This window comes from Dryobates pubescens, chromosome 5 (genome assembly GCF_014839835.1).
Source record: "Dryobates pubescens isolate bDryPub1 chromosome 5, bDryPub1.pri, whole genome shotgun sequence".
Taxonomy (NCBI): domain Eukaryota; kingdom Metazoa; phylum Chordata; class Aves; order Piciformes; family Picidae; genus Dryobates; species Dryobates pubescens.
Window position 1 is genome coordinate 21,592,667 of NC_071616.1, and position 118,688 is coordinate 21,711,354.

The window sequence follows — 118,688 nt, forward strand, 5'->3', positions numbered from 1 at the left end:
ACCAAAACAATTCTATGATCCTGTTCTACAATTCTGCTGATGAATAGCAGGTGGGGAGCATTACATGGTTGCAGCTGTGATACAAGCAGAGTAACGTGTGGCTGGGTAGAGCCCAAAGATCTGGATTAAGACTATTTTGTTTCCTCTGTGGCTGCAAGGGACTGCAGTTACACCCATCTAGCTGTGGGGAGTCCTAGGTGCCCATCTCTGCTCCTGGAAAGCCCTTATCCCAAGTATCCTGTAGCCTGGAAGATACGGAACTACTCTGCTAGATAAAGATGTGTGTATTGTACCACGTGAAGGGCTTTGGAAATGTGTCTTCCATATGTACAAGCACTGTGGGAGTAGCTAGAGCCCCACCGCTTCTTGCTCTCAGGACACAAGCAGCCCTGCACACACCCAGAAAGAGAAATGTATGTGACAGCAGGGATCAGATTAGGCAGGAACCAAACATCAGTAGCACTACATTTGTGAATGCAAGAGCCTCTATTTCCTTTATTAACCTAACTTAAAGACAGGTGATGTTAAACAGATGCTTTGCAGTCAGATAACACAAGCTTAGTGCCTGGGGATATTCTCATGGCAGTAGTTTTAGCTGTAGTAATTCAGAAGGCATTTAGCCTGAACCACCCACCGAAGACACTGAGCATATCAAGTAATTTTAAGGGTGAGCTGTGAAGCATAGTAGGGCAGTTCAAGAAAAACATTAGAGGGTCTGGCTCTTCTTATGAAACAAAATAACTACAGAGAGCCTGTGTGAGAACAACATACCTCATGCCCAATAGGATCTTCTGACCAAGTGACTCACGAAAGGGCACATAAGCAGAGACATAGATGCTGCAGGTCCTAGAGCTTTCTTTACTCTCACACCATGCTGGTGGAAAATTTTACTTCCAGTGCCTAGCTGTCAGCCAAATTTCATTTTGACTTGGTTTTAAATATCCTTACTAAACCATTCCTTAGATGGCTTTGATTGGTGCAGCTTGGCTTCCTGATCCAAATTTAACTGGGGAGGTTAAAAACAAAAAGTAAGCAGGATGATTTTATTTATCAGCTGTAAGCAAATGGTTTCACAGGCCTGACTATAAAATTTTTACCAAAATCTGCTTAAGCTCTCCAATCTGCCCTCCATTGCCTGGCTCACAGATACTTTGCTGGCTCAGTAGTGAGCTGTTCTAAGAGAGACTCCTGTAAATCAGATGACTCTCTAGTCATTTGATGCTTTTATCTGGCATGCTGAGTCATAAGGATGGGGGTTACATCATGTCAAGTTAATCATGGAAAATGAATTACAGATGAAACAACCAGCACTAGGGGTGCACACTGTGAAGGTGTGTTCATGATGCACAGGTGGCTTTGAGGTGCAGGGCAGCCACAGTCCTCTCCTTACCCCATCTATGCCTCATTACTGATGGGTCTTTGTCTCCTACCCTTGCTCCTGGCACAGATCTTCTTCTGGTAGCGATATCTCCTGCAAACGGTATCTACAACAGACTGCTACAAGCTCCCACATAGCACTGGCTGGTCACACACCCAAGTTCAGAGCAGAGTTGGACAGCATGGGCTCACACAGAAGACAGTGTATTTTTCTTTTAAATGAAAAAAAACCAAAAGGAGGGGGGGCAAAAAAAAAAAAAAAGCTAAATTATGTTATTTTTTCCAAAGCAATGTTCCTTTCAAACTTCCTGTCCCTGACCCCGCCTGTTGGCTGTATGCTTCCCTTCTTGAACTTCATCCCTCTGGTCCCTCCTTTTCTGCGTCTTTTTGCTCCCTGAATTGTGCTCAGCCCTGTGCCCTGTCTCCTTGTTGTCACACCTATGACTCTTACTCTCTGATAAATACTAGGCAACCTTTAGACTTCCTAAAGATAACAATCTTTACTTAAGGTCTTAATGCAGTGGAGAAGCCAGGGCAGACTCTCAGCAGCCCCTCCGGATAATTAGTCACTGTTTAATACTGTCCTGTGCTGCAGTTGGACGTGCTCACTTCTGAAGTCAAGCTGTGGGATTTCTTTGTGCCTTTGGCAGAGTGGAAAACAGCCACATTATCACCTTCATTTTTTCAGAGGGGTGAAGCAGTTTAGAAAAAAGAGGATTTCACTCATTTGTCTTGGAGAAATCTTGCACTACTCAAAAGTCTGCAAGCTGAAGCCAAGACAAAAATCCCATAACCTCACCAAAAAGCAGAGTTTGGGTAATGTTATTCTGCTGTTCCCCAGCAAAATATTTTGCAAGTTGCTTGTAACTTTCAGTTTTTCCTTTGAATTGTGGAAGGCAAAGAAACCTCAGAGCATGTGCAGCAGGGGAAAAATGATGACTTGGATGGTTTAGCTACTCACCTGTCAGAGGGGGCACGTCACTCCAGAAAACTATTTCCTTATTTTGTCTGCTAAATACTTAACAGAAAATGCACAGCTAGGTTTGGCAGCCACCTACACATCCTGACCACTAAGTCACAGTTCTATTGGCAGTGGGGCTCTCTCTGTCTGATCAGAGTCTAAATTCCTGGCTGCACAGCGGATACATTTTCAGCACAAGACATGGGAAGTCCCACTAAGTCTCACTGGACTAACTGATCAGCAAGTATAGATTTAAATCTTTTCACTCCTCAAACCTGGTTCCCCCACTTCTTAGACCAAAGCTCCAGCCTCTGCATGATCACTGAAAAGGAGGAATGGAAAGAAAAGAATCTGCCTTACTGAGGTCTGTGAAAGGTGGTGCGTCTATACCTACCTTCAGGTACGGTGGATCCCAGGTGGGTGTAGGCATCTCCTTGCAATCTGAAAAGGATGCTGGTCCTACAGAGGGATGAGTTTTCAGGTATACTCTGTATACCCTGTGCTGGATGGTAATATCCCTATGGCAGTGTCAGCCACTGACAACCAGAGTGAAGAAACCAACATGTTTAAAGGTCCACTGCAAGTGGAAACTGGAAGAAGGGCAGAGTCCAGGTGGCCAGTAGATCCTTACTGGCTGCTAGAGAGGGCTCTGTTCAGATACGCAGAAACACAGTTACAGAGTCTCTGCTTGAATGCTCAGTATCTCTGCAAGGCAGGATGCTATGCTAGGTGCCCTCACCTTATACACAGAGTAGGAAGAGGTTATTTCTTAGGGAATGCCATTACCTCTGATGACACAGCAGTTACCTTCCCTCTCACTGACTGCTTATCCCTTCTCTGGCCATATATATATTTCATTTATGTAACCATTTTTGTGTTTGGGATAATGTTTTCTACTTTTTTCACAAGCAGATGTGAACATCCCCTTCCTATGGAGATCAGGACAAGAGCATCACATGTTTGATTCTCTGGAAAACAATGCAGCCTGTGTCAGGCCAGCTAGAGGGGAGAAAGCCATCTCTGTGAGCTGGCTTGGGGCTGGAGATGGTGCTGTGCATGGTGACAGCTCCTGTTACCAGCAGCACAGGAACCAGTCCCAAGCTTTTATGGCAGGCAAGGAGCAGTGGCTGTAGCTGATGGTATGTCCATATGAGTTGGTGGCACAGCTGTCCCTCTTCATGTGCCTGGATGAAGCCATGAATCCCTGTAGCAGCAGCTGAATAATTCTCATGCTTTCTCTTCACAGAGGTACAGCAGGTATGGAATAAATAAATAAGCAGCAGCAGCCCCACTTAAAGGTACTTGCACTAACAGAGACCAGCCTGAAACCTCAGCAACCAGAAGGATCACATTTTCTGTGCATCTCCCTGCTCTCTTCTGTGAAGCAAAGAGGGTCAAAAATCCCATGGCCACAGCCAATCCCCATTCTGGTGGAAAATGGGGTTTCTGGGCTTGGAAAGACAAAGCTCTCACTGCCAGGGACAGAGGTGCTAGAACAGAGTGAGGGCTGAATGAAACCTCCTTCAGGCTTCATGCTTCGGGCTCTGTGCTTTAAGCATGAAGAAAAAGAGCCCCCAAGGAGGGGTTCTGCAAGCACCCAAGATGTGGCAGCCCCACCCGGAGAAATCAGTGGATGTTGATCCCAGAGCCAACCTAAGGTTGGTCTACAGCACAAGTGAGCAGAAAGGTAAAACCCCTTGCACGCAGGGAGCAGCCACATCTCCCAGACCCTGGCCTCCAGGAAGCAGAGCACATGCTGTGCTCTGAATATCTGATACTGTGTGAGTCACAGCTCTCCCTCCTGCAACAGTGCCTGGCAAGCTCTATAGCAAGCAAGTCTGTCAGATGCGGCACAGGTTGCAACATCAAATTGATTCTGCAGCACTTTACTGTATCTGGCTCTAATAACAGTTCCAAGGACTGTCCCTCCCTACTACCCAAGCAGAGCTACTGTGCAATATGGAAATGCTCAGGTTTATGGAGAAGAAGACCATGCACAACTTGATCTCCAGAGGTTAAGTAATTATAATGTTGTCTGCTGGTGCCTGTGGGGACCAACAATGCATTTCTTGGCAGTGCTCACACGTTGTACAAGGCAGATTTCCTGCACAGATCCAGGCACTGGCAGTCAGCCACAAGCAGGATGGAGACAAATGGGGCTGCTCAGGAAATGATAAAGGAACTGAGCAAATACTTTTGTTTATGAAGCAACATCATTTAGAGAGTTGTGAGACCCCCTTCCAGAAGCAAAGGCAAAGTGTGGAAATCATGAGCAGCTTCTAACCCCAAGCCATGCATTGAGTCTCACTGGGCGAATAGCATGTGTGATCCAGCAGCTGACACAGCTGGTAGCAACATCCCAGAACTGGCCATGGGATAGAGCAGCCCCTTGCCCCTCTGACATTCCCAGCCCTGCCAAAGGTTTCATTCTAGCCTGGTCACCAGTGGGGATTCGGTCACAGCACCATGAGCCACCCCGATGGAGTCATGGAGGGACACCTCTGCTGTAACGTTGTGCATTCAGTGATACCCAGTGGGAAGGACTGACCCCAGATCTGTACTGGTTGAGGTCTCAATGCTGAGAGCTCATCACCTCAGCAAAGGAGTCCTGAGTGGGAATGTATTTTCTTCCCAATACCTTAACCATTAGACAGTTTTATCCTGCATTAGCACTTGCCTTGGAAGCCACTGGCTTAGGCAGTAACAAAGATTTACTTGAGGTGTAGCAGATACATCTTTAATCCTCAGTATGTGAGGATGACATCTGATTAACTCAGATGTCAACTTTTCCCAGCTTTTTGTTCAGTAGTGCACTTTTCTCCTGGCTTACTGGGTGCTTTTTGCCACCTGATAGGCGCAGGCTGAGTGTAAAGTGTACACACAGAAAAACAAACCTATCAGCCTTCCCTGCCCCATCTCTGAGGAATTACTGTGGCTGCACGAGCTGTGCGTGCAGGAAGCCATCACAGGAGTGTGGCGGTTAGCTAACACTAAAAAGGGCTTTAATGTAGTGTCATCTCCTGAGTGGTCTCTTTGTGAATCAATTGACAAGGAGGTGAGATGGCCCCAAGGATGGTGATCCACTTGTTATGAACTCATCTCTATAAAAGATTTTTCTTTATAAAGCCAACTTTGGAAATCAGGATGATCTTGGCATAGATGAAGCTGAGAGAAAGAGAGAGCAGATGCAACAATGGCTAATGGAGTGGCAAGCATTACACAAGTGCCACATAAGTCTACAGTAGATAGAGAAGATCTATTATCAACGGTGGACTGGGTGGATTTCAGCATTGGGACAACACGTGAAACCCTGGAGTTAAAAGGCCTTTTTAATGTGGTAGATTACTTTGCAGAGATGAGTCACCAATGAGCTTTACAAATCGGGCATCCTCCCAGCCAGCATACTCTGGAGCAGGCCCTCTGGCAACACAGAAAAAAGAGTTGCCCACCAGACAAAGCATCTCCCCAAGCATGCAAGAGTTCAGTTCAAACACTCTCCCTACTGGGTTGAGGGATATTTTCACATAGGGCACACCATCTCTTTTCTACTGCAACAGTTCCCTATGGTGTAGGCAATGTTCACAGAAGTCAGTTTTGGGCCCCTTACTCCAGCAAATGGAAGGAATTGCCCTTCAGCCTCTTACCTACCAAAAGCATGCTCCAAACATTGAGTTACTGCATGCAAAGGGGCATGGGCACCTTCCTAGATGCTGGCTCTGACAGAGTGTCTTGGATATGATCTCCAGGAGAAAGTCCATAGTAACAAATCCAAGGTGTGAGGAGATACCTCTACGGCTCAGAGCTAGGTGTCTATGCTTCTTTACAGACCCCTCCCACTCTCCTTGCCATTTCCTACATGCTAACTTAGATAGGTTTTAATAAGCTTATCAAGTTTTGGTGTTTGCTTGGTTGGTTCTTTTGTTTTGTTTTGTTTTAATATAACACTAACTAAAAGAGTCTTTCTGGCTAAAGCATTGAGACATTGCACCTGATTGTCTCAGAAAAGAGACCTGGAAGTGAATATAGTTTACTAGGAATATCTGTACTGCAGTTTTGCATTACTGTAGTTTGATGACAGTGCAGGAGGCCAAACTTGGACTAAGTATTTCCCATGGTTTATTAAAAAAAAAAAAAAAAAAGAGTCACAGAGTGCCCAGTTAAATCAACAGCAAATAACAAACGTGGAGAGGGGGCAGTGTCTATAGGGTCTTGCCCAGTCCTCTGTCAGCATGATTCAGATGTTGAACTATACTGGTAAGTGCAGTATCTAAATGGTGTTGAATGTGTCAGTGGAGCTTTGGCTGACCGCAAGACATCAAAGCCTGACCCTACAGAGTCTCACCTGATGCTGCATATTTTCCTCCTGCCTTGCACCACGGATGTGCAATGCATACTTACATACACGCACCAAATACATACATGGCAGGGAAGACAAAATAATAAGACCCTTGAAAACCAGGACCCATATTCTGGAGTCTTCAATCAGTCCATCAAAGTGATTCAGCCCTAAGTAACTACAGGCTGGAAAAGATCTCAGGCTAGAGAACAAACAGCAGTGTAAAGAGCTGGCCCAGATTTTCTTAGACCAGTTCCATTTTCATACATCTGGACTATGCAGGCTAAAGGTCAGTGCATGTTGGCTTCTTGAGCATCAGAAGGGCTGCAGCAGAAACTGTACGGTGTCCCACATCACTTTGGATGCTGCATGTGCACAGCTCCAGCAGCTGGACAAATCATGGACATACTTGAAAAGGAAGGATGGGGCAGGAAGGGGGAAATTGAGAAAGTCTGGTTTTAATTTCTGGCAAAGTATTTTAAGTTTTGTGTCTAATTATTTTTCCAGTGCAGAGCAATAGTGACATCCAGGCCCGTGGAAATGAAGGAAATGTACCACTTCAGAAATGTACCACTGCAGAGCAGCTGGAGAGGTAGAGAAGACACCTCAAGTCTCAGGCAGCCAGCCCTGCTGAGAATATATGCTGGTGGCTGGTCAGCCTCCTTCCAGCTCTACATTTCAAAGGCACTAGCTATGTTCCTTGTGTTTTGCCCATTTATTTGAAGATCAGGGAGGCATTCAACACGATTAACCTTCCAGTGGTATGAAAGCTGCAAAGCAGAATGAAAGCTGGAATTCTTTTTCCTGTACATACCATTACTGACCTATGGCAAAGTCATCTGAATGCACTGGTGTGTGGAGATGTGGTGAGGCATGACGCAGTCAGCACTGTGAGAAATTGCTCAGGGTACTTCCAGGAAGCAGATTTCTAACCTGAACTCTGCTAGTATTTATAATTTTGGCAAGACTGCAGTGTAATTGTTCATCTTGACTAGCTACGGGAGGAGATCGGGTGCACCACAGCCAGCACCAACCAGTGGCCAGTCTCTGCCCTTTCTCACCCTGCATTGTGTTCCTGCACAGGTTGTCCTCATCCAACAATCCGGGGAGGGGAACTGTGTGTGCTGGGCCAGAACCCTAATCCTGCTGGAATAACCTTACCTGTGAAATAAACTTGATCACACATCCAGAGAAGGAAGCTGCTAATAAGAAGCCTAATTTCTATCGCTATCCAGTAAGGTCATACAGAGAAAACATAAACACAAGCACCATCTTCACAGATGCTTCAGTGTTTGGAAGAGTGAACTGAAAGGGAAGGAGGAAATCAAATAAAAGAAGTAGAAATCAATGTAGAAAAATAAACATTCATCTCAGAACATTTCCAATCTACCCATTATTCAAACTGTCAAGATCCAGAACAGCTGTGTTGACCTAGCTTTAACAATTGAAAAATGAGACCTGCTTGGCTAAGTTAGTGTCTGAATGTAGGCAATCGGTGCTCTCTGAGACAACCAGGATATCGTGCCCTGCCATGGCTGGCCTCTCTACAGAGAGGACCCTGGGTCCTTTTCCAGATCTGCCAGCCCCAGGCAGGTGTCTAGGGGCCCTAATGTGACTGGATGAGCATTATGCATCTCTGAAAATGGAAGGATGCATCTCTGAAAATGGAAGGAAATGGAGAAACATGATCAAACCTATTCTCCAGGCTCCCTGTGCAGTAATGAAGTAGTGTGTGTGTCTTCAACAACCTGGCATTTCTCTTTCAAAGAACTAAAAAAATCCTTGAAAATTAACTTGTACTGTAAATCTGCCTCTTAGAAAACTTAAGGCACCTCAGTTACGCCCTTCCTTAAGTCATGCAAACACGCTCCCCTGGTACCTCACTTTTCAGTCTTTTTAGACTCAGAGAGAAACAAGGAGTCCAAGAATATCACACCACCAACCTCCTGACAGGCAATGACTTTGGCTCACTCTGGGATATTGGTTGGTGGCCTGGTCAGGCTGCAGCTGTGCCATGGCCACCTCAGCCTGGTCTAGGGACCTAAAGTCATGGCAAGCAGCAGAGGGATACAGAGCAGCATGTCGGCGCAGCAGGTGGAAAAAGGCCCCTGGACAGGCAGGTTTACAAAACCATAATCCACTTGGACGCTTGCACCAGGGGCTGCTCTTCCCCCACCACAACCCGTCTGGGGTATGAAATGTCATGAGATAGGTTTAGTATTGTCTTTTTTATCTTACTCTTGTTCACAGCCCCTGAGCACTAGCACATTGTAATTGCTTTTCCCTATTCTTCTCTCATCTGCTGATGTTTCCATGACACACCTGACCTGAGGACATTGGACCCAGCTGCCAGTTAGCTCTATTCTGAGGTTGACAATGCTTTCAGAGAGCAGCAGAAAGGCTGGGAAGAGCCTAGGAAGGCAGGCTCAGCTTTGACCCTTCAAAGGTTGTCCAACAGGTCACTTTATGTGGTTGTGCAGCTAGAACAATCCAGCAGCCCAGCTCCACATAGCTGGCATGTACAAACAAAATGTGCTGGAATCCACTGATTGCTTCTGTGTATGTGCTGTGCCATTTCCAAGCCTTCACCCATCCCATCAGCATCTCAGACAACTTCATGTTGCAACTGCAACTGTGGTGACATTGGTCCAAAGACTGATTTCATGCCATTTCCTTCATGAAGTGGCTGTTACTTTCCCTTGACCTACATTTGGGAAGACTGATGGAGTATGTTCAGCAAGCAAAAGGTACAGAGTTTTCACAGTGGCTTCAGGAGAATATGCTTTGCAGACCCATTGTTACTCTTTATTAATGTCTCTGGCTCTTCTGAGATAAGGAAGATGTGGATCCAAATCCTCATCCTCACAAAACATACTAAGAACTGAACCTCAACCATCAGCATTCCAGGAGAATGCTTCGTAGACTGGAGTGTCATGATGAAACTGCTAGTGCAGATAAAGGATACCTAACAAAAAGTCTCTGGAGATTCAGTGAAGAAGACTCGGGTTTCCAGATGGGGTGAAAGTCTCCTTTCTTACAAAAATAATCTGCTACAAGAATTTCAGCTTTGTAGGCACACACACCTGGCTGAAATGAGTAAATAGAGGAAACTCCCAGCTGAGCTGTTCTCTTCTGTGTGTGTGCACACGGACTTGCATCTGCACATTTGCTCAAGCTGTTGTCATCTTTGCTAAATATTTTACTGTGTTCAAAAGCATAATTTCTAAAAGGCTGTCAACAGTAGGAAACAACACATGGAGTTTTTTTCCTCTGCTGCACTAAGAATAATTCACTTGTCAGATGCCATGCTGCTTTCTTGATCAGCTGGTTCTGTAAATAGAGAGAAACCACATCCTATGCACACAGAGAATCCCTGAGTCACCTCCTCTCTATCTTCTGATTTATTTTTCTTGTATTCAAGCAGTGACAAGCTGGGGGGATTGGACTGCGTGTATAGCCCAGGTTTATATGCCGGCAGAATATAAAGCTTAGGAATATCGTACTCTAGAAAAATATTTATCAGCTGTCACTACTGCTCCTGCCCAAGTGGCGCTTCAACAGACCATAGTGACATGGTGAATATTCTCTATTCAAGCCCTGTTGAAGGACTCAAGCAGAGCAGTTGTGACCTTACACTCTCATCCTATACATGAAGGCTGTGTCTGTCATAGACACTGACCCACCGTTGTGGCAGTTGGCGAATATGTACTTAACACAAAGTTCTAGGTCATATCTTGAGCCTCTGCAGTAGCTCACCTCATCACAGGCATCTACAGTCCCACAGACACCTGAAGTGACATTCCTCTCACTTAAATGTAGGCCTCTACACCTACCCTTGGTATCTAGGATCCCAGAGTGGTTCAGGGGGCTGAGGGTCTACAGTCACAGAATTAAGACTGTAAGTTTCATGGGACATAGTGAAGTCAAAAGCACATTCTCAACAACATTGTTGGATTACTGTAATCCTTCAAATGGGAAGGAAGGAGTAAACTTTTATTCTGTAGACATCTTGAACCAAAGGAGTTGAATCTTGTCCTCAGAAGTCCAATGACCCCACTTCTGATGGGAGTCAGCTCTCCTTTGCTTTTTGAAGGATCAAATCTCCACAGTCCTGGCTGGACCCAGCTTATTGGTGCCATGGGCGTTATGGCCATTAAGACAAAGTAAGAGGTAGGTATGATATAAGCTAGATTCCAGAAGCAGCAGAGCCACACGTTACCTTCATTGCCATGAAATGCCAGTCACAGGGTACCTACTATCCAAGTCTATCACCAAGCTTTGAAGTCCCTTCCTACCCTGTGCTGCTTACCACTGCCACTGCAATACTCAGAACCAGAAAACAGGGGTGATAGTACGGGCAAACCTTCAGCAGTGCTCACCTCCTGGCTCACACTCATTGCTCTGATTTTCTCCTCAGCTCAAAGATCAGGGAAGTTTGTCCCACTGATCTCAGTGGGCACTGGATTGGACCTAGTGGGCATTCTTGCACAACAGCTGGTTTTGACCCAGGCTGGCAGCACAATTTCCACACTTTGTAAAAATGAATAATGAAAGGCTTTGGGTTTCTTTGTTTGATGAGCATTCCATGAATGTCCTAAGTACAACACAGAAGTTCTACATACAATTTATATCTTACTCTTTTTCATCCTTGCTGGTGGCCAGTAGCTGGTCACATACTAAGGTTTATTCCCAGGAGTTGTCTCAAGCTGCTTTCTTTGTTGGGTGATCAGGGTATAAGTGTGTGATTTGTAAGCATTGGTAGATAAGGAGGAACTAGTCTACTGGCTTCAATGGGAGTGTTGGAGCATGCCCTGCCTCCCAGAAAAAAGGAAAATCCCTGGGTCTTCTTCTCCTTCTTGCATGTGTCCCTGTGTTCTCCCAGGGAAACATGCAGAAATATGTCTTGTAATTTCTCAGTCTTGTACCCCCAGGACTCTCTTGGCTCTCTCCATCATTGGGAGGCTGTTGTGCTCTCCTTGTCAGCTTGCCCTCTCAGCTGGAGCTTGGGGAGCACAGCAGCCAATCGGGCAGCCAGGCAGCCTGGGCATCTTTCATCAATCTCCCTAAGTGTCTTCAGACTGCAAGGAACATCCACATCACTCCTTTTCTCTCTCTCTGCAATGACCTGAAGCTCCAGCTCTGCAAGCAGTGATCAGTCAGGCATAATGCAATGCAGGGCAGCCCAGAATAATCTGGTTGGCATCCAAGGATGTATATTCACTGAGAGGCTAAGCAGTGTGTCAGCATTTAGTTTCAGTCTAGCTGCACTTTTCCTGCAGCACAGAATCACAAAGTCTCCGTCTGCTTCTCTGGATTGGGACTGATTCTGCACTGGGATCCTCTGAAAGGACAGTTTTCCTCTCTTGTTATTGCTGTACCACCATTATCTACCAAGATGTGTGACTGCTTTCATCTAGTTCTTCCTAACTGGCCAGGATCTCCAGCCAGTGGTGGGCTTACATTTTCTATACTTTTCTGTATTCTGCTTCTGCATTTCTGTGCTCTGCTAGCTGTGAATCAACCTCCCAGGCAAAGCCTGCAGCTTCTAGGGTGTGGCTTTCTCTGATGCTGCATGAATCAGATAAGAAAAAATAGAGTTAAGAAAAGCCTGTCGTTACCTCCTTTAAACTTTCCTTGGTGCCTGCATTGTATTGAAGTTAAGCTTAAGGAAGCCTTTGACTTTGTATACAAATTAAATTCAGTTTTGTATAAATTAACTGTTTTGAGTTGCATGCCTAATTCACATGCTTGCCCTTCATTTCTCATAGCGACTAGGAAGCAACTAGCAGGATACAGTGCATGCTACAACCTCCCTGGCATTTATGATAGCTGAAAGCTGTGCTTTGTAGTCTGTGTTTGCAAATTCAACGTGTCCTATGCACTGTATTAAATCTGTTGGCTGAACAAGACGGCACTTTTTTTCCCCCGCTGTGTTTCTCTACTGCAGGGCAGAAGGAAATTAACAATTTAACCTCTTTTCTATTTTTTTTTTCCAAAGGGGAAAAATATACACATTTTTATATAAAATATTATATAATATAGTTTTTAAGCAGAACAGTGATGATTGGAGGAATGAGTCAAAAGATTAGTGGAAATCAGTCCTTAGCTGGAGGAAGTGTATCAGTGAATTACAAATCTGCTCTTTAGTTTATGCACAGGTTAGCCTGTTTTAAAATAAGCAACTAGTCATCTTCAGTTTGGGTCTACAAAAATCTGAAATTTCTACAGTATTTCTTTTCCTTCAAATATACAAAATCTACCTTCTGCAATCATTTTCCTCACTATTTATCCTGGTAGGAGAAGTTACAATGTAAAAACACAGTCTGTAAACCTAAAAGTGAAGTTTGTTGTTGTTTGTTTGTGGTTTGTTTAACATATGCCTGATTATTTCTGCTTTTCTTTTGTAAATGGTTTAGAATTGTATTTTCTATAACAGAAAGTCAGAAGTCAGTTGTTAGACTCCCAGTGACACAAAGTAGCCCCTTATTGCCTAATTTGCCATGTTGAAATAAAGGAATAGTCATTTCTCTCCACCCAACGAAAAGATACAGTGCAACCCTCTGCTCCTCACCTGGGGGTTAGATTAAGTAGTTGAATTGGTAAAGGTTAGAGCAAATATTTTAGGACTACACCCAGACAGCAATTTAATATGATTTACTCAAAAACATACTCAATGAAAGTTTTAGAGTAAAGGTTTTCTCCTCTAAATGTTTCAGCAGTATCATTTTCTTAACGTTTGTATGCCTGCAGAGACTTACTAATTCAGCAAACTGGTGATGTGGCTCTTACTGCATTCCAAACAAGAGATTTTGTTGGGACTTCTAGGGGATACCTAGTAGAAACAAATAAAAAGATAACACTCTCAGAGTGCTCCACATAGCTACCCTCCAGGCTTTCTCCACTGATTAGTAAAAGGTTTGTTGATTTGTGTGGTTTGCTTTTTTTTTTCCACTAAGGAAGTAATATTCTATCATGTCATGAACATGGCTTGTACCAGCTGGCTGGTGCTGTCTCCAGTACCAGCTGGCTGATGGTGTGAAAGATTGCCGTGGTGGCTTACACACAAGGGGAGCATCTTCTGAACCAGCTCATGCCATAGCACCAGCCAGACCCTGGTGCCTGACCTGGGAGGCTGGGAGAAGGAGTGGGACCATGGCATTGCCAAAAACTTCTGTGCTGGGAAAGGATGTGGCAGGGAAAGCCAGGTGCATGTGAAACTTGACGGGCATCTGTTTTCCAAACAGTTACTGCTGATGTTTCTTGACAACAGGTTATCATCCTCAGAGGTCAGGGTGTGGCAGGGAAAAGCAGGTCTGTTTTCCTCAGACAAGTAGGCTGGCTGTCTGGCTGGGGCATGTGATCTGTGTTTGAGAAAGCCTGCCAAGCACAGGAGAGAGATGGAGTATCAGCATGGTGATGCAGCAAGCTCATCCAAACAAGGGTGGGGAAAACCACACCATGAATCCCACATCAAGAAGCATATATTAAATCCCTTGTTTCCTCCACAGCATGGGAGGAAGGCTTGTTAAAAATAGGCTTGTTTCGTAAGCTGCTGTCTCTGCTGGCTATATTCATCTACCTTTGCTTTAGCTGATTGTCATGATGACACAGGTGAGAAACAGATAAACAAAGCTACGCCAGTGTTCTTTATTAGCCATGCAAGCAGAAGCACCTGGAGGATGCTGGGAGCATTTTGCTATTGTCAATGAACACTGAGACAATGTTTTTCATGGATAATTTTTTGAACCAGACAACAAAAAAGTAGAAGAGAACATCTGCATCAGCAAACCACGGCAACTGGCCAAATTCCATAATGTAAAGGTCTTTCTAGCACAAACATTTTCTAAACTTGTTCTTTACTTTGTTTGAGGTGCGATCCAAATCTCCAGAAATTAATGGCAGTCTTTAGAAGACCCTGTTCCATAAGACACTTGAGCCAGTTTGCATGGCTTTCTCATTGCCACAGGACTGGAGTACAAGGTCAAAGCAAAATATATAATTTAAGATGTTGCTGAACAGGCCCTTGAACTGCAGTGCTGCTGCTTCTCAGCTGTTAAGTTCATCTTTGCAATGTATGAAGACAGCACCCAAGCAGGTTCCTAAGGTCAGCAAGAGCTGTGAAAGTCCCTGGGCAGGACTCCATTGCAAGCTGTGACAGCCAAATATGCTAAAAACACAGTGACATCCTTTCTGCTCTGTTCTTATCTGCTGTGCCAAAGACATGGTGAGGGTTGCATGTCCATTCATAGTACAAGCTGCTGAATATAGCCCACAAATTTTGAGGATCTGAAACCAAATGCCAGCTGAGCTGCATTTTTTTTCTTAGAAATATTCTCTCAAGATGTTTGTCTATTCTAGCCCTGTTATGTGAGATAAATAAAACCTGTAGGAGGCAGACTCCCAAGTCAGAACATCCTCCCTGACTCTCAGGAGAGACTCTAACCTGATGTGACAATATATTCCACTTTGCCTCCTTTTAATTCTTTCAGTGAGTATAAGGTCAAAATTACACAAGCCATTTCAGATTCAGTAGGGCATTCACTGTCTGTCCAGTAACACTTCCCAAATATACATTTGCTCTACCCATGGTGACACCAAAATAACTGTGGTGCCAGCATGGACTGAAAAAGAATCTGATTCATCTGGCTCCATCAAAGAGTTCCCTGCCAGCACTGTGAATCAGGCTCAGTAAACCACATCCCTCTGGCTTCTTTCTCTTCTTCCCTCCCTCCAGAGTCATCTCATTCCCTCTAGAGTTTTTATTTTTGGTTATTAGTTTCACACTTCTATTTCCGATGGGTATGCACAGGACCTTTGGTGACATATGAGCACCAAGTGGAAAAGAAACATCAGCATGACAGAGACCCAGAGGAAACAGGGTTTCTTTGTGCACTATGCAATAAAGCTTATTGCTGTTCTCCATTGAACTGCGAGAGAGGAGGATGGTATGTACCCATTAGAGGCACAGTACATTGTGTTTGCCACAGTTTCTGATTCATGCCAGGAATGGACATACACTAGGAGCAAACCAAAATCAGCTGAAAAATGTTGACTTTCCTCTATTGCTGCATTTCAAAAATTCAAGGAAGAGGAAGAATTAAAAGAGCTCTCAAGTCATCTTTAGTGGAGTGCTCCTTCCTGAGATTTTGGACTTATGATGCATTTGCCCAGCGGTCTGCACTATCTGTTCTGCCCAAGGCAGTCCAGCTGCACCAGCCTCTGTTTCAGGGCCCTTGTTTCTGTGTAAAGCAAAGTCCAGGGAGAGACCCCACCAGTGAGGGCCTCATTGGCTTCTGTGGTTGCTGCTCACTCTGGTGAGGGCTGCTGCTGGAGACAAATAGACACCCTCGGTTTGATGCAAGGACTTGCTGCTAAGACAAACAGACAAATAAACAGCCAGGCTGGACTTGTTCACACAGAGAAGTGGCTGCAAAAGAAGCCTGGATCCCAACTTGCAGCACATATAGAATAGCATAGCATAGCATAGCATAGCATAGCATAGCATAGAATAAACCAGGTTGGAAGAGACCCTCAAGATCATCGTGTCCAACCTATCATCCAACACCACCTAATCAACTAAACCATGCAAATATGCAAATATGGTCATGCTGTACCTATCTTGTACAGGTGGACCTTGCATTTCCTGGGAGCACAGTGCTGGGCAGTCACAGTGCTTGTCCCAGTCACAGTTGTGTCCCCAGTGTGCCTTTTCCAGAGAATCTGCCTGTGCAGCTGGCACAAGTAACCTGAATCTGTGAGGAGCTTGTTGCTCCATCATTTGACAGTGGGATATTCCCATGCAGTTTTGGTGGGCAGTGCAGTTGCAGGAGGGTGATTTTCACCCTAGTCTTACTTAGAGTATAACTTCGGGGGTTGATGTGGCAGTGAGGAGGTGCAGGAGAAAGGATAATAAGGAGCTTGTAAGGTCAGTGTTGCTATCAAAGAAAAGGCACATAGAGAGATGGTATTCTGTGCAAAGCAGCTTCCTCCACTCTGGCCAGCCTGTGCTACAGCCCACTCATCCTAGGAAACACTGAAGATACAGTCATCTCTCAAGGATACATCCCTGCCTTTATGTCAACACAGACAATTGTATTCACAGAATTGCATTCAGTTATGAAACACAGATGGCAAGATCCTGATTTTTCAAGGCTTAACCCTATGTGCTTACTGGCAGTAGATACTACTAAACAGTAGTTATCTGTGAACCAAAACTTGCTGGTGTAACATCTTCCTTTCCCATGGAAATATCTCTGGAGCCATAAGGTTAACAAAAATGCAACCTTTCATTCTTAATTCTCCATTAGTTTGTTCCTCTGCTAACCCTGCTAGTCTACATGTCTGCACAGAGCCTCACCGTACAGACAGCAGCCAACTCTGAGGTTAGAGTAATTAGTCCTGGTGAGGCTTGCAAGGTTTTCTTAAGCACAATTGCACCATCAGATTTTTATCAGTTTGAGTTCCTCTGTCAGAACAGGCTGGGGGAAAAAAATCTGTCTAGTTCTTAAAATGACTGTGGGAGAAATATTGGTAAATTTATGTTCATAAAATAATTATAAATTACAGCATGCACCCTTGTATCTGCATTTAATGCTGCATTCATACAATACAGGAGACAAGAAACATAACTGCTCCATCTGTCCCTCAGCACCACAGGTCTTTCCATCCCACCTCAGCACAAACGTTTTCCAAGGAAACACAGAGATGGGACAGATGGATGGGCCAGCAGATTAGCCCAGTGTGGGAGCATGATGCACACCTATGGACCAAGGAGAGAAAAGGACACGGCACTATTACCTTCACCTTTTTTTATTTATGGCATAGAAGGCAGATGCACTGCTTAATCTGGGAAGCTTTCCAGACTCACTATTATTTTTAAAGTTCATGACACACAGCATGAAGCAGAATCCTTTAAGTTAGATGTATGGCATCACACATTATTGAGGAGAGGTGCTGTGAATGTAGATGAATACATGGCAGATCAGGTTCCCCACACCTCTGTTTTTGAAGTCTGGCAGTACTAAAACAGTGCTCAGCTTGGACTGATGATCAATATCTGTAAATTCCATATGGTCTCAGCAAGAGGAAAAGTGATAGCCCCCAGTGAAGTCAATACTATATGAGGTGTTTTGTTCCAGACATTCATATTCAATTTTCCTCCGCTGTTATTTAATGAAACAAGAAAGGATTCTTCCATCAACCCTGAATTTGATACTACTGTGCCAAGGAAAAGATTCAGCACTTCTGAGGCACTCATTTCCCAGTGGGATCAGTGTTCTTATAAGATAAGGACAAGATATGTGGTCTATTCTGTTGACTCCTATCCCTGACTGTAAGCTAATGAAATCAGTGGAGGATTTACCACAAACCCAGGGTGGACCCTTTGAGAACATTGCTGCCTTCTTACTGCCTTACCCTGAAAATTATTACCCTTGTCTTTATTGGACTTCTATATTTAATTAATGGCGGAAAAGCATCTGGAGATGGTTGAAATAAGCAAATTATGCAACTCAACTCCATGTCTAATGATTAGTATCACCATTCCCAGCCAACAATCTCTCTTTGATATTGGGAACAACAGAGAGAAAGATGCTGACAATGGTGACATTGGTTTCGGCTGTAGGTGATGGAATGTAGACATCTCATCTTACAGATGATATTACACCAGCAGATTTACTCTAGATTCACACTAGTGTAACTGGAAGAAGTAGTCGGACCACAAAAGGCTTTAGTAAGTGGAGGTTAAAACAATGATGAGGGAAACAAAAATTATTTTTAAAAAAAGTATGGAAAATGATTTAAAAGGTGAGTTTCAGCAGCAAAGTATGAAGCCACTGAATCTCAAGCTGCTGTGAAGTATTGGCCAAATAGTCAGAGTTTTTGAGCCATCAACAGCTGTTCTCTGTATTACAGAAAAGGTCCAACAACCTGGTGAGAAGAGAGAAGCAGGGTTGGGCTCTAAACCCTACACGGATGTAGAGGAGCAGGGCATATATGAGACTTGGAAAGCCATGCAGACCCTGTCTCACCAGAAGGGCAGCAGTAGCAATAAAGAGATGAGGAAGAAAACAGCCTAAAAAGTTTTGCTATGAATGATCATTAAATTATGTCAAGCAACCTATAAATAATCTCAGAGAGAAGTTAAAAAACAAAACTTCTGTTCTCTCCCTCCCTTCCCTTTTGTGTCCTCTTGATCCAGAATGACTTTAGCAAAACATCACAAGAATAGTTGGGCTCCAGCTAATTCAGTCTAAGGCTTACTTACCTCCTCCCAACCCTTTGCTTGACTTCTGCCATGCTTATCTCTATACTTTGATCTCTGTCCTGTGCCACAGCAGGTGTGAGTAAGGAAAGGAGAGATGTTACCCTTTGGTAAGCAGAACATGACTGGTGTGAGGGGAAGCACAGTGCCTTTGCTTGGGCACCGAAGTTGGCAAGCTGTGGAAAAGCTACTATTTGGATGACAATATCCTGATTTCCAAAGGGAAAAAATCATAAAGGAGAATATGCTCCTCAGCACCATCAGTCCCTCAATTTAACTGAACTTTAGCAAAATATTTGCTGGGTTAGGTAATAGAGATGGATTACAACAGCCTGCCACATGGCTGAAAACTAGTTAACCCCTGGACAGACTGCCCTGTGATAGGTATAAGTGAAGCAAAATCATGGTTTTGTAAGAATAGTTCAGCTCAAACCTCTAAAATACAGCTTGAGGGTCCATCTGATAGAACTACTCCAAAGATCCCAGGCCACTTTTCCCCCTGATTTTCTTGGTTATGCACAGCCTTTCTGCCTTCCTCCTCCTGAGCACTCAGAACGATTCCTCCCATTCTCCAGGTGCCTCTTTCTCAGGCTTGTAACCCTATTTGGCACGTTGGAGATTTTTCCTCTCTTTATGTCCCAGCCACCCCTCCTGCAACTGCAGGAGCTGTTACCTACAACAACAGTGATCTGTGCCAGGACTAGGAGCAAAAATGCACCCTGACTGCAGGGCACTGCAGAAGCCAAAGCAGGAACCCTGCTACAGTCATGAACAAAAGCCACTGTGTTTTCTCTGATGTTATGTGAATCAGCTGGATGAATCTGTCATGGGCAGAGTAGCACCTTCATTTTTCAGCATTGCTACAGCCTAGGTTTAATGTTTCTCTACATTTGTTCAGCTATTATTTGGGCAGCATTTAGAACTTGGAGAAGCTGAGTATTGTAGCTAATTAACTGAGCCAGAAAGACACAAAGAACATTTGAAACAGAACAGAAAACAAACAAAGTCTTGGAGAGTATTCAAAGGCAAGGCAGACAAGCTGCAATTTGCCACTCAAATCACAGAGAAGCTCATGACGGCTTGGGAAGACCTACCTGTGAAGAGCTCACATGTTGCGAGGCGGGGTTTGGAGCTAAAGCTGTCCTACCCACCCCACCCTGGAACCTAGGCCCATGAACGACCCAAAGCACCTCATTCATTATAGCAGGGACAGCTGTCAGCCAAGAGACTGGGAGCAGGACTGGGACTGGGACCTGCCCACGGCTTCCAGGTAGGAGCTTGGTTCTTGCAGTACACCTCTTTGCCTTGCTTTGCTTTGTGCTGTCTTGCAGATGTGCAGGAGGACAGGTGTGCGGTGCCCTCAAGAAAATGTAGTTTCTTGCTTTGCTGAGCACACTCCACATCAAGAGGTTCTACTTGTGTTAGGTCTCCTCTCTCCTTTCCCCAGCTGCTGGGGTTTGAAAATCTTGTTGGATGTGTGCTGAGGTGATAAACTGGTTTTATTTCCCTTCTTCTGATATTGCTGTCAGGGCAAACAGAAGAAAGTAGGATACCCCCTTCCCTGACAGAGAAACCTATGTGCTGCTGCAGCAGCTTATGCATTTGCTTTCTTTCCAAATGCCTGCAAAATAGAAAGTGGCAAGGAGCTTCTTGAAATGGTTATGAATTCATTGAACTTAACTGGCACCCACCCAAGCCCCCATATGGGAGAAGAGGCGCTTTTTCTAAGCCCTTCCCACATTCTTGTGCAAATAGAAGGGATGAATGATCACCATTCCTAATGCCAGACAGTTTTCTGGGCCAAATTCACACATGAGTCTAAGAAATCTAAGGAGAACTGAAACTGGTGTAGCTCTCCCTTCCACTTCTTGGAAGGGAGAAATAACTCTATTTCATGTGTTCAAATCCTTCTGGGATTGCTTAGACTGACTTTGAGTAATTATTTTCATCCTTCAATTAAATAGGCCAAATGTGTAAGCTGGATCTAGTTTGCTGAGATCTTATTTTACACCATATTTTATCCCTCTGGCATATACATTACACAGAAGCATATTGGATTTAAGTATTTTTTTCAGAATAAAAATCAGTCTTTACTTGAAGGTGTCAATTTTCTAGTAATTCTTGAAGCTCTATTTTGTATGGATACTTCAAAGGATCATGAAAGAGCTCTAAACCAGGCATCTACCCATGCCAGCTGTCTGACACACTTCCACACTTAGAGCGTATGCAGGTTTCTCAGTCTAGAGGTTAGCTGTTGTTTTACATCCTTATTTCTACCAGCTATCCTTCACTGCTTGTGATCACAGATGAGATGTGCATTTTCATAAATGGGCCTAAACCTGTGGCATATCCATATTTTCTGATTAAATAGAGAATGGCACTGATTGACATTGAAGACAAAAGGATACAAAGGCTGTGGGACCCCAGGAAAGAGCAGCAACTTTGCAATCAGCTTTTAGTGTCCTTGTTAGATACCAGTAGGTATAGGAGAAAGATTGGATTTTCAGTATATCATGCTATGGGAATCCCTGAGCCTGTCTTGTGTGGGGTGGCCCAGTGTTTGTGTTATGAAACACTTAATGTGTTCCATTGGTTACCAGGTCAGGGTAAACAGGTGCAGTCAAAATTAAAAACAATAGTTTGGTGTGCACCACCTTTCTGTTGGCAAAGTGCTGCTTAAAATCTTAAATCTTTCATGACTGAAAATTATTTGCTGAGCAACCAGAGATTTCCAGGCTTTCCAGGGAAGTAACAATAGTTTTGAAATCTCTATCAGTGGGCCCTCCTTATATTGGCCTTTCTCAGCTTTTGCTGTGTTTGTTTCAGGCCTAAAATGGGAATTGTGGTGTTTGGCATCTTGGAGACACTTTGGCTTAAGAAATCTTAGTGTGCAGTTTCTACATCTACTATTAATAGAAGCTCAGACTCTTCCTCTAGGTTCTTCTCTATAAACTTGTGTGCTAGAGGATTTGTGAAATGCAGTTGTAATAGGGAAAAAAATGCACAAAATCAAATTCTTGCTACGCGCCTGAGAGGAATGTTTCCCACCAGACACATCTCTTCAAGACTCCCTTCTTCCTTGCTCCACACAACAAATTCCACCTTCTTCTGCATTGTTAGCATCTGCTTCCAAAAGCTCAGGAGTTTTCCACCATGCTTCTTGTCCAGTTCAGGTGAAGATATGCTCTCCTTGGCCAAGCCTTGACTTGGTTCAACCTGTACTTGAGCCTAATCCTTCCAGCAGGTATGGCAGTAATCCCTGTCATAGCTTTTGTCTGGTGTCTCCTCCCTCCAGCTCAACAATCTGTAGGGCTGGTGCCAAGCAGTGGCTGGTATGCTGTGAACCTCCCTCCTGCCCTAAGAGATGGGTGTTCCCAGCGGGTACATGTTCCATCCAGAAACAGTACGTTTTAAGGGGGGGACAAACAAGGCCACTGAGCTAAGTTAGGTAGTTAAGTAAAATCTTGCAGTGGTTGGGAATGAAGGGCAGCTTTAGGCTCCCATCTCAGATTTGCTTTATAAAAAGCACACACCCAATGGTCTCACCATCCTGGCTCTGGCACTGTTCTCTTGCTCTCTCTATTGACGGGTCAGTGTGGTCTTCATAAAGTGATTATTTCTTAAATTTCATGGGTGGTCTTTCTGACAAGTCTTTAGGTAACATCTAGCAGGATGACTTTTTCCTCTTTGCAGATCACTAGACTGTGGTGGGCTGCTGATTCCCAAATCTGTTCTAGTTTGTAGGCACCCCAAAGGCTGTTCTGTAGTCCTGCTCTGTTATAACTTGTTCCCTTCTTAGAAGTTCCCCCAGATTTAAAAAACAAAACAAAACCAAACAAAACAAAAAGTGTGAACTAAGAAAATGAAAGATTAATGCTGTACCTGAAACTAATTTCTTTCCCAAGCTGTCTGTGGTAGGTTGAGAGAGGGCTTAGCTCTCCCTCCTCCACAGAGTAAGAAACCACAGCTAACTCAGTCGAAGAGCAAAAGCTATATATTTACAAGCATATATGGAAAGCAGGTTATATATAACACAATATATACAGGTATTTACAATATATACACAGAAATACACAGCAAAGACAAATAACACAACAAAAATCCCTCCCTCAGGGAGGGATCCCCTCTTTGGAACCCCCTCTCTCCCCCCCTTACCTCCCTTTTTCCCCAAAAAGGGGTTAGAGAGAGAGAAAGGCAAGTTACTAAGGAAAAGAGTTGTTAGCAAGCTTCAAAAGCCCATGCAGGATTAGTGTTTGCTTATCTGAAGGCCAAGTCCAGCAGTTCGCAGAAGAAGCAAGCAGGGAGAACAGGCTGAAACACCCAAACTCCCCCAACTCCCAAACCGAACTGAACTGAGGAAAAAATTTTCCAACCGCTTCACAATCTAAAGCTGAATTTTTGTTTATCAACCAATGAAATTCGTTTAGAATATCAGAATGTTTTGGTTCTAGTACCAAAAACATTAGCCAGTGTGTTCCAGCAGTGTTTGTTCTTAAAGGCACAGCCTCAAACGACCACAGTCCACCCCTTTCTAAACAATTTCATTGGCTGTTCGTACTGTCCATCCAATCCAGAACAATATTTACAGTTCGTAAGTTAAGTTCATCGTCCATTCCGGCTATACTCAGATGTAGATGATTCAGAAGTCCAAGAAAATCCAAAATCAAGAAAATGGAAAACAGTTTGTCTCTCCGCAGACGAAGCGAAGAAAAAGGGAAACAGGGACTCAGGGACTCTCAGTTGACTCAGGGCTCTCAGGGTTCTCAGGGTTCGTGCACCGTAGATTTCCTCAGGGACTCTTTCCTTTGGACGCGCTGTAGCTGTACAACATTCTGAAATTAAACTCTCTCAGCTAAAGTTAAATCTCTTTGTGGAATACACTGAATTTCACCATTCTCTTGCATTACCCAATAAGTGTGACCCGGACCTTCTGCTGAAACCACCCCTCGGACAGGTTTAGCCTCTCCTGAGGGCGAAAATACCCAAACAGTTTTACCTAACAGATTCTTTTCCCTAACAACAGGAACTCTATCACCTTCTACTTTCTGTAGCAGATCAGAATGTGCAGGTCCAGCTCGGTTCACTGAACCTCTACTGTTCACCAGCCAGGTTGCTTGTGCTAAATGTTTCTCCCAGTTTTTCAAAGATCCACCTCCCATGGCTTTGAGAGTGGTCTTCAACAAACCGTTGTAGCGTTCAATCTTCCCTGCAGCTGGTGCATAGTAAGGAATATGGAAAATCCACTCAATACCGTGCTCTTTTGCCCAGCTCTTTACAAGGTTGTTCTTGAAGTGAGTTCCGTTGTCTGACTCAATCCTCTCTGGAGTTCCGTGTCTCCACAGGATCTGTCTCTCCAGACCGAGAATGGTGTTGCGTGCAGTTGCATGTGGGACTGCGTAAGTTTCCAGCCATCCAGTGTTTGCCTCTACCATAGTAAGCACGTACTGCTTACCAGAACGAGAACGTGGTAGAGTGATGTAGTCAATCTGCCAAGCTTCACCATACCTGTATTTGGACCATCTGTCACCATACCACAAGGGCTTAATTCTCTTTGCCTGCTTAATAGCAGCACAAATGTCACAGTCATGGATGACTTGTGTGATGGCATCCATGGAAATGTCTATGGATCTGTCACGAGCCCATTGGTATGTTGCATCTCTGCCTTGATGTCCTGACGAATCGTGAGCCCACCGAGCTAAGAATATCTCACCTCGGTGTTTCCAGTCGAGATCAAGTTCAGAGTCCTTGTCTACTTGAGAAACTCTTGCAGCTAGATCTGCCTGATGGTTGTGCTGCTGTTCCTCAGTAGCTTTGCTCTTGGGAATGTGAGCATCAATGTGTCTCACTTTCACTGGAATTCTCTCGATTCGATCAGCAATGTCTTGCCACAGTTCAGCCGCCCAGATGGGTTTTCCTTTCCTCTGCCAGCCATTCTTTTTCCAGTTCTTTAGCCAACCCCATAGAGCATTGGCTACCATCCATGAGTCGGTGTAGAGATAAAGCTTTGGCCATCTCTCACGTTCAGCCACGTCGAGAGCTAGCTGGACAGCTTTTACCTCTGCAAACTGACTGGATTCTCCTTCTCCATCCTTCGCCTCTGCAACTCGGCGTGTTGGACTCCACACTGCAGACTTCCACCTTCGCTTGTTCCCGACGAGACGACAGGAACCGTCTGTGAACAAAGCATATTTCTTTTCATCATCAGAAAGGTCATTGTAAGGAGGAGCTTCCTCAGCACGAGTTACTCTCTCCTCTGGAGGTTTAGCACAGTTGGTATCTTCAGGCCAACTTGAGATCACCTCCACCAGACCAGGTCTTTCAAGATTTCCCATTCGAGCTCTCTGTGTTATCAGGGCCATCCACTTAGACCAGGTGGAATCTGTGGCATGATGTGGTGTGGAACCTTTGCCTTTGAACATCCAATTCAAAACTGGCAATCTGGGAGCTAAGAGAAGTTGTGACTCAGTTCCAATTACTTCAGAAGCTGCTTTCACTCCTTCATAGGCAGCTAGAATCTCTTTCTCTGTTGGAGTGTAATTAGCCTCTGAACCTCTGTAACCTCGACTCCAGAAACCAAGAGGTCGTCCACGTGTCTCACCTGGAGCTTTTTGCCACAAGCACCAGGTTGGACCATTGTCACCTGCAGCCGTGTACAAAATGTTCTTAATGTCTGGACCATCTCGCACAGGTCCCAGACCCACTGCTTGGACTACTTCTTGCTTTATCTGGTCAAAGGCTGCTTGTTGTTCAGGTCCCCAGTGGAAACTGTTCCTCTTTCGAGTCACATCATACAGAGGTTTCACAATCTGACTGTATCCAGGAATGTGTAGTCTCCAAAATCCCACTATCCCCAAGAAACGTAGAGTTTCTTGCTTGTTCGTGGGATTTGCCATGGTAGAGACTCTATTTACCACATCCACTGGAATGTGTCGGCGTCCATCCTGCCACTGCACTCCCAGAAACTGGATCTCTGTGGTAGGACCTTTCACTTTGTCTCTCTTGATGGCAAAACCTGCATTCAGGAGAATGTCCATGATTTTGTTACCTTTTTCGAAGACTTCCTCAGCAGTTTTACCCCAGATGATGATATCATCGATGAACTGGATGTGTTCTGGAGCACCACCTTCCTCCAGAGCATCATGGATTACTGCATGACAGATGCTGGAGCTGTGGATCCAGCCCATTGGCAGTCTGTTGAAAGTGTACTGGATTCCTCTCCAGGTGAAAGCAAACTGAGGCCTGCATTCCTCTGCTATGGGAATAGAGAAGAAGGCATTAGCAATGTCTATGGTAGCATACCATTTGGCCTCTTTGGATTCCAGCTCATACTGGAGTTCCATCATGTCTGGTACTGCTGCACTCATAGGCGGAGTTACTTCATTCAGGGCTCGGTAGTCCACTGTCAGACGCCAGTCTCCATTCGGCTTTCGCACAGGCCACACTGGACTGTTGAAAGGTGAATGAGTTTTGCTGATGACTTTCTGACTCTCCAACTGACGAATCAGATTCTGAATGGGCAACAAAGAGTCACGGTTGGTTCTGTATTGTCTGTGATGCACAGTCCGAGAAGCAACCGGCAACTTAATGTCCTGAATCTTGTGTTGTCCCACAACTGCAGATTCATCAGAAAGCTCAGGTCTAGCAGACAGCTTCAGTTTTTGTCCATCAATTTCTACAGAAGCTACTCCAAAAGCCCATTTGTAACCTTTAGGGTCTTTGAAACGCCCTTCTCTCAGAAAATCAATTCCCAAAATACAAGGTGCATCAGGTCCGGTCACAACTGTATGCTTTTTCCATTGTTTACCAGTTAAGCTTATATTAACCTCCACTTTACTTAACTCTTGAGATCCACCAGTGACTCCCAGAATAGTTATGGACTCTGATCCCTGATAATTTGATGGCAATATGGTGCACTGAGCTCCTGTGTCAACCAAGGCCCTGTACTTCTGAAAGTGTGAAGTGCCAGGCCACTGGATGTACACATCCCAATAGATTCTGTTATCTGTATTACCCCTCTCCTCCCCCTGGCGGGAGGCAGGGCACCCCTAGTTATGGGGAACATGTCCACAGGTGCAACGAGCACACTGTGCAGTGTTAGAACTGGAGCCACTGTTGGAGCTACTAGAGTTGTCCTGGGGAACTGTAGAAGTAACAGCTACCCTTCTGGTATTGCTACCTCGGGTTCTGCCACTTTGCAGTTCTCTCAGTCTCCTGAAAAGATTAGAAGTTGGTTGACCATCCCACCTGTTCATGTTCTCACCAAACTGATCACGCAGGGTAATCCAAATAGTCCTACGTGACTGCCTTGGTGGTCTGTTTTGGTTTGATCTGTTTTGGAATGACCTCCTTGGAGGATGTCTATTCCTCACAGATGAAACCTGTACCCACCTGGAGGAAGAATTGGAATCATCTCTTTGTGCCAATTGGGAGATGGTGTTTTTAAATTCATCCTTCAGCTCTTTCATGCAATTCTCCAGTTTTCCAGACAGAGTTTCAATGGCTGAAACCAAAGAAACACGTGTCATGCTATCATCCAATTGTCTCAATTGATCAGTGAATTGGCCAACCGTAAGAGGAGCTCCACCATAATTTCTTGCTACAATTCTGCTTGCCAGAATGTTTGCATAATTGGAAGGAGCAAGCTTGATGAGCTTTTTAGTAAGACCATTTCCTACAGGAACATCATCAGGATTCAGAGATTCATGTTCACCATAGAGTACCTCTCTAACAGCAAATTCTCTCAGACGCTTGATTCCCTCATCTATGGTAGTCCAGGGCTTAGGATTCCATGGAAGATCATCTCGGGAAGGGTATCTCATGAGAACCGCCATTAGAAGGCGTATCCACAGATTAACCTTACCGAGAGCCTTGCCTAGATGTCTATCTATTCCATTATCCTTTGAGAGAGTTCCTAGCTGGGCTGCTGACTTGTCTCCAACCATTAGAGCTGGAGCACCTGTATCATAACATCTACCAAGCCAAGCGAGAACTGGCTCCTTATCTGCTCTGAGATAGTCTTTTCTTACATTTCTAAGCTCCTCCCGGGGTGAAGAGCAGTCGGTTATGTCATCTTGTTCTTGCTCCTCTGCCTCCTGTTCCTCAACTTGTGGTCCCAACAACCTTTCTGTCACTCTCTCAAGGATCCCTTTAAGCTGAGAAGCACCACCACTAGCTGCTGTCCTACCAAGAGATGCATCTCGATCCTCTGATGATCTCAATAACTCAGCTATATTTTTAAGACAAATTTTTTCTTCCTCCCCAGCAGAAGAACCCTGCTGTGCATCCCCGTCAGCTCCTGAATCAGCTTTAGTCTTACCCTTCCTTGTTGTTAAAACTGCTACTTGCTTTACTGGAGCTGTGTTTGGGTTTCCAGCTGCCTTATTATCAGAAGCTGATAAGCTTTGAGACAGATTAGCTGCTTTGGAGGACGCTTCCGCTCCTGCCATGGAAGAAGGAGGAAATGACTTTGCCTCGTTAATGGTGGCTGCCTGGGACACGGGAGCCGCCATGTTTGGGGCAACTGCAGCCCCTGGCTGCTTGCCAGAATCATCACCATTGCTATTCAGAGCTGCCTTGCCGATTGACTTTTTAGCTTTATCTTTAACTGACACAGATTCTCCATTATCATCCTCACTGGATGTTCCTGAAACAGAGCTAGGGTGGCGTTTTCGTCTCTTAACCCTCCGTTTTATAACAAAACATGCCTTGGACACTTTTTTCTCCCGGTACAGTGCTACCAACAAATACACATTAATTATCATCATCAGCAGGACTACACACATCAAGAAAATCAGCTTTGGATCCCAGCCATCACTTAAAATTACCCTTTCACCGAGCGGAATCTTAAACTCTTTTATCTCAATAGGGAGTGTGCTAGATGTAACATTCCTGTACTTTTTAACATAAAAGAATTCCAGGCACTGATCATACAGAAGCCGAATCTTGTACTTAAACCACAAATATAATTTTTGCATTATATATTTACCTATCTTATCGATAATCATACCCAGGCAATACTTGTAGATCAATACACCAAAGACCGAGAAGAACAGACGCTCAAAAAGCCAAAACACCTTCATGTTTGCTCGTTCGACTTAAGCAAGCAATAAATCAAACTAATTTGTCAGCAAGCCCCGAGTTGGGCAGCCAATAAATGTGGTAGGTTGAGAGAGGGCTTAGCTCTCCCTCCTCCACAGAGTAAGAAACCACAGCTAACTCAGTCGAAGAGCAAAAGCTATATATTTACAAGCATATATGGAAAGCAGGTTATATATAACACAATATATACAGGTATTTACAATATATACACAGAAATACACAGCAAAGACAAATAACACAACAAAAATCCCTCCCTCAGGGAGGGATCCCCTCTTTGGAACCCCCTCTCTCCCCCCCTTACCTCCCTTTTTCCCCAAAAAGGGGTTAGAGAGAGAGAAAGGCAAGTTACTAAGGAAAAGAGTTGTTAGCAAGCTTCAAAAGCCCATGCAGGATTAGTGTTTGCTTATCTGAAGGCCAAGTCCAGCAGTTCGCAGAAGAAGCAAGCAGGGAGAACAGGCTGAAACACCCAAACTCCCCCAACTCCCAAACCGAACTGAACTGAGGAAAAAATTTTCCAACCGCTTCACAATCTAAAGCTGAATTTTTGTTTATCAACCAATGAAATTCGTTTAGAATATCAGAATGTTTTGGTTCTAGTACCAAAAACATTAGCCAGTGTGTTCCAGCAGTGTTTGTTCTTAAAGGCACAGCCTCAAACGACCACACTGTCTTTTAAGGTCTCACTATGGCTTCTCTTCTGTGCTGTTAACCAGGATCAATTCATCCTTGTCCTTGCTCCTCTGTATCACAATCTTTGGTCCTCCTCTCTGCAAGTTTACTTAAAAGTTAGGTGGGTGCTACAGAGTGCAAATAAATTTTCAAAGCTGTTGCCAGCATCTGCACTCTTCCTCCTTCCTCCAAATCAGTGCACAGTTAGACTTGCAGCTTGGTTGAGATGTAGACATTTGTGAGGCCATAAATAAACATTGTTCAAACCTGTCTTCAATACCCATGGGCACCTGGATTTGCTGATTTTGCACAAGGCTCATGCTGCTGTTTAAAAGTGAATCGATTGCCCTGTCTCATCTCTTCTTGGATAGCATGACTCATACCAGACACCTCCTCATGGGTTTCTAATACCTTTGTTATGGGGTGTGCACATACAACTTATTTTTGATGGTCTCAGAATTTGTAAGCTGTGGCCAGAGTTTGACAGAGACCACACACAGTATGATAACAAAACTGATTGATTGGGCATTTGGGATGTTTCACTCCATTCGTTTGCCAGTTTTGAAGTTTCAGGGTGTTGCTTGGGGACTTCTCCAAGGGCTTTTGGTTTTCTGTGATGCATGATCAGTTTAGAAATGAAAATTGTTAATAGGTCCTTCATTTCTCACTGAAGGATCTTTAAGGAAGGAATAGAGTAAAAAATCCAGGAAAGGAAATCTATCTGTCTTAGAGAATTTTATTTCTGGATATAAAATGTTTCATTTGCCTTTCTCTGCTGAAATTGTGCTGTTCAGCAGAGGGCTGAGAGAACCTTTCCAGCAAGGAGAGGATAGTTAGAAAAGGCAATCTACAGTGTTTCTGCTGGGATTTTTTTTTTTTTCCCAAAATGAACTACAGAAATAGTCTAAAGCAGGGAAAGAATAGTCTGGCCTAGGATTACAGCATTACAGATGTGTTTCCAGAAGTAGAGCTGAAAATGCTGAAACCAAGGCGAGCAGAAAGCTGCCCCTGAAGTGGTCTTGCTGGAAATATGGAGCACCCACTGCACATTGCTCAGTCCCTCCAGCTCCCTCCAGCAGCTCATCTGGAGGCAAGGTGCCAATATTCATGTACCATGGTACTGAACCTCTCAGATGAGAAAGACTCAGAAAAGAGTGAAAGAGAAACCTTCTGAACCCACTGCAATTGAGGATGAGAGGAGGAGAGAACACAAGAAAGTAAGATCAAATCTGGTTAATTGCTGTTGCTATGTTGTTGTTTTTATGTGTTAGGCAAAATCTGTTCTGCCATCTTATCCCCATGTTCACAGGGGCAGAACATAATTGCACCTCCCTCTGCCATCAGCAAGAGCTGATATGTACATGGAGAAACAGATCTGGTGAACAAAGTCTCACCCAGGGTGCATGCACCATTTTTAACCTAGCATTTTTCAGGACAGAGAGAAAGACAAATATTGTTGTTAATGAGCTAAATTATTAGCCCCTGTAGTTGTACTTCATTCTACAGAACTACAGACCTACACCCAGTGAGGCCCGTTTTCCACACAGCATGAATCACTTGCTCAGTTTTTGTGCTCACTAGTTTCACATTTTAATTTTCCATTCCTCTGGCTTTCTTCATGCAGATGAATAATGGACCATTTATAATACATCAACAATATCAGAGCTTACAGTTATGGCTTCAGTCTGCGTAATCCCTTCGGATGGTTTGCAGAGCACAAATGCCTGTCGTGCAAAGCCACATCCTATTTCTACAAAGAAAACAGAAGGGGATGCCAGCCTGGCAGCTTCTCCTCTCTGCCACTCGAAATAGCTCTCAGGAGCTGAGTCATGAAGTGGAGCCCGGAATAACGGGTGATTCCTTTAACCCAGGATAATAATCAGCTGTGCTAAGAATTGCAGATGCAATTGGGCTTTAGGCAGGTGTTTGTCATAAGACATAGAATTATAGAACTGTTGAGGTTGGAAAAGACCTTTGAGATTCATGCTGGACCATTCTGTTGATGTAGATAAATGCCTAGGTAAACTTCATTCACATTCAGCTAAAGAAAACTGTGTAGAGCTTTGTTCTGTTGTACCAGGGGCTGACCCTGCTCCTGCTGCATATAGCTGTGCCGACTCTTGTGGGTGATTGTGCAGAGGCAGAGACAACTGCAAAAACTGCATTGTGTGACCTGTGCTAGGTACTGACACATTCATTGTCCTTAGCTTTTATGGATACTGCTGGAGAGGGACTTTTTACAAGGGCCTGTGGTGACAAGACAAAGGGCAATGATTTTAAACTAGGGTAGATTTAGATTAGACATTTGGAATATGTTTTTTACTATGAGGGTGGGAAGACACCAGAACAAGTTGCCCAGAGAAGCTGTGGATGTCTCATCCCTGGAAGTGTTTAAGACAAGGCTGTATAAGACTTTGAGCAACCTGGTCTAGCAGGAGGTTGGAACTACATGGTCCCTTCCAATATGAGCATGTGACAGCCATTAAATGTAGTTCTTCTCCTCTATTTCCTTCTTATACCTTTTCCTCTGTCATGTATTTGTTGAATAATTGGAGAAAGAATAGTTTCCTGAAACCAGGACTTGGCGTTTGGAAATTTGTAGGGTCAGTGCTGCTTACCTGAGTCACTCTATGCATAGGACACAATAATCAGAAGAAGGTGATGAATCATATGCCTATTCACTGTGAAACGGGAAGCCTTCACAGAGCTGCTTGTGAGTTGTCACACGTGGTTGTTGGCTGAGTCACTGACATTACTCAGAACCATAAGTTGGGATGAGGCATGCAAGCCTGCCTGGGCAGAATCCTGCAATTGCTGGTGGGGCTTGGAGGGAGCTGAGGACCACATGAGTGGGAATGATCACCTAAGTGATGCCTTAAGGAGCACTGCATTTTAGTTCCTCGAGCAAGAAGTTAGCAGCAGCTAAAAAATACATTTTAAAAATTCCCCAATAATTTCTGTCTTACCCATTTACCCATAGGAATACTCATTTCAAACAAGAAAGATTTAAGGGTGCTTTTACCTATTCTTTTTTTTAAAAAGAAAGGTGTTTACACAAAGCTAATGTATAAGCAGAGCAAACGTGAGGTAGAAACTGCTAAAGCTACATCCCACTTCCCTTCTTTCTCGCTGTTGTATTTTTTCACTAGTCCAGCTAAGTACTACTTGGGATTCTGTTAGTTAAGAACGTAATCTGAGATAAGTTCTTACTTAAAAAAAAGAAAAAAGAAAAAGAAAAAAGAAAAAGAAAACTTAGACTGTGAGTAATCCTAAATTTAGCTCCAAACACTTTAATGAACATTGTGGGAAAATCTTTAGAAGCATGCTCTTCTCATACTTCCCAACCCCCCTTTTTTAGGAAAATGAAATCTAAAATATTTTTCTTTACAAGCAAAGTAAGACTGAAAACACAGGCACTCACAGGTGTGAGATAAGAGGTGATAGAAGAATAGGATGCACTGCTGAGTGACAATTTGCTATGCTCCCAGAGGAAGTGTTCTTCTGTGCTGCCGACTCCTTGGCTGTTTCAGGCTCTGCAGTCTGTCTTGTCACCCTGGGTTCACAGCATTTGCATCAGAAAGTCAGAGAACTTCTGCTGTCAAAACTCCACAATGTAGATATTGTCTTCTCTTAAATAAAAAAAAATAGGAAAAAAGAAAAAAAAATAGGGAAAAAAAAAAGGGGGGGGGGGGGGAGTTATTTCATTGATTCTAGTCTATGGGCAAATGCAGCCAGAACTAACACAGCACTGTGTGCTGTGCAAAGCTGAACAGCAGGTTTTTTTGTCATTAGTGTCGTTATCAAATTAGAAGGAATTAATTATTACACATTGGTGGTTGGCAGCTGAACTCAAAGGCATCAGTGCAGTCATGGGGAAAGTGGGTTTTTTACAGTATCTCGCTAGTATTAGGGCTCCTTCCTTTAAGCTTCACACCTAAATCCTACCTTGCTACTGAGAACTTCATCAGAATCCAAAGAAATCCTAGTCATACTCATCACACTGACTTTCTCTGTCAGTAGCATCAAACACAGTGTAGATTCAATTTCTGGATGTCAGCTTCAGTGGTAACTATCAGTAATATTTTAGTCTTCTCTGACACTGGCCTGCTGAAAGTCAACATGAAGTATTTTTCACCCTTGACTGAGGTTGGTTCCTTTTGTTCACTCTTCTGATCACTGGAAGGAAGCACTAAGGAGCTCCCATTAAAGTTGAAGCCAAACCTCTAGCTGATTTCAGTGACAGCAAACGGCAGATGAAAAGGGCTGAATCTACAGAGCAGTGAGGTGCTAAGGTGCATGTACCAAGACCCCTAATGTCCAAAGATTTTATTGCAACTTTGAGGATGCTGAGAACTGCACAGGATGAAGCCAGCTTTGCATCACAAACACATTGTGATGCAAAGCTGGCTTTTCTTACTCCCTCTTGGCATTTCCCACAGGTTTCCTTTCTGGGGCACCAGAGAGCCAGTTCGGGGCAGCTGAAGTGCAGAAGTCAGATATCTGTGTAGGTTATCAGATTTTATTTACCTTGAACTTCTGGCTTTTTGCTTTCCAAGGGGAGGCTTACATGTAATGGGATGTAGGGCTTTGAGGTGAATTTTTTTTTGTGTCTGTTGTAAAATCAGCCTCAGCTCTGTAAGGAAGCAGGAGACCTCACAGCCCCAAACAGAATTAACTGAGTGTATTTCCATCTTTCACAGATGTTGTTTACACAGCACAAGCAAATCCAGAGCAGCAAACGGTATATTTAAAACAAGGTCCCCTAACATTTGGATCCACCCTGTCACTTAACAGATACTTGATGCTAGGAAAGTGACTCATTTCATTAAGAAATAAACGCTACAGTGTTGCTGAACTTCATCGGCAAACACTGAGCCCCATTGTCATCTGCCGAGTCCTTTCTCTGTCCCAGCCCACGCCTTGAAGATGCTCCCTGAGCAATGGGCACAGCAGCAGCACTGCCCCTGTTTTTCCATGGGAGGTGTGTGCCAGCCACGGGCACACAGCAACCCCTGCATGTGTGAAATGTTTTATTTAATCCCCAGACTCCCTACGTGCCCCTGTCATAGAGGGGTAAAACAGAGTGATCATTCACGATCTGGAGGCAGACAGTTTATCTTAGCAAGACAGGAGGTGGTGCTTGCTTGTTCCCAGTTTGTGCTTCCTGTTTTTCTCACTCACCTGGGCTTCTTGCTTGTGCTCGACAGCAGCATCTTCCAGCTTCTGCCCACAGAACAGGGCAAGATATCAGTAGCAGGCAGCATTTAAGATGCATAGAAAGGCCTGGGTTAAAACAGTCTCAAAAAGAAATAACAGTAAGAAATATGCCCGGTGCCCAGAGCCACTGCTAGCAAACGGCCCACTCCTGGGGCAAGATGCCATAAGTACAAACCAGGTCCCCAGGTGAATATTTACACCCCTTCTACCACCGAGGGCACTGGGACCCCAGAGCCAAAGGAAAGAGATTATTTCAGTTCAGTTCCAGGTTATTTCTTTATCGGCTCCACATCCACAGATCTGCTAATCATTGGTGGTTCACTAAATGCCATGGAAATCCTAGGGCACACCATGAGATCACAGTTTGATAGGCTTTAGGTTTGTTTGGTGGATTTTTTTACCCTAGATTTCCAAATTGAAGAAAAATTACCCACTTTGTGGTAACTAAAAGTACTAGAAGTGTGGCAAGAAAATGTCATAAGGCAGAAAGATAGATAGATAATTTTGTTCAAATTATTACATTGTCAGGTACTTGAGCATTACCACTTAGCAGAATCAGGTCATGCATGGGCAATTAACATCTCTCTTTCCAGCTTAAGATGCTGCTTTTTGTCCCATGGTGTCAGCTGTTTTTCACTAATATACACTTTTCTGAGAGAAGCCTGATTCTGTTTTCTATCCTATATCATAGATTTTGAAATAGTAAAATAATAAAAGCCCCAAGGTTAGACAGCTCTGAACTCCAGTTGAGTGGGGAGTGAAAAATAGCAGAGAGAAAGGAATGAGATGGTTGGAGAGAACATGGAGTAAATATTAACTTTTAATTAAAGCCCTCCACAGCACACAGTCCAGAGATGGATCTTAACTAGCAGAAGAGGAGGATGCTGATGGTTAGATGATCTGTCAGGCCAGGGTGTGCAAAGAGTGCAGGCATTGGCTGTGTTCCACTCTGCTTTGAATGAGCTAATATGCAGCTGATGGGACAGGAAGGCAGCAACTCCACGAGGACCATGGATTTCTGCAGTTCCTGTAGAGCAGTTTTCCCTCAGGTTTGTGGCCATGGCTGCATGCCCCTTGGTCTGGCTGTCTCCTTTTGTCTGGTTCATTTTATCCAGGCTATTTTGGCTGCAGAAGGTCAATGCCAGCACTGTCAGGACCAGTGGAAACACATTTTGGGGACAAAGGGAGATAGAGCACATGCCCCAGGACAAAGTAAAAAACTACCCAGAGTGGGTTAGTTTCCTCTTTCTTCTCCTCCAGTTAGTCAAAGAATTGGTCTTGGAAATGTCTCGTTTTGTTTCATTTCTAAATAAGGCTTTCTTTGTTGGTGGTGAGGGTTTTCATTTATGCTGGTTGCAGATCTGCATTTTTAGCTTCCTTGTGTGTGTGTGTGTTTGGGGGTTTTTGTTTGCTTTTTTTTCCCCCAGTCATCATGAATATTAACCACTACAGGGAAAAATATGTATTTAGGAATCCCGGAAGAGAATATTTGACTTTCTGAAAACACACAGCTCTTCTCTGGGTTTACATGGGCTATTTTCCCTTGAGTTTGCTCCTTACTTAGTTCACCCCTGGTTACTGTGGAGCTGACATTTACCATCACAAAGGAGAAACCTACTGCTAGCTACATAAAATACTAGTAGATGCAGCTTGCTATCAGTATCATATGAAGGTAGTGTTGGTAGAACCTACCAAGAGCAGGTAAAAACCAAAGCCTCTTTTGACTAAATTCTTATATAAAGAACACAAGACTAATCTATTTAGAGGGCAGATTCCTTTTATGTTACAGAATATGTGAATGACAGTCATTCACTTTTTGAGGACGGGGATTCATCTGAATTGACTAACTGAGTCATCTTACAAGAGGCAATGTTAGCACTTCATTTCCATACCTGTCTCTCTCCCTGTTTATGAGGTTATATGCCCACCTGCAGATGGAAGAGTTTTATGCAAAAAAACCCCAAACCAAACCAAAACAAAAGCTTAAGTAAATCAATCACGTTACTGGCTTACGTTGCTGAAGGAAGAAAAATCCACAAACAAAACCAGAGGAAGTTTGTGTGTGTGGCTGGCATACATTTTTAGTTGAAACTATATGATTGTAAAATATATAATTCATTCATTTCTGTGTCTTGACAGCATATGGAGTCATGGGAAGCTAATCATCCATTTACAGATATCTCTTATGCTTTATGTTATATTTATCTTCCTCTGGGCTTGATCTGAGGGTTGACATCCAGATCTCTCCACAGCCATCTATTCATTCCTCTTGCTGCTAGTTTGACACTCACATCTACTCTACATCTTCTGTTCTCACGGATCTTGAGTTTCTCTTTATTTCTTCTGTGATTCCTTCTCTTGGCAGCCCATTTCTTTTTAAGCTAGAGGTCCTCAATTTTTACCTCCATTCTGAACTTTGCTGACAAGTTCATGTTCTGTAGGTGGTATTATCTGCTACCCAGTCTTGTCTACATGTGAAAGTTTGTGTCGTCGTATTTTTCCTCCATATATCTAAAGACTCATAACTGCTAAAAAGGAAAAAGTATAGGAACAAGCACCCTTGCATTCTCCACAACAAACTACAATAATGTCTGTTTCAGAGTATGCTTAACTATAATCTCAGTGAACACTTTTTGTCTCTCAATTTGGACTAAAGGCAACACAAAGAAATTCCCATTTCTCAATTGCTAGGAAAGCAGCACACCTTTCTGTGCAAACCTAACATCAGGCCATTCACAGGTCAGGGTGTGAATAACACTAATAAAAGAAAGCTTGTGTCATTCCATTGGGCGTTCTTAGCATTACCTGTGAACCAAGTAAAGAAAACAAGGCTGTAATATAGGGAGTTGGGAAATGGGGTTAGAGGTGGGATAGAGAAATGTGAGATACAGTGCTACTCCCTGGCAAGGCAATAGAGCAGAGCAGAACTTTCAATATTGCCTCAGTGCAATTCAAAGAGTTTCTCTTAATATTTAAACATCCATCAAAAAGAGTAAACACAAGGGCTATTTGGAATATGCTTACTGAATAAGTCATCTATTTTGTGGTGGAATCATTTGGAGAATTAGAAATTATCAGCTTGGTAGCATTTTTTTTAAATAGCTCAGTAGAGAAGCAGTTGAATCAATTAATATTTAAAAATAAACTAAGTGAACATTATGCATCCATATCAGTCAAAGAACAGTAAAATAAGTTGATAGAGAACTCTGCCATATGGAAGGAAGATTTTAGGCTTGAAGTTATGTGGGGATAAATCTCCAACATAGGAGTAGCATTCACTGGTGTTTGAGCAGCAGGACAATGTTCAGACGTTAGGGCCTAATTCAGTTCCGAGATGAAACTGGAAAAAAGCCAGCAGCAATGAACTTAGATTTCCCAATACCTTGAAAAAGAATATAGTAATTTCTTCCAGGTTTGTGGAAAAACAGTCGGTTTCTTTCACCATAGCCCATTTTCGTCTCATGTGGGCTTTAAAAATTCATAAAAGATCAAGACAACGCCCATCAGCATATTCAGCAAAGACACGAAATGAAAAGAAGCACTGAGTAAGGACTGAGCACACTGCTGCTGTCACAGCAGGTCTGTGCCCTGCTGAAGAGCTGTGGCTTGCACCGCTGGCTCTGGAGGTAGGAGCCAGATTTCTGTATCCAAATGAGCTGTCTCTGCACCAAACCACAGTCTCAGGTTGGGCTTCTTGTTTTGCCTGTTTCTAAAAATATGTGTTGTTTGTCATGATGATGTTGAAATACAGTTCAGAAAGGCTGGACCTCTATAGTCCTTGCATTTGAGCACAGAAATAGGGATGGAAGCGCAGCAAACCAAAGCCTAGGTATTAGACTGGTCTTGCTCCCTTTCTCAGCTATCACAGTTTACTTTCCTGCTGCTGGCCACACCTCAGGAGGCCTTTATTGCTTCTGGTCATATCCATCCTTGAGGCAGCTGCAGCTGAAACATGCCACCTTGAAGAGACTTGCACCCGCTGTGCTGATGCAGTCCCATCACCTCACCTCTCTCCTTCACCACCAGGACTCCCTGCATTAGCCACAGACAATACATTTTTTCTTTCTTGATGTGGATGCCACAGTCACAAGAAGATAGAAGGTGCATATGAAGTGCATAGTGCTTCACATAGTATTTATATTAGTTATATATAATTACATATATAGTATATAATTACACATTCTATACATTATATATTGCATACTTTATATATACACAATATAAAGACATTTTTATGAGGAACTATTTGGTTCATAAACAAGCTGTGTATGTTAATTAGATAAAATTGCATCTATTATTTCTAATTTAAGCTATATGTGTGATCTTACATAATTAATATCAAAAGCATCATTAGATGTAATAGTATATATTAATTTTATGAAAATAATTGCAGAATTTGCTTTAACATAAATACAGTAGATCTGTAAAGACCTAACTTTCTTTAAATGCCTGTGTTAAGTAGTCTCACAGGATGGGAGCAGAGCTACACACTGTCAGATTTCCAGGTGCCCTCTGTAGAAGCTGTGTGTGCCCATTCTAAATTTGGGTCCAGCATTTCAGGATTTCAGGTATTGAGATGTATTCAGAGCCAACATCATAAAAATCCCCAGCATAACATCTGCCCTGACATGAAAGGAGGCTGCTCTGTAAGCAGAGGGGTTTTCTTTTTGGCTAGGGTGTTTTTCACCTGTTCACATCCTGCTCTGGTGTGTTGGCAAAGCAGTCAAAATGATTGCAGGACACTCCCAGGGCTCCTTATGTGTCGCTTGTATTTTTCAGCCTCTTTCACCTCGCATTTATTTGACAGCTTTCAAAGGAGCAGCCAAATACTTTTCTGAAACAAGGAAGCCTGGACTGAAATTTGTTTCTGTGATTTAATTATTTTATTTTTTTAAGCTTCAAAGAGGAGGAATCAGAGGATCAGTGGAATTTCTCAGAGAGGGAAGAAAAAGCTGTTTATTACAAGTTTCTTTCCTTTACAGAGAGTGGAGAAATAGAAACAGGTGAGAGAGAAGGGACTTGGATTTGCTGGCACTAAGTGTCTTTCTTTTAGTGTCAGGAGACACTGCAAAGGCAGCAGTAGGCACACCGGCGCTCCCATGCTCCGAGCCATGGTAATGCTTCACTCAGTGTAAGGTCTGTCTGCTCAGTGTTCAGGGGGGTTTTGGAAAAGATTAAACAGCTGACTAAAAATGAACTTAAAGAGGCTACTAGAACAGCCTTGAAACCTATGTGAACCATGCTGTTGTGACTGACTGCATCCTGTGTGTGTGCATGCTTGCATGAGAATTTACTAATACATATAATGTTAATTACCGCCTATGTCCTGAAGCAAGGCTGGGAATGAATTTCAGGAAAAGAAATGTTTGTTTTGTGCGGGCGCCCACATCCCATATACCTTCGGTCCCGAGGAAATTGCCCCGTTATCTCCACCCTGCGTACGCTTGTGCCTGCAGCTGTAGGCAGGGAGCGTGGAGAAGACACACAGCTTACAGAAACCCACAGACCCCCATTCCTCCACGTCCCCCAGCATGAAGAGCCTGACCAGCAGCAAACCCAGGGTCTAGTCGCTGCTGCTGCCTCCGCTGAAGCCGTACAGCTGTTGCCTTAGCAGAGAGAGGGATTGGATTTCACAGGCTGTGTAATCTGCGACAGCGCTCTTTGGCATGGGGATAGCAACAAGCCTCACCCAGGTTTAGCCATCCCCTTTCTGCCCGTAGAGGAACGCCCCAGTCGACACAGAAGGAAAATTGTTTGCTGAATTTCTGCGCAGCCCTCCTTCCAATTGCTGTAGAGAGAGTGGGAGTGAGAAAGAGTTTAAGGCAGGCTCTGCACTGGTGCTCTGGGCTATTTCAACTTCAGGGCAACTTTAGAGAACTTCAGTTATTTTTGGTAAGTTTTTGTTTTGTTTTGCTTTGTTTTAAAAAAACAACCACCCCCTTTTTCTTTCTCTCTTTCTTTCTTTTTAACCTCTGATGCAGATCACAGAAGTTTGCAGTAGATGATGGGTTCTTAAAATTGCAAAGAGAAGTGGGCGTGTGTGTTTTGTGTCCTTTGATACAGAAAGTGGACATCCTGCTTATAAAGATGTGATGTTCCCAGCAGCATTACTTGATAAGAGAAACTTGAAGATGCTGTGTGTTAAGCGATACCGCTGGGGAAAAGCGTGAGCAGAACTTCAGCCAAGGTGCATCCCACCTGGCATAAAGCTTTATGTCTTTCTTCTGTACGGGAAGAAGTAATATCAGGGCTGAGTGAATGTGTTCAACCTGCTAAAAAGTTTTTGATTCACATTTTTAATGCAGGGGTTTCAAGCCTGTGTACTAAGCCTTCCAAATTTTTCATAAGGATGTTGCTTCTTAGTCCCATACACACCCCTCCATTCAGTAATTTCTATTCCAGATCACACATGTTGTTTTTCTTACTTCCTCTGTCTGTATACTTAACCTGACATATGATCTCAGAGATAGTGAAACTCTCCTTTGTAGTACAAAGAGCCAGTCCCACTTATTGCAATGATCTGCAAAGTGAAAATTGCATTTTACTTACAGTGAAGTTGTTTTCTGATGAGCATGAGTTTTCTTTTATTTGTTTTCCCCATAGACACGTTTGGATTCTTATAGTGTCTGTGCTTCTACAAGAGGAATTCTATTTGTGTGGATATTATTTCTCAATAGATACATTTTGAGATATATAGATATAGATCAATATCATAACATACTGACTTGGCACTAGGATCTCTGTAAATTAGTGGTCTTTGAGACCAATATTACTCCCAAGAAATTTAGAAAACAGATCTATAACCTCATCAGTAGAAGTGGGATCCTCTATGTTTTCTGTGAGGCTGTTGAGGCTAGTTCACAAAGTGCTAGGAAGCAAGCTGGGTAAAATTATTCTGCCCACCTGTCTCAGTACCCATCCAGGTACCTTAATATGTTTCTGAACACATGAACACAGATGATCAGAAGTAGGATTTGTATCTGTAGTCATCTGGAGAAAGAATGAAGAGTACATGACCTTAAAGCTTTGTTAGAAAAGAGAAAAAAAACAACCAACCATTACTCACATGACAGAAAACACCCAATGTTTATCCCTCTACAACAAAATTAACCTGTCTTCTTTATAATTTGCAAAACAAGAAACGCAAAAAGTTGAAAGTTGGCTCTGAAGGGATACAGTACTTAGATTATAATCACCTGCTGCATGCACAAGGGAAAACTTCTAAGTATTGCCTTGCTATGTCTCTTACTACAATAAAGAAAAACTACAAGGAATTTTGTAGATCCAAGAAAAGCAGAGGAAACCCAGTTTATGACGACCAGTTTACTTTCAAAATCTAACATAAGTCAAAAATCCATCATGAAAATGTTTCAGATGTTCAACAGCACAGGAAAATGTATAACATCTCAATGTATTGAAGTTTATTGGCTATGCATAAAAACTACAAGTGTGACTGGAACTTTTAATTGCAGTAACTCTATGACAATGGAGTTAACAATAACTCTTCAGCAATAAACTGAAACCTGTAAATTTGTGCCAGGCACTCTGCAGTGCTGACATGCTCCATGATGGCTGTAGCTTTGCTGTGGAGGCATGTAGATTTGTTAGCTAAAATCGCATTTTACTATCTTTGGTGTGGCACTCTCGTAAAGTAAACTCTCCTATTAGATTATGAGGCTTGTGTAAATCTGCGACTGAAGTCAGTTTGAGTCTAGTCAGTGCTCGTACGCAATCCATCATGGATGGCTGCCTTCCAACCTCCTCTGCAGCGGGTGTTAACGGCTTTTCAATCAGCCAGGGCAGCAGTAACTTCTAGCACTGATTCACCAGGGGTTTGGAGAGTGCACGTATTTTCTGCTTTTAATTGTCTTGGATGCTCAGTCTGTATTCACAACTATGAGGTCGACGTGCCTCTATTCACTTTTGGCTGTACTTGAAGCTCATCACTGAAACAAAATCCAGAAGTCTGTAATGGATGGTCAGGGCAATAGCTGTGATCTGAGTTAACCTTCTATTGACTTCTATGGGTTCAATGCCCCATGCTTGGAGACGCCTTTCTCTGAGAAACCACACCAGGAACTTCACAGGCACTTTACTTAACATTGTCACTGTGAGTGGAGAGAGTAGGATATACAGCAGGCATCATGCCTTGTAAAAGGCACGGGAACATACATTTCCTTGGTTTGGACCTCTAAAGATGCACAAGACTTTGGGTTGTTTGGGTTTTGTTTTTTTTTCCCCTTAAGTTTTCTACTAAGGCAAAGCAGTCAGTTCACCCTGTGCATTTTTTCCTAGTATCCTTCATATGAGAAGACCTAAATAATCAGAATATAAGGCAGTATATTTGAAAAGTATGAAAGTTACTGGTTTATATTGTGAGTAAATAGATTCCATTTTTTGTTTTGTTCATTTGTTTCTAGCTGTTTTAACATTCCATAATGTCTGTCACATCAGGGAGCAGCAAAATATGCACTGGAAAAATCAGTGTTTCTACCTCTGGAAAAGCATCTTGCTGAGTTTCTGGGCTCCATGTTGCATGTTCAATCCAAACCAGTAAGGTTTCAAAAGGCCTCAACATCAGCCGCACTCTGAGTGAGGAAGGAACCTCCCTCTGCACTGGCACAGGCAGACAGAGCAAGGGTGAGCTTTTGCTTTCAGGCAGTTTGCCACATCCTTGAGTCCTAGCACACTTAAAAGCTGTTTTCCTGACATCATCTGACAGCTACTGCCTTTCCTGCTTCCCTCTGCTGTAACTTCCAATCTGCTTAGCAGGCTTCTCCCTCCAAATCTAAGTGGTGGAACAGCACTGAGTAATACAAGGGGATTCAGCTTCTGACAGAGATAAGATTAAACCCTACCAAGACTAGCTTGCCGTATCTCCACATGCAATGTTTTTGTGGCAGGAAAGGTCCTTTGGATGCCCTGCAACTGTGCCTATCCCTGGAGTGGGAGCTGCACCTAGGGAAACTTGCTAAATCCATGTATTTGCTCATCTCACTCCATATTCTAAAATCAAGGCTGGAATTCATTTTATATTGGAAAACAAAACTTCAGGATAGGAGAGGACTTTTCATGTTCCAAATACTTCTTACCAACATACTTAGCTTCCTGAAAGGAAGCTGCAGGTAGTCAAATATCTGGAAAATATGTAGAGAACTGGTCGGCAATTTTCTGTCGGAGAAGGGGAACACATAGGTTCACCATTGAAATGTGATCAAACCTGTAGTCCAGAGTGGCTTGAACAAGTCAAAATTTGTTAATATTATTATGGCATGCAAGTAATAAATAATCCAAGGTAACTGATAGAGGACCCATCTGCTCTCATGGCATAGGGATGGCAGCTCTGGAGAGAGTGAGTCCCAGGCCACTGTAACAGCCCAAATCCTAGTGAAATTCCGTGGAGCAAGGAATGCAAGTGCCTGAAGAAGAGCAGCCACCAAGCCCATTTCATCTGCCCAATAAAGATAGCAGTGTCTTCAGAGGGCAAAGTTATCTATTTTTCAAAAACACAAACAAGGAGATAAGGTTTATATATTTTCCAAGCCTGCTGATAAATGCCTGAGACTCCAAAGACTTAGTAACTATTCTTCACTGCTGGGCAAATGTTATTTCTTCTCTGTAGTTAAGAGAACAAACACTACTTGATTTTGATAGTATTGGGCTGTGCCTGACATTCACAGAGTCAGGGGAGCAGCTGTTATCCATGCAGTCATCTGATTTTAAATACCTTTCTACCTGTTCACTGACCTCTCAGCTCTCTCCCCTTCAAGAGTGGCATGTTTGCAGCCTCAGTCAGCCAGCACTGAAAAACAGAGGCCTCAACCTACAGGTATTTTGTCCCATTTCTACAAATCCTAGCTAAATAGTCTACTGAACTATGCATATAAAATCTTCTACTTTGCAGTAAGCCCTAGAAGTTCCTATATTTAATAAGTTCCTGCCATCCTTATTTCCTTAAGTATCCTACACCCTGTGCCAGCCCTAGAAAGCTAATGTCATTCAGCTTTCTACAGGTCACCTCTTAATTTACTAGCTGTGTGGTTTGCCCCAGAATCCAGCCCTTGGACTGTCAGCCTTCAAAATAAATACATTCAGGAACTTTACTGTCATTCTCATTTTAATCCAAAGATTCAACCTTAGCAGAATTATTTGGAGTGAATTCCAAAATGAAAATTTTAGCATGTAGAGGAGACTCAAAGGACACACGTGCAGGAGAAAAATTAGAATGTGGTAGAAAATGGGATAATAACTTTTCTACACAGCAAGAACTGCTTTATTTGATGTTGCCGTTGTATTCTGAAGGGGGAAAGTATCTTTATTCTGAAAAACAGTTAGAAATCAGTTTTTGGTGAACCTCAAAGATGTTAGCAGCTCTCCCTCAGAACAGGTAAGTGTCCAAATGGTTGGGTTGAGTTTTTTGTTTGAAATATGTTTGTGTTTATTGGGAGGTATATGAGTCAAAGATCTGTGAAGCTATCACAAGAAAGGCAGTGGTTTCAGTTGCTGATGTTTTCTGGTATGAGCTAAGCTATTCCTGCTCCTAAAATCGCCTGAAAGCAAGTAAGTTAAATGAACACAGAAATGTCATTAAGCATTCCCTAAATATTTTCATATATGCCAGAGATGATATGATTTATGCTTTAGTGAAGGGTTGCATTGATTTTTAGATTAACTGTGTCCTTACACTCCTTGACTTTTTCACATAATGGGCTGATTATGAGAAAAAAATTATTTGTGCAATGAATAGCTTGAACAGCTCAGTGCCTAATGAAAATAACCAGATAGAGAGCATTTTGGAGGCAACCTGGGGCATTCTCACATGGGGATGACTACAAGAGGCATTTGTACTTACAGTCATGGATGGTTACAAAGGCAACGATGCATGCAGCTGTGATACTAACTTATTAATCAGGTTTCCTACAGAAAGTGCTAGCAGAGTGGTCATGAAGGGTAATAGGCTCTGCTATCACTCTCTTCTTTTGGGGCATGTGAAAATTATTGACCCTGTAAGTGGTGTAAAGCAGACTTTTGGAAGTTATTTCACACACAGGTGTTTATAAAGGGACATTTCAGTGATTTACAGAACTGGATGGAGGCAGAACCCTCACAGAACTGTTATGAAAGGAATACACTTAGTAATGGCACTGTGATCTTACATCTGCATTTGAATTATTTGTCCACAGTGGATTTAACAACTACTTCCTTCTTAAGAGGAACCTGTGAATGAAATTATTTGGATGGAGATAGCAGGAGAAACAACCCCATTAGCAAAACCCCTCCCTGCCCCCGTGGGCACCCACAGCCTTTACAGCCCAGGGGAAACACCTTGTAGATGTTGCATCAGACCCAGGTGCCGTGGAGCTGTATGGGCACGTAAGCAGTGAGATACACAACAGTCCTCAGAGCTGTCAGGGTGTTTGGGGTGTTTCTGCTGACTGCTGTGCTACTTGCTCTCAGCTGTGTTTTATTAATTTATTTGCATTCCTTTGTGGTTTGGGCTCATTGGTGGTTCATGTTCAGCCTCTGCCCTGCTTTGAAAAATGAGGACTGGAGTCAGCAGACCTCCACCCTGCCCTGTGATAGGGAAGAAGAGCTTTTGCAATGCTATCCCAAGTTGTGACATGCACTGAAAGCTGATCTTCTGCCAGAAGCCCTCTGTGTGGGGAACTTTAGGTAGGTTCAGATGTTGCATGAACCTTTCCACTATCACACTGTTATTCCATGGCCCTACTGACAAAAGTCAGGCCCCTGGGCAGCACACATAGATAGAGCCCATGAACCTGGGCCTGGGGCTTTCATTTGCACCAGAGCAAAGAGAGGGCAAAAGAGGTATGAAAAAACCATGAACAACATCTCCTTCCCACAAAAACTTCTCATTTAAATACCTGATAAGGAATAGAGAGGAAGGGAAAAACATCATCCTCTAATCCAAAACAGGAGCTGGCTGTCACACCAGCACAAACAGACCATGCTAACGCCTCCACTAACTCCTTTCTTGTGAGGAGACAGAGATGGACTGTGATAAGTTTATGGCTCTTGGACACACTTGGAACTGCATGCAAGGCCAGCCAGAGTCTTCGTGCTCAGAGGAAGGGAGCTGGGACTTGCTAAATTGGCACTGACATACTGCAGCAAGGAGCAATATCCTTGACCTGGCTGCAGCATCTTTGAGGAGTGAGAGTTTCCTACTTTGCAGAGATTTTGCAGAAGGAAATGTCCCTGGCATGAAGGCCAGCTCTAATTGGTCAAACTTACTATTATTGCACCAAAATGGCACAACACATCCCTATTTGTCGAGACTCGCACTTGTCATTTATTGCTGCTGCACCCTTATGGCAGGCTAAGGTCCCCACCATGTTCAGTAATCTATAGCCACTTACCTGGATGTACTTCAGAGGACTTAGAAGCTCTGTATCAAGAAAGCTGAGCAGATCAGAGGTGGCAATAATGTGGAAATAGTGGGAACAATTTTACAGAAGAAGAAGGAGGGCTTTTCTGGGCTGCATTATGGTTTGTTTCATTGTCTAGAAGAACTCAGAAATTCTCAGTCATAATAAATCCCTCCTGGCTGGAGCAAAGCTGTGGATGCACTTACCACCATGTGGGCTTGCACAAAGTGCTCATGGTGGAGGCACATAATACAACTGAGCATGAGCACTATGATCTTGCTTTATGTGGGATCTCCTGCTGCTGCCCAATGGAGGGGCAGAGACCTCTACTTGGAGGTCTGAATGCAAAACATTGCTTATATTTGTTTTCTAGTTTAAAAAAAAAAATAAGAAAAAAGGAAAAGAGAGAGAGAGAGTCAAAAGAGGAGTCAAGTATTTTAGGCGACCTACAGCTACTGAAATTTCTGTTCCCACTGTCATGCCCCTGAGGTGCTCATATGAAAGGAGGATACAATGTGCAGGGCTGCATTTCTTTTTAACTTCTGTCCAGCTCCCCTGAAGTACCCAGCAGCAGCCAGAGCAACACATTGGCAGTGGAGTTATAGCAACAGCCACACAACACCTTCAACTCCCAGCTGGATTTTTATGATCACAGGCAGGAGAAATGGAGTTGCATTTGCAAGTAGGTGTGTTGTGCTGCTCAGAGACATGGACTCATCTTGGGCTGACACCAGTAATGATTTTGCTGACAGGACATGACTTATTCCCATGAAAATGAGATTTACATTATTTTTTGGAAAATACCTAGAAGTGGCCCTCCACACAAATACCTATAGATAGATTAATGAGCAAATTGTAGATATTTGGACATTCCATACACAAAATAACAGAAAATTAGTGCTAATTAGCCATAAGTCCTTGAGCAGACCTGAGTGGGTTCAGTGCAAGAATCATCCAGCCAGAGCTTCCTACTTTCAACAAAGTTAAAAGGTTTGGAGGCTTGTTTTAAACTTATAGTTACAAAAATAATGATGCAGTATTTGAGTTGGTTGTGTTGTCTGGGTTTTTTGTTGTTTTTTGTGTTGTTGGTTTTTTTTAATAGCAGTAGATCAGTTTGTTCACTGCTCATCTGAGTTGCAAGAACGGTCTTTTTGCAGTTAGTTCTTTGCAAAGTCATGAAATATATATATGCAATGCGTATTTATATAAATGTAATATGTGCTTAGATGAGTTTTGCACTGATAGGCTAGTTGGCAAAGAAATCCCCTTTAGTTGTCCATTAGGGCTGGATTCAATAGAAATGTTGGCTGCCTTCACTGCAAGCCTTGGAAACCTTTGGAGTATTCAAGGCTTAGGCAGTCAGATGCCTGCTTTAATTTCTATTGACAAAGGAAAAAGAGAGATGAGTAAATGTAAAATATTTCCTTCCAGCACTGAGCTAAGAGAGGCAGCACAGTGCAGGGAGGAGGTGGAATCCAGGACATCTGGGTTGCATTTATTGTTGGCTCTGCTGCCGACTTGCTTTTTGACTTTGAGCAAGTAGATGTTGGTGTTTTTTTCCTTTGCTGCCTTGTCTCTGTGAGGCAGGGAGAGCTCTCATGCTTTCATCTCTTGGAGGGGCAGGGAATTTCTTGATGATCATGACCAAACACCGTTGTTGCCAAGCTGGCATATTGGTATGTGCCACATGATGCTGTATGGGTGATTGATATTCCCCAAAGGGTGCAAGAGGTAAATATGCCCTCTGAGAGTCCAAAGAGGAAGTTGCTCATGGAGTACCACTGTACTTACACAAATATGTATCCCTAAGTACCAGTAACTGGTGCCTCCTGCTACTACAGATCAGAAAGTCATTCAGAGCAAGAGCTGGCTGGCAACTATACTTATGATTTCTATTTACTACACCATTTCCAGAGAAGAGCAGATCTTTTTGGGGTGAGTCTCAGGGACTGAAGTGACTATTATCAAATGGTCTCTGTATGGTGATTCCTCTACCCAAAGCTGTTTTCAAGTTTTCAGTGTAAAGGAAAGAAGTCTGGTATATATAGTTTTTTACTTGAACATTAATTTTCTGCCAAATGTGAGGAAGTGAAAAAGTATGTGAAAGCAAAGAGAATCTCATATGGCCTTCTGCATGTCACCAGCAATTTATCTGTAGTCCAGGAGTGGTATTTAGGCTATAACTGGAAAATTTCTGCCTATATCTTACTTGCATTTGTTTTTCACTTTCTGCAACACTGCTATCTAGTGCTACTTGCTGCTTACATCAGTTGAATTCATGGCTAATCTACAAATGTTTACATTTTTTTCCAAAAGTGTTTACTCATACAAGGGTGCAAGCTTGATTAATGCATGTGGTGCTGTGTGCTTTGCTGGCTTGTGTAAGATGGAATCAAAGCTGATCTCAGCACATATCACAGTCTGAATCACAAGATGAATGCAAGGTAGCATGCCATGTATCAGTTTCACTGAGGCAAATGAATGTCACGCTTGAGCAGGCCCTAAATGAAATCTCTATACTTCAAGATTTGATCCTGTGGTAGTAAATGACCAGCAGGTATCATCCAAGTGCTACTGATTCTTGTAAGCTACTGTTTATGGTGCTGTCTTGTTTATCCTACTGATGGATCAAGATGTCTTTCATGAACACCCCTTTGGCAATACCTGGAACACTAAAGCTTTGAACTCAAGACTCTCTGCTGAGTGTTGGGATAGACATTGGAAGAACTTGCCGTGAATTGTGACAATCATATGACTTTATGCACGGTACAGGTCTGTGAAAAAAGATGCTAGATAGCCTTAGAGCCAGAGTAATTCATATCAATAGAAAACATTGATAAAAACTAATCTGTATCTGTACACTATACAGCAAGAGTCGACTCTATTTTTTTTTTTAATTCATGAAAGAAAGGGGTTATTAAGAACAACAGGGCAACACTAGTATAAATTTTGCCTGACATAATGTAACTTTGTTATGAGCTATGCTCGTTTAGGAATCACTTTAGCTGTATCGGTTTTCCCTCCTCCTCTTCTTCCCACAGTAACGTAGTGGGCAACCTGAACTGGGGGGCAAGGCAACTGAGTTCAACCTCTGATTGGGTGGATGATGCAGTTAACTCTCTGTCTCTGCCTCTCACATTCTCTGTCCAACCTCCTCTCCCTTTGGCTCTTCCCAGATTGACAGAGAGCTTTTTGGGGCTGGCATTGTTCTCCATTGTCTATTTGTTTAATGAGGTGCTAGTCTTGGGATGGGCTCATAGAAATTACCAAAGTATAAATTGCAATAGAAATTAAGTGAACACCAGTGTCCTAGGTGTCCAGGCAGAGTGTAGAATTAATTTGAAATAATGATATCTAAATGTTTTAAAGTGTGATCCAAAGCTTGTCCAGAATTCAGAGGTTTAAATCTATCCATTAACATACAGCCAGGACTTCCTGCAATGTACTCAAGTCCTGCATAGACAGTTTTGTGATGTGAAGTAAAAGTTGTGTTTGAATCATCATGGGTTAAAGCTGGTTATTCCCACAGTTCCCATTTCCTAATGTTTTCCACTCACGATGTTCTTGTCTCTTAATGTTCATAGTAACTCATGCCAAAAAAGGTGTTTCCTATCATATTCTCTTCGCATTGCATGTTGTGGTTGAGGAATTTTTTTTACTTCATATTTTCAATCCCAAGAGAGCTAAGGTTAGTCATAAACATACTTTTGACTTCTTTTGGCTAGCAGATTCATGTGTGGTTTGCTATAGCAACAAACAAAAGCATTAGTCAGAAACTGGCATGAAGCTATAAACACATTTTTTTTGGTGATACTACCCAGAGTTAGCTTAATTTATGTGGTACACTGTTGCCACACAACTGTATCATAGTTAGACTATTATACTTGTTGAATAGGAACTTCATAGAAAACCCAAAGAATATATTACAGAGAAATGAGTAAGTCTGTTAAGTGATCTTGTCATCTGAAGATCACAAGCCAAATTCTGCTATTGAACTGGTATAAATCCAACTGAACTCAACTGCTTCAGAATACACATTTAGATCAGAGGACAAAATCTGAATCTGTACCTATTAAATGAGGGGAAAATTATCATCACGAAAATAAACACTTTGCCTATGCTGTTTTCACCTCCTTACTTTTACTGCAGCAAAATTATTAGAGGTGAGCATTATCACATTGTGGTAGGTGGTTTAAGTTCACTGCAAAAAGGCTTGGAAAACATTATCTGCAGCATGGCAGGGAGAGCAAGGCTTGGTTAAAGTCTCCCTCCAGTTGTGTCTATGCAGCACCGAGAAGGTGCAATTCATGCTGAGCCAATGTCTATCCTGCTGGTCTGGGGACAGGGAGGAATGACTTGTGCAGCAAGTATAGACCGCCGTGGGGAGTTGTTTGGGTTCCTACAGCGTTTGCTGAAATCCCATAGCTAGACAGCGACTAGTGCCTGAGCCAGATAGTTTAAAGGTTGTCCTGAGGGCTCTACAGAAATGGTGATTTTTGCCTAGGCAGAGTAGGCATAATCCTGTTAATGCTTTATTCCAACCATTTTTCTTCTCAATTCTCCACCTTTTCAGGAACATGAACCTTCTTCTTTTTTGACAGCTACATTTAATAAAAAACACATGAATAAAAAATGTGTTTTCCAGTATCCATTAGCTGGCACTGCTCAACAGGGAGAGCTTAAACTTCCCTAGAAACTTTCAGACCCTTCTCTTCAGGCATGTATCTGTGAAGTGCTCATGACACTCCATGCTGCAGAGATGCATGGAGCAATGTATAAGTAATATTCACATGTGTCTAAGCAATAAGAGTAGCAAAACCCTCAAAGCCTTAATGTAACTACCAGTCCAGAATTTTTTTAACTGGGCCAGAAGTTCCAGCTGCAGAGGATAATCCTGCAGCAGCAGATTGTTTGTACCTGCCCTCTGTGAATAGGCCTTCAAGGTCCAAGGATCAAGAACAAAATCGAGCATCAAGCATTGGCCAAGCTGTGTTCCAAAACCAAAGAACTACTTTTTTCCTAACCAAACCCATGACCAGAACATGTTCCTGGAGATCCTACATTTTAGCCCTGGCCCTGTTTGCTCTGCCTTGCTTAGTGTTGTTGGTTCTGGGTCATATGCCCTTGAGACCTTCACCCTGGTGCTTTTTCAAAGCCTTTTGGGATAATCTTACCAAGGTAGGTTTACCTGGTGTAGAAGTGTAAAAGGACCTATTTTGCAGTTAGTAGCTCCAGAAGTAGGACTTGCTCTGGGCTACCCATTGGTTATCTTGGTCCCTTATCCATCTACACCAGTTGCACCAGGTGTTGCATTGAAAGATGTCAGACTCCTGATATTGTTGAAAACAGGAGAGGTCTGGCTGTTTGCCTTCTTCAGAGATCATGTCAGTGCTGTTCTGTTTCCTTTACTCCCTTTTGGTCAAACGGGGTCATACCTTCCCCATAAGAATGTTTGAAGTGTGATTAGGTAGAGTTCAAAGTATTTGCAATGAAGAAAAAACCAAATTCTACTCTCAGTGTAATTGTAAAATGCTGTTAAAACTGACCCAAGCAGCACTATTTAAAGTATATCAGTGGTTGCTAAAGTGTGATTGACAGTTCATGGAGGATTAGGGGCTGCAGTATTTTAAAACATAAGATGGTGGTGGAGCTTTCTGTTTGTTGATGGTAAAGTGAAAATTATTCCATCTTTTAAACAATAGACAGGATAATTTCATGGTAGCAATTGTTCTTTGTGGCTTTTTGGCTGTAAGCCGTGTGTGGTATTGGGCCAAGGAGCACAAATGCTCCTTCCTTAGGAGAGAGCAACAGTCTCTCTGCTGCACATGATGAACAACAGCCCACTCACTGAGTCCTCACTAGCTCTGATAAATGAGGCAGGATGCAAGAGAGCATACATAGTGAAAGACCATTGCTTTTTAAATACTCTTTGTGAGGTTGTGCAGAAAAACCTACAGATTTACTACAGTACATCTCCAGGTGCCTTCCATTCAATCTCCTTGCACTCAAACTCTCCACAACTCTGCAAATCAAGGTGGTCATTACCATTCTGCAAAGTGGAGACAAGCCACTTGATTGTCCTGTTGCACAGATTTAAATGACTCTGAAGAATCCACCTGAGAGAAGAATCTACTTGCAGTAGATGCCAGTTACTGTAACTGAAGCCCAAGGCTCTTCCTTTTCCTTATGCAAGCTTTGTCTTGGTACAAGGCTTTTGATTTCAGTGGAGCTCTTGAAGTGACTAAAGGGCAATATATAATTTACTCACCCTTATAAATTAGTCTGAATCTAGCACAGCTGTTTGTTGAGGAAAAATGTTACCATGTGCCTTCAAAAAGAATGCATCCCATTTTAACTGAGTTAAAAATATTTAACCTGTGTGTGCATAGACCATTATGATAAAGAGTGAGTTACTAATTTCCATAAAATGTCATTATTTTCTTATTACAGAGAGGCTTTGAATGTTTGGAAATGTTATGAATCAGCTTTAGGGTTGCTAATCAAATCAAAGTAATAGCCGCCTTAGTGCTTTCGAACAGCTCTGCCCATATCAATTCATTTACCATTATCAATTCATTCAGTTCAGTAGCCACAAGGACAAACTGCAGCATAGTTAATTTCTTTAATCAAAAAGAAATCCAGAACTGCAGTAATGAGTCTTTATAAAAAAATGTTTTTTCCCTATCATTTACACTAGCCTCTGTGAAACATAAAACTGAAATGTATTTCCTTACCTGAGCTGTGTTTTCCTCTAATCTATTAGGCAAGCATGTTCGTTTATTTTTGAGTGCACGAGGTACGGGCACAGAGAGGGAAAAGGAGCACTGAATTACTTAAAAACCACACAGAGAGATTCAAATAGTTCTTTCTATGTTTTTAAATACTGTGCAACAAAAGTTTGTCATCCTGAGTTTTGCCTTCTAGAACTTGACATTCTTTTCAGTCTTTTGCATGTCTAATCATTTATCATTTCAAACAACAAAAATTCAGTTCACAGATTTAATTTTGTAAGAGTTCTCAAGTGGCAGCTTTAGAAAATCCTGCATCAAGGTATTCATCTGCTAGGGAAAGATGTTTTAAAAAGAGGTGAAAATCAATGAATCAAAGTAAGGAGACAATACTTTTAAGAATAATTTTGTTTGTTGAATTATTTTGAAATGTGAGCTTTTTTTTGGACTAAACCCCAAATGTATAGTCAATTTATTCAGATTTTAATTGCACTGATGTGAACAGAACTATACTAATTAATTTATCTGATTCGATGGATTGTCTGTAAATGAGTTTTAATACGTTTGTAAATCTGCAGTCTGCATCCAGAAATTCTCTCTAATTTTGAAGAGACTGTTCTACACCACAGAAAACCAAGAGGAAGTAAGCTATGCCAAATACTACTTTGCCACCATCATTGTTTAACTCCAGAAAATATTTTTATTTTAATAAAGTGAGGGAACTACTAACTTTATCTTTGATGTAAAATATTTTCCCATAATAGTTTTCTGTCACCTACATCCCATATCTCTTTTATTACACATACATTAAGGAATTTAGACGCTTAAAAGAAATTTTCTTTTGTGGTGACTTGCATTCAAACAAGTTGCCCAGGGAATTTTCTCTCAAGCTGAAAACCTGTTTGCAAGGGCAGATATTTATATAAAAGCCCCCATAAAAGGTTGTGGAAAAACTACAAGGCATTTGCTACATTCCTGTTTTGAGAGGGGCTATGCCCAGCATACCAGAGAGACAGCCCAAGTAGCGTCACTCCATTAATATTCCTGCATCTGGACACTTAATTTTGCACTGAATTTTATCAGCAGAGTAAAAGGTCCTCCTAGATCACAAAGATTTTTAGTGTGAATGTTCTCTCTATATATGTATGTATGTGTATATATATAAATACAAAAAATTTTACTGTGCACTGATTCTCAGGAGGATATTTCTTAAGCATTGGTTTTGAAACAGTTTAAGCTGAAAAGTCTGTTTCTGATTTGGAGTAGTAAGTCTTTATCAGTTGCTTTGGGTTTTCCACATGATGTTAGTAGATCCACTATTTTTATTCTTAAGACTTACTCTTAGGGGAAAAATGTGCTCTCTGCCAAAATCACCATGGATTAACATGTGTCCTTGTTAATGTGTCAGAGGAGAAAGTAGTAGCTTCCCATGATACCTCTCTGAGTCAGTACTGGGATACCTTAAGAGACATTTTGGGATTATGGCCACGTTTTCTCAAGCAATACTGACTCTGTGGCCAGAGGAACCAAGTCTCCAGGACTGCCAATCAGCCAATACTGGCAGAATGATAATTTTTAATAGATGTCTTAATCTGATTAATTTATAAATCTGAACAGGGCTGTGCTTTGGTGGTGGAACAGGCAATCTGCTCTAGGAGAAGCCTGGATTCTTGGGGGGTGAATCAGCTAGAAGAAGGAATGTGGGAAAGTTAATTTGAGTGAGCTTTATGGGCCTTATCTGCAATAGGCACCCACCTGCCTCTGCTTCTACACAAGACATGATAAGAGCTGAGTTCACAGCTATCTAACAGGGAGGACAGTGGGAATCAACTGGTCCTCACTCTGAAAGGAAGTCAGCTTTGCTTTCCCTTTCCAGGTCTAGTTTGTTGTATAGGCAAAGGGGCTTCTTGCAGAAGCAAAAAAGCCTCAGTGTACCTAATCAATATATTGGATAACCAAATGACTACACAGTAGTTCTTGATAGGGTTTCTGAATCTGGTAAGCAAGAACACTTCACTTGCAACGTGCCCTGAAGGCTTTCTTAAAATCTAGACCATCCAGGTAGACACATTGGGAGATTTTTTGTTGAGTATCCATGCAACTGTACTGGTAGAGACTCAGTCACATGTATAAGCAGTATATCCCAAGAGATAAAATTTTTGAGAGTCCCAGGAGATAAAAGTCAGTGTCAATAAAGACCTGTCTTTATTGTTTTGTTTGGCTATGCAGCACTAATTCATTTCTGCCCCATCCAAGAGGATGGTAAAAAAATTCTGGTTCAGTCCAGGAGCTAGGATGCACATAACCACGACTGCTAAAATGTAATTTCTTTCTCTTACTGACTTTAGTGAGAATAGAAGCCCTGTTGTCCTGGGAAAACCATGATTGGTAATTACCAAAGAGGGTCCTGATGTCACATAATTATCACAATAATTATACACCAGAACACCATGGGAATTCAGTCAGGAAGTAAACCACACATTGGAAACCCATCCTGTCACATAAAATCTGAGAGGAAAACTCCTGTCTGAGACAAGCAAACACACAGGTACAGAGCAGGACTAAGCACCTGCACCTCAAGGCAATTGATAGACTAAAACTACAGAAATAATGCACAACTTGTACTTCTGAGACAGAACCATTGGGTAGGGGAAACGGCACTGAACCTCTGGGCAACTGGTGGGTGCCCTGAGCATTTCTCCAGCTGTCTTTTTACCCTGCCACTTGCAGCTCAACTTCAGTTAATGAGAGGAGGGATGGACCAGGAGAGACAATTTCAGGTACCGTCAAGCACTGCTGCCTGCTTTTGCTGTCTCTTTTGGACATCATTCTAATTATGTTCTCACAACAAACTTGGGTTAAGAGCTTATTTTCAAACAGTGTATTACTCCTATGAAACATTACTCTTTTTTTAGCAACAGGTGAAATATCAGACTAATGAAACTCATTAACATAGGATCTGGGAAACGTCAATCTGACAGCTGGGGGGAAGGGGGGTAGGAAAGGTGCCCTGTGCTTTTCATGTTTAAATATGACTCAGGCTGAGAAACTCTGTGCAGAGCCCCACCAGAGTGATTTATTCTCATGCTTTGAAATGTCCTGTGTATTCTATTAAGTTTATCTTTACCATTAGAGGAATGATGGGACCACTGTAAGACTAAAGAGCTCACTAAAGGTTTTGTTTCTGTTGTGAAGTGTAAGCAGCCATGCTTTTAATAGTTTTAAATCTGTGGGCAGAGCTTATCAATAAACACACACTCTTGGGAAAGCCGTTCACTCTCCTTTTCATCTGGGAGCTTTTAGTTTCTCTTTTTATGGTAGTGTTTATATCTCTTCTTAGTTGCCAGTGCTCTTCCACATCTTCCCTGAAATTAGTCAACCTGTAGAAAATGCTCTATAAAATCTTCAGAGCTCACCACGGTCTGTAAGAAACCTTAATTCTTTAGACATTTCTCTATTTGGATGTACTTTGCAGAGTAGAGTATCGTTCCTTTTGATAAAAGTAGGAGCTAATGTCACTAGCAGGTCTCCGGCTGGGCGAGACTGACGACTGTAACTTACGTATATTTTCTGTTTTCTGAAGGTTTTGAGATGAGATGATTTGAAGGCTTTTAATGAAGTACTCTAACTGCCGACAAGGGCAGCTTAACATACCAAAGCATTGAATCAAAACATCTTGTTCATGCCTTGATTGGAAGGAAACTATTCACACGTGGGTTATTTGGGAGTAGCTGCTCCTTGAGCTCTGCTGTGCTAGAAGCCCCTACTTTTGGCTCCGAATTCTGAGCTACATTCATCATAGTACAAGAATGCAGCCCGGTGACAGAGTGCAGCCAGGGGGCATTACCAAACCAAATGCAAAACAAAGGCGGGAGTAGTGCTTAAACACAGGCAGAGCTGGTTCCGATAGCGTCCTGGAGATAATACGGCCTGTTAAACCCCTTTAGCAGCAAAATCATTATCTTCATTCCACACACTAGTCCTTTGTCTTCATCCCACAGAAACAGTTAGGGAGACAAGAATTTCAGGGCTTGGTGGGGAGGGTCCTACTCTCAGCACAGGACAGAGGCGAAACACGAAATGGGGTGTGTGTGTGTGTGCTGCTCCTCGCTTTATCACGTTTTCTGAGGTGGAACGGCTGCTTTTTCTGCTGTTCACTTTAGAGCTGACAAGCTGGTTCGTCTAGGTGGAGCTGCCGGCTGCCCCTGATGTCTTCCTGGCAATGGTTCAAGTGAAGTAACATTACATTCCTGAGAATGGAGGGCTGGGAGAGGCAGCTTCCTCCGTGACATTCTGCCCGCATCTCCCCACTGCCATGTGTCCTGCCTGGATAGAGTGACAGCCGCTGCATTCCTGCCGTGCCCCGGAGCACTGCCCAGCAGTTGTTGCAACTCAGTCTATGCGATCTTGCAGGACAATGGAATGAATTCAGGTCTCTCGAATGTGCTGTAGAAGATAGACCTCTTGAATTTTTTTTTCTGGTGGTTTTCCCTAGTTTAGCTAGAACTGCTTACTGGGAATGTCATGGGCCTGCTGGAACTTATGATCAAGTGTACACAGACTGTGCAAGAGTCTGTACTGAGAGCTGTGCTTTAAACCTTGTGGTGGCTTCCTTAAGGAAAATGGTGCATGCATGAAAGAGTTAATTTGCAGACACTTTCAGATTTTTACTTCTGCCATCTGATGCTTGCAGGATCGTTTTCCTCCAGCATTGCTTGCTTGGAAGGACATGACTCCACCAAACTGTTGAGGATTTGGATGGTAGGGATGATTGCCCTGAGCTGCCATAGGCAAGCCCCTCTCATTGAGCAGCCTTGCTACACTCACATTTTCCTGGTTGTTCTTGTTCATGGTCCTTAAACTTGGCATTTTTATCTAAGGAAATTCATGGTGAAATGTAGGGTATAGTGTTAGAGCAGATGCTGTGACATGTAGCTTCCAGACAGGAGTTCTGGACAAAAAAACTCTAATGTTTTCTTTCTGTTTAACAACAGACCTTGAAGCATTACAGTATTGCTTTTGGTCCCTTTTAATGTAGCATTAGGTCACCACTTCCATTTGTAACGCAAGCTTGAGAGAAAAAGCTCTGGGGGAAACAAAGAGAAATAGTGAAACATTTCAAGCCGCTGCTGATACTGGATAACTATTTTTGTGCTCCTACGTACCATTTGCACAACATTTTTAGCACAGGGATCAGCAAATTCTGCCTTGTCAAGCCAATTGAAGCAGTTAGCAGAACACAAAGATCTGCTTGTGGATTCAGAGATCTTTAGCACAGCTGATTTTGGAAAGTGGTGAAAATAGTTCTTTTGAGTACCAAAAATTCATATTTGTATCAAGAAAGTGGTAGCTGAGATGAAAAAGGTGGTCCTTTTGCTGTCATTGTCACTTTGTGAGAGCTTTTAAAAAATATATAATTTTGGCCATTTCTCAGTCATTTTAAAAAACTAACAAAACCAAACAAACACACACCAAGAATGCAATAGCTGTGTGATGACACTGACTAGTTGCAGTGACATTTTAATTAGCTGGTTGATCTACATTTATTCATCAGTCTCTGATCTACTGGGATATCCTGAGAAAACTATCTCACTGCAAGGTGCATTAATTTAATAAGTCGGCAAAATAATGGAGATGGTGGAAAGGGTATTAAAAAGAAGCAAACATGGAAAGTGATACACTGAGGCTGTCAAAGGAAAAAGTAAAATGTTTGAATGGCTACCTTTCTGCCCATAGCCCTGAAGTGAAAAATTTCTTAGTAAATTAAAGTCAGGTGAACTTACCTATCTGGAAAAAAGTGCTCTTGAGAGACCAAGTTGAATGCCAAGCATGTGAATAGTGTTCCTCTTATCACCTGCTTTTCTGAACAGGAACCTATGATTTTAAATATTCTAACTATTCTAAGTATTCCCTATTTCAAATACAAGAATCAATCAAAAGGGGTTGTGGGACTTTGCAGCAGCACTGCTCAGGCAGCTGTGAAAGCTCTGAGGGAGAAAAAGGAATACCAGTAGTTACAATACCTTCAGAGAGGGAGAACAAGCTTTGGGGGACAAAATAAGGCATTTTGAGAAAAGATTTGAATTTTAAAAATGGGAGGAATTCTGGAGTAATATATTAGCAGTGACTAGCCATTTGTGCCTGAGAAGTGACAGACACATGACATGGTGCCTGAAGGCATAGAGATGAACAGATCGGCAGGTACAGGGACTGACAGTTGCAGGAAGAGAGATGGCAGGAGCCAGCTGAAGCTGTCCCTGACAGCAGTGATGCACAACCCTATTTATTCACATGAGGGAGCACTGAGAAAACTGCTGACCTACATGTATGAATATATTGCTGGGTCAAACAGAGTGCCAACAATGACAATGATACCAACTTACTACTGTTGCTGTTTGTGTCGCAGTTATTCACTCCTCCTTCTCCTTACTGATAATACAAATCACATTATGTATTCAGAGTGTGCTTTGTATTGTCAGAAAAGACCTGATAAAAAGATGTCCTGGCCTTGGCCATGTCAAGGCACAAGTCTTCTCACTGGATGTGGATTCAAGGCTGTTCATTTCCACAGTACTACACAAATAGAACTGTTTGTTTCTTATCATAGCTAAGTAGAGGTAACCAGCAAACATCAAAATGCTAGGAAACAAAAGGCACAGGTTGTTACCTTCATTTATTAATAGATAATTATAAATTGCCAAGCAAAGCATATGAGTTTTCAGGCAGGAAGAGGTGTTTACCACAGATAGGTTTCTGTCTGTTAAGAGAAACTGTTGCTGATGTTAGATGACACAGTCTCAGGCTGCGCCAGGGGAGGTTCAGGCTGGATGTTAGAAAAAAGTTCTATACAGAAAGAGTGATTGCACATTGGAATGGGCTGCCTGGGGAGGTGGTGGAGTCGCCATCACTGGAGGTTTTCAGAAGACTTGATGGGGTGCTTGGTGCCGTGGGTTAGTTGTTTGGGCGGTGTTGGATTGGTTGATGGGTTGGACGCGATGATCTTGAAGGTCTCTTCCAACCTGGTTTATTCTATGTATGTATTCTATGATTCATGCCAGTCAGCACATGGAACGAAGGAACTTCTGGTAAAGATATTACTTCAGGATGATCAATTTTTACCCTGTGTCTTTGTAAGAAGTAAGTGCACTGCCACTTGTCAATTTTAACTGATCTACATTAAAATTCCAGGGAAAAGAACACAACAGCATTTTAGTTCTCTCTGACAAAAAAAACAGACATCAGACAAACACCAATTCACAAAACCAAACCAAAACAAAATCCCCAAAGCCATCAACCATCCAAACACAAAACCACAGACCAAATTTAAATAAAACAGAACAAAGCAAAGGAACTTATAGCAGGAAAGATAATGCCTAAGAAGCTGATGTAAGGAAAAGTTATACACAGATTGCTTATACTCACTGCATTCATGCGCAAAAAACCCTCTATCATAAATCATAAAAAACCAGAAAGCCCACATCTAAGAATTGCAGTGAAAGGGACATAATTTGTAAGCAAAGCTCTAGGATGAACAGCAAAGGACATTTTGGGGTTTTTTAACAACATCTCTGATATTCTTATTTGCTGTTTTATTTGATTTTAAAGTATAGAGAGTATGGTAATTTTATATGCCAATGTCCCAATTAAAGCCAGATTTCTATTCAGTTTAAACAATACATTCAAGCACAATTGACTTGAATTCAATGATACAGTCGTAAATTAAATTGATGATAATGTCTTAAATGTGGTTTTGGAGAGAGTTACTCACCAAATATGAATTACCAGACAAATAACCTGGTTTTATGTTTTTGTGGTTTTACCCCAAACAATCTTGCTGGTTTGCTGAGTTAAAGATAAATTTGGTTTTGTTTCAATTGCATTTTAAAAAAGCAAATACACTTTTTAGTCATATGATATGAAAGTGTTCCAGCCTATATAACTCCTACTGTCTAGTTTCAAAAATTCCCTTGTTCTGAAGTCAGTTCAGTGGCTATTAGAAGTAGTCACTGATGTAAATTCCATCTTGTTTATGAAAACATTTTGAACAAAGCATTAATTGTCCAGGATTTATAAAAAAAGTTAAAACCTATAAAATGTTGGCATCACTAGCATTTGGGGCATGAGAATGACATGCATATAAATCATAGCTTACTGGCACAGTCTTTTATACACAGAAGGCTTTGCTGAAAAAGGAATTAATCTGTGTACTGTAATTTCCTTCTTTCATTGATTTTTGGTGGTGGTGGCAGTAAGTATTCTGAGCTGGGGAAAAATCTGAAGCAAATCTTAGTTTACAGTGGGAACTGGGGGCACAAGAAGTCTTTTATGACATGGTTTAGCTATGGTAGAGGTGCAGAGCAGGCAGAGTTCAGGGAAATCTACATGGATGGAAAGGCCTCCATGTGAAGCTTTGTGAAGGAAGATCTCTTATGTAACTGATGTCCCTCCATGCAATCTCAGCTACAATTTGATTAGCCCGGGGGACCATAATTTGTTGCTCCATTTTGTAGGAAAGAGTTCTAGTTACTATTTAGGAGAGGTAACAGTTTACTACTGACTTTCACAGGCAGACTATCCCATCCTACCTGTCCTGAGGTGAGTGAAAGATGTCTTTTATGCTGACAGATTTTCCTCTTAACTGCAAGGGATTTTTCTGGCAATATTTTGGCAAACCTCAATCCACAGCCCCTCTAGCAAAGTCAAGGAGAACAATCACATGCTAATATTTACCAAGCATCTGAAACCTCCATGTGCCTCATGCAGCACTGATGGTGAAAAATAAGAAACTTCTGTCTTGGTCCAGGCTTAGATGAGATGTCAGCTAGGCCAGATCCATCTCTCTACATCCATGCCGAACAAGAATCAGTAGTGTCATATGTTGCCTGAAAGTGGCATCCTAATGGGAAAGAAGTGTTTAGGTGTCACTGCAGGAAATGATCTAATTCTCTTGGAATTTATGAGCAGTGAAGTCCTAGCAATAGGAAGATTTTGAAGGTGTTGGTCACCTAATCATTGTAAGAATCACTTGTTTAAGACATCTGGGTTAGAAGTTTTGTCTCTCTTAGAAGCTGTAGGATAGCTGCAGTACCCTAAGCTCAAAGGAAATGCCTAGGCTCAAAGGATATGCCTCACTGGATGGTGGAAAACCAACAGTACAAACTATACAGGACTTTTCAAGTCCTGAGAATGGAGCAAATCAACCTTGCACTTCTCCAGTAGTAGACAGCTAAGATGTCAATGAAGTTACAGCTGAGTAAAACAGGAGAAGCAGTAGTGACACAGCCCAAGAATTCTCCCACATAATGCTTTCCTTTTCCAGTAGCAAACCTAGTTGCAGCCATCAGGCATCAATGCTGTAATTAGTCTTCAAGTGCTGCTCAGAAGAGCTATGCTCTGGCAATCCAAACAATGTTCTATTAAATCATTCTGCTGGGCCACAAGGCATGTGGGATTATCCAAGCTGAAAAATACAGCAATGACACAAGACTAAGACCGTATTGTTTCTTGGAAGTTTAGTAATAGCCATAAAATTCACTGTTGGCACCTGAATCTTTAGAAGCACTAAGCAAATTAAACAATCAAGCATCAGTCCTGCAGCTCTTTTTCTCATAGGATGCTTATTAAGATACATGCAGTGAAGACCTTAATGAATGAATTCCAGAATTTTCAAGCAGAAGTGTTTAAAATTAGGCTCATAAATCCCCATCTAATCTTTTAAACAAGGTTATGATCAGTTTCCATTCTTGAACTCCCAAAAACTACAAATACTAAAGCTTTTGGGGTGGAGGGAGTGGGTGGGGAAATTACGCAGGTTTTTCAGCCGAATTACAGTTTGCAATAAAACAATTTTCTAGAACTGGCCACCATAAACATCAGGTCTAGTCCTGTGAGTTTGCAGACGATACCAAGTTGGGAGCAGGTGTTGATCTGTTAGAGGGTAGAAGGGCTCCCCAGAGGGATCTTGACAGGCTGGACAGATGGGCAGAGTCCAACATGATGGCATTCAACAAGTCCAAGTGCCGGGTGATGCACTTTGGTCACAACAACCCCATGCAGCACTACAGGCTGGGGATGGAGTGGCTGGATAGCAGCCAGGCAGAGAAGGACCTGGGGGTACTGGCTGACAGTAGGCTGAACTTGAGCCAGCAGTGTGCCCATGTGGCCAAGAAGGTCAATTGCATCCTGGCCTGCATCAGAAATAGTGTGACGAGCAGGAGCAATGAAGTCTTTGTGCCCTTGTACTCAGCACTGATCAGGCCACACCCTGAGTACTGTGTCCAGTTCTGGGTCACTCAATTTAAGGATATTGAGACACTTGAACATGTCCAGAGAAGGGCAATGAGGCTGGGTAGAGGTCTGGAGCACAACCCTGTGAGGAGAGACTGAGGGAGCTGGGATTGTTTAGCCTGGAGAAGAGGAGGTTCAGGGGAGACCTTATAGCTCTCTACAACTACCTGAAAGGAGGTTGTAGCCAGATGGGGATTGGTCTCTTCTCCCAGGCAACCAGCACTAGAACAAGAAGACACAGTCTCAAGCTGCACCAGGGGAAGTTTAGGCGCAAGGTGAGGAGAAAGTTCTTCACAGAAAGAGTTGTGGGACATTGGAATGTGCTGCCCAGGGAGGTGGTAGAGTCACTATCCCTGAGGTGTTCAAAAAGGGATTGGACGTGGCACTTGAAGCCATGGTTTAGTTAGTCATGAGGTGTTAGGTGATAGGTTGGACTTGATGATCTCTGAGGTCTTTTCCAACCTTATTGATTCTATGATTCTGTGAAGGTTGAAGGGGGCATGGCCTGGCAGCTCTGATGTGTTCTGAGTTGATTGTAGTTCTCTGAAGCTAAAATACCACAGGAGAGATTAGTAATCTGATCTACATATGGCTAATGAGGATGCCTTCCATTCTGTCAAGTTTGGAAGCTTGGCTCACAGCCTGACATGAGATATTCCCACTGGAAACACATTATTTCCATTCATCTTAACAAAGTGGTCCATCACTGCTCACATGGCATAATTCTTTCAAAACCCTTCCTGTAATGAATAATTTCATCTTCCAAAAAAAAAAAAATCAAGGAGGAAATAATTGTAGGAGATCAGAAAACTGTGAAGAAAGGCTAGCAAAATCACAGCCATTTTAACAAGAGCCTGGCAAATCACAGAATTAATAAGGTTGGAAAAGATCTCAAAGATCATCAAGTCCAACCTGTCACCCAAGACCTCATGACTACTAAACCATGGCACCAAGTGACACATCCAATTCCCTCTTGAACACTTTCAGGGACGGTGACTCCACCACCTCCCTGGGCAGCCCATTCCAATGGCTAACAACTCTCTCTGTGAAGAATTTTCTCCTTACCTTGAGCCTAAACTTCCCCTGGCGCAGCTTGAGACTGTCCTCTTGTTCTGGTGCAGGTTGCCTGGGAGAAGAGACCAACCCCTTCCTGGCTACAACCACCCTTCAGGTAGTTGTAGAGAGCAATAAGGTCTCCCCTGAGCCTCCTCTTCTCCAGGCTAAATCGCCTGAATTTGAGTGACTTCATCCATGCACAAGTTGTGCCAGTTTGTCTCCACACACAGCATGTAATGTCCACATCCAGAAATTTTGTGTTCCAGTCCAAGGACTTTTCCTCTGAAGTAGACAATGAATGAATGGCATAATTCTGCTTGTGGTTGTCTTCTCTAGTGTTTGTGCATGTTTAAACCAGGGGATCTGTTTAGGAGAGGCAAAACTACAAATAGCAATGGCAGTTGCAGAACTGGGTGTAAGCTGGCTAGACAGCCTGATGGGTTGAAAAAAATTGGAGCATGGAGACAGGAAACAGACGTAGTTATCAGGACAAGGGCTTGCGCACATGTTAGAAAAGTCTGCATCAGGAAATGCATAGTTCAGTCACAGTGTCCTCTACTGGCTAAGACTGATCTCTGAAAACAATGTCTTCATGCTGTTTTCATTCTTATGTGCCCATTTTAAGACAATTCATCTCTCTCTGCCCTCAATACTTTTATAAACCAAGAAAGCAAAGTCTTTATGACTATCAAAGCTTCATGGTATTTACTCTCTTGCTCTTGTCTAGACCTCTGTCAGAAACAAGATGGGGAATTTCAGTTTATTGACAATTAATTAATTTTTAATTACTGATTTAGATACATAAAAAATAGATAAAACAACCTCAGTTCACCTTGTTACACTTCTCTGTTTGTGGTCTCCAGTCACCTCACTGTGGGCTACACTCAGTCCCTGCAAGGAGGTGAGGGCTGCTGCAGGAGACAAGAGGCAGCAGATGGTGATTGCTTTTCTTTTTCCCCTCCTTGCTTCATGCTCCATTGCCTCAGGGTGGATTCCTTCACCAGCTACCCACCCATCAAAGTTAAGTCTCCTCCTCTCTGCCTTTGCTCAGGTAGCTTTTCTTCCTCTGGCCCCTGCTTGGGACCCTATTTTGCTGCAGCATTTCTTCTACTCTGTTCTGGTATCTCTCCTCTCCTGCCATGGTATGGTCTTCTCTGTCGTCTTCTCCTCCTCTAGTGGTATTGTTTCTCTTTCTCAGTGTTTACCACTCTTTCTTAAATATTTATTCACAGAGGTGCCAGAAACTGCTCCAACTGGTTCAGCATTGCAGATAGAGCAGGCTGCAGGCAGTTTCATTGAGCACAGTATACTCCATGATCTCCTACCACAGAGAGCACCTCACAGCCACATGCTGCCAAAATCCTAACCATTCTGCCCAATACACACCTCAACCCACCCTTGGCAATTGAAACCCAAGTCTGTCCAACTTCTAGTTCTAAATTTTCTCCAATTTGGGATTTCTTTTCCTTCACAAATGACTTTTATTTCTGGATTCAAGTATTTTGGTTATCTTTGGAAAGATCAGCCTGATGAGATCTGAGATAAGGAATCTAAATGAAAGTAGGACTTTCTGCAGCCAGCCAGTGCATATCCCCAGGGCATGCTGTTCTGGAGGGTTTCGGCTTGCAAGCTGACCGCTTTGTGTGACTCCTGCAGACACCAACAACCTGTACACTACTTTCAGGTTCTGGACACCAGTTGAGACCGGCTGAGCCTCCAGGAGATGCTGATGCTGATGTGGATGCAGAGGATGAAGATTCTGTGAGTCTTCTTAGAAATGTTTGATTTTTTTGACATAAGTGTTTGGCATTTACCTTGTTAGAAAGGGATCATAAATATTTTGTTTATAGCTAGGTATTGCTGATGATTTTTCTCTCCATTAAAAATGTTGCATTTCTGCTTGGACTTCTGCCAGCTCAAAAAACAGAATGATACTTCAATGTAAAGTGATCTCTTTGCCTTGTTTCACTGGCATAAGTTTAATAACAAGACTTAGCAAACCATTATGTGGCTGTTGTGACTACAGAGACTTTTCTTTAAGGATTTGCTTGGTTTAGGTTCCCTATCATTTGACTCCAAAAGGAAGCATGCCAGCTGCTTGTCAGCAGAAATTCCTGCTGGGACTCTTCTATGGTTTACTTGGTTATAGATGGCAATAAAGTTTGAAGTTGCAGGATGTAAAAGTTAAGTGTGTAGATAAAGCAAGGGAGATAATTTTTATTGCCCTTTTCAATTATTACTAATTAATCTGTTAGTCTTTTCAATCTGTTCAGGCATAGATGAATACAATACACAATTAAAACCAAAATCAGGATACTATTGATTTATCTTTCAGAAGTCTGTTTCTTGTGTTCTCAAGTAACATCCTTAAATGAGAATTGTATTTGCTCTTGACCTAAAGAAAGAGTTACTGATTATTCTACATCCATCATTACTAATGAAGAAGGCCATGCCTAAGTAGAAAAACTGTCCTAAAAAATGGGTCACACTTTATTGGTGGATGTTTCTTTCCCACTATTCACTTCTTTTCCACAGGTTAATGAAGTAGCAGTAGAAGACATCCGTCCAAGGCCACAAGGATCCTCTCCAGTTTATGAATATTCCATAGAGGACGACTATTTAAAGGCAAGACATTGAGTTTTCATGCAGACATGGCTTTACTAATTTCATTCATTCATACTGCTAGATGAGACTTATGTCATGTAACAGGATGTCACTGCAGTCATATTTTCTTCCTTGTCCCCACCAAAAGCAGGGCCATGTTTATAAATGGTTTTGTATTCTACTGGACTTTTTGTTGGCCATGTTTTCTTTTCTTGGCAAAAAATGCATTTGACTTCATTCCTTAAAGAACATGTGGCAGTGTCAAGATATCACAGTCCTTTTTCTATTAAATATTATAACCGTCTTGAATTGCACTAACACATATTTCCAATTTACCTGTACTTCTTGGTTATTCAAAGTTAGAGATTTAATTAATACTTAAGATAGATAGGCAACAGTTTGAAACTCATGGTGAAGTCAAATAAATGAATATGAAATGTATGGTCAAAAGATGAAAGCATGAGAAATGTCCTACATGAGTAATACTCGGAAATGCTCCCAATGTCTTAAAACAATTGGTCTCTGATATTTATTTCATACACGTTTTGGTAAATGAGGGAAATCTTAGCATGCAATTTCCTTCTGGGAACAATACAGTTAAATCATTCACATTGAACATTGCACTTGAAGATCTCAATTTTTGCGCTGTTGCTATTAAAGTCAGCCTCCGTTCTTAATCTAAACCAGGGGTTTTTCGCTAATGTAGGACTTTTGTTGTAATTTACAACAGCATGACTTCTGAACACTAAATAATTGCAAATTATTTTTCAGCTTCAAGAAGAAAATAAAAAATATTCTACAGGCAAATCAAAACAGAGTAATCCACAGGTCAGTCTAAAAGCACTCCATAATTTTAAATATGTGGCTGACGGATGTTCAGAAGGACAAATGGGCAAAAAATCACTTTAGACTTGTTCTGACTAGGAGCTTCACAAATTTGCCTAGCTGTGGCACAGACATGAACACTTACTTGTTCTGTTTGGGGTCCTTCTGCAACTCTTTATCATTCTTCAGCTCTCTCTGAGTACAATATAGCATTAGCCCTAAGTCTGACTTTTCTAGCCGATTGACTCTGACTCAGGTACTTAACATCACAGAAAACACAAACTTTCAGCCCTAAAAAATTCCATGTGTTCCATATTTTAAAATTATAATCTCTTTTCCCCGAGGCCCTGATCTAGCACATGCTTAATTCTGATGTAGAACAGAATCAAACTCACACTAAAAAAGTATATTCTCTATTATAGATCATTTTTTGAGCTACTGAAAATATACTTGCAAATACATAAATTTATTATTGTAGAATAATGTAGAACAGCTTGACAGAAATGAATAAAAATTATAAATTCACATCTTTTTCTCTATCTAGGAGACAATGGAAGTGACCCTGAAAACAGAAGTGGAAGCCGGTGCTAGTGGTTTTAGTGTGATGGGTGGAGGAAATGAAGGAATATTTATTAAAAAAGTACTTAAAGAGTCTCCTGCTTCAAAAATATTTAGTCTGAGAGAAGGTACAGCCTGATTTCCTGGTTAATTTGTTGTTTTTTAAAATAAAACTTGAAATAATTAGGTATGTAGCTGTGTGTGCATATAGCAGATCTGTCATCTCTTTAGGTAACAGAAATAGTAGATCCCAAACCACCTACTATTATGTATGAACTTGAGCTTTACATATTGATAACTTCAAAGAGCAGCTTCATAAACAATAATGCAATGTGATTTGGGTTTTAATACGATTTTTAAAAAATGATCTAATTTTCAGGGAAACAGTGCTAAGTTAGTTGTATATACACAACCAAAAAGAAAAAAAGTCAGCTCATAATACTACATTGATTCTTTCCCAAAATAGTATGCCAAAATAAGTAACTGTGGTGGGTTGAAATGAAAGGCTCAGCTTTCCCTCCCCCACTGAGTAAGAAGCCACGGCTAAACCCAGTCGGAGAAAAAGCAGACTATATATTTACAAGCATATATAGGAAGCAGATTATATGTGACACCACAAATACAGGTATTTTACAATATATACAGGAATATACAGCAAATGAACTCAACCAGAAACCAGACCCCCGACAGAGGGGGCTTCCCCCTGTGCCCCCTTCATCCCCCTACCTCCCTTCTCCCCGCAAAGAGGTAGAAAAAGAGACAAGGGTGGTTAGCAGGGCAGGAAAAAAAAAAGAGGCCTAGTACAGGAGTTAGTATCTCTTATCTATTAGCTGGCAAGAAGCCCAGAAGTCGTCCAGCCGAAAGGGAGAGCGGATAAAGGAAGACTGAGAGAAAGTCCCAGCTCCCCTGGGTCCAAGACCATCACCTCCCCCCTTAATTAGCCAATGAAATTCGTTTAGAATACAAAATATTTTTTTAAACATTTAGGCAATGTGCCCCTTCCTTAAAGGCACAGCCTCAAACGGCTCTAAAGTATAAATAACGAAAAAATGAAGAAGTTTTTTTTTACTATTATGATGGTCATACACTGGAACAGCATTTCCAGAGGTTGTGGAGTCACCATCCTTTGAAGTGTTCAAAACCCACCTGCACATAGGCCTGAATAAGTGGCTGTAGCTGAACCCCTTTTCTGAGCAGAGCAGTTCAACCAGATGATCTCCAGATTTAGTGTTAATTGTTCTATGATTCTATTACATTAACATAATTTCATATTTTAAATAAACAGGATGTGATTAATTTGTCATTGTGGTTGTTGTGGGCACTAATTCAATAGAATTTTTAAAACTGCAAGAAAACCCAAACTAATTAAAAATATATCTGATTCTATTTGCAGGTGATCAGCTTCTAAGTGCTACAATATTTTTTGATAATATCAAATATGAAGATGCACTCAAGATTCTCCAATATTCCGAGCCATACAGAGTCCAGTTCAGCCTCAAAAGAAAAATTGCTAGTAAAGAAGAGCCAGAAGACATTCAATCTGCAGCCCAGTACAAAAGGGAAAGAATAAGCCAGGTAGATATTTCATTAGTTTACAAAGTTTGGATAATGCTGTAGAAATGTGCAGTGTGGAAACAGACCTTAAAACACACTCTTATGTCTCCTCAATGCTTGGGCTTGTGTTTAAATTTACTAGCCAGAATGTCCATGAGAGGAAAGAAATCACATAAATACTTGCAGGTTTTTAATATCTTGGAAAAGACCATAGATTTTGGGTAAAGCTTCAATCTTGTGTTAGGGAAGAAATGAATTACCTTGTGATGCAGCATTATTTTTGGTTTATATTCAGCTTTTTCCAAAAATTTAAAATACCAGTAAACATTTTTCTGAAAACCTTATCAATTAAATTGTCTCTTAAAGTTTAATCATCAATATCTCCATAGAAATGATCTGCTCATAGGTATACATCAGATGTAAAATTCTTTTTCTAAGTATTATTTATATATGTGCACAGAGAGAAAGATGTATAGAAATCTCTATTTACTGCAATGCCTTGTGAAGAATGTAAACCTTCAGAAAACCACACATTACCATCATATTAATTTGTTAGATTCATGTAATTTCTGCCTGAATGATATAAAAATTCCTGAAAATGGTGTATATAAGAACTAGATACTGTGAATAAAAAGCACAGCTTTCTGCATAATTTATGTTATGCATTTATTTTGTGTGGCATCCATATTTCATTTACATTTTATCTTCTGACTACTATTTCTTCTTTCAGGAAAGAGAACTCAGTGAGAGAATTCCTGAGGAAACACTGCATATTGCAGGAAAAGCCATTTCAGAAGAGGACAGGGAAACATTAATTGTAAGCCAAAGGGTAGGAAGAAGCAAGAGACCTAAAAAAGACAGATTATCATGGCCAAAGTTCCAGTCAATTAAAAATAAAAAGATCCTGGGTCACAGAAGATCTCATAGTACATCTGATGCATATGAATCTGCTATGCAGGATATTTCCCCTACAAGCACAGACACAGAGTCACAATTTCAACAAGAGGTCCATATCAAAGGAAAGAAGAGAAGCCATAAGAAACTGAAGTTCCCTAACATTGGATTCAAAATGCACAGATCCAAACCAGAACCACAAGACAAGCAAAAAAAAGAAATAAAAACTACACTGTTATCTGAAAAAGAAAAAATAGACAAAGAAGATATCAGCCTGGAAAATCCTGAAATCCTAACTGTTGAATACACCATATCTCCTGCTTATGAAATTACAACAGGAGAGACACATGAAACCTTAACAAAAGACATCAAAGATATGAAAAATGTCATTATATCTCATGCCAAAAAATGCCCTGAAGTTGAAATAAGCATTAAAACAGACAAGGAACCAACATCAAAATTTACCTTATCTGAAGAGCCAGCTATAAAAACACAGATACCAAAGCCCAGTTTAGAAACAGCTGAACTGAAAGACAGTCCAACTAAACAAACGTTGCCAGGTTCATCAAAATCCCGAAAAAAGAAACAGAAAGGGACAGAAGGAGGAAGTGGTATTAACATACACGTGATGGGTCACACATCACAAGAACCTATAGAACAAAGAGATTTAGAAATAGGTACTGCTAAAGCAGAATTACACACAACATCTGACACACTGGAAAAAGGAAAGAAACAAGCAGGTGACACACAAATACTAACAATTCAAAAACCAAAATTCGGAATTTCAATGTCCAAGAAAAAGGAGTACGAGGCTGAAAACGCCAAACCAGAAAGTGATGTTCCCCATTCAGCACCGGAAAAAACTGCTGATACAAGTTCAGAGAATGGCAAAGATTTGAATGTGAAACCTCAAATGCCTGCTGCACAAACAGAAATATCTACTTGGAAAATACAAATGCCATCACTCAAACCACACAAAGCTGACACAAAATTACAAACTGAAGAAAGTACAGCTGGATTGCTAGAGACTGTAAAAAAGGGACATACAGAAGATGGCATAATCACAAGGGATGAAAAGTTCACAGCAGTGAAGACAGGGGAAAAAGATATAGAGGGAAAAGAAAGCAAATTCAGACTGCCAAAGTTTAAATTACCCACATTTACCTGGGCTAAGGATGGGACAGGACATATTGAGGGTCAGAAAAGTGATAAGGAAGGAACAACGCAATGCACAGAAGAAGACACAAAACCAGACAGGACTATACCAATAGAAGAAGTGAAGATTACGGGAACTGAAACGGAAGTAAGGATCTCCAAACAAAAAATAAATGAAAAAGATCTCAAAAAAAGCACAGTAGAACAGACACCAAGTCAAAAAAACTTGAATGAAAAACCTATTTCATCACATAGTAATTTAGAAGAGATGGAAGAAAGAATATTAATCACAAAACCAGATATTAAAATAAAAACAGGAAAAATCAGTATGGAACCAGGGGATTCAGAACAATCACAAAATATAGAAGTAAGCATAAAAGATCCCAAGGTGGAAATCACCACGCATGCCCCTGAGAACAGTGTAATCCTTGAAGAAGAGCCAATGATAATGGAGAAGGAACAGGGTAAGACCAAGGACGGCAAGTTCAAGATGCCCAAGTTCGGCATGCCTTCCTTCGGCTGGTCCAGCAGCAGAGAGGCCAAGGGCTCTGCCGATGCGGACGTCAGCCTCAAGGAGCCCCAGGTGACGGTGGCCTCGGGAAGCGCCGAAGTCGACGTGACCCTGCCCGGGGCCGAGATCCAAGCGCCCAGCGTGGAGGTGACCGTTGAGACGGCCGCCGGAGCAGACGGAGAGAAAGGCCGATTCAAGATGCCCAGCGTCAAGCTGCCCAAAGTCAAAGCTCCCCACGTGCAGGTCAGCCTGCCAAAGGCCGAGGGCTCGGCGCCCAAGGCCCAGGCCGAAGTCCAGGAAGGGGAAGTCGCCCTGCAGGCGCCCGACGTCGAAGGCGGCCTGGAGGTGGCTGCCGGCAAAGTTGAGGGCGGCGGCGGCGGCATGAAGCTACACATGCCGAAAGTCAAGGTGCCCAGCGTGGTCTTCTCCAAACCCACCGTCAAGGCTCCCAAACTGGACGCAGACGTCAGCCTGCCCAAAGTCGACGCCAGCCTCCCAGAGGCAGACCTCAAGGCCGGGACCGGCGACATCGGCATCACGGCCCCCGACGTCAAGCTGCCCTCCGTCGAAGCCTCCCTCGAACTCCAGGCACCAGAGACAGACCTCAAAGCCGCCTCTGCAGAAGCCTCACTCGACGGGGCCAAGCTGGAAGCCACAGGCCTGAAAGGGAAGCTTAAGATGCCCAAGTTCGACAAGCCCAAATTCGGAGTGTCGCTCCCCAAGGCGGAAGGGCCAGAAGGCGAGGGCAGCCTGCCCACCGTAGAGGTCGACCTCCCCTCTGCCACCGTGACGGCCGCAGGCGAGGGCCCCGCCCTGGGCCTCAAAGCCGACGGGGACGGCTGGAAGCTCGAGAAGCCGTCCCTCAAAATGCCCAAAGCTGACATCAAAGCTCCCAAGGTGGACATCAGCCTCCCATCCGTCGACGTCAGCCTTCCGAAGGCCAGCGTCGACCTGCAGGCCCCCGAGGCGACCCTCAGCCTGGAAGGGGAAGCAAAGACCCCGGAGAAGGAACCGGGCAAGACCAAGGACGGCAAGTTCAAGATGCCCAAGTTCGGCATGCCTTCCTTCGGCTGGTCCAGCAGCAGAGAGGCCAAGGGCTCTGCCGATGCGGACGTCAGCCTCAAGGAGCCCCAGGTGACGGTGGCCTCGGGAAGCGCCGAAGTCGACGTGACCCTGCCCGGGGCCGAGATCCAAGCGCCCGGCGTGGAGGTGACCGTTGAGACGGCCGCCGGAGCAGACGGAGAGAAAGGCCGATTCAAGATGCCCAGCGTCAAGCTGCCCAAAGTCAAAGCTCCCCACGTGCAGGTCAGCCTGCCAAAGGCCGAGGGCTCGGCGCCCAAGGCCCAGGCCGAAGTCCAGGAAGGGGAAGTCGCCCTGCAGGCGCCCGACGTCGAAGGCGGCCTGGAGGTGGCTGCCGGCAAAGTTGAGGGCGGCGGCGGCGGCATGAAGCTACACATGCCGAAAGTCAAGGTGCCCAGCGTGGTCTTCTCCAAACCCACCGTCAAGGCTCCCAAACTGGACGCAGACGTCAGCCTGCCCAAAGTCGACGCCAGCCTCCCAGAGGCAGACCTCAAGGCCGGGACCGGCGACATCGGCATCACGGCCCCCGACGTCAAGCTGCCCTCCGTCGAAGCCTCCCTCGAACTCCAGGCACCAGAGACAGACCTCAAAGCCGCCTCTGCAGAAGCCTCACTCGACGGGGCCAAGCTGGAAGCCACAGGCCTGAAAGGGAAGCTTAAGATGCCCAAGTTCGACAAGCCCAAATTCGGAGTGTCGCTCCCCAAGGCGGAAGGGCCAGAAGGCGAGGGCAGCCTGCCCACCGTAGAGGTCGACCTCCCCTCTGCCACCGTGACGGCCGCAGGCGAGGGCCCCGCCCTGGGCCTCAAAGCCGACGGGGACGGCTGGAAGCTCGAGAAGCCGTCCCTCAAAATGCCCAAAGCTGACATCAAAGCTCCCAAGGTGGACATCAGCCTCCCATCCGTCGACGTCAGCCTTCCGAAGGCCAGCGTCGACCTGCAGGCCCCCGAGGCGACCCTCAGCCTGGAAGGGGAAGCAAAGACCCCGGAGAAGGAACCGGGCAAGACCAAGGACGGCAAGTTCAAGATGCCCAAGTTCGGCATGCCTTCCTTCGGCTGGTCCAGCAGCAGAGAGGCCAAGGGCTCTGCCGCCGCCGATGCGGACGTCAGCCTCAAGGAACCCCAGGTGACGGTGGCCTCGGGAAGCGCCGAAGTCGACGTGACCCTGCCCGGGGCCGAGATCCAAGCGCCCGGCGTGGAGGTGACCGTTGAGACGGCCGCCGGAGCAGACGGAGAGAAAGGCCGATTCAAGATGCCCAGCGTCAAGCTGCCCAAAGTCAAAGCTCCCCACGTGCAGGTCAGCCTGCCAAAGGCCGAGGGCTCGGCGCCCAAGGCCCAGGCCGAAGTCCAGGAAGGGGAAGACGCCCTGCAGGCGCCCGACGTCGAAGGCGGCCTGGAGGTGGCTGCCGGCAAAGTTGAGGGCGGCGGCATGAAGCTACACATGCCGAAAGTCAAGGTGCCCAGCGTGGTCTTCTCCAAACCCACCGTCAAGGCTCCCAAACTGGACGCAGACGTCAGCCTGCCCAAAGTCGACGCCAGCCTCCCAGAGGCCGACCTCAAGGCCGGGACCGGCGACATCGGCATCACGGCCCCCGACGTCAAGCTGCCCTCCGTCGAAGCCTCCCTCGAACTCCAGGCACCAGAGACAGACCTCAAAGCCGCCTCTGCAGAAGCCTCACTCGACGGGGCCAAGCTGGAAGCCACAGGCCTGAAAGGGAAGCTTAAGATGCCCAAGTTCGACAAGCCCAAATTCGGAGTGTCGCTCCCCAAGGCGGAAGGGCCAGAAGGCGAGGGCAGCCTGCCCACCGTAGAGGTCGACCTCCCCTCTGCCACCGTGACGGCCGCAGGCGAGAGCCCCGCCCTGGGCCTCAAAGCCGACGGGGACGGCTGGAAGCTCGAGAAGCCGTCCCTCAAAATGCCCAAAGCTGACATCAAAGCTCCCAAGGTGGACATCAGCCTCCCATCCGTCGACGTCAGCCTTCCGAAGGCCAGCGTCGACCTGCAGGCCCCCGAGGCGACCCTCAGCCTGGAAGGGGAAGCAAAGACCCTGGAGAAAGAACCTGGCAAGACCAAGGACGGCAAGTTCAAGATGCCCAAGTTCGGCATGCCTTCCTTCGGCTGGTCCAGCAGCAGAGAGGCCAAGGGCTCTGCCGCCGCCGATGCGGACATCAGCCTCAAGGAACCCCAGGTGACGGTGGCCTCGGGAAGCGCCGAAGTCGACGTGACCCTGCCCGGGGCCGAGATCCAAGCGCCCGGCGTGGAGGTGACCGTTGAGACGGCTGCCGGAGCAGACGGAGAGAAAGGCCGATTCAAGATGCCCAGCGTCAAGCTGCCCAAAGTCAAAGCTCCCCACATGCAGGTCAGCCTGCCAAAGGCCGAGGGCTCGGCGCCGAAGGCCCAGGCCGAAGTCCAGGAAGGGGAAGTCGCCCTGCAGGCGCCCGACGTCGAAGGCGGCCTGGAGGTGGCTGCCGGCAAAGTTGAGGGCGGCGGCGGCGGCATGAAGCTACACATGCCGAAAGTCAAGGTGCCCAGCGTGGTCTTCTCCAAACCCACCGTCAAGGCTCCCAAACTGGACGCAGACGTCAGCCTGCCCAAAGTCGACGCCAGCCTCCCAGAGGCAGACCTCAAGGCCGGGACCGGCGACATCGGCATCACGGCCCCCGACGTCAAGCTGCCCTCCGTCGAAGCCTCCCTCGAACTCCAGGCACCAGAGACAGACCTCAAAGCCGCCTCTGCAGAAGCCTCACTCGACGGGGCCAAGCTGGAAGCCACAGGCCTGAAAGGGAAGCTTAAGATGCCCAAGTTCGACAAGCCCAAATTCGGAGTGTCGCTCCCCAAGGCGGAAGGGCCAGAAGGCGAGGGCAGCCTGCCCACCGTAGAGGTCGACCTCCCCTCTGCCACCGTGACGGCCGCAGGCGAGGGCCCCGCCCTGGGCCTCAAAGCCGACGGGGACGGCTGGAAGCTCGAGAAGCCGTCCCTCAAAATGCCCAAAGCTGACATCAAAGCTCCCAAGGTGGACATCAGCCTCCCATCCGTCGACGTCAGCCTTCCGAAGGCCAGCGTCGACCTGCAGGCCCCCGAGGCGACCCTCAGCCTGGAAGGGGAAGCAAAGACCCCGGAGAAGGAACCGGGCAAGACCAAGGACGGCAAGTTCAAGATGCCCAAGTTCGGCATGCCTTCCTTCGGCTGGTCCAGCAGCAGAGAGGCCAAGGGCTCTGCCGATGCGGACGTCAGCCTCAAGGAGCCCCAGGTGACGGTGGCCTCGGGAAGCGCCGAAGTCGACGTGACCCTGCCCGGGGCCGAGATCCAAGCGCCCGGCGTGGAGGTGACCGTTGAGACGGCCGCCGGAGCAGACGGAGAGAAAGGCCGATTCAAGATGCCCAGCGTCAAGCTGCCCAAAGTCAAAGCTCCCCACGTGCAGGTCAGCCTGCCAAAGGCCGAGGGCTCGGCGCCCAAGGCCCAGGCCGAAGTCCAGGAAGGGGAAGTCGCCCTGCAGGCGCCCGACGTCGAAGGCGGCCTGGAGGTGGCTGCCGGCAAAGTTGAGGGCGGCGGCGGCGGCATGAAGCTACACATGCCGAAAGTCAAGGTGCCCAGCGTGGTCTTCTCCAAACCCACCGTCAAGGCTCCCAAACTGGACGCAGACGTCAGCCTGCCCAAAGTCGACGCCAGCCTCCCAGAGGCAGACCTCAAGGCCGGGACCGGCGACATCGGCATCACGGCCCCCGACGTCAAGCTGCCCTCCGTCGAAGCCTCCCTCGAACTCCAGGCACCAGAGACAGACCTCAAAGCCGCCTCTGCAGAAGCCTCACTCGACGGGGCCAAGCTGGAAGCCACAGGCCTGAAAGGGAAGCTTAAGATGCCCAAGTTCGACAAGCCCAAATTCGGAGTGTCGCTCCCCAAGGCGGAAGGGCCAGAAGGCGAGGGCAGCCTGCCCACCGTAGAGGTCGACCTCCCCTCTGCCACCGTGACGGCCGCAGGCGAGGGCCCCGCCCTGGGCCTCAAAGCCGACGGGGACGGCTGGAAGCTCGAGAAGCCGTCCCTCAAAATGCCCAAAGCTGACATCAAAGCTCCCAAGGTGGACATCAGCCTCCCATCCGTCGACGTCAGCCTTCCGAAGGCCAGCGTCGACCTGCAGGCCCCCGAGGCGACCCTCAGCCTGGAAGGGGAAGCAAAGACCCCGGAGAAGGAACCGGGCAAGACCAAGGACGGCAAGTTCAAGATGCCCAAGTTCGGCATGCCTTCCTTCGGCTGGTCCAGCAGCAGAGAGGCCAAGGGCTCTGCCGCCGCCGATGCGGACTTCAGCCTCAAGGAACCCCAGGTGACGGTGGCCTCGGGAAGCGCCGAAGTCGACGTGACCCTGCCCGGGGCCGAGATCCAAGCGCCCGGCGTGGAGGTGACCGTTGAGACGGCCGCCGGAGCAGACGGAGAGAAAGGCCGATTCAAGATGCCCAGCGTCAAGCTGCCCAAAGTCAAAGCTCCCCACGTGCAGGTCAGCCTGCCAAAGGCCGAGGGCTCGGCGCCCAAGGCCCAGGCCGAAGTCCAGGAAGGGGAAGTCGCCCTGCAGGCGCCCGACGTCGAAGGCGGCCTGGAGGTGGCTGCCGGCAAAGTTGAGGGCGGCGGCGGCGGCATGAAGCTACACATGCCGAAAGTCAAGGTGCCCAGCGTGGTCTTCTCCAAACCCACCGTCAAGGCTCCCAAACTGGACGCAGACGTCAGCCTGCCCAAAGTCGACGCCAGCCTCCCAGAGGCAGACCTCAAGGCCGGGACCGGCGACATCGGCATCACGGCCCCCGACGTCAAGCTGCCCTCCGTCGAAGCCTCCCTCGAACTCCAGGCACCAGAGACAGACCTCAAAGCCGCCTCTGCAGAAGCCTCACTCGACGGGGCCAAGCTGGAAGCCACAGGCCTGAAAGGGAAGCTTAAGATGCCCAAGTTCGACAAGCCCAAATTCGGAGTGTCGCTCCCCAAGGCGGAAGGGCCAGAAGGCGAGGGCAGCCTGCCCACCGTAGAGGTCGACCTCCCCTCTGCCACCGTGACGGCCGCAGGCGAGGGCCCCGCCCTGGGCCTCAAAGCCGACGGGGACGGCTGGAAGCTCGAGAAGCCGTCCCTCAAAATGCCCAAAGCTGACATCAAAGCTCCCAAGGTGGACATCAGCCTCCCATCCGTCGACGTCAGCCTTCCGAAGGCCAGCGTCGACCTGCAGGCCCCCGAGGCGACCCTCAGCCTGGAAGGGGAAGCAAAGACCCCGGAGAAGGAACCGGGCAAGACCAAGGACGGCAAGTTCAAGATGCCCAAGTTCGGCATGCCTTCCTTCGGCTGGTCCAGCAGCAGAGAGGCCAAGGGCTCTGCCGATGCGGACGTCAGCCTCAAGGAGCCCCAGGTGACGGTGGCCTCGGGAAGCGCCGAAGTCGACGTGACCCTGCCCGGGGCCGAGATCCAAGCGCCCGGCGTGGAGGTGACCGTTGAGACGGCCGCCGGAGCAGACGGAGAGAAAGGCCGATTCAAGATGCCCAGCGTCAAGCTGCCCAAAGTCAAAGCTCCCCACGTGCAGGTCAGCCTGCCAAAGGCCGAGGGCTCGGCGCCCAAGGCCCAGGCCGAAGTCCAGGAAGGGGAAGTCGCCCTGCAGGCGCCCGACGTCGAAGGCGGCCTGGAGGTGGCTGCCGGCAAAGTTGAGGGCGGCGGCGGCGGCATGAAGCTACACATGCCGAAAGTCAAGGTGCCCAGCGTGGTCTTCTCCAAACCCACCGTCAAGGCTCCCAAACTGGACGCAGACGTCAGCCTGCCCAAAGTCGACGCCAGCCTCCCAGAGGCAGACCTCAAGGCCGGGACCGGCGACATCGGCATCACGGCCCCCGACGTCAAGCTGCCCTCCGTCGAAGCCTCCCTCGAACTCCAGGCACCAGAGACAGACCTCAAAGCCGCCTCTGCAGAAGCCTCACTCGACGGGGCCAAGCTGGAAGCCACAGGCCTGAAAGGGAAGCTTAAGATGCCCAAGTTCGACAAGCCCAAATTCGGAGTGTCGCTCCCCAAGGCGGAAGGGCCAGAAGGCGAGGGCAGCCTGCCCACCGTAGAGGTCGACCTCCCCTCTGCCACCGTGACGGCCGCAGGCGAGGGCCCCGCCCTGGGCCTCAAAGCCGACGGGGACGGCTGGAAGCTCGAGAAGCCGTCCCTCAAAATGCCCAAAGCTGACATCAAAGCTCCCAAGGTGGACATCAGCCTCCCATCCGTCGACGTCAGCCTTCCGAAGGCCAGCGTCGACCTGCAGGCCCCCGAGGCGACCCTCAGCCTGGAAGGGGAAGCAAAGACCCCGGAGAAGGAACCGGGCAAGACCAAGGACGGCAAGTTCAAGATGCCCAAGTTCGGCATGCCTTCCTTCGGCTGGTCCAGCAGCAGAGAGGCCAAGGGCTCTGCCGATGCGGACGTCAGCCTCAAGGAGCCCCAGGTGACGGTGGCCTCGGGAAGCGCCGAAGTCGACGTGACCCTGCCCGGGGCCGAGATCCAAGCGCCCGGCGTGGAGGTGACCGTTGAGACGGCCGCCGGAGCAGACGGAGAGAAAGGCCGATTCAAGATGCCCAGCGTCAAGCTGCCCAAAGTCAAAGCTCCCCACGTGCAGGTCAGCCTGCCAAAGGCCGAGGGCTCGGCGCCGAAGGCCCAGGCCGAAGTCCAGGAAGGGGAAGTCGCCCTGCAGGCGCCCGACGTCGAAGGCGGCCTGGAGGTGGCTGCCGGCAAAGTTGAGGGCGGCGGCGGCGGCATGAAGCTACACATGCCGAAAGTCAAGGTGCCCAGCGTGGTCTTCTCCAAACCCACCGTCAAGGCTCCCAAACTGGACGCAGACGTCAGCCTGCCCAAAGTCGACGCCAGCCTCCCAGAGGCAGACCTCAAGGCCGGGACCGGCGACATCGGCATCACGGCCCCCGACGTCAAGCTGCCCTCCGTCGAAGCCTCCCTCGAACTCCAGGCACCAGAGACAGACCTCAAAGCCGCCTCTGCAGAAGCCTCATTCGACGGGGCCAAGCTGGAAGCCACAGGCCTGAAAGGGAAGCTTAAGATGCCCAAGTTCGACAAGCCCAAATTCGGAGTGTCGCTCCCCAAGGCGGAAGGGCCAGAAGGCGAGGGCAGCCTGCCCACCGTAGAGGTCGACCTCCCCTCTGCCACCGTGACGGCCGCAGGCGAGGGCCCCGCCCTGGGCCTCAAAGCCGACGGGGACGGCTGGAAGCTCGAGAAGCCGTCCCTCAAAATGCCCAAAGCTGACATCAAAGCTCCCAAGGTGGACATCAGCCTCCCATCCGTCGACGTCAGCCTTCCGAAGGCCAGCGTCGACCTGCAGGCCCCCGAGGCGACCCTCAGCCTGGAAGGGGAAGCAAAGACCCCGGAGAAGGAACCGGGCAAGACCAAGGACGGCAAGTTCAAGATGCCCAAGTTCGGCATGCCTTCCTTCGGCTGGTCCAGCAGCAGAGAGGCCAAGGGCTCTGCCGCCGCCGATGCGGACGTCAGCCTCAAGGAACCCCAGGTGACGGTGGCCTCGGGAAGCGCCGAAGTCGACGTGACCCTGCCCGGGGCCGAGATCCAAGCGCCCGGCGTGGAGGTGACCGTTGAGACGGCCGCCGGAGCAGACGGTGAGAAAGGCCGATTCAAGATGCCCAGCGTCAAGCTGCCCAAAGTCAAAGCTCCCCACGTGCAGGTCAGCCTGCCAAAGGCCGAGGGCTCGGCGCCCAAGGCCCAGGCCGAAGTCCAGGAAGGGGAAGTCGCCCTGCAGGCGCCCGACGTCGAAGGCGGCCTGGAGGTGGCTGCCGGCAAAGTTGAGGGCGGCGGCATGAAGCTACACATGCCGAAAGTCAAGGTGCCCAGCGTGGTCTTCTCCAAACCCACCGTCAAGGCTCCCAAACTGGACGCAGACGTCAGCCTGCCCAAAGTCGACGCCAGCCTCCCAGAGGCAGACCTCAAGGCCGGGACCGGCGACATCGGCATCACGGCCCCCGACGTCAAGCTGCCCTCCGTCGAAGCCTCCCTCGAACTCCAGGCACCAGAGACAGACCTCAAAGCCGCCTCTGCAGAAGCCTCACTCGACGGGGCCAAGCTGGAAGCCACAGGCCTGAAAGGGAAGCTTAAGATGCCCAAGTTCGACAAGCCCAAATTCGGAGTGTCGCTCCCCAAGGCGGAAGGGCCAGAAGGCGAGGGCAGCCTGCCCACCGTAGAGGTCGACCTCCCCTCTGCCACCGTGACGGCCGCAGGCGAGGGCCCCGCCCTGGGCCTCAAAGCCGACGGGGACGGCTGGAAGCTCGAGAAGCCGTCCCTCAAAATGCCCAAAGCTGACATCAAAGCTCCCAAGGTGGACATCAGCCTCCCATCCGTCGACGTCAGCCTTCCGAAGGCCAGCGTCGACCTGCAGGCCCCCGAGGCGACCCTCAGCCTGGAAGGGGAAGCAAAGACCCCGGAGAAGGAACCGGGCAAGACCAAGGACGGCAAGTTCAAGATGCCCAAGTTCGGCATGCCTTCCTTCGGCTGGTCCAGCAGCAGAGAGGCCAAGGGCTCTGCCGATGCGGACGTCAGCCTCAAGGAGCCCCAGGTGACGGTGGCCTCGGGAAGCGCCGAAGTCGACGTGACCCTGCCCGGGGCCGAGATCCAAGCGCCCGGCGTGGAGGTGACCGTTGAGACGGCCGCCGGAGCAGACGGAGAGAAAGGCCGATTCAAGATGCCCAGCGTCAAGCTGCCCAAAGTCAAAGCTCCCCACGTGCAGGTCAGCCTGCCAAAGGCCGAGGGCTCGGCGCCCAAGGCCCAGGCCGAAGTCCAGGAAGGGGAAGTCGCCCTGCAGGCGCCCGACGTCGAAGGCGGCCTGGAGGTGGCTGCCGGCAAAGTTGAGGGCGGCGGCATGAAGCTACACATGCCGAAAGTCAAGGTGCCCAGCGTGGTCTTCTCCAAACCCACCGTCAAGGCTCCCAAACTGGACGCAGACGTCAGCCTGCCCAAAGTCGACGCCAGCCTCCCAGAGGCAGACCTCAAGGCCGGGACCGGCGACATCGGCATCACGGCCCCCGACGTCAAGCTGCCCTCCGTCGAAGCCTCCCTCGAACTCCAGGCACCAGAGACAGACCTCAAAGCCGCCTCTGCAGAAGCCTCACTCGACGGGGCCAAGCTGGAAGCCACAGGCCTGAAAGGGAAGCTTAAGATGCCCAAGTTCGACAAGCCCAAATTCGGAGTGTCGCTCCCCAAGGCGGAAGGGCCAGAAGGCGAGGGCAGCCTGCCCACCGTAGAGGTCGACCTCCCCTCTGCCACCGTGACGGCCACAGGCGAGGGCCCCGCCCTGGGCCTCAAAGCCGACGGGGACGGCTGGAAGCTCGAGAAGCCGTCCCTCAAAATGCCCAAAGCTGACATCAAAGCTCCCAAGGTGGACATCAGCCTCCCATCCGTCGACGTCAGCCTTCCGAAGGCCAGCGTCGACCTGCAGGCCCCCGAGGCGACCCTCAGCCTGGAAGGGGAAGCAAAGACCCCGGAGAAGGAACCGGGCAAGACCAAGGACGGCAAGTTCAAGATGCCCAAGTTCGGCATGCCTTCCTTCGGCTGGTCCAGCAGCAGAGAGGCCAAGGGCTCTGCCGATGCGGACGTCAGCCTCAAGGAGCCCCAGGTGACGGTGGCCTCGGGAAGCGCCGAAGTCGACGTGACCCTGCCCGGGGCCGAGATCCATTCACCTGCTTTTGAATTTGCGGCACATTCATCCACTGAAAAAGGTTGTGATATAGCTAAAGGTAATGTATCTTACTTTAGAATGCCTAAGGTTTCCTTTTCTCAAACTTCTAAGCCAGATTTACCTGATTTTTCATTGTCAGAAACACACTGCTATCTTGTAACGGAGGAAACTCCTTCCATTCTTTCAGGCAGTGTTATCCCTGATACTAAAGGAGATCATATCTCTAAAAGTATGGAATTCAGAATTCCTAGCTTGGGTTTCTCCAAAAGTGCCTTTGGTTCCTCTAAAATTGCACAGGATTCCCCATTGTCTAACGTGGATATTACTCTTACTAAATATCAAATTAATCTAGAAGAATCTGAATCAAAAATATTGTCTCTTTCTGATGCGAATCTTTCCATAACAGATGCTGCAATTTTAAAGCATCATGATTCTTTGGACCAAGATAATCTGAAGCTGGAAGGGAAAACATCCATTTCTGAAACATGTCTCAGTGACTCAGAGGTTACAGTTAAAATCCCTAAATTCCGAAAACCAAAATTTGGCTTTTCTTGGTCTAAGGGAAAACAATCAGAAAGTGATGTTGTTTGCCAATTGGAGAGGGAAGTTTACAAGGGAAAGGTAACATCTGATATGACTTATAAACCAACTCAAATCTCTGATGCCAAATTTGATGTAACGATTCAGAAGCCTTCAACTGAAGTTTTTTCAGATGCATCAAAGTTGGATGTTAGTCTCCCATCAATGGAAGTTGTGATGCCAAAATTAGAATTGGGAAGCTGTGACCCAGAGTGCAAGGCAGAACAGGAAGTAGTCTCAGGAGAGATGCATACTGAGGAGAAGGAAAACAAATTTAAAACATCAAAATTCAAATTACCTTCATTAAGTTGGTCACCAAAGAAAGCAGCTATTGCTCTGCCTGAAGCTGAAGTACATATTGAAGAACCCACTGTGTCTAGTTTATCTGAATACAGAGAAGCAGAATTAACAAGTGCTGAAAAAACATCAAGTGAAATTCCTCTGGGTGATGTAGAAATAAAAATTGAAGGTCCTGAAGGGAAAACAAAAATGTCTAAATTCCAAATGCCAAAGTTTGGAATTACACATTTTAAAGGGAAAGGGTCAGAAAAGGAGGTCAGACAATCCAAATCAGAAGTCAAGTTTCCCCAGCTAAAAGCAATGGTAGATATAGCTGACATTGCTGTTGAGGCACCAAATTTGGAGGTGGAATGTGGTGCAAGAACAGAAACTGACAGCTCTAAAGTCAAAATGACCAAAGCTGATGAAATAGCACCAGAGCCCGATGTACACATCCCATCAGATGATATTTCTATTCTAAAACCAGACAGTGATATTCAGGATTCAGATGCCTCACTAAAAATCAAAGGGGAAACAAAGCAAGATGGAGATGGAGAAGAGAAAGAAGGACATTTCAAAATGCCAAAATTCAAACTTCCATCCTTCAGTTGGTCACCAAAGAAGGAATCAAGTGTTAAACCAGATTCTGGAGCAACTTTAGAAGATCATAAACTTGCCATAATGTCAAGCACAGCAGATGTAGAAGTGAAAGGAGCTGCAACTGATGATAAAGGTACCAGGCCATCCCTTGATCTGGAAGTATCTGCAGGAAAAGTTGAACAAAAAAGTCCAATAAAAAAAACTCAGTTTGCCATGCCTAAAATTTCTCTCTCCAAGATCAAGGTTCCCAAATCTCAGAGTTATTCACCAAAAGTTGAAGCTGATGCTACTACTCCTAAAACAGAAAAAGAGAGTGGTGATTCAATACAGATACCTGATATAGAAAGAAGTCATTCTGTAAGGACAGAGGAAGGGGCACAAATAAGCATAAAACTTGCTGATGTTAAGATCCCCAGTCTGGAGTTTTCCAAAATAGAAACTGGAGCCCCTCAAAATGAAATGGGAGTCAGCTCAGCACAGATTGATGCTTCTCAGCCTCCCTCAGAGGCAAGTTTTCAACAGGCTGTTGTCCTAAAATCAAGTTCTACCGATGAAGATACCATTCAAAAAACAGGTATGAAGTTCCCCAAAGGAGAAGCTGTGGGTGAATTGAGAAGCCCTGAAATAGTAACAGAAAGCTCATTAGTTGTGGATGGAAAAAAGAATAAATTGGAAGGTCCTGAAGGAAAGATTAAAATGCCCAAATTCCAGAAGCCAAAGTTTGGAATCTCCCTAACAAAAGGGAAAGGCCCAGAGACAGAGATCAGGTCTCCAAAACCAGAAGCTGAGTTTCCCCAGCTGAAAATGACAAATGAAGTTGCCAATATTACTGTGGGAGTTCCAGCACCAGAACTCACATCTGATGTGTCAGATTCTGGAGTAGGTACTTGCAAGATAAAAGCACCCCAGTTTCTGACAGCTGGCATTGAAGCTTCAGAGGTAGATGTAAGCTCCCAATCAGTGTCTAAACCAGTGACAGAGGGAGTTATTGAGAGCCTTGAGGAGAAAGAAATTGTATTAAAAGAAGAACATGAAATAAAAGCTGAAGAATTTCAGACTGAAGAACATCAGGGATGGTTTAAAATGCCAAAATTCAGAATACCTGCATTTGGCAGGACATCCTCAAAGGAAAAAAAAAGTGATGTTGATATTGAAAGAAGTACAGTAAAAGCTCAGCTAGGCATTCCTTCTGCCAAAGTTCAAACTGAAACAAGTATTCCTGAGAAAACCTTACCACGTACAGTTGCTGAAATTACTATTGAAAAACAAGAGATTCCAAAATCAGATTCTGTGAAGAGTTCCAATGTTAGCTCATCAGTGGTGAAAAGTGGTATTTCTGTATCCACAGAAAGAACAGATATAGTGAATATTGCAAAGCCTGAAACTTATGCAGAAGTAGTTAAGCATGATGCTGAAGGACAAAAAAAGCATACTTCAGAATTCACAGTGTCTTCAGCAGAATTGTCTAAATCATACCTAAGTGCCTCAGAAATTCACAAAGACGACAGTTTAACAAATAGGTTTCCTCTGTGTACTCTGACTCTTCAAGAGCATAAAGTCAAATCACAGTATACAGAAGTCCCAAAGATAGAATGTTCTACTAAGTCAGAGACTTCAGGAGTAAGACGTAAACTGTCATCAGGTGAAATTACTCTGGATGCCACAGAGGAGAAAATAGATTCTAGTCTTCCAAAAGGAAAGCTGGATATTCAAAATCAAGAGGCAGTAATTAGAAAAGGAAAGGTAAAGGGTGAGATGAAAATTATAGCAGAAGACAGTGAAGGAAGCCAGTTAAAAATGCCTGCGAGTGAATGGTCTACAATGAAAGGATCAGAAGATGGTGGTTTTGTTACAGCTAAGATGGAAGTTGTAAAGGTAGAAGTTTCAGGAGTGAAGATGGATGTTAAAATGGCTAGAGTAGATCCTGAAAAGAAATTTCAAGTGAAAAGTGTTGAAAGGGACAAGTCTGCAAGTGTGAAAGTGCAAGTTGAAGATAAAGCAGAAAGAAGTAAAATTAAAACATACAAGTTTAAGATTCCAACGTTTGGGGTGTTGCATTCAGAAGTGAAGGATTTAGAAGATGATACAAATTTGCAAAATTTAGAAGCTGATTCAGTATCTAAGACTCAAATAGGCACAGCAGAAACGCAGTTTCAAAAGTTAGAAGGATCCATCAGCCTGAGAAGTCCATCCCTAGATCACATGGAAGCATCTGCCAGAATAACAGCGGAAACACTGGACAAATCACAAGATGGCCCAGATGTAAACATAAATATTCCCAAACTAAAAATACCAAAATTCACTTTCAAAGCCCTCCCAACTGAAGCTGATATTTCAGTGTCAAAAGTGGTAACAGATCCAAAGGGATCTAGTGCTGACATTGAAGTAGTAAAACTGCAAGCAACCTCTGCTATCCCTGAAGAAACACTAGAGGTTCTGGAGGGTGGTATTCAGAAAGCAAAAAGCAAAATTCTAACATTGACTGAACCTGACATCAAAACAGCACAGGTGACTACAAATGCAAGGCAAGACATTCACTGGTCATATGTAGAGGGCCAAGAAATAAGTGAGAAAGTAGAACCTGAACATGTTGCTATTGAGAGGTGTGAAATTTACACTACTGAAATATTGAAAGAATCAGAGGTTCTCTCATCAGAAGTCAAAACTGCTACTTTGGGGTTCTCATTGATCAAGGCAAAATTGCCTGAGTCACATAGCAACTTAGAAGTGCTAGTCCAGCAGCCATCTCCAACAGAAGATTTAACAGTGAGCAAGCCTATATGTGCTGATGAAAACTTTGGAGTAGCAGCACAGACTGGCAGTGCTGAGCCTAAACTATCTGACAAACCACACACTGAGGCTAAAGAATTTAGTGGAGAAGTAAGCTTGCCAAAGTTAAAGGAATTTGATGTTGAAGTAAAGCTTTCCAGTAAAGTTGAAGAGAGTCTTCCTAAGGTACCAGAGGGAGTAACTGCATCTCCTTTCTCTAAAGGTGAGGATGTAGCTGAAGCACTAGAAGATGAAGAAAAAGACATAACTGATGAAAAAGAAAAGACTGATAGTAAAAGATCTCCTGGAAGATTCAAATTTTGGCTTCCAAGTATTGGCTTCTCATCTTCTAGTGATGAAACAAGCGTAAATTCAAAAACAGAAGTGAAAAAATCAGTTCCAGAAAATGTGAAACCTGCTGACATGCCAGATAATGATTCTTCTAAGCCAGCTGAAAAAACTGGGTGGTTTAGGTTTCCCAAGCTTGGTTTCTCATCTCCTACCAAAAAAGCCAAGACTGCTGACAGGGAAGAGGTGGATCACAAAGAAGGAAGAATCTCAGATGAAGATAGCCCATCAGATAAACCTGATGTATTTTTTGATGCTCAAGAAAGCTTATCACCTAAAGAAATAACAGAGAGCAAAAGCATTGAAACTGATGGGGCTTCATCTAGCATTCCAGTTTCTCGAACTATCGTGACATCTTCAGCAAGAACTGAACTAATCTTGTTGGAGGAAGAAAAAGATAGTCAATCTAATATTCCTGGATTACCAGCCAAATGAACGTTGTCTTTTCTCATCCCTCAATGAAAATAAATAACCTAGATGTACAGAAAAGAATGTTTTATTAGTTTTCTAGTAACTGAAAATTACACAAAACTCAAAGCTGATATTCATGAAAGCAGCTGAACAGAATGTAACACATTTAAATTTTCAAGTACCTGGATGTGCTACATAGTGCACTAATAAAAATACCAATTTCTTCAAATCTATCCTGGAGGCAACAATTACTATAACTACAGAGGAGCCTGTAGTTCAACAAATTCTGAAAAGGCATCTGAACCGTGAAAGTAAACCACTGGAAGCCTTGATGATAGCAAAAAGTCTTGTCAAATAGGCTTCTGAGAAACATACTGATTATGTTTATACATTATTTCCAGAATGGAGTATAGCCTAGCACTACGAGAACTATACTTAACCTTTTTAGATTTTGGACCTTTCTGACCTATTTTTGTTTGGTTGGGTTGTTTTGGTTTTTGTTTGGTTTTTGTTTGGTTGTTTGGTTGTTTGTTTTTACAATATTTTTCTTCATTTCAGCTGAGGTAATATGTATATTCCACGAGCATTTTAAAATGCAAAATAAACCCTATATACTAGTAATGCTTTACCTCTTCCTCTCTTTACATCTTTTTATTGTTGTGGTGGGCCATATTTAGCCTTAAAAGAATTTTTAAAAACCCAAGAGAATAAATTTAAGACCAAAAACCATGTAACTAATTCATGTTTTTAAGATATAAAAATAAAATGTGCTGATGAATGATTGTTAAATGTGGGTAAATTAATTTCAATGTATATATTTACTGGATAGTTAAATGCACAGAATGATTTGCCACACTGGAGGGATGGTTTCAAATTTTTTCTGGGAAAGGAGATGTACATAATTATTTGCTTCTTTGTTTATATTAATGCCTCTCTCAAGAGCATAACGAAAACCAGAGTACATATGTGACAGCCTTCACATGTATCATTAAAACATTGCCTGTATTCTTAATTCACAATAAACTCACCATATGAATAATAACTAGAGTATCATGAGTTACTGACAGTGCTGTTGGCACTTTCTGATTCTGAAAATCCCAACTTAAACTTGCAGAAGCTTTGAGTAGACTCCATTATCTGCTGAAGTGTCTGATTAATGACAGCCCGGTTACTACATATGGTGGCAACAGAGACTTTTCACTCATTACAATCCCAAGGTTTACAGATGTGTGTGTGCAGACATGTTTCATTATATTAGTTTTACCATCCTGTATTTTCTTTCTCCATACTCAGCGCAGGGAAAGCAGACACAGCAAAACATTTAGAAACTGGGCTTTAAAGAAAGTGTACTTGGTTGTTTAACCAGCTGTAGCTTGAGATGTGTTACAATTCTAAATCTTTGTGGTAGACATAAAAATACTCTAAAGAGAACTGCTGGCAGTTATTCTAAAGAGGACTCCAGTTATCTCACACACAAGTGTTAGGCATGCATCATAGCATTTCCCTGAAGTTCCCCTAAGTATAAAAGTTATTGTTCATCAAATCCAAAATCACCACATCAGACAGCAACGGCATATACCAAAACTGAGGAAAACATTGTGATCAAGGCAGAAAGATTGAGTCCTGGAAAAGGCAATGTACATAGTAAAGGACATCTCATTCTAACACCAGCTCACATCTGCTTGCAAGGAAGCCTTCACATAAAACATTTCTCAAGTAGCGCACATTTACTTAGGCCTATGAATCTGCCTAGGCAGAACTGAATGTAGGAGGCTGTTGCAAAGGTGACAGAACCAAGTCAATTAAAACTAAGCTCTGATACAGCAATGATCACAGAGATTGTTGTGGTCACTATGATGTTTTAAAGGGATAACTGATTTCATTTGGAGAAGAGAAATAGAGAAAGGCTCAAATAAAATCTTCCTCTGTGCAGGTTACTGTCAGCTTTAGGAAAGGCACAGGTTAGTAAAAAAGCAACCAGGTTAACAAGGGGCTGACAGCAGGAAAAGCTAAGAGCAGAGCTCAAAATCAGGGAAGGAGCACAGACACAAACCTGCAAAACACAGACATTTTGTCAACAGGCTCATTCTGCCCCCATCCAGAGATGATTAGGTTATTCTTTTAACTGTAGTAGGTTTCCTTGACTACCAGTACTCATTTTTTAACATCTGAAATAATGGGCCATTCAGCTAAACATCTACATACAGGTTCCAGTCAGGCCTACAATTGTGATCTGACATGCAAAAGAAAAGTATAAATACACTAAAAAGGAAAAGAATCCCACCCTGAGAGATTCTTGCATTGTTAAGACATGAATGCATCTCTATTTGTTGGCTATTCTGTTGTTACATTTGAAGCAGGGCCTCTCATATATGCCAAAGAGAAGACAGCCAAAATTAATCCTGAACAAGATAATACATGTGATGGATAGAAAGAATAATTTCTGTTGGAAGTGACCTACAATAATCATCTAGTCCGAGTGCCTGATCACTACAAAGCTGACCAAAAGTTCAAGCATATTATTAAGGGCATTGTCCACACGACTTTTAAACACTGACAGGCTTGAGACATTGACCACCTCTTTAGCAAGCCCATTCCAGAGTCTGACCACTCTCTCTTTAAGGAAATGGTTCTTAATATCCAGTCTCAACCATCCTGGCACAGCTTTGAAATATTCCCACACATCCTGTCACTGGGTACAAGGGAGAAGAGTTCAGCACCTCCTCCTCTACTTCTCATTGGGAAGCTGCAGGGAGGGGTCTGTAAATCAGTGCCCTTTACAGAAGAGTCATCCCTGGAAGGGATGACAGAGATATTTCTGACTACCACCAAATATTTCTGTGTGGACATAGCACAAACCATAGATGAAACATTCTCTCAGCACCTGGATGAAAGCAACAAAGGCATGATTTATCTGCAACTGCTGGGAAAGAAACATCCTGACTAATAGAAAAAATGGAAACCTAATACTAAAGCTTTTGAAACAAACTGATGTGTAAGGTGTGAAACTAGGTGACTTTGTAGTCCTGTCAGAACTCATAAACCCATGGAGCCAGCTAGGTTCTGTCCTAGCATCATCTGTGTTGCTGTCAGCAGCACTGTAGCCACAAGCCACTACACCAAACAAAGTACTCTCAGAAATAAGACTGCTGGGAGAGCAGCGCAGAAACTGTACTTGAAAGTCACTTGGGTAAAGCAGAGCCAGCTCACTTAAGCAGTACTCCATCATAACACAGGTACATGAGATGCACTGATCAGAGGACAGCATCCATGCCCAAGGTGCAAACCATCAACGTTTTCTAGACATGCATAAACCAATACTGAGAAAAATCTGAACTGCCTACAACAAAACTAGAAAATCCATCTAAGGATAATAAATAGATGCCAATGAACACTACTGGAAGCCCCAGCTCACGTTTGGTACAGTCATCAACTCAAAGAAATCACAATCTAAATGAAAGCAACAGGTAGGTGGATAAGGAATATTATTAGCCCTGTTTCATAAATAGAAAAGCACTAAGAGACACAAAAGCTGGTTATAATTTCCACCATAGTCTACCTTTGTAATAAAGAACAAGTAAAGTAGAGTCAAGCTACAAGGGATCTAAAAAGTCTCACAGGAAAACAGGGAAATAAACTCAAGTTCCTCTTAGATCCAGTTCACTGTCCAAATCTTAAACCTCTCCTTCATATGTGGACAAAAAGCAACAAACACAATGCCAGTGAAGAAAATACAAGAGCACTCTATTAAGCATCAATTTCTCCTTTAGAAGCTGCACCCTACCCCACACAACCCTCATATGCTGGAAGACAAGTCTCCCATCTTGCTCAGAAACTCTATCCCATTGAACAACTTACCCAGCACTGTCAGATTTGAGCTCACATGTAGAAGAGAAAGAAATTTTCTTCCTATTCCTGCACCAGTCCCCGAATGCAGTGAAAACATAGCTTCGAGTGCCATCTAGAGGAGTGCATCTCTCTGCAGAACAGGTTTTTTGGTTAGCGATTTAACTTCTCAAAAGGATTTCCAAACTGATCTGCTATTTGTGAGCTCATCGCACTTGGAAAAAGCTGTTTGATACCGTTCTTGCATGCAAATATTTCTACAGCACATGGTGGAATATATTTGTTGGTAGAGGATAGCAAATCCATTAAATGGAACTAGTGAAAACCAGCTGGGGAGGGTCTACTTTGCCAGAAATTTGTATTAGTGAATGGAAATCTCAAAATACTAAGCAGCTTCTAGAAAGAAAACAGGGGGAGAGAGCACTAAAATCACCTACATCTTCCTCAATATGTTTGTGTGCATGTGAATACTCACAAAAAGTCAGAACTATCTGTAAATATAAGTACAACTCCTAAAAACCTGACTTAGTAACAAAAAACATTGATTTGTAACAATGGATAAAACAATCCAAGGAATCTTGGAAGCATCTGGATGAGACAGCTAAGAAGTAGTCTAGAAACCAAAAAAAAGCAAATTTGGTTGGGATCATCTCCAAAAGACCACATGGGGAAGGGGGCTTATTTGTATGGGTATTTGTGTGTATTCACAAAGATACAAATCAGTCCACACACAGAGAATCACAGCAGGTCCCTCTGTCATTCTTACTTAGCACAGGGCAGGGATGCAAAAGCACCAAAACCTTCCTCTGGAGGATGAGGATGTTGCACCATAAGGGGGAAGCTTGTACTTCCACTACTAAGTGCTCTGTGTGTGGCAAAAGAGATAGCATCAGAGCCACAATGGCATTGAATGAGGCCCTGCCAGGATGGGAGCATAGCCATGAGCTGCCACATGCATTTCAGAGCTGGAGAGTTCTGCTGCACTTTCACAACTCAGAGTGACAGAACAAGAGGTATGCCCAGCCCTTTCATAGAATACATAGAATACATAGAATAAACCAGGTTAGAAGAGACCTTCAAGATCATCACATCCAACCCATCAACCAATCCAACACCACCTAAACAACTAACCCACGGCACCAAGCACCCCATCAAGTCTCCTCCTGAAAACCTCCAATGATGGCGACTCCACCACCTCCCCAGGCAGCCCATTCCAATGGGCAATTACTCTCTCTGTATAGAACTTTTTCCTAACATCCAACCTGAACCTCCCCTGGCGCAGCCTGAGACTGTGCCCTCTTTCACCTTGAGCTCTCTTGCCTCTGCTGTTTATCAGTGCCAAAACAGGAAGTTCATTTGGTGACTCACCTTCAAGTGTCAGGCAAAAGTGCACAGTGCTGGTGAGGTTCACAGAGCCCTTGCTCCTGCTGATCCACAGCTGGAGCGCATGCCCTTCTTTCCTTTCCTTGTCACTTCTGAGAGTTACCCAGGGCAGAACTGCCATGGGGTGGTGGAAATGGACATAAGGTACAGATGGTTCAGCTTTATGGTCACTGTGTGTTTGCAGAAGAAATGCAGCCCAGAGATACAGCGATGGTCAGGGCCAGCACTAGGAGAGTTCTAAAGGAGAAAGGAGAGTCTCCAAGCATTGCCCACAGTGCAGGTGAGATGCCTTTGCCCCAAGAGCATTCATGCAGCAGCTTCACCCTTCTTTCCCCATCCAGTTTCATGAGGTCAACACACAGACATACAAACATCCCCAGACACTTAGGGGTCCAGAACAGCTGAGCTGGAAGCTGGCCCCAAAATTAAACCCCAAGCATTTAATCTCTGGTAACTATCTTCAACACTTCAATAGTGGTATTTTCCCTGTACCTCTAACTCCTAAATGCTTTTCAAAATCTGCCCTCATTATTGTAGGTGATTGCTTATACTGCTTGAATCTTAAAGTGGCCAGAAGTTTATTAAAATATGCCATAACATGTGTAAGCAAACACTTTTAATGGAACATTAAGGTAGAAAAACACAGTTTCCTAAGTACAGCAATAATCATCCGCATCTCTGCTGTATTTACATGTGGTTCCATCTTCCATGTTTGCTTCAATCAGACAGTTTCTGTATGCATTTCATTAACTCTGCAATGAGGCAATCACACACAAAAAAGGAAATGATACTAACGGGTTTGCAGCTAGAGTCCACTACAAGAAGTCCTTGTGTCATCAATCAACGTGGACACCATACGGAAGCCATTTCACTAACAAAGACATAAAGAAGAACTTCTTGTTTTGCACAGAGAACAGGATTAATAAGATTTTTTGCTTCTATTTTAAATTTATACTTCAATTCACTTCAGAGTCTGCCTTTCCAGTTACAGTCCTTCTGTCCCTGCACATCTTCCAGATTCACTGCATATTTGGAATTCCAGTCCCGCTCAAAAAGGTTTTTCAATTGTTCCTGGATAGGCCTTTGCAGGTTGGTTGAATTCTGTTTGATAATTAATCCCACACCAGCTGTAGTAACAAAGTAATCTTCTGACCAATTGGAAGTCCCTGTGCAATGGAAAAGTAGCTAATTAGAAAACATTCATTTCCCAGTGTTCTGTTTGATCTCCATACTTGTTAAGTTGACACTGCTTGTGCAGCTGATTTGCTGTACAACTGCAAATCTCATTAGGACCAATGAAGCAGCAAGAATCAGGTCACCTCCTTCTTACTCCAGACCTCAGGTTTCAGAAAGTCACTATTAACTGTGACCCTGAAGCTTCATAACATTCTGTGGCAATGAAGAATGAATCTACTCATTGTAAACACAGGAACAGATTGAAACATTTGGGTACTAAGAGAGGTAAAAGCCAATATTTGATAGGGGTTCCTGTGTTTAAAAAAAATCCAAACCTTAATGTATATAATTCTCTTTGCCTGTTAAAGGAAAACAAGAGGAGCTCTTCCAAGCTTAGCACACAATGCCCACTTTTAAACCAGACAAAGCTGAGAATCCAGCTGTAGACATTGTGTGGGACTTTCCCCAAAGCTACAACAATCCAGAAAATTAAACACTGTAAAAATTACATTTATCACTTAGTACATCTCCTGGCGTTTGCCTTAGCCCGAAAAATCTACTGTCAAAACCAGAAGGTGCTTAGGCATGAAAACAAATTAACTGCATATCCAAAAGACAACTCAGGAAGAAACAAGTTCTGTTAAAGGCAATTGAAGCTGAAAGTCCTCAGCACTTTGGCAGAAGGGCTATCTGCTGGTTTGCTTTGCTTGGAGGATAAGCTGACTGAAATGGCAGAGCCTTTTCACATTCCCTTTTTTGAGGAATCCTAACATAGGTCTGAAAAATAAACACTCCTGACTTTCAGGAATTATGCAGCAATTGACATTACTGTTTTCTCATTTCCTTTCCTTGAGTTCTGTTCAACAAACAGTGTGGGGAATTAATCCCTCCCAGCAATTTCTTTTTATTAAAGCACAATAACATTACATACAAGAGCATTAGCTGTCACATCATCATTTTGAGCACAGTCTGTGGGATGCCTACTGTGCTTGTCACAGGCTGTGCACTCAGGCTTGTCATGCTCTGTTCTTAACGGTTCACAACCATATGAAGTAATCTCTTACTGAACTTGACCTACATTATTGTCTGCTCTTCTTAACTATGGTTCTTTATCCAGAGCACATATCCTGATAACACTGTAGACTCTGGTATGTTTATGTACTTTGCATGGCAAAATGAGGTCTGTTTTGATATCGCAGCCCATCCTATCTCAGTCTCAGCTCTATGGATCCAAAGATCCTGTAAACGTTTGGAATCATGGAATACATACCAATATAGGCTACTTTATCAGTGACCATATATTTGTTGTGATTCACTCTCCCATGTGGAATATTTGTGTGATTCAGAACTGGAACAATGAAAACTTTCTGGTGAGAGAGAAATTAAAAACATAAATAGAAATACCAGAGTGAGGAACAGACTGAATAATTGAACAGTGCAGATTTTTCTGTATTTTCAAATAGAGCAGTACAGAAAGAACAGCACTACAGAAATAACACCACTGTTATTAATGCACTATAAAAAAGGTGTTACTCTTATCCAAGAGAACTAGCAAACAGTACTTCCACTGTACATAAAATTGGATAAGCAATTGAGATTGGATAAGGATAATGTTTGTCTCACAATGTTCCATTAGTGGCACAGCTATTATCATTACAGGGCAGATAATTAAATGTCGTTTTAGGCAGCTGTTTAATAGATCTTCATTTACCACTGATTGCTGCTCTTATTTTGTGCTAGAATGGGCTGATCACAGATATGAGGGGTATCACAAGCAACTGATAGTGCCTAACTTTTTCTGTTAACTCTACTACTAAAATCTACACTTCTGTTTCTTTTCTTCTATGACTTCCACACCATCCCCACTCCACTTGATTGCATTCCAGCCTGGTGCTTATGGGCTGTGAGTAACACTTTGTGTTCAAATGGGTCCCTTTGTATATGCAGTCAGCAGGGCTCTCATTTGCAGAAAACGGACAGCAATAGCAATTAGATCCATTTAAGATAGCTCCATACAAGAAAAGGTCTATGTGAAAAGCACCAGGTTATCATATAAACTGTTACCATCATGGTGCTCAGCAAAACTGACCGCCTAGATAATGTCACAAGTGCTACAGCTAGGCACATATTACTAGTGGGACCTCACATATCCTCCTTCCACTTGGGCCTTATTTTCTCAAAGACCTGGAAGAATCTGCCTCTCTAAAACCAGAGACTTGCACCTGCAACTGACAGTGTAAACTAAAAAAATCAGTGTGGGGCCCATATGCTCAGGATGTCTTTCCAAGATCAGGTTTCTTATCATACCACGTCAACACTGATGTGGGCGTGTGGGTTGTTGAGAGCACGCAGGGACCTCAGATAGTAGAGCATGGCTGGGTCAGAGTGAGTCCAGCAGCTGACCAGAAGGTGGATTTGTACTCTGTTGTTGAAAGCTGCACATCTCAGAGCATTGTCAATGGCTGGCCAGTATCTAGAGAAAAGCAGGTGGGTAGAAAAAGGGATACTTTTGAAACAGTTTGGTAGAAAGCTGTGACAATAAACTGAGAATGAAGGTGATGCGGTGTGCAGATGGCATCTCTGATGTCTAGTAAGAGGAGCACTTGCACCTTCACAGGGCGTATGAATAAGTTTTCTTTCTTCTACCCAGCCAGTTCTTTTCAGTGTGTTTTGGGACCTTCAGTCTCTGCTAAATAAGGTTTAAATTTATCAAAAAGTTTAAATCTTAGGAAAGTGCATGTGCACAGATAAACATACACAGCATGGTGCCATCATGCTCATTTCCTTAGGAAACTAAAAATAACAACAGCAACTTTAATGTAAAACCATATCATAGAGAACAAAGTAGAAAGGACAGTGCAAGCCCCTGAGGAAAGCCTAAGAATTCTGCAGAATATGGCCATTTCAGGATCCTGGAGACTATTTCAAGTGTCTACAATGATCTTGTGCCATCTGTCAGCATGGACAGGCTCTATCCCTTGTTAATATGCCTAGTTCCCCCAAGGTAACAAACACTGCTGTGCTCTCATGAACATGGGGCTCACCAGTTTCCTGAGACTTGTGTTGACATTAGCTCAGGTGAAATTTTTTACCACCCTTCACCCAACTACACAACACAAAGAGTAGGTCAATGCACATCCCAGGACTAATTAACTTCAAACCATTTCCATTCCCTAGATCCCAACAAGAGGCAGAGAAACATCATTAGCACAGATTGGAGGACTGATACAGAGAGAGGTCCAGCACAGTCCCATGCGCAATGATGAATTAATTTGCTTAACTTAATCCTTTTGGTACAAAGGTACCAGGTACAAAGGCCTGAATTCTCTAACCCTCCTTTGCACATCATCCTATCACAAACAACGGACCTGCCATGTGCTTTCAGGCTCAGGCTGACTTGTAGATCCTAAAAGCATGGGGGGAAAGTGCTATTTAGCAATGCTATTTTTAACAGTTTCCATTTTTTAAATGTATCAGTTTCTAGTTGATTAACACCCAGGCATTAGGACAGCAGCTTTGTTCCCTTGGCCTCAGCTGCTGCAGGAACCTAACCTGAACTAATCAGCCTCAATTCATTGCACTACAGCTGGTTGCTGTGGAGATAGCCCGAGGCTTCATAGTGCTTTCCCTAGGCTTTTCAAACTCTTGTTTGCATCTGAGCGGGCCCTACATGTCACAAACGGTAGACTAAGGCTTCAGATGAAGAATGAGGAATATTAACATGCTCATTCCTAAGGGGGAAAAGAAACTTTCTGTGAACCTGTTCTTAGCTAAAAGCAGGAGATGAGAAACTGAGAAATGCAACTGTACAACACAGAAACCAAAAATCCTCTGAGGTGTTTGATTTGTAAAAAAGATCCTTTAAGTGGAAGCTGGTCTGTGAGATTTTTGTTTCAAGGACAGTGGAATTACTTGTGTCTATCTATTACCCTACATTCTTCCTGCTATCACATACATGTGAACAACAGAAGCTTTACATTGTCATGCCCCAGGACATGACACACAGCCTAATTCTAGCTAAATGGCAACCTAGAGCTCACTCTATTCTTCATAAGCTATGTTGCACATAGTTATTTCCCTGGAACTTCTTTCTCAGTCAGATTCTTTAGCCAACTGGAAAAGTCAGAAATGTTATAAGCAGATAAAACTCAGAGCACTTGGATCCATGTAAACATCCTCATTCAAGCATTTTTAAGAGGATTTTGAGTCATAGAGAGTGAGCTCATGACTGACTGACTTTCTATATTCCTCAGATTTGAGTTTATGTGCAGAGACTGCATAATTCTGCTGACATTTGGGCAGGCCAGTGGGACCATGGCAGTAGTCTATCACACACAGTTTGATCACTCCAGACCACAACTTAACCCTGATTTTTGAGAGATGCTGCTGCATGCATCCAGCATGCTTCAGGAACTTGGATGTCCTTACATGAAATTATTTTTTTTTTAAAGGAAAATTAAAGTCTGCGAGTTTATTTTAGAGACTGTTTCAGCTATCACTGCAGAGATTAGCAAGGGCAGTTCAGGATCACCCTCTAAACTATAGGTCAAGTACATCAAACAAGCAGCAGAAGTCAAGAGTCTTCAGAAGTCAAGAACAGAAAGACAAAAATGGGAGCAGAAAGAGGGAGCAAAGCAGGATTTCCTCTAAAAGTCTTATGTCAGATACATTTCTACTGTACCCATTCCTTTCTCTATTCATAAAGTTGCATTTTGAAGGGACCTGTACATGGCTGTCCCTAGTCTGGCGCTTCATACTCCTCTTGCTGTGTGAGAAGGACAGGAGGCTGCTTTAAACCACTAGCAAAGTACATGGGCAGTATTGGATACCACCCTTCCTGTAGCATTAGTATTTGCACAGTGCGTGATATGGTCATGAATAGAGAGTAAAGGCTCAGTTCTCTCCACTCTAAATATTTTCATCGCAGAAGGGGAAGAATAGTGTATTTTTCCTTTAAATAGTGCAATCAGCTGATTTTCTCCAGATGAAAATTGTACCTTTCTGGATGAATGAAACGGCTGGTAGGGAAATACTCCATAACAGAAACATAGACAAATTTCTGTGCCTCACTGATAATACTGGTTATAGAAGAGAGGTCATAGGTACGACCTTTTGGACAAAATGCTGGAGGAGAAGCCTGTAAAGAAGAAAACACACAGGTCAGTCATTTCATCTTTTTTCTTTTTCTTTTTTTCTTTATCTTTTTCTTTTTCTTTCTTTTTCTTTTTTTTCTTTTTTTTTTTTTTTCTGTCAGACTGTGATTCATTTGTATTCAGGTCTGGTCAGTTTTCATTACAATACCACAGAGCACTTGAGGTGGACCACTACTGTACCTTATGTCTTTCCTGTCCTGATACTTTTTAATATGTTGAGCACACAGGTGACTAAATTAAGTCTATGCCCTGTTATTACCATACTATCTGATGGCTGAGGCTGGGCTGATCCTTATTCCTTGAGTAGCTCCAGAAAACTTGTTGAATAAATTATTATCCAACTGGAACACAAGTAACTGAGCACTGCTGAGGAAACTCTCCTGTCCAATGCTTAAAAGTAGTTTATAGTCTGCCATTTTACTTTAAAACATACTTACAGAAAAATAGGCTTTTGTTAAGATTCCATTGAACTCTACTTCCAGAGGCTGTTGCTTGTTAATGTGGGTAGAATAATTAAGAGGCCAAGGAAATGGGATGGTAGCATTAGCATGTCCAAGATCCCAGTATGTACTAAATGTTTTCCAGAGGTCTTTGGCTAAGCAGCTGCAGTTATATATCACAGTACCAAATTCTTTCACCTGAAAAGACAGCAAACTATGTCACAGCCCCAGAGAAAGTGACCTCCAGGGGTTTTTTTTGCTGGTTCTCCCACTCTAACAATATTTTACATTATTATTATTGTTGTTGTTGTTGTTGTTATCTATTAGCTGCTAGAACATGATTTTTTCCCCAGATTTTTGAATATGCAGCAGCAGAGTTTACCTGAGATAAAGATCTCCAGTCCATATTTGCACTACCAATGTATATGTGTTTCATGTCTACAATCCAGAATTTGCTATGCAACACTCCTCCTGCCAAACGTCCAAAATTAATCTTTTTTACATGAGCCCCTGAAGAAAGAAAGAACGTGGGAAAAGGGTTTAAATACAGCACAGAGATTATAGTCTATACTGCTTGCTGGCAGCTAGGACACTCATGGATGTATAATACAGCAACCAATAATTACCGAAATTCACAATCACTCATTCTTGGGCACACAGTGCCTTGCAAAAATATACAAAATATGGGCTTCAGAAAAATGCTTCAGGGCATGACAACATGCACAGGAATCACGAACTAGTGAACACATAATGCTGTAAACCCATACAAATATCATGCCAGAACAAGCCTTGGACACCAGTTTCTTTCAGATGACTTTTTGCAAATGACTGAAGTGGGATAATTACCTTGTTCCTCTAAAAGTTCAAGGTCAGTTGAATTTGTAGCCAGAGTCGGCACACTTACTGCAACATACAAAGAGATGTTCTCTGCGAGGAGTTTTTCAAACCTCTTCAGAATATCTTCACCCTGCATGGCACAGTTGTTATTTTTCATATTCTGTCATAGAACATCTAGTAAGATAGATGCAAGTATCATGTTACTAATGGATGCTTCATTTGAAGAACTCTAGTGCAAGGTCAGAGATTTCACCTACTTCAGCAGTATTTCAAGCAAAGAAATTTTAAAAAGAACAAAGATTCCAATCCAATGCATGAACCAATGTTCATTTTCTATTGTTTAAGGCTATCAGATGTAAGGTTTAAAAGGACGACCACAAACATCACAGACTTCAAAGGTGAATGGCCCAGTGAAGATTGCTTGTTGGATGTTGACGCTCAACAGATAAGCTCTATTGTTTCTCCCAGAGGATAAAAGTAACAGAAGCTATCCTATACTAAGCTGTCAGCTGTCCCTTTAGCAGTGACAGGGCTCTGCTTTACATCTGTCACTTTTACATCTTCTAATGGGAGGGAAATGAACCATCTTACAACATCAGAACCATATGGGGAGGAAAACAAGGAGGGTGGTCCCAGAGCCTATGAGGAAGGTGTGGCAGAAGAGAGACAGAGGCTCTGCCCACAGCAATCAACAGGCCAACATCTAGTCTATCAGCAAAGACCATGATTCCTAGCACAAGGATAAACTACATACTTGGCTGAAATAGGGTGGCCTTGTCTCTTCTGCTTTTGAGAACAGTCCCCCAGAGCCTGTTCAGGATTGCCTGGGAGGTTGTCAGCTGCCACGGGCCAAGAAAAAGCCAAAGAACAATTAAACACGATGGACAATCACAAAGTGAGCCTGTGCTGTGACCTCTATCATTTACTTTTGGTGGTGGAGTCAGAGGGGCAGGAAGCCTAGCTGCACAGGGTGCCCAAGAGGACAACCCTGCAAAGGAAAGTGAATGACCTGAGCTGCTGTCCAATGGCATGGTTTGGGGACATCTGCAAAAGGGGTGAACACAGATGTTGTATTCTGATACATGAGGGAGAAGCAGCCTCTGAAGCAGTCAAAAGTGCATCAGACTTTGCCTTCCACTCTTCCAGCTAGCCAATGGGAACTGGCATGTTCAGTTGTCTATAGACAATCCTGTAAGCTCTGCAGCTGTGCCACTGACTGCCCCTACCACAGGCTGACCATCTGTAGGGTAAGCAAGTGTGGTTTGAGGCTGACCTCTGGTTGCTCTAAAACACAGCACAGAAGTATTCAGAGACATGGACAGAGCCTACATGGAGCTTAACTTGAGCAAAGGAGGAAAGTTGGTGTGCTGGTTCAGGCCAGCATGGAAAAACCTTTCTGAGTTTGCAGGAAGAGTCAGGCAGTGTCTCTGGGAGACAGACCACACAGTCAGTCTGCCATCTGCCACATGTACATGTGACATACAACCATAGATGTGCTTGTCATTGCTTTTCTCCTACCTGCTTGGAAGATGAATCATTGACATGGACATCCTTCCCAGTAAGAGACCAATAGTAAGAAGCCACATGAATTTTTTCTTGGGCTATATCAAGGAGTCTCATCCAGGCTTGGTACAAGGGTTTGGCTGCAGTGCTATTAATCTCAAAAGGTAAGTCATAAGGAACGTTTTCCACAAGTTCAAAGCTGAAATGTCAATTGCATATTGTGAAGCAAGTGATTGTGACACAAGCAGGAAATCAAGCACATGCCAGGCCATGCAGCTGGCCTTTTTGGTCATCAACCTCAAAAGCAAGCAATCTGAGCCGGACAAAGAAGCTGGGAGTACTTTCTCCCCAGTTTTTATAGCCAAGCATATATTGTACCTAGTCCTCCCAAATCCAGAGAAAACCCAGAATGGTTTTCTCAGTAGCCATTACAAGCTTTTTATTTTGACATCCTCAAGATGAGGAGAAAAGTATCCCCCTGGGTATGGATGTCACTTTGGTACCCTTTCCACTCTCCGCCAGGATACCCACTTCCTGCTCCAGCCTCCGAAAGAAGGTGAGTTCAGTGGAGGCTGCTTTGCCCACTGGTGTCTGCTGCTTCCCACAGAGAATGTCTGGAGGTAGTGGATTAGCAACAGCTGTGCTGAACACACAAGTGCAGGATCAGTAGTAGAGCTGTGACACAACCCTTTGTGATGGCAGTTACAGATGACCTAATTACTAATGACCCAATGCCTAAACATCACCCCTTCTCTTCCCAAATTAATGGTACTTTGTCACTTACTATACAAAAAACCACAAACAACTCCATGCTGATATTGTAACTATTGAACCTATTGAATCTGTTTCTCCATCTGGTGATTACATCACCATGTGCCATCAGACCTGGCTTACCTACAGGAGTCATTGCATCTATTGGAATCCGTTTCAATTATAGTTGTTGCTGGGAGATCTTCATAGAGTACTTCTTCCTCCTCCAACTCTTCATAAATGCTGACAACTGCTGCTTCTGAGTTCCAATGTACCATACTCTCCACTCTCATGAAGTAAACAGCCATCAGGACAAGACCAAGAATCAAAATTGCCCCTAAAATTTGAAACTAGGACAGAATCCAAATAGGAGAAGATTTGAGCGATTACTGAATCACCAGTATGTCAGCTAATGGATGACCACCTTGCAGGTGAGTAAATCAGAATCTTTGAATAATAATTCTGCTTTCAGCTACTGGCAGACACTAATCTTAAAAGCACCACTGAAAGTGAGGAGCACAAGCTACATAAGGCTTGGTTTATGTAAGATCTGGATTTATTTTTTAAACTTAAGCTAACCTTGCTTATGTGAAAATACACAAATCTCATTTATCTGTGTGGAGGGTGAATAGTATTTCCTTGTCATTCTAGTGTGGTGAGTTAGCTCCATTTCACTTTTTCTGTACTTCTATATTTTTCCTGAACATAGAGTATAAAAAAAAAAAATAAAACCCCCCTGGCCACCTGGTATAGCCAGATCTGGAGTCCAGCCACCGACATGCTGGAACATATAACACCAGGCTCTTTATGCTGCCCTATACTGAAGGGGAAAAGACAGCCGCCAGTGCAGATCATTTCCCCTCCACAATTACTGTATCTGGCTCCTGATGGAAATTCTTGGGAGCTAAGACTCCCTATCACCCTGTGATAGGCAATGTACACTTCAGGTGAGCTTTTGAACCTGCAGGCAGGAGAAGAGAGTCTGGAAGTTGTCATGAGGCTGCAGCTATAAATGCAAGCTCCCAAAAGGGCACCTGTGAGAACAGCACAGAAACAAGTTGCCTCTGAAAGGATCTATTTCAGTTTCTATATGGACAAAGTTTCTTACTCCTCATCTTCTCTGCTTTTCTTGAGATCTACAGCGCTGCAATCAATTCAGACAGTAACTTGAATGAGAAAAAAAAATTTTTAAACTTATTATCTATGCACATTTTTGCCCTCTGTCTTGTTTCCCTCTCGTGGAGCACCCAAACACATCCATTTTTAATCATTCTGCATTTCATCCTGTGAGCACGTTGGCAAGACTTCAACATCACAAAGGTATTAGAAGATGTACCTAAGGAAAAAGACCTGCTTTGAAGGCAGATGCCCAGGTGCTCTAGGCATGCAGAAGAAACAAATAAATAAATGATGTGCTAATGGTGGAAGTGGGGCTATTTGTATGAGCAGGGTTCACTGTTGTGAGCCAGGGCTGCAGAATTAGGCTCCACATTAATCCCTCTCCACAAGGTTTCATCAGCCTGCTGGATAAATCAATGAGGGTTTTGTCCCTCACTTGTTTACAAATAGGATCGAAACCTACATGGATTTTTAAAATGGGCAATAAAATCGTTCTGCTTAATCTGTTATTTCTCTTCAGAAACGTCAGTGTAATCTCAGCTCTTGTAAGCAAATGTAGTGTATCCCAATAATTACCATTTTGACGTCTTTTAGATTGTTCATGCTTAATTTCATGTTGGAGGACTCATTAAACATCAGGGATGGTTTCAGTGCTTTTTTCACAATCTGAAAAACAGAAATGTATGCAAGGGGGAAAATAAAGCTTTATGGCAACATGTGTACAAAGCCAGTTACAGACTCAAAATGCAGGTTACTGCCATCGCTTTATACAGTGCTCTGACGTTTAAGTACAGGTCTGTGCAACATCCTCACTGCATTATGGGTCTTGAGTGACATTAACAGATTTAAAAGTGAGGAGAGACAGGTCCCTGCAGTTTTTCCCTGGTGCTGTCTACACAAAAAAATCACTGTAGTAATTAACATGTAAACAACTGCACTGCTGCCTCTTCACGTTATCCTTCAGCACCCACTTCTGTCCTGTTGCATTTGCCAACGAGCAGTAATCAAGCAGAGGAGCCATGGGTGACAGTGTTACAGCATCAGTGTTATCCTATGTGTGCCTGTTAGGCTCCTGCTCTCTTCCTAAACCCACAAGTTGTCTCCAATGCCAATGTCTCTTCCAGAAGTGACTCTCTTAAGAGGACAAAGAGCAGACTGAAATATAAACTCATTTTTCTCCTCTGTTGCAACTATGACCCTAGAAAATAAGTTAATTCCTTTTCATCCTCAGACAGTATTTCTCCAATCTTACGTTATCACCAGCAAAGGCAACCACAAGAGCAAAGACCAAAATACACTTAAATTCAAAGATGATGGTAGGGAAGGGGCCACTTGCCTGGTTTGCTTTCTCTAAAGGCTACACCAAAAACTTCACATATGCCAACAGGTCATGACTCTGCATCAGCTGAGATGAACTTACTCCATAGGAGTCAGATGTAAATTTTCATGCTCAGAAGCAAGAAGTACATCCAAGTGTACGGTAGATTGCAAAAACATGGCACCAGATGATACCATCACCTGTTCAATTCTCAAACTACTGTTTCCAATCCCTGAGCCACTGGGTGTTTGTAGCCTGGAGGATGAACATGCTGTAAGGGTATCAGATATGCAGTTGCTCTGTGGGTGGCCACGCTGAAACCAAGTTTTAAGTGGCAAGGATTGTGATAGGTTTGTCTGATCCATCTTACTGTGCATTCACAGGTACTATCACCTGAACTGCATGAGCTCATGGTGTCTGCCCTGTCACACCAGTAAGATACTCAAGTCCATGCTGTGTCCAGCTCCTGCTCATTCCTATTCTGTACAGATGCTGTGACCACATGGAACAGGCATAGACACTGTATGGAAATAGCCCCAAAGGCTTTTTGTGGGACCCAACTGACAAGAGCTAGTGGGGCTGAACCAGGTGGCCCATGGCTGGGGAGACAAGGGAGGGGAATCTGAAACAGTGACTTGTGGGATGTGGAGAGAGATGTGAAAAGTAAGGACTCAAGGTGAAAGTCTGTTTCAGAGTCTGCTTCTTGTTATTATCAGCTGTACTCACTACAGCAGTGCCTACTTTCCAAGCCAGTTTTACTTAAACTTTTCACTGCTGACCTCAGATCCCAGATGAAAGCTTTTACACTAGAAACAGTTACAAACGCTTGCAGGAAAACACTCATTCTCCCAGCCTTGGAGAAACTGAGCTGCTGCCAGCAGTGAAGGACAGTTGGCTATTCCCTGGTGAATGTTAGGTTCCCATGCCCCTGAAATGTCAGTTCATGCTTTAAGCACAGTACAAAGACATGGTATTTTACCCAAACAGCTTACTGCTCAAGTAGAGAGAGGAAATAGAACACACCACGCAGAGTAAGCTGTGTGGCAGCAACACACAACTTTCCTCACCTTGAGAGAAAGCAGCCAAATAGCAGCCCAGAAAAACTGGTGGGAACAAGAAGAGGAGATGGCATGAGAGAAGATGCTAAGGAGTGTGGTAGGAAACTGAGGCAAAGGGATTCTAAAGCACAAGGAGGAGAAAGGCACCTCCTCCCTGGGGGTGTTCAAGGCCAGGTTGCATGAGGCCTTGAGGAGCCAAGTCTAGTTGAGAGGTGTCCCTGCCCATGGCAGGGAGGTTGGAGTAGATGATCTCCAAGGTCCCTTCCAACCTAACCCATTCTATGATCTGAAAAACAACATCAGCAGCCCTTTAGTCTAGGTCAGGAGAGTGCAGATAGGTTGCAGGTCACACTCAACAGCTCACTGCTTTGGCAGCAGTTGTCCCACCCAGCTGGGCTATCCAGTAACAGACAGTTCCCCACAGCTGCCCTGGGTTGTTCTTATCACTGAACCAGAACCTGAGAGGTGCCATCTTGTCTCTCTGACCCCAAAGCTATAAAGTGCTCCCCACAATACATTCAGCAACACAGTCAGTGTCAGTAAGGATCTGCAGCTGTACACGCTCTTAAAGCTGAGTGATGGCTTTAGAAGTTGTGAGAAACAACTTGTTTCAGTTCTCTTTTTCAGCAAGTTACAAAATGGCTTCGAAAAGCAGCATTTATCTTAAAATCTGAAAGCAAACAGGTCTCATATGCACCATAATAGAATCAGCTACCATTTGGTTCAAACAAAGTCCTTCTTGATATCTATGCCTGGGACAGATTCCCAGCTACTATACAGAAGTCATAAAACCCACACTAAAATATGCAGTTTAATTTTCAAGAAAGAAAACATGACAGACTCAAACAGAATTCTTACTAATAATATTGTAGCTGGCCAGTAATTAACTGTGGCTCCCTCTAAGCTTTCAGGGCTTTACTGGCTGCCAGTTTCAATGACTAAAGTTCATCCAAGAGTAATAAATACAAGTGCTGCTTAGGGTTGCTTCAAAGACTAGAACACAAGTTAATACCACAATCTTCTGAGAATGTTGTTTACATTAGGCTGCTTTCTCCCTGCTCCCCAAATAACTTGTGGTACTCTTCTCTATCAGCACCAAACTGGCAGATCTTGGATTTCAAATGTGACTTTTCAGAATATAAAATTCTCCCCAGAAGCTGTTTGATGTTCGTCAGATGACCAAAGTGCATTCATCTCTCTATGATCACCTCCCAACACTCCAAGATGATGGCAAATGTACTTACCATCCTCCTGTGTTGATGACCTCCTGTAGTCTGATGTTACTCCCAACTGTACTTACAAGAGGCAGAGTACTTGCTTTTCCCCAGCAGATTTGTTTCAGTTTCTTCTGTTTTTTCCCTTCCCCCTGCTGCAGATTACTTCCTCTTAAACACTGAGTTTCACAACATGCACTGATAAGAGTCCCAAGTTATCACCAAGTTGTTATTACCTACCTAGTTCTTAGACTCCAGGTCCCAACCTCCACCTACTTGGCATAACTTTTTACAGTGCCTGACCTGTCTCATGCAGTTGAATGGCTAAGTTCTTACTGCCTTCACTGGTTTAAGATCAGAGCCTAGATCCACCCTAGAAGACAATATCTGATAGGAATGCTTGACTTCAGTGCAGTCTGCATCCCAGGCACAGCACTGCTTCATTTTAAAAACCACCAGTAGCTTCATTTTAAACCAACAAACCCTCCAAAACTGACTCTCTTGACCCACTTCCTCTTGAGAGCAATTTCCTGCCCAATCATCCTTGGGCAAATAAGGGAGCAAACTAGGTGCTTTCAAATAATACAGTTTTCTTCTTAAACAAAGGGTGCTCAGAAGTGCAGTCACGTTGTTGAGAGAGAAGATTACATGCAGTGTTGAGTTAGAGCAGTTTCTAAGAAACGATGTTTCTGCACCTCAGTTGACACAACACAGAAGGGCAACACTGCTGCTGTTCTCCAGGCAGTCACTTGTTCTCCTGAACCAAAGGAAGTAGTTCCCTAGTTCAGTATTTAAGGAAGGCTGCTGTAGGGAGATAAATAATGGAGCAACAGCTGAGATCCAACAAGAATCATAAGGCATTGTCTTATGTCACAGTAAACTGCTGAAGATGGAAAAGCTGGGAGAAACCAGAAGACAGGTCAAATACAGCAGAGAGAGGCCATTCTCTGGGAAGCTGAAAGTGTCATGAATTGCCTGCTTCCCCTGTGACCAAGATGCAAGAAGCACCTCCAAAAAGGCCAAAAGTGAGAGAAAATAAGACAGTGGAGCAGATAAGATCATGGTCTGACCTACCAGCTCTCTCCTGAATATACTGCTGTACGTGGATCACTTGTCACTTGAGCTACTGCAAATCTCTGTTAAAGCAGGACTTAAAAACAAGTCAAAGGCACCACCATGCCTTTAGACTCAGGTTGCCAGAAAGCGGGATCCTGCTTGACCAAGACTTCATCCGCCTCAGGTCTCTGTCAGGACAAGAGGTGACACCAGCAAGCCACCGTGCTAAAGGTTCAAATCACCTCTGGGAAGTGCCCTTGTCCTTCTGCTGACAGCAGTGGCTGAGCATCCAAACGAAGCATTTTGGCTAAGTGCCTCATAAGCCCCATCAGCATGTGCCCAACATGTCAGCAAGCTCAGCAACAAGCTGACTTGCTCTGTTTATATGCAGGACTCGAATCCTGGCATGAGCTATGCTGACCTCAATCATGGAACCTCCCACTGACTTCAGTGAGTTCACAAGCAGCAGCACCTTCATATAAAGTTCAGGACTCATCAATTATTGCCCCAGTATCACCAGTTTAGTTCCAGCTGTGAAAGGCTGGGTTGGATCAGGGAGAAGAGCAGCATCCAGAAAAAGGACATGAATTTCTCCTCCTCAGCAGCTCTCTAATCACTTACAGCACTGATATAATCTCATTCTCCTCCTCCTTTCCAGCATGCAAAAGCCTGGTTTCCTCCTGCTTATCTGATCTCACATACCAGCCCACCATCAATTACACTTTTCTCATATGACTACCAGTGTTGTAGCTTTGAGGGTTTAAGGATTGAAGTGGGTTTGTAGAGACAATATGATTTATTTGGCCGAATCGTGCAACTGGAGAGTGGAAAGAAAATAGATTGTCAACTTTAGAGGCAAACAAGCAATCATTTTTATTCCTCCTCTTCCCTGTCTCTCAGACAAAGCTCCTTCTGCTAGTTGCTCTGACTTGCCACCATCCCACACACAGAGTAAATATATCTCTCACTGTACAGTTAGATATCACTCTGTGGTTAACATACTCCCTGTAAAAAGCATGCTTGGACTACAGTTTGTTAGAAGAGTGCATTAAACAATACAGTGAAAGATCTTTTCATGCTTATGTGGGAGACTCACTAAGAAGAAACTGACAGTTTAACACATTCTCATCTCCGAGAGCTAATAATAGACAAAAATATCTCTACCACTGCAGGGATAACTACAAAACTACACTTTCCATTTCATGAGGACTGGGTGACTGGGCTCCCAACACCAGCAGCTGGCAGAAGGATGGGAGGCAGGAACAGCCAGGGTCCTTACACTTGAAAAGAGAAATGCTCCATTTATACTTTGTGCTAAAAGACTGTACACTCCCATGTGAGCTGGGGGGTGGGGGAAATAGAAGCTATTTCAGGTCAAGAATTGGGAAGTGATTCAGCTGACAAGCCTACAGAAAATTTCAGTCTAAATAAAATTGTGATTCTTTTGTTTGGAAATATTTTTAAAGACTTACTCAGCTTTCACTTCTTAACTATCTGATAAATCCACTAAAATACCTAACCACAGATGTGAATCATTTAACTTGAAATACTTAAATTCAAATATTTAACATTTATTTGGAATAATGTTTTCCAGCCTATACTATCTATACTATTACACTTGTCAGCTGTATTTTGTTTGAAAAAGCACCTTGACTGGAAAAAAAATATCAGTTTCAATCTTGTCACTCCTCTTGCACGGTACACAGTCTCCAGCTGCACACAGGAAAGGTGACCTACAAGCGTTAGGAAAAGCTTCAGTATGAGCTGCCTGCCTTGAATGCATCTGGCTTTGTATTACAAAATTTACACTCCTCTTTGACTTCCAAGTACCTGGCGACCCAGGAAACCACCGACTCAATGCAAGTGCTGTCCTCATGTCCTCCTGAAGACAAAACTTTTTTCTTGCTTGCACAGAGGTTCCTTTGTTTCTTTGCTTATACAGAGGTGAATATGTTACAGGCTGGTGGATGTCCGATTGAACACAAGCCACCAGTGTGGTCAAGAAGGCCAATGGCATCCTGGCCTGTACCAAGAACAGTGTGTCCAGCGGGAGTAAAGAAGTGATTGTGCTCCTGTACTTGGCCCTTGTCAGGCCACAGCTTGAGTACTGTGTTCAGTTATGGATAACACAGTACACAAAGACACAGAGGTCCTGGAAAGAGAAGAGCAAGGAGACTAGTGAGGAGTATGAGGAGCAACTGAGGGAACTGGGGCTGTTTAGCCTGGAGAAGAGAAGGCTAAGGGGAGACCTAATTGTTCTCTACAACTACCTGAAAGGAGGTTGTAGCAAGGCCAGTGTTGGTCTCTTCTCCCAAGTAACTAGTGCTAGGATGAGAGGAAATTGAGAGGAAGTTGTGCCAGGGGAAGTTTAGATTGGATATTAGGAAAAATTTATTTCCTGAAAGAGTGGTGAGGCATTGGAACAGGCTACCCAGGGAGGTGGTGGAATCGCCATCCCTGGAAGTGTTCAAGAAACATGTAGATGTAATGCTTCAGGATATAGTTTAGTGGTCATGGTAGATGGGTTATGGCTGGACTTGATCTTAAAAGTTTTTACCAACATTAATGAATCTGTAATTCTATAACCCATCCTCTTTGAGCTTGCCCAGCTGTTAGTGCAAGGAAGACAGATCCACTCCCTGGGTGAAAAGTACCATCCAAAAGAGTTACCTGCTATCTATAGTTATTTCTCTGCTAAAGCCACAGGTCCTCTGGCTGCAACTGAATTTCACCCATGCCTCTGGATCTTTCCTTGTCTACAAAGTGTACCAGGTGGACACCACCTTTTGTTTTGCTCCTTTGTTTGGGGGTTTTTTTCTCTTTTGCTTCCTATGGTTCCTGTGAGTTGGATGTAGATGGAGGCAGAAGCATCAGTATTGAATAAACTTTTTCAGGCACCAACTCTTTAGGCAAGTACAGTATTTCCAGCAATTTCTGTTCCGAGGAGGAAAAAACTGCTTAAGCATGGTAGAGTTCTTGTAAGTACTGTTTTCTTACATTCATTTTCCTTTGCTTCCCTCGCTCAGTCCATGATTCACAGTCCCAAACAGCCAAGTCATTAAACTGGCACATTTTTTTCTAGATAAGTGTCAGGCATGCTCCAAATCTCTGCAGGGCTGCATCCAAACACTTGTACTGCTCTTAAGGAAAGAAACACACTCCACAGCCAAACCACCCACAGTTGCCCAACGTTGGTAACCCCATCCCACCAGAAAAAGCTGAGACAAGTAGAGCTTTTCTCTTGAACAGTTCACAAACACCCTTGTCAAAAAAAGGCACAATCCTCCCATGCTATCACATGGGCAGGACTCAAAAGACCTATTGGTAGATCTTCAAGCAATGTTACAAAAATGAGACCTTGTCTCTCTGATGACTTAGAAGATTTGCTCTAAGGAAGGATCCTGCAAACCCTGCTCAAGAAAATACTTCCTGGTGTTCCCTTCTGCACACATGTGCAAACCCAGGCTCTATTTCCCAGCACAGATGAGGGTGTTGATGAACCAGGCAGGATTGCAGCTGAACACTCAGCAGGAAGATGCACAGAGGAGATCATTACTTCTACCATCTATTCTCTATTTTTAAATTCTCCCAGATAGCAGCTTTCATTACATTGCAAATAGTTTTGGCTGCGGTTCCACTGCCTCTTATGTTGATTCAGTCAGATTGTTAAAAATTAATGAAGTGGATGCACTATTGATTTCAAAAGGGCACTTTGCCTAGCATCCCAGCTCAAATACCACTCAGTACTGCTGAGGAAGCCTGTGGAGAGGCAATACAGTTAGTGTACAACCCAGCCCTCTATTTTGAAGAGCAGAAAACCTTCTCTGCAGACACAGCACACAAAAGTTAAGCATAACAAAGCTTTCCAAGAGTGGGAGAAAAATTACTGTTTCTTTTTCAAACACAATAGCCTTCCCTAAAACTTTAAGCATAAAAGGTCTCATACTCAAGTATCTGATGCAAAGATCACCAGAGGATGGACAATTTCCCATTGATCCTGGTTAGGTAGTAATATTGCTATTTCTTTTTCCCTTTTAGTTATTACTGGCAAACAATGCAATGCTTTTATCAGCTACATGGACTATTTCCTACAGAAGCTGTGCAAATGCAGAGGATGTGGAGGCAGAGTCCCACACTGCAACAAATAGAGTGGGGGAAGTGAGAAGCACCTAAAGGCTGTGTAGAGGGGAAGGAGGGATTAATGTTATTTCAAAAGTGCCACAAAGGATGCAAAGGTCAGACAGAACTTCAGGATACAAAGAGGACAGTGATGGAATGAAGGAAAAGACAAAAAAGAATTCTGCAGACACACAAATTTCAATGAAAAAAAAAAGTATGTAATATTTTTTAAATTATAAAATATAAAATAATTATGTACAAATAAAGTGAGAGCAAAAGAATTAATCATTTCTGTCCATATTGCTGGAGACTGTCCTCATAAGCCCCAGACCCCTGAAGCCCCAGAGCAAGTGAAGATAAAGAAGGAGTTTGCTTTGGTTGATGGGGAGTGGGTTAAGGATCAGTTAAGCAACCTGGACATCCATAAATCCATGGGTCCTGATGGGATGCACCTGCAGGTGCTGAGGGAGCTGGTGGAAGTCCTTCCTAGGCCACTCTCCATCATCTTTGGTAAGTTGTGGGGAACAAGGCAGGTGTCTGGGGACTGAAGGAAAAAAAAAAGTCACTCCAGTCTTCAAAAAGGGCAAGAAGGAAGACCATGGGACTAGAAACTGGTCAGCCTCACCTCCATACCTAGGAAAGGTGATGGAGTAACTTATCCTCAGCACTGTCTCTAGGCATACCAAGGATAAGATCAGCATGGTTTTAACAAGGGGAAGTCATGTTTGACCAACCTGACAGCCTTTTATGAGGCCATAACCAGGTGGATAGATGATGGTAGAGTGGTGGATGAGGTTTATCTTGATTTCTGTAAAGCTTTGACACCATCTCCCGCAGCATCCTTGCAGCTAAACTGAGGAAGTGTGGTCTGGATAATCAGGTGGTGAGATGGATTGTGAACTGGTTGAAGGAAAGAAGTCAGAGAGTTGTGGTCAATGGACAGAGTCTAGTTGGAGGCCTCTATCTAGTGGAGTCCCTCAGGGGTCAGTACTGGGACCAGTACTATTTCAATGTATTCATCAGTGACCTGGATGAGGAAACAGAGAGCACTGTCAGCAAGTTTGCTGATGACACAAAGCTGGGAGGAGTGGCTGACACACCTGAATGCTGTGCTGCCATTCAGCAAGACCTGGACAGGCTGGAGAGTTGGGTGGGGAGAAATTTAATGAAATACAACAAGGACAAGTGGTAGAGTCATGCACCTGGGAAAGAACAACCCCATGGACCAGTATAGGTTGGGGAGTACCTGTTGGAGAGCAGCACAGGGAAAAGGGACCTGGGGGTCCTGGCAGACAGAAGGATGACCATGAACCAGCAATGTGCCCTTATGGCCAAGGCCAGTGGCATCCTGGGATGTATTAGAGGGAGTGTGGTTAGGTCAAAGCTCTCCTCCCTGTTTTGCCCTGGTGAGACCACATCTGGAATATAATGTCCAGTTCTGGGTCCCTCTGTTCAAGAATGACAGGGAACTGCTTGACATAGTCCAACTCAGGGCCACAAATATGATGGAATGGATCATCTCCCTTATGAGTAAAGGCTGAGGGACCTGGGGCTCTTTAGCTTGGAGGAGACTGAGGGGTGACCTCATTAATGTTCATTAGCATGTGAAGGGAGAGTGTAGCAGAAGGACGGAGCCAAGCTCCTCTCAGTGATGTCCAATGATAGGACAAGGGGCAATGGGTGCAAGCTGGAGCATAGGAGGTTCCACGTGACCATAAGAAACACTTTTACACTGGAACAGGCTGCCCAGAGAGGTTATGGAGTCTCCTTCTCTGGAAACATTCAAAACCTGCCTGTGTGACCTACTCTAGGTGATCCTGCTCTTGCAAGTGGTTGGACTAGATGATCTTTCAAGGTCTCTTGGAACCCCTAACATTCTGTGATTCTGTGAATCTAATAATGTTTTTCTATAACCATGTAACTGCTGGGCAATGATCATATCCAGGCTGGATTTAACTACCACTGTTAATTATGGCAATGATATAAAACAGTACTAAAAATTGAAGCAAATATCACCATAACATACTCAGAAGTAAGACCAACCTCAGGTGATGGGTACCTGGTGACTTCAAAACTCTAAGTAGAGGAGGCAGGGAAAAGAAGACCCCTATACTACTGGCAGGGGATCTGTCCCAGCCATAGGTATCACCAGGATGGAGTCAGATGCTCTGCAAGTCTTCAGCTGCTGACAATTCTTTCATTAAACTGTCATTAATGGAAATGTAAACAGGCAGTTCAAAAATTTAGTCCACCAAACACATATTCTCCCCTGCCAAATCAACACACAAAATCATTGTCACATGATAAAAGAATGATTTATTAGAGCAACTTTATGATAAAATTATATAAAATAACAATTTGGTTTTTTAAAGTCATCCACAATATCACTTGAAACAAAATGTACAGATACTGCCTATAATTCAAACAAAAATAAATTACCATTAAAAAAAAAAAAAAGAGGCAAATGAACAAACAAACAAAAAAAGCATGAAAAAAGAAATCAGGGCAGGAGAAATCAATCAAAATTATACACAGCATTTCAAGAGGGTGTGGAAAAGAGAAAAACCATGAATCAATTCAAGTTATACAAACGTGTTTCAGCTTTACTCTCAGACAGCTCAGCTTGCATTTGTGTTGCATGCAAATGGAATGATCCAGTGAACAGTTCAGAACAGCAGAATCAGCAGCATAACAACAGCAGAGAGTGAAATAGGCACAATTCAGCACGGGGCACATCGAAAGTGAACAGGTAGTTCTGTCTGGTCTTTGCAAAAGTTATACACATCTACAGAACTTCAAAAATAGCTAGTGTGATCTGCAAACCAAGAAAAAACTAGCAGAATCTTGCACTTAAATACTTTACACTCTTTTATCTTTTTTTTTTGTCTCCCCTCCCCCCTTTTTTTTTTTTCAGTAGGCTGTATGTAAACATTCCACTAGCTGTACCTTTACTAGAACACTCAAAGATGATGCAGACGTTCTTTCCTCCTGGAGCACAACTATGACATGACATCAGCGTAGATACGTTTATGTCCTCGCTCGCAAAGCCCGCACACACTCGCACAGAAGTTACATTCACGCCATCAGAACAGAGAAGCAGTTTCTACATTTGACAGCGTCCAACTGAGAATATGGTTTTCAAGTATAGCAGAAGAGCTGAGGGCTGGGATTTTGAAAGGTGCTCACAGCGTCAGGCACCCAAAGCATATGGAAACCCAAAAGGACCTGAGCACTTGCTTCCCTAAGACTTTGAAAATCCCACCCTTCGTTACATTTCTTTAGTCAGATACAAAACACATGAAAGCAATGTGGTATGAGAGTGACCCACAGGCAAGCATCCCCCCCTTATCAAGCTCAATGAAAGGACCATCTGTAGCTCATGGCAGTCAACAGGTATCTTACAATCCTGAGCCACCCTGATACACCACCACACACCTGTTAGGTTCCCAGTGTAGTCACAGAGGCATGTTTTCATGGTTGCATACAGTACTGCTTGTAAGAATGAACAATCAACACAGGAGTCATAGTCAGGTGGCTAGCTCTTTGGCTTATCTGGAGTAGACAAGTGCAAATGGGGTTTACTTCAGAAGCAGTGAATACACGGAAAGATGTGTTGCGTTTCAGTATTGACTAGCAAAACTGTTTGAAATAAAAAGAGCCAAGGATGAACATTGCATCAGGACACAGAAGCATTTTATAGTTGAGTCATAAACAAAACAAATCAAGCTGTGCATCCTTCCCCCACCTTCACACACACTTCCAGATTATGAAACAGACACCAATTACTGCATCCTTATTAGTGATCTGAAGAGGTACCATAGTTTGCAGGTTGATTGATGTAAGGTGTCTGTGTGCTTTCTCAAGTTCAGAACAGAGAAACCAAGGAAGAAAATCCATCTCCAATATGCTCATCAATGAAAGAATCAAGCAATTTTTCAAATGAAAGTAAACAGAAGTTCCATCAAAGACACATCATAGAGAAAAAAAATCCACTAGAGCATAGCCATGAAGATGTGGAGCACGGTTAACAAATAATACTAAAAGTCAGATGTTCCAAGTAATTAATTTGCTTGTCTCTACAGGACAACTGAAACTAACAGCAACACCTTATCTGTGAAGGTCCTTCAACTCCTAGTGAGTTGGGGTAGCACCTGGTAGGTTCAAACCCTAACCAAGAAGGGCTTGAAAAATTGTGTCTCATATGTCAGGAATGATACCACCACATCATCAAGGACACAGTCAGGTATTTCAAGAAAAGACAGCCCAGAATAAATGACTGAAGGAACACATTCAGATAGTGCATATGTTACAGGCAGAAGAACATCAAGAGTGAAATCTTTTTTTATTCTGCATTCATCTATGTGAAATCCAGCAGATTTCTTCATGGAAGAGCATTTCCACACAAGCAGATGAGTCTTATAACCTACTGCAGATCTTGGAAGGAAATCTGCACCTATTGCTTATCAGCCAGCATCTTGCACACTCAAA

The 118,688-nt window shown here is 44.0% G+C and overlaps 2 protein-coding genes across 2 annotated transcripts; one reads left to right on the plus strand and one right to left on the minus strand.

Annotated features, from left to right (window-relative positions):
• The first annotated feature begins 20,108 nt into the window (after positions 1-20,108).
• AHNAK2 (AHNAK nucleoprotein 2) lies at positions 20,109-89,736 on the plus strand. The gene is made up of 10 exons (XM_009903811.2): positions 20,109-20,206; positions 39,817-39,923; positions 40,377-40,513; positions 40,794-40,812; positions 67,065-67,141; positions 67,916-68,005; positions 68,756-68,812; positions 69,354-69,495; positions 70,761-70,942; positions 71,652-89,736. The coding sequence occupies exons 1-10, from the start codon at positions 20,109-20,111 to the stop codon at positions 89,250-89,252; spliced, it is 18,510 nt and encodes a 6,169-aa protein (XP_009902113.2). The 3' UTR covers positions 89,253-89,736.
• A 5,632-nt stretch (positions 89,737-95,368) lies between these two features.
• PLD4 (phospholipase D family member 4) lies at positions 95,369-109,162 on the minus strand. The gene is made up of 11 exons (XM_009904710.2): positions 109,056-109,162; positions 106,012-106,101; positions 104,461-104,666; positions 103,582-103,765; positions 102,073-102,193; positions 101,609-101,736; positions 101,224-101,424; positions 100,631-100,770; positions 97,941-98,106; positions 96,904-97,000; positions 95,369-95,623 (listed from the first exon to the last, which is right to left on the minus strand). Exons 1-11 carry the CDS (start codon positions 109,056-109,058, stop codon positions 95,424-95,426), a joined length of 1,536 nt encoding a protein of 511 aa, XP_009903012.2. The 5' UTR covers positions 109,059-109,162; the 3' UTR covers positions 95,369-95,423.
• Between the last annotated feature and the right edge of the window lie 9,526 nt (positions 109,163-118,688).

Coding starts and splice junctions, on each gene's coding strand:
- AHNAK2 (XM_009903811.2), top strand. CDS start 20,109: ATGAACGACCCAAAGCACCTCATTCATTATAGCAGGGACAGCTGTCAG. Junction 20,207..39,816: donor GACCTGCCCACGGCTTCCAG/GTAGGAGCTTGG, acceptor TATTTTTTTAAG/CTTCAAAGAGGAGGAATCAG. Junction 39,924..40,376: donor GAGTGGAGAAATAGAAACAG/GTGAGAGAGAAG, acceptor TTGTGCCTGCAG/CTGTAGGCAGGGAGCGTGGA.
- PLD4 (XM_009904710.2), bottom strand. Junction 104,667..106,011: donor ATCTAAAAGACGTCAAAATG/GTAATTATTGGG, acceptor ATTCTGTCCTAG/TTTCAAATTTTAGGGGCAAT. Junction 95,624..96,903: donor TGATAAAGTAGCCTATATTG/GTATGTATTCCA, acceptor TCCATTGCACAG/GGACTTCCAATTGGTCAGAA.